This window comes from Pectinophora gossypiella, chromosome 29, assembly GCF_024362695.1.
Source record: "Pectinophora gossypiella chromosome 29, ilPecGoss1.1, whole genome shotgun sequence".
Classification (NCBI taxonomy): domain Eukaryota; kingdom Metazoa; phylum Arthropoda; class Insecta; order Lepidoptera; family Gelechiidae; genus Pectinophora; species Pectinophora gossypiella.
In genome coordinates, this window is record NC_065432.1 from 3450922 (window position 1) to 3558388 (window position 107467).

Consider the following 107467-nt stretch of genomic DNA (forward strand, 5'->3'; position numbering starts at 1 on the left):
ACATAAAATAAATTTTGAAAATGTTAAAAGTTGGCGTAGAAATATATTTTTCTTTATCAATATCCGGTGTTTTCATAATAAAATATACTTAAGTAAATGTTTTGAAACACTCCAATAAACTTAATCGGAGTTACTCGTAAAAAAGTAATGAAACAAGTCTATAAAAAAAAAAATTGGGATTTATTTACCCGACCAAAATGGCGGGGCTCAGGTTTTTAGTTTTATTTTTTAATATTTTAAAATTCGTCTATAGTGATTCCCTTACAAATATGATTGATGAAGATGGTAAGTATAACGAAAAATTCTAATAATTTAAGGTTAGGAGCAAACTGGGAATATTCCCTGGGCAGTAAAAAGCAGTAACACGAGCTTTATTAAAAAAAATAACAATTTGAAAAAAAAAAGCAGCCAGTGTTACTATTAAAGACTTTTTACAACAGGAACATTGCCACTTTGGAAGCGTCCCCGGGAACGGCACATCACTAGTTGGGTACTTACTTTATAATAGGGTAGTAGAAAAGAATAGAAAGTGGAGGAAGAGTCGAGTGAACATCTTAGGAGTGTTGGAGAGAAATGGCAATAGGAGCTCGTGACGTCATATGACGCTAGTGCCATAGAAAAGCCATATTGCTAGAACGGGACGGAGCATTCCCCCACCATTAACTTTCACCATTAATATCTCTGGTGCTAGATGAGATATTGAAAAATAGGGCTTACACCAGTATTCTAAGGCTGGTATTAATAAACTAATCTCAGCTTCGACACTGCCCTCTGTGACAGTTCTTATATAAAAACAGGGACTTGAGCATGATCTTGAGGGCAGTCTCAGCTGAGATTAGTTTATTAATACCACCTTAAGATGTCCACTCGTCTCTTCCTCCACTCGACTCGGCCTCAGCTGAGCATTTTGGTATTTTAAGTTGACATTTAAGCCCTCGAGTTGAGGATTTTACTCACTGGAGTCGCGCATGTCATACTGCCAACATAATAATACGAAATTAATGACGTCATGCCTTACTGGAGTAAACTCGAGTAAAGGTTGAGGCGCCGTCTAGGAATACCGACTTTGAGGTGAGTTCGAGGAAGACCTTGAGGTCGCCTCATCTAAGAAAGGAGTCGAGGAAGGTTGGAGTTAAAATTTTACAATACGGGTGTTAATAGGTTTATCTTTCAACATTTCCATTGGTGCAATAAAAACCTACTTCTTATCAAAATCATAAGTTACTGGTCTGCAAGCTCTGCGGGCTTAACACTGTAAGCGCGCGACTCTTTCTCGTCTCGACATACGTCACCCGTCACTCTCTCACAGTACTGCACAGAAAGAGACAGATGATCTCTGTCGCGGTGAGAAAGAGTCGCGCGCTTACGGTGCTAAGCCCGCTGGGGGGTTAATAATGCCACATTGAAGCAATTCATCTAAAAATCAATATTGCAATTTGACATTTGCGCATATAAAAGTAAGTGCGCAATGCAAACAAATGTCAAATAGCATTATTGCTTTTTCAGATGAATTGCTTGGATGTGGTATTAACCCCCCTGCCCTCCATTGTGGATTAAGGACGTTATAATGTGTATTTTTAATTTGTTTCTTTTTTTTTCAACAGTCTTGACAACGCAAGCTCACGTGTTTTGGCCAAATGCAACAATACCTTTCTTTATAGAAAGCGATCATTTCGGTAAGTAGCTCAATACCTACTACATATGTATATAAACTGCCTATATACATCCCACTGCTGGGCACAGGCCTCCCTTCAATCAACCGGAGGGGGTATGGAGCATACTCTACCACGCTGCTCCCGGATTGGTGGAGGTGTTTTTACGGCTAAAAGCCGGGACCAACGTCTTGACGTGCCTTCCGAAGCACGGAATCATTTTACTTTTTCGGACAATCAGGTGATTCAAGCCTGAAAAGTCCTTACCAAACAAAGGACAGTCTTACAAAGTGATTTCGACAGTGTTCCCATCGGGAATCGAACCCGGACCTCCAGATCGTGAGCCTAACGCTCTAACCACTAGAGCACGGAGGCTGTTACCTACTAATTAATAAAAAATAAATAATTAGCAGTTGCGGAGCCATAGTAGCCCAGTTGGTAGAACGGTTGCCTCTCACTTTGAGGTCGCAGGTTCTAATCCAGCACAGGCCTAAACCAATGATTGTCGTTTTCGAACTCATGTTTGGATCATAAATGATTATCACGTGCTCAGCGGTGAAGGAAAACAATGTGAGAAAACCCACATTTATTTGGTTTAGGCCTGTGCAGGATTGGTACCTGCGACCTCAAAGTGAGAGGCAACCGTTCTACCAAACTGGGCAACCACGGCACGGCTCTCTGAACTCCTGCCAAGTAGTTAATGCCATCTGCGGCAAATCTACAATAAGTCACGCCAAAAAAAAAGGTTCTCTAAAAAAAGGTTTTACCCCACAGACAGCGATCAGGTCTTATCAATAATGACATCCATGACCACCTTCGCGGCCAAGACCTGTATAAAAGTGCTGCCAGTGCTGGTCAGGCCCAGTGGGAACGACCACGTGTTGATCATAGAGAACCCAACAGGCGCTAAGAAGTGTACCGTCTACACGGAACCTCATTCCATAGATGAACCGCACGTAAGTAACCCACAAAACTCAAACCAGAAAATATCTTTATTCAGTTGGTAACATAGTTACAGAAGCGAACGTCTAGTCATCGTGTCAGTTAGGCCCTCGACATGAGGACTTTATTCACTTGAATCGAGCTTTCATACTGCCAACATAATAATACACTCGAGTAAATAATAGCAAACTCGAGTTAAGGTTTAGGCGCCGTCTAAGAATATCGATATTGAACTGAGTTCGACCTTGAGGTTGCCTCAAATGAGGACAGAATAAAATGTTAAATAAGGTAAAATAATAATAATACTTGATTATTATAACATTATAATTACGTGATTAATTGTATCGACCCGTTAAAAACAATTTACTATGTTTATGTTATTATGTCCTGTGCGTATTCCGGCCAGTCCCTCCGGCAAGCGTCTAACTCGTCACGCCATCTCTTTCGAGGTCTACCACGACGCCTGTACCCGTCATGAGGCACCCAATGCGTGACGATCCGGGCCCACCGCTCAGGGTGCATGCGACAAACATGTCCGGCCCAATTCCATTTGAGTTCCGTTTGAGTTTGAGAGGAAGGGGAGGCCTTTGCCCAGCAGTGGGATCTTGTAAGCTAGATTAGATGTTATGTAAGTTTTTTTGGCTATTTTCAAAACTAAACTGAACTATTATTTCTTGGCTTAATCATCGTCATGCAAGTAATATTTTATTTTTAAGTACTTACTTATATGTATCATTGTATGTATATATATAATGTGTGATGTGTCTATTATTTTACATATATTTTTTCTTACTTTATTTTACTTTTTTGCGCGCTACACTGCAGCTGTACAAGTGTACTATAATAATAATAAGGATAATCTCTGCAGGTGGGGATATCTGGTTGATGGTTGCGATGATTGCGAGTGATTGCGAGTTAGGTGGAGTATCACCACAAACTATGGCTCACCTTTTGTGCTGTCCTAAGTGCCCTAACACCTGCACTATTAAAGACCTTTACGAAGCCACTGACAATGCCGTAAGCGTGGCCAATTATTGGTCAGCAAAAATTTAGTATCGATCACCATCGACTCGCAAAGAAGAAGTGTACTATATCCTCTGCCGAAGGTTGTCTGGACGAGATCGCTCTTAGCGATAAGGCCGCCTTTGCCCACCTTACAATAAGATTATCCTGTAAATGTCTTATTTTGTGTGCAATAAAGTGTTTTTATTATTATTATTATGTTTGTCATTTCCATATCTCGGGCCTATGGAGTCCCGGACTTTTGGAAGCCAACACATAGAGCCCTCTTTTAAGAGCTAAAAGACAGTTTAATCTATATGTGATTATTGTTTATTGTTATTATTTCTGTTTGTCCATCCAGTCTCTGATAATGGGTTACAACTGCTTGAAGAGCCCGCACTTCGAGATGCAGCTCATGAAGGCGCTTGGGTTCCCCTTCGAGCACAACCGCGTCATCCGCGACAAGTATGTCACCGTGCAGCTGGAGAACGTGGAGCCTGGTGAGTTCAGAAAAAGAAATGCATACGTTGGCCAATAACCCGAAATAATTAATTTCCTAGCACACGTCAAACAGATTTTTTTTTTTTTTTTTTTTTTGACGTGACTTATTGTAGATTTGCCGCAGATGGCATTAACTACTTGGCCGGACAAATGGGGAGCGCTGAAGGCTCTCACCCGGTACGTCAAACAGATTGCATATCAGCGAGATGCCTATTTGAATCGGCCGGGTTATTCTTTCATTTCAAAATTAACAGTTGACAGTCATACGCCCCTCTCCTTTTCGGCGGATAACAAAATGACGGGTATAACTTAAAATAAATTTAGGAGTTGTCTGCAAGAACCGAACCCAGTACTTAGTTATTTATCATGAAAACAAAGGACTGTAAATTAATATCACCTATGTACATTCGCAACACGTCGTTATCAGATAAAGAGTATTACAAATAATACCTACTTACATGATAGGTAGGTACAGTCATGAGCAATATAATGTACCCACTTTAGGACTCTGTTGCACTAACATATTTGACGTTTAGTGAGACTTACAGTTCAATTTGTCAAAAAAGTTAATGTGACATGGTACGAAAGAGTATACATATTAATGCTCGTAACCGTACCTACAGTAACGTGCCGTTCCCATGAATATTCCCAGATTGGGAATGTTCCCGTTGTAAAAACTCTTTAATAGTGTGACGGATTGACAATGTCACATCGCATAAACAAACAGGTCAGACAGGTATTTGCTTCTGTAAAAAACCGGATCTGTCAAATCTTCAGGTCAAATGCTAGGGAGATGATGATGATGCATGGTGTGGAAACATGGTGTCTAAAGAAATAGGAACTCTTTTGAAACGTGGTATTGGAGAAAGCTGCTTCGCATAAGAATAAGAATAAGAATAAGAATAATTTATTTGCCAGAAAACAGTATTTACAGATGTAATTGTATAAAGTAGTCCGTGTTTTCAGCTTACAAGTAAGCATGCAAATTTATGTTGTTGCTACACATGCATCTACAATTAAATAATAATTATATACTTAATACAAATCAATCATAAAATAAAATAATAATAAAACTCTAATTAACAATGTCAAAATTTAGTTTTTATAATCTAGAAATTCCTTAATACTATAAAAGCAATGTTGTTGCAACCATTTTGTCAAATTAACTTTAAAAGCAGCTTTGGTCATGTTCTTAAATACGGTGGGAAGTTTATTATAAATAACTATACACATATTTGATATGTTCCTCTTGTAAATATATTTCCGGGCAGGAGGTTGATACAGCAGGTTCATAATATGCCTTCTTGTTTGTCTCTGAATCATTTGACCCCGGGTTTTCCAATTATTGGGATTTGATGCCACGAATATACATACCTCCCTGATGTACATGCAGGGCAGTGGTAAGATGCCAAGCTTTTTGAATAGCGGTTTGCAGCTGTCATCAAACCGAGCACCGCACAGTGCTCGTATACATTTTTTTTGGAGTTTAAAAGCATTCCTTGGACAGCTATGAGAATAAACGTCCATATTCTCAATGAGATTAAGGTCAGCAAGCGTCCGCTTCCCACATGCCAGGAGAGAGTCTTAAGTTTCTTTGGGCAAATAATGCAATCCCCATTGCACTGTATAGAGAAACACGTTATTCTGGGCCAGTTGAGGGTAAGCGTGCTAGAGGAAGAGCACCAAAATACCACACTGCACTGCACTACTACTACACTGTACTACTACACTGTACTACTGCACTGTAATACTATTTTTATAGCGAATAAATGATTACGAATTACCGATAAGGTGGATGGAACAGTTCAAGCAGCTGTCAGGGGTCCTATCTAAAGAGTTGTACATAATATGGCACAGAACAGAACCCTGTGAGGAAGATTATATGTAATCACGACCCTCAGCAGTGAGGGACCGACAAGAAAAACAGAAGTCTTGTCTTATCTGCATAAAGGCACGCTCCGGACACTTCATACAAACAACTTTTACACAGACACCACACATTGACGTTATCGTATACGCGCAACTGAGTGTGTGATGTCTGAGGGCTGCCAATTAAAATACCTAATTTAACAGCCATTGCTTAGGTAGGTACTACTTACGAAAGAAGATTTTATCAGTTAAATAAGTACTATAATATTTAGTACCACACAAATCACAAACAAAAAAAATCACTGAAGTTATTAATTACTTAAGTACCTAATTTCGCTCATATTATTTTTACATTAAACGCTAAGCCTACTTAGGTTGAATTTTATTGCAAATTATTTGCATGCTTAAATGTATAATCATCTGCTAATGCTAAAGGTTAGGTAATAAAGTTCTTTTTAAATAAGTTTTGCGCCGTTTTACTGCCGGGAATGTCACAAAAGTGGGAACATTCCATCGGCACATCTTTGTACCTAACATCAAATAAATACTTAGATAGTTGTACTACATTATCTTATATTATCCACAGACCGTGGCGATACTCGTGTTATAATTTATTTATTTGTGAAAAAAATATAAAACACATCACGCATGTATCCTCGAAGGGGTAGGCAGAGGTGTACATAATAATATTTCGAACGTACGATAAGCTGCAAAAGTCAAGCAGTTTCTTGCAGAGTAATAAATTAACTGGTTGCACTTAAGACCTTCTGGTTACATGTCGTTTTTGTAACAGACCAAAAACACCTACAAAAACTTAAATTTTATAATTATGACAACTAATGGTTCATAATATCACCACTGTTTACAAATAATTCGCTGGGCTCTGTGACTGAACTTTTGCTCTTTGATTTGACCCACTCTTCGCCAGCTATGCTTATGTCCCGTAACCTTTTACAACCTGGCCAACCTATTGCTAGTAACCGGGCACAAATACTGAAAACCACGTGATATCAAACAGCTATGATCCAAACGTGAATTCAAAGTCACTAAGTCAAATTCTGTGGTTTGAACCCGTGGCACTAAGATGTATTTAAGCAAAGACCCAGCTGCTTCCGAGCAGAGGAAAATTCCACTTGATATTAACTCGGAATCATGCTGAATCATCCCCCTCAGTACTCAGTACGGTGTAACTAACAGCCTGATTTTTTTTAACGTGACTTATTGTAGATTTGCCGCAAATGGCATTAACTACTTGGCCGGACTCTCATCTGGTATAACAATTAAGACAACAGGCCTGAGGGTGCCCAGTTGGGCGCGAACCTTGGCTCAGGGCGTCGTCTGAGAGGATAATATTTGAATAATATTTGAATTATTCATTTATTCGAGCGAATAAATGATTTCTGATTTCTCCTGGTAATTGGGGAGTGATGAGGGCTCTCACCCGGTACAAAATTTATAAGACAACAGGCCTGAGGGTGCCCTGGGCGCGAATCTCGGCACAGGGCGTCGTCAGAGAGGGTAATATTTGAAAGAATTAATCGACCCTAGTGGGTCGATGCCAGCCTGTACATATCTAAGTAGTTTGTAGTAGATAGTATAAAAATAGAACTGTGATAAGTCACGACAACTTAGGGATAACGGACAGCCCACTTTGTAGAGGCTGTCTGGATGCAGAAGAAACTGCCCCCCATGTAATCCTGGAATGCACGGGAGTGTCAGCACAACGGCTAAAAATCCTCAAAGGAATGGGGTCGCTTCGCGAAACCTGTGAAAACCCCAGGAGGCTTCTGAGCTTCTGGAAAGAGTTAGGTTTGCTTACGTAGTCAACAATAGCACGCATAATGGGCCATCTTAGAGTCTAAATGCGGAAAACAGAGCCCACTAACTAAGTCACGACAAAAAAAAAAACCTTAAGCCTTATTAAATTTAGTTTTTTAATAAATACAAACGCACATGCCTATTTCATAATTCATAGTATTATTGACATCACTAGTCGGTACAGAGATAAAATTGTAATGCACAGTTACCTATCAGTTTTAAAGCGGACACCGCGCTGCAATCATGGCCGAAATCAAATTCAAATTATACGAAAATATATTTATTGAAACCAACGTGCAGAACCCTGACTATGACGGCGTGATTCTCATTTTGTATCCTGAGGAGAAAAACGTCCCTAAACCACGGCATATTGGAAGCTTTCTCGATAAAATCGCAGCAATAGATAAGCACGTACATAAAGCTGTAACATTGTGGAATTGTGACTATGTCTCTGGAGGGAGGCTGATTATCAGTCCAACGGGAAAAATTGGCCCTTATAATGACGCTAGAGTGCTCAGAGATGCCGCTAAGAAAGGCATGACAAGAGCTTTGGAGGCAGGATGTCGAAAACCCCTTTTGGCTGTTCAGAACTTTGTTGATTTTCCTGAAGGAGAACTTGTGTCGATTCTGGGAGCACTAGAAGCACTGTACACTCCTCTACAGATCCGCGAGAGAGACCCCACGAATAACTTCATAAGACTCGGCATTCATGCTCACGAAAAAGCAGACGAGAAGTTCGAAAAAGTGGTTAGGAATGCTATAGCTTTGGAGAAAGCGAGGATTCTGACAAGAGACATAGCTGGGGGTGATCCTGAGAGAATGGCTCCTGGAAAAATAGTTGAGTACGTCAAAGACTCGTTCAGAGACGTCTCCAACGTTTCCATAAATGTCATGGACGATCCGAAGAAGATACAGAAGGAGTATCCTTTACTAGCTGCTGTGTCACGTGCTGCAAATCACATAGACAGACACCGGGCTAGAGTGCTTACCCTCGAATACAAGCCGTCAGATTTAGCCAGGGTTACGGATACCTTAATTTTAGTCGGCAAAGGAGTTACCTACGACACTGGTGGTGCTGATGTTAAGATCTCCGGACGCATGGCAGGGATTTCGAGGGACAAAAGCGGCGCTGCCGCAGTCGCTGGCTTTATCAAAGCGTGTTCTATCTTGAAACCACCACACTTGAAGGTCATTGGTGTCCTTTGCCTTTGTCGAAACTCTATCGGGGAAGATTCTTACGTCGCTGACGAGTTGCTGGTTTCGAGGAGTGGGAAGACAGTCAGAGTGACTAATACAGACGCGGAAGGCCGCTTCGCCATGGCCGATTCAGTTTTCAAGATGTCAGAACTGGCAGATAAGGAGCTGAATCCACATATCTACACTATCGCTACATTGACAGGGCATGCAAAACTGTGTTATGGAAGCCATTCTGCTGCGATGGATAATCATAGTGCAAGGAGTATGAACCATGCTACAAGGTTGCAGTTGAGTGGTACTCTTCTTGGAGAAGGCGTAGAAGTGTCTGTCGTCAGAAGCGAAGATTTAGCTGTCAATGTCGGAAAGTGCAAGGGAGATGATTTGATACAAGTTGACATGGAAGCGAAAGGCAGGAACCACCAGTTGGCAGCTGGTTTCCTGATCAAAGTTGGAGGTTTGGAGGACAAGAACGTAAGATATACGCACTTGGACATTGCAGGGTCGGCAGGTATGCCCCCAGAAGAGCCAACTGCTGTCCCAATACTGTCGTTGTGTCATTTACATAAGGTTTTGTTGTAGATTATAAGGATTGTGTGGTTTTTGAAAGTGTCTTCTTATAGCTAGTTCGGTTGGTGGAGCTCTGTTCCGGTTTCGGTTTTAGTAATTTTTTTGTAACATGTAAAGCAGCGGGAGGATAAAATAGCATTTGCCCGGTCTAATGGCACATCTCGGACACTTCATACAAAAAAAACATTCTTACCGTGTGTCGTTTAAGTGCGAGTAAGACCCAGATCGCGCGCTCCCATTTATTCCTTAGTGGGTAATACTACGTATAGAACGGCAACTCTTTGCTCCCCACCAGCTGAACTAGGGTTACCTCACCTCTTCTCGGACATAGTTTAGTCTTCAATCGTATGGCGTCAGACGTCACACACACAGACGCGCGTGTACGATAACGTTCATGTGTAGTGTTTGTGTAAAACGAGAATTTGTATGAAGTGGTGTGCTGTAGCTTAGAATAAGGAACAATACTACTAAAGTAAGACTCAGAGGGGGTGACGTCGGTACCCGATGCGAATTGGTGCGGGGCGGAGTTACCGCTCTATATGTAGTATTATTTTTTAGTTTCTCTCTCTCTCTCTTTATTTAAGAGCTGCGCTCTAGTCGGTGGAGTAATCGCTTTCAATACTCCATAGATAAGGCTGTAGAACGGTGGTTGCCCCAATCGCCTTCCGTTCCGCAGTACACCGACCAATTTCTCCATCGATGATGTTCTAGAGCCCTACCAGAATCCATTTCTTCAGCCTCCAACCAGTACTGATACCGCTTCTGCCCGGCATCAGGGGTGCGTTTGAAGTAGCGGCGCCTACTCGCTGCGTCACAAGACCGTCATAGAACCTAAGTAGCATTTTATAGGTTAGCCCATCCCAGTGAGCTGCCCACTACGTTCTGCTAATCCTGTCGCTGTTCGGTCGGGGACTGCTTATTTTTATATCCACTATCCGCCACCTGTGGACCCCGTAGACGGCCTACAGCTCAGCGTGCCTTTAGTCTATGAGGCCCTTATTTGTATTTTTGGCATATTTTCAGAAAGTCCGCGGTTCTGCCTAGCCGTATAGGGATAATAGGCGTGAGTTTATGTATGTGTCAATATGTTTTCAAATAATATGTTATCTATAATTAACAGTATCTAAGTATTAAAAATTTATCGATTCTGATATGGGTGTAATCAGTGAAGAGTCATTCTCTGGAATGTTCCCAGTTTGAGAACATTCCCGGCAGTAAAAACGCGCAAAATTTATGTAAAAACAGCTTTATTACCTAACCTTTAGACAGATAAAACCATAGTACAAGAAAGAACAATTTGAAAAAGAAAAGCAGCCAGTGTCCTTTATTCAATTCAATTCAAATAAATTGAATTGAATTTATTACCTAACCTTTAGACAGATAAGACCAGAGTACAAGAAAGAACAATTTGAAAAAGAAAAGCAGCCAGTGTCCTTAATTCAATTCATGTCCTTCAATGTCCTTAATTAATTGAATTTCAATTCAATTCAATTGAAATTTAATTGAATTGAATTCAATTCAATTGAATTGAATTTATTACCTAACCTTTAGATAGATAAGACCAGAGTACAAGAAAAAACAATTTGAAAAAGAAAAGCAGCCAGTGTTCTTAATTGAATTGAATTGAATTTATTACTTATCCTTTAGACAGATAAGACCAGAGTACAAGAAATAATAATTTGAAAAAGAAAAGCAGCCAATGTCCTTAATTGAATTGAATTGAATTTATTACTTATCCTTTAGACAGATAAGACCAGAGTACAAGAAAGAACAATTTGAAAAAGAAAAGCAGCCAGTGTCCTTAATTGAATTGAATTGAATTTATTACTTATCCTTTAGACAGATAAGACCAGAGTACAAGAAAGAACAATTTGAAAAAGAAAAGCAGCCAGTGTCCTTACTATTAAACATAAAAAAAAATGGTTTTTACAACGGGAACATTCCCACTTTGGGAATATTCCCGGGAACAGCACATAACTGGGTGTAATATGAACTTTATAAAATGTTATAACGATTAATTTCTGTCGAAAATCTAAGATAAGATTAAGTAGCTATTTCTCCATATATGCTTTTTATTTGATGGCAAGTAATTTAAAAATAAGTTTTCTTTTTTTATTTAATAAAAGTGTCGAAATCATTACAAAGAGTTTTATTTATTTATTTATTTGTACACAATAAAACAGACACAAGAAACATACAAAGAAAACAGATAGTACAGGCAAGCTTATCTCTAAACAAAGAGATTTCTTCCAGCTGACCTACGTGACAAGAGAGACTTTCAACGTATAATATTATATAGATAGACATACATACGCGTACAAATTATTTAGAAACTACTTAATTACTTATATTAATATAAAACAAAATATTAACCTTAACCTACTAACCACATTTAAACAAAATTCATATTTTATTTATAATCTAAAATTCTTAAAGTTACTATAATATTAAAAATGATACACTAGAAATAATACAATCTGTCACATAATCAGAAACATATAACTTCGTCACGTCCAACTAGGCGTTTAAGTGTTCTGATTCTGACCTGGTCCAAACGAACCCATTACACTAGCGGCATTGCCCCGTTGCACAGCCACTGACAGGCGTTGGACCAGGTAAGACGCAGACCTAGGGTCACCCCCTCTGACTTTGAGTCTCCGGCCGATCTCCCTGATCAATTCCCTCGCCTCGCTACCCCAAGGACCTGCAGTCTCAAAAGCCACGGGCACAAACACGTATGCAGTTTTCAGTTCCGCGTACATTTAAATAAATTATATTATTATATAATATATATTTCATAAATATAATATAAACATATTATATACTTTCTACATAGTTTTATTTTTATTATATAAGTACTTCATCAACCCGCTGGAGTAGCGTGGTGGAGTATGCTCCATACCCTCACCGGTTGACGGGAGGCTTGTGCCCAGCAGTGGGACGTATACATATAGAATGTTTATATTTTATGTGTAATGTAAGTACTTATATCAGTAAGCGAGAAAAGTATGTGAGGATCGAAGCAAATGGATTTCCATAGTCTCTGCTTATCCTGGTGGAAAAAATGCATAAGTACCTATATCTTTAATATACAGAGTGTTAATAACATCGTAACGAAAACTTTGAGGGATGATTCAGACAATGATTCTGAGTTGATATCAAGTGGAATTTTCCGTCGCAATTTTTTTTTTTCTGTAACTTTAAACGATGATTCAGCATGATTCTGAGTTGACATCAAGTGGAATTTTCCGTCGCAAAAGTATAGAACGGAAAAAATATAAAAAAAAACCACTAAAATTTTCATGAATTATTCGACTGGAAATTTCGCTTCATGTCAAATCAGAATCATGGTTTGTATCGTCCCTCATGACTTATTGTAGATTTGCCGCAGATGGCATTAACTACTTGGCCGGACAAATGGGGAGCGCTGAAGGCTCTCACCCACTACAACGTTTAAGACAACAGGCCTGAGGGTGCCCGGTTGGGCGCGAACCTTGGCTCAAGGCGTCGTCTGAGAGGAAAAATATTTGAAAGAATTACTCGACCCTAGTGGGTCGATAGCGATAAGCGCTGAATGAGGGAAATCGTCGACCACGCCGGCTGTGTCGGTATCGGGGTCCTGAAGTGTTTGGTGTTGCGAGCTGATTGGCTGCCTCTATGGCTAGAGTAATCGGGTCGTCGGGATCGTACATTACGTCCTTCGGATGCCGATACGATGTCACTAACACCCTGTATATTTAACATAACATAACATAACAAATACTTTATTGCACAAACAGGAAAAAACAAAATACAAAACAAAAGAGGATTCATTATAGGAGGATTTATTTTAGGAGGATTTATTATAGTTTTTGTTATTTAGCTTTCGTGGAGCTGTTTACAAAGGACACCCGCTTGCCACCGGCGCTTCGCAGCCTACCCTACGATTACAACAGCGTCATGCATTTTGGAGAGCGCGACTATAGCAAGAATGGACACCGCACCATCTTGTTCAAGGTAGTAAGTTTTAAGAACTTAACCATAGACGGCCTTCGTGGTCTACCTGTTGATGGGCTCACGATCCTGAGGTCCCGGGTCCAAATCCCGGCGGGGACATATCACAAAAATCACTTTGTGAGTCTTCACAGAATAAGGAATTATACTACGTATAGAACGGCAACTCTCCGCTCCCCACCAGCGGCAAAGCGAGTTTACCTCACCCCCTCGGTCTTACTCTTAGTCTTCAATCGTATGGGCGTCAGACGTTACACACACAGATGCGCGTGTACGATAACGTCAATGTGTAGTGTCTGTGTAAAACGAGGTTGTTTGTATGAAGTGTCCGAGGTGTGGTATACTGATGTCAGTCGAGCTCACATGGAACAGATTAAAGAGAAGGCGAACGTCGTGTCTTATAAAGAAGTGAAGGAATTGACTTTTGATAGACAAGAATGGAGAATGCTACACCGACAATAGCGTGGCTCTTAAATTAGTGCTGTCGAGTTTAGGCCGATCTATTCTTTTTTTTTGACGTGACTTTTTGTAGATTTGCCACAGATGGCATTAACTACTTGGCCGGACAAATAGGGAGCGCTGAAGGTTCTCACCCGGTACAACGTTTAAGACAACAGGCCTGAGGGTGCCCAGTTAGGTGCGTTGTATTTATCGATTCTTTTCTATCTAACAATAAGTATCAATTACCTTTCCAGCCAAAGGTGAAACAAGTTCGAACCGGTTTGAGCGCGACAGACTTGAAAAAAATCGAAATCATCTACGGACCTGAGTGTCGAGACAGGGAACGATTCAAGCAGATTGATAATTGTCAAAACATTGGCCAATTAAGGCGGAAACGTAATGCTGTAAAGGACAAAGATGTTCCTGTTAGAGGTACACACAGCCTGCGAGTCAACCCTAACATAACACCACCACCTGACAAAATAAACGACGAGGAACACGACAAACTGAATGATAAAGCTACCAATGATAAGCACGACGTAGATGACAAAGAAAATGATAAATCAGACAAGAAGGACAGTGACAAAGAACGCAAAAACAAAGATGATACAAAGGACGCACAAGCGAGTCCACATTTCAGAGTAGAAGACGATCCTGAAGGTTATGCTGACGCTGTTGTAAAGTCCTTGGAGATCGAAACAGAAGTAGAGGAACTAATCGAACAGGTTCACAGAGTGTCAGCTGCAGCGTTAGAAAAAGCTAGACTGAAATACTGCAACAAAACCAAACCAGCCTTACGATCAGAACCTACAATGGAAAAGCCCAAAAACAAGAACTTACTTGCTATTATTGATGACACGGCTAGCTACGCAAAGGGCTTAGTTGAAAAAGCAATTGCGAATCTAACTGAATTCTGCGAATCTACGAAATCTATAGCTGACTATCAAAGGTCACAATGTCCGTTCTTCGACAAGAGTAGATGTCCCAAATCGTATAAGTCGACGAAATCCGGCCCTGTTAAGTATTCGACTCAGCACAGGCCTTTGATAAGGCAATCGACAAAGCATAAAGGGTTCGTTTCGAAGAACATTTATGAAAACATGTTACGTTTGCGTAACACTAGTGAAAACACAGAGAATGATGGTCAGACAACGCCGCTGACACCGGAAAAAGAGACAGAGGCTACTGAGGCGCCAGTCTCCAAAAGCGACCTCCGTATGGGGACGCGGCTTGTTTTCGAAAAGAAATCCATATACGTGGCTGGCGAGAGAAGGAAACGGGACGCTAATGTGACCGTTGACAAAGTGGAGGATCCGAAAGCAAACGCCAGCGTCGAAAGAGCAGCAGATTCAGACACGAAGTTGACAACACGGCAGGTTATGGTGGAGCTAATCACTGAAGAATACAAGAATGATACTGACAACGACATGACGGTTAAAATTAAAAGGAGGTCTCAGCGATTTCGGTAAGCTACGCGTTCGACTTAGGTTACAAAGCACGACTTATTTCGATATACTGCGATGAGGTCAATAAATCGAATAATTGAATCGAAAATGAAGTCTTTGGATTATACAATCCTCCATCTTTGGGTCGAAAAATCAAGTCTTGTGATAGTCTTGTGACTGGATTCTCACTTTTAACCTTTTGTTAAAGGATTTAGACAATTTTGTGCTTATTTATGAATCCAAAGGCTTGGTTTTCCCATGCAAAGATAAGTCATTTAAAACTGTTAGCTCGGTCGAATGGAAATTATAATAAATGCAAGGTGTTAGTGACATCGTAACGAATACTGAAGGGGATGATTCAGACCATGACTCTGAGTTAAGATCAAGTGGAATTTTCCGTCGCAAAATTGCTGATTGTTTAGTATTTTAAAATTATTTTCAATTCTATACTTTGGCGATGGAAAAATCAATTTGATATTAACTCAGAATAATGAGCTGAATCATCCCTCTCAGTATTCGTTACGATGTCACTTACACTACATACAGGTAGCCATACAAGTAGGTATGGGTGTTAGTGACACCGTAACGAATACTGAGGCGGATGTTTCAGACCATGATTCTGAGTCGATATTAAGTGGAATTTCCTGTCGGAAAATTCATGAAAATGTTAGTGTTTTTTTTTTAATTATTTTCAGTTCCATGCTTTTGTGATGGAACATTCCACTTGATATCAACTCAGAATCATGGTATGAATCATCCCTCAAAGTTTTTGTTACGATATCACTAACATTCTCGCTATGTGTCCTGCCCACTGCCACTTCAGCTTGGCAATTCTCCGAGCACACCAATTGAATTGGACACATAGCGAGGAGAACCGATGGCCGCTGGTGAAGGTTCTAGAATGGCGACCACGTGTCGGACGACGCTCAGTGGGAAGGTGGACCGACGATCTACCGATCGTCGTGGAGATCCTTGTGGGAGGCCTATGCCCAGCAGTGGGCGTAGTACGGCTGATGATGTCACTAACACCCTGTATAAGTACTTGCAAATTGCGCACAGCAGTGTTCGTAGCGTTGGGAGACGATAAACAGAAGTTTGCTAATAAAAACAACACGCCCATTTCCCACCGGGGTAAGCAGAGACAATAGAATTTAATTTGCTACCCAGCAGTGGTTTACTGTTAATTATACGGACAGTTGACAGTTGAGGAGCTCGGTGGCGCAGCGGTAAACGCGCTCGGTCTGCGCTTGTTGAAGTTAAGCAACTTTCGCAAAGGCCGCTCATAGGATGGGTGACCACAAAAAAAAAAGTTTTCATCTCGACTTCCTCCGTGCTTCGGAAGGCACGCTAAGCCGTTGGTCCCGGCTGCATTCATCATCACCAGCCCATTAACGTCCCCACTGCTGGGGCACGGGCCTTCCCTATGGATGGATAGGGAGATCGGGCCTTAAACCACCACGCGGGCCCAGTGCGGATTGCCGGCTGCATTAGCAGTCGTTAATAACCACCAATCCGCACTGGGCCCGCGTGGTGGTTTAAGGCCCGATCTCTCTATCCATCCATAGGGAAGGTCCGAGCCCCAACAGTGGGGACGTTAATGGGCTGATGATGATGATACGGATAGTTAGTGACATCGTAACGAATACTGAGAGCGATGATTTCGTTCGTTATTCTGAATTAATATCAAGTGGAATTTTCCTTAGCAAAATTCATGTTTTTTTATGTACTTATTTTTTTAAAATATTACTATCTGTAAGTATATATAAACCTACTTGTAAGTTGTAAAAGAGTAAGTACGTACTCGTTCAAAATGATAACTAAGTCTTCTTCTATCGTGTGGGCTGTCAGGTGAATTACCAAGCTCCCCAACCCTGGTGTCAGGGTTATTGTTGAACCGTCAAAGGCCCTTAACATGGCTCATATAACGACCATTTTCAGTACCGTCCCTAAGCGGGATGTATTCGGAAGCCGAAACTACCAGGGGATTTGGGTGCTGTGGAGCAGAATCGAAAAACTTTTGAAGCTACTTCATCATCATCACCTTGATTATGAGCCATTAGGCAATAGTTGGGTGAGGTCATCACCAGTCACCAAATGGTTCATCAATGGCCTCCGTGGTCCAGTGGTCAAGCGTTGGGCTCACAATCCGGAGGCCTAGGTTCAAAGCTAACTTTTATGTAACCATCTACACATTTATGTAAATAGTTGGTGGGTCTAACTGCTTAACATTAAATTGATGATGATGATAATTTGACAGGGATGAGAGTGACCGTGACTGGAATCAAGACAGGATAGCCAGGGCTCGAGATTTAGACAACGACAAGGGCAAAGGCACCATGATATCTGATGATGAAGAACCTTCGTTTCGGAAGAAGAAGAAACGCCCTAATTCCAGTGAAGAGGAGAGGAGTAGAGAGAAGAAAGGAAGAGGAAGGGATCCCTCTGATAGAGGGAGGGACTCCGGGCGCGGGGAAGAACGAGAGGACGAAAACAGAGAGGAAGATAGAGGAAGAGATGTGAGAGAGGAAAGTAGCAGAGGACGGGGTAAAGATAAGAAACATAGTGACAGGTTTAGTGATAAGGATGATGATGATACAGATAGGTTTTCCATAAAAGGCAAAGGACATAAGTACGATAAGTATGCGAATGAAGAGAAACGGAAACGAAGCGATGAAGATTTAGACGACGTGCCTAAGAAGCAGAAGTCTAAGTAAGTATAACATACCACATTATAATTCTAATGTGTGTATTTTGTCACCACGATAATTATTCAGTGTTTTGATGTTACAAACCTAATAATGACACAACAAAGTGTCTGTTGGCGTCAGATCTGGCAGCCCCGTTGTCTAGGGGTGGTATTAAAACCAATCTCAGCTTTGAGACTGCACTCAAGATCATGTCAATGTGACAGTTCTCATATAAAAACAGGGACTTGAGCATGATCTTGAGGGCAGTCTCAGCTGAGATTAGTTTATTAATACCACCCTTAGTATTGTTGATTATAAGGCCCATAGCAACGGGGGTAAAAAGTTAGGTTTTTTACATTATTATAATTTTGTGATCTTTTACTCTTTATTATACGTTAATACTCATCATCATCTTTGATTTATCAGTCATCTTTGACTTCGCTCGCTAATAGTGTCCTTAATGATGTATGTAGTTTCTCTCCGCATGTATTGGTATTATTGGTTTTGGTTGCTTTTTTTATTTCTCTCTCTCTCTATTTAAGAGCTGCGCTCTTGTCGGTGGAGTAACCGCCATTCCTCTCTTCTTCCCGCCAAAACCTTCACCTCCCGATACGACACGACCTGCACCTTCTCTTTTGTTTCATAAATGTTATCTTAGGTCTACCCCTTCCTCCCTTCCACGCCCCCTTCCATTTCTTCCTTCTTTCCTTCTTTTTTATTATTTAGCCGTCGTTTATTGTACTTTATCAGTATCCTATAGATAATCGGCCTTCACCAACACAGGTGCAGGCTGTAAACCAGCGTCGAGCTATTTCATCTCGGCATACGCTGAGCTCGTTACCTTTTGTGATGGGAAACTTTATTTTATGATTGTTTTATGTAAACCTGTGGATCACAATAAACACTATTTCATTTATTGTTACATAAGGTGACAATTATATCCACGCCAGCAGGGCTAACATGCGTAACGCGATATAATTATCGATTGATTCAATAAATTTCTACACGAGCCCATTCCGCCATCTTTTAACTTCGGACTTCCAGACATACGGTCGGGTTGCATACCTATTTGGTGGATATCCCAACTATTAGCACAAAGCGCTTCGCATCGTCCTTCATTATGCTCTCTGCTGAGAAGTGGAATTCTCTGCCGTCTTCTGTATTTCCGAATGCATATAACCCGGGTGCTTTCAAGGCCAGAGTGAACAGGCACCTTCTGGGCGAGCTCCATCTTAGGCCTCGTCAATGCCTTCGGGCAAGTCTGGGGTCAAGAGTATACCCATCAAAAGAAAAAAAGACATAAGTTCACGATTAAGTACATCCATCCAAGGATATGACGAACCACATGTTGTCAGTGGGTAGACTATCGCCCATTATTATGGCTCATCTTGTTAGAAAGGAATCCATCTTAGTCTATGTAATATAGAAATAATTATTAAGGTCAATGTGGGTAAGACCGGCATACTGTTCTCAAATTTGAGTTTGACTGGGTTTATTGAAGAAGATATTATTTGTTGACCAAGTCATATGATGGGGTATTATAGATAATTTACTTGACTGTGTTTATAAGTCTAAATATAGAAAGCGCCGTAATCTTTTGATATGTGATTTAACAGCCTCCATGGTGGTTAGAGATATGGAGGTCAGGGTTCGATTCCCAATGGTTACACTGTCGAAAATCACTTTGTGAGACCGCCCTTTGTTTGGTTAGGACACTGCAGGGTGAATCATCTGGTTGTCCGAAAAAGTTACACTCCGTGCTTCGGAAGGCGTAGGTAACAGGCTACTAGCCCAAATTCCGCCACCAACCCGCAGTGGACCAGTGTGGAAGAGTAAATGCAGTGCTCCATACCTCCTTCGGACGATTGCTTGGAGGTCTGTGCCCAGCAGTGGGACGTAAACAGTTTATTTATGTTTATGTATGTGATTTCATAACAGAAAAAGCAAAGGGAAGAAGGATTATGAGCAATACAGCGCAGAAAAAGGGCGCCAGAGCAACGAGGAACCAGAGGAACCGCCTAAGAGACTGAAATTAAAGTACGTACCAACATTAGAATAACACCCGTATTCTAAGATGTTCACTCGTCTCTTCCTCCACTCGGCCTCAGCTGAGCATTTGTTATTTCAAGTTGACATTTACGCCCTCGCCTCGAGGACTTTACTCACTGGAGTCGAGCATGTCGTACTGCCAACATAATAATACGAAAATAATGACGCCATGCCTTATTCGAGTAAGCTCGAGTAAAGGTTGACGCACCGTATAAGATTACTAATTTTGAGCTGAGTTCGAGAAAGACCTTGAGGTCGCCTCAACTGAGTCGGGGAAGGTTGGAGTTAGTATCTTAGAAGACGACCTTTTAATATAAGTACTATCGCGGTTTCGTGCGTTTATGAAGCGATTGATGTGGAGGAAGCAAGAGAAGTGTGTCAGGATCGAAGCAAATGGAATTCTACAGTATCTGCTCACCCCGGTGGGGAATAGGCGTGAGTTCCACTTGATATCAACTCACCTCAACCTCAGTATTCGTTACGATGTCACTAACACCCTGTTTTATGTCTTTTTGAAAGGCCTAAGCCTCCGATGTCGTCAGGGGGTTCCGAGAGGAAGATTCCTCGCACGCTGAAGCTGTCCAAGAGGACCCGAGAGTTCTATGATGAGAGGAAGTGGCCAGATGGGCTGGTCAGATACGTCATCAAGGAGGGAGACTGTAAGTATTCATCGTCTTTCTAGCGTTATCCCGTTCTTCACAGGGTCCGCTAAAATAGCTGGCTAGGAGTTGGTGTATAGTAGGGTTGCCATCCGTCCAGGTTTCCCCGGATTTGTCCTAGTTTAGAGGGCATCCGGGGAGCGTCCGGGGAAGGTTTCATTTGTAGACCGGGTTTTAAAAAATAAATAAATAAAAAAAAATGGGCCGCCCGCGGGACACACAGTATGCTCGCACGCACACCACGATCAATCGACGAACCAAGTATATTTATATTATCTATGTTTTTGTTTAATATTTTAATAAGGTTTTAGAAGCAGATTATATAAACAATTTGTAATAAGATTATGTTTTGTTAAAATAATGAATAAACAAAAAAGGTGATTTATGAAATTTTCAACTGTTTTTTATTACATTGAATATGTTTAAAAGATATTGTTGACATGTCCGGCTTTCGGACTCAAAAATCCGGGATTTTCACGCGTCTTGTCCTGTTTTCGACATTTTAGAGATGGCAACCCTATGTATAGGTACTATATTTCTCTGCCTAATCCTTCAAGGTTAGAGTCCTCTTGACTACCGCATTTGGTATATAGCCGTGCGCTTATTTTCTTTCACAGTCGACATAGAAGATGTACGTAGCCGCATCGCCGAGGTCAATGACATATTGAAAAAACGAACGTGCGTCAAACTTCAAGAGATGAAGGAGGAAGACGCAGAGAATTATGAAGATTTCCTCGTTCTGGACAATAGTCCGGACTACGTTACTGGGAGAGTTGGCGGGAAACAGGTCAGTTTGAGAACCTACTTACCTTACTAACACCCGTATTTAAGATGTTAACTCGAATTTTCCTCCTAAGATTCAGCATTTTATAATTTATCTTTGAACCAAGTAGGTATCCAAATAAGAATGTAGTGAATTATCCAAGTCCTTTTACCGTTATCGTCTGAAAAAAGTCACGTAAAATACACACACACTCTTAAAATACTACACACTTATCATAAAAAACGATTCCAATAAATGATAGAAAAGTTTCATCGAAAATACTAGCAAAATTGTAACAGCTACCCGTGCGTAATAATAAATTCCTTGATAGGTAGGTACATAGTGTGTAGTATAAAAAACCTGTTTTGAAAATCAAATGAGTTGTGAATTATTTCAATTTTTAGGTGTTTATTTACCGATCACGTTTGGTTCACGTGATTAAAATCACGTGGCATTTATCGTTCTAAATGGAGAGAGTAAATAATTAAATATCAAGATGAATAAACAATAAGTAGGACGGATGGACTAGCCCGCGTGATCATGGTCCATTCAACCGTGAAAGAAAGAGACGGCACCAAAACATTGTGTAAATCAATGGGTGGGAAAGAGATAAGTAGTACACGTGTTTTCCCGTGACGTCAACGACGAAGAGCGCGTAGGGTGGCTGCTTTCTAGAAATCTGTAGAAATTAGGAGAAAATTCTTAGCAGTGTGAATTGCGGGTTATTTATTTGTTGTACAAATATCAAACATTTACCATGTTTATATTTTTCGATTGCATTGCAGTAATATTTCAATATTCGATATTATAAGGTTTAAAAAAAGAATAGATAATTTATTAAAGATATAAGATAACAGCAATAAATAAATCGTTTTTTTTTTAAATTAATAGTAAGTATGTTTTTGTTGTTATTTTAAATAAAAGATTAAAAGTATTTTAATTTAGAATACGTCGTTTTATTGCGAAAAATAACCACAAAGAATAATGACAGCTCACAGAGTATAGAATACTAGTGTTGTAACTTAAAAATAGTGTTGTCCATCTTATGTTAAATTATATTAGCGGTAAAGTTTATATTTTAATTACAATAGTTTTTGGCACTGACAATAAAGTAGGTATGTATTTTATTTAATTGTTTTATTTTGATTATGTTACTTATTTTATTAAAATAATGTTAATGATACAGTTGTCGAACTGGCAATCCAATCATATACTAAATACTATTATTTAATCTTTATTTAAACATAAATGACTAAGTAATATTTTAATACTAAACTTAACAAACAATCTAATGCAGTATTCTGCATATTTTTTTCTCCCACCGATGACAACCCCAATTTCTGGAGTGTTCGAGCAAACCAGCTTTCTGATTGGCGGAGTTTTTCCTACGCTAGAAACTTCGCGATGCTCATTGGCCGAGAATATAAATAAGACCGCGACGCCGCTCGCGCTCTCAGTTTAAAATACCGAACTGTGTGGAGCGGTTGTCCGCTCCGAAGCGAAACGCGCGAACTTATTACGTGAAATGGTTGCTGTGGGCATTGACCTAGGAACTACATATACGTGTGTGGCTGTGTGGCGTCATGGAAACGTGGAAGTGATTGCTAACGAAGAAGGAAACCGTACAACCCCTTCGTATGTGGCTTTTACGAGATCGCAGCGCCTCATCGGCGAGCCGGCGAAGAATCAAGCACCGTCTAACCCGTGGAACACGGTTTTCGCCGCGAAAAGGCTGATCGGGCGCAGGTACGATGACATCGGGGTCCAATTGGACTTGCGACACTGGCCGTTCGCTGTCGTCAACGATAACGGTAAGCCAAAAATTGAGGTTGAGTTTAAGGGGGAAAAGAAGAGTTTCGCGCCCGAGGAAATTAGTGCTATGTTACTTTTTAGGATGAAGCAAGTGGCTGAAGCGTATTTGGGTACGAAGGTGGACGATGCAGTGGTGACTGTTCCCGCGTATTTCAACGACTCTCAGCGGCAGGCGACGAGGACGGCGGGGGCTATTGCAGGTCTCAACATCCTGCGCATCATCAATGAGCCAACAGCGGCGGCACTCGCTTACGGGATTGACCGCACCTTCAAGGCGGACAAAAACATCTTGATCTACGACTTAGGCGGCGGCACTTTCGACGTTACAGTGCTATCTATCGGCGAAGGATCAGTCTACGAGGTTAAAGCTACAGCAGGCAACACTCGGCTCGGTGGCGAAGATTTCGATAATAGACTCGTCGCATACTTCGCTGAAGACTTCAGGAAGAAATACGGAGAGGATATATCGAAAAACGCCAAGGCCCTGAGAAGATTGAAAGCTTCATCGGAACGCGCCAAGAGATTCCTAACTTCCGCTTCAGAGGCTACGGTTGAAATTGAATCGCTTTACAACGGAATTGATTATTACGGTAGAGTGTCGAGAGCTATGTTCGAGGAGTTATGTTCTGATTTGTTTCGAGACACGTTTACTCCAGTGGGAGAGGCTCTAACTGACGCGAGAATGAGGAGAGAGGACATCCATGAAATTATACTAGTTGGTGGAAGCACGAGAATACCAAAGATCCAAAGCATGTTATTAGAATATTTCCATAGACCATTGACAACTTCTATAAACCCCGACGAGGCAGTGGCTTACGGGGCAGCGATACAAGCGGCCATTTTGAGTGGGGAACACCATGAGAAGATACAGGATCTCTTGTTAGTTGATGTGGTGCCGTTATCATTAGGCGTGGAAACAGCTAGAGGGGTGATGTTCAAAGTTATAGAGAAAAACACAGCCATACCGTGCCGACAGACCAAAGACTTGACCACATTGGAAGACAACCAAAGAGCCATGACCATTGAGATTTTCGAGGGTGAACGCTCGTTGACGAAAGACAACAATCTGCTTGGGAGCTTTGACTTGAAGAACATACCGCCAGCGCCGAGAGGTGTTCCAAAGATAGATGTAACTTTCGATGTTGATGCCAATGGGATTCTCAGCGTGTCAGCCCAGGACCGAAGCACGGGGAACATTGAAGGAGTTACAATAAGCAATGAGCACAGACTGAACCAGCAGGAAATAACCAAAATGATGGCGGACGCTGAACGTTTCAAAGAAGAAGACAGAGAGAACAAATGCCGTTTGGAAGCTAGAAATCAACTAGAAACGTATGTGTACAATACTAAGCAAACTATACACGAGAACCGTGATAAACTTACGGAAGAAGAGAAGAATTTTATGGAAAATGAGTGTCAGGACGCTATAGTCTGGCTTGACGGGAATATTGACAATTCCAAAGAGGAGTTTGAAGGTAAAATGACAGAGCTCATGCGACGTTGGTCGAAGATTCTTTCGAAGTTTTATAATTTGCTAAACAGGGTTAAGAGGCAAAGAGGCGATTCATACCAGCAAGGGGAGATAAGTGAACAAGATAGAGCCACTATTGAAGAATTGGAGCAAGGTCTGGTACATGAGCTCGAGTTAGCGCTAAATAACCCTTCAAGTTCCTACGAAGGATGAGTTTAGTGTGGGTAAGTGTCTTGCAGGTTTGCTTAATATTGTATGTCGTTTTTCTTACATCTTTTTGCAAAAGCGAACGCAAAAGGTTTGTTCTTCTGTCTTCTTTATACATCTTGCTTCTGCATGGGTGTAACCAAGACCTGCTAAATTGGTAATTGCATTTTTAGCTGCTTTCTACCATGCATAGACGTTTTTTTTGTTATAAAAAATAGGCTAAGATATAAGATTCATCTTGGTAAATAAAGATGTGATGTGGTCTGAGGTGAAACTTACCTAGTAAATGCCTATTCTTTTGACTGTATTTTTAGCTTAGTTAGTAATTCGTAAGTATTATTTTAAGAGTAACTTGGATACGCCCCTGTTTGAAGGTGTTTATAATGATTAATGGAGTTTCTATCTGTGTTTACTGCATTGTAATTCGTAAAAATTACTCTTAGGTAGATTGAACGATCGATCTTTGCTCCTCTTTTGCTCATATTACGTGTCGATTCCATACATTGCTGTTATCAGTTAGATATGTGTTATTAATCTTCGTATGTGATCGAAGAATTTTATTCTAACTTTGCCTGTTCACTTGTGGTCCTAAAAAGCAACATTGAATCAATTCATCTAAAGAGCAATATTGCAATTTGACACTTGCATATATAAAAGTAAATGACAATTAGGAATACTTATTGCTTTTTTAGATTAATTGATTTATTGTGGCCTTTTTAACCCACTGTGAGTCAAATATTATTTATCACTTAATAGCTAGCTACTTCACGTCTCCACTTGAATATAACTCGACTGACAGGCAGGACAATTGTAAAAAAACAATTTTACCTAATGGTTAGTAACTAATACGGCTTTTAGGTGCGGAAACCTTTAAAAATTGTGTATTACCTACTTTCACGTGAAATTACGAGGTGAATTTCCATCAAATCAGTCGAGTTGCATTCGGGAATACATTCCGATTCTTTAGACGACCGCAGAGTGCCGTCTCTAATTTTCAATATCTTGAGATCTGAAACGTATTATAGTTATTAAAAGCCCTATCGTAAGTAAAATTTCTTGTTTAGTTCTGGTAAACGGAACTTCAGAACATGTTATGGCGTTAGGTAGTTGGGAAATTTCCGTATTTTTAAACGCCTTGCCCATCTAAGTACCTTTTTTTAATTAAGTGTATAGTCGGGCATCTATAGTTATGGCTGAAGAGAATAAACAGTACAAGAAATGCAGTCTGCGGTCATCTTTGGAATTTTACCTGCCTACCTTCTTATCCATCGCTTTGTATATTAACACCAACAGCTTTGATGACAATAATTTCATTATTATGTGTGCTTTACTGTGATATTATTGTATAGATTAGATAAATTTACAGACTGTTAAGTTATCGATTATTGCTTATCGATTTCAGATCAATGCAGAAAATGTTACAACAACAAAATATTAAGAAATTTAAAAAATATGGTACCTATCATTGTGACAATATATTTTTATTAAGTACGTATGTGATAATGTTTGGTGCGGGTAGGCAGAAGACAAAAGAGTGAAATAATAAGATCGGCCATAATAAGGACTGATGCAGGTAATTTGAAATTGTATTTTTTTTGTTCGTGGTAGTTGTTAAGCGTATTTTTTTTAGTTCGGGTGCAAGTCCTTTGGGCTTAGGGCCCTATCTCACTAGGACACCATGATAGGATATACGCTACTACCAGCGGGAAATCATTCGGAATTCGGTTGATAGCAAAAAACTTGCGTAACCAGGTGAAGTACCCTTTATACAACTGCATACGTTTTGTTGGTTGCCCGTCATATATCCGTCGTGGTGAGATAGGCCCCATAGGCATATTTTAGATTTATTTAGTATGTTTTACGACTCATGATCGAATAATATTTAGTATTGAATGATGCGGAAATGGAGTGTTTTAATAATAATACAATTCTTGAATATAGCTAGTTGATTAGCAAAATTTTAGTTTAGACATCTAAATCTGAGTCTATTGGCTCAAATAGATTGAATACTTATGGTTTTACAAACTCGAATATTTCTACAAGGTAAAAATTTTTCTGAAGTTTGTTTTGTTAGTTTTCCTTACTTTATGATAATTCCATATTTTTCATTCGTTACGTTAGCTTTCTCTGGCCCTCTGGGGCATAAAGCTATCAACAATGCATCTAGGAATAAAATAGGTATTAGACAGTAGTTATTCAGAAATTCCAGGGCGTCTATCAAGGCTAAATTGGAGCAATTGATCTAAAAGCAATATTGCAATTTGAATTTGGCACATAAAATTAGGCAGTCAACAAATTAAAAAACAATCTAAAAAATTGCTTTTTTAGATGACTTGGTTCAATGTGGCCAAGGTAAACTATTCTTTCATCCAAATATCTCTGCCTTATATCGTATTCCTATACAGTGTTGCCATATGGATCTCGATTGTAGTAATTAAGGATTGTTTATTATGTAACAACAGTATTTTTTTAGTATGCGATTAAAAATAAATAATTTTGTATGTATTTTCATTTCTTATAGTGATTCCATATAGAAGTTGAATATTCCTATTGATTATTTATTTTCAAATGTGACTTATAACCTATTAACAACTGTCAATAACTTAGTCACATTCAAGAAACAGTCACAGTAGTATTATCTACTCCCTAAACTTAGGCTTCGGCTCACCAAAAGCAGGATAGAAGCGACACAGTTTGAGTGCGAATCCGCACTCGAAAAAAGTTTTAGTGACATCGTAACGAATACTAAGGAAGATGATTCAGACCATGATTCTGAATTAATATCAAGTTGAATTTTCCGTCGCAATATTCACGACATTTTTATTTATTTTTTAAATTATTTTCAATTCTATAGGTACTTTTGCGATGGAAAATTCCACTTGCTATTAACTCAGAATCATGGTCTGAATCATTCCTCAAAGTTTTCGTTAAGATGTCACTAGCACCCTGTATACAGAGTGCGCCGTTACAAAAGCAATGTTGAGAAATTATAGACGGGAATTGCTGTTGGGCACACCCCGGACACTTCATAATAAAATATGAAGTTATTGTACAAGCGTATCTGTGTGGGACATGTGACGTCATACGATTGAAGACTAAAGTAAGACCGAGGGGGGGTAAACCTAGCTCAGCCGCTGGTGGGGAGAGAGTTGTTGTTCTATAAGTACGTAGTATTATTCCTTATTCCGAAGCTTTGAACTAGCTTTACACTACATGCCACATTTTTTTGCCACTTTTTGCGGGAGTTGAGGTATACACGTAGTTACAGCACTCATCTACTCACTGCCGCACACAACGAGTACCAAAATAAAACTGTCACTCAAATAACAAAACACGAACGCATGCGCTTGGCAACTCCCGTCTAGAATAGGGTATTTGAAGATAAATTATAAAATGCTAATCTAGAAATAGAAACCAGGCTAAGATGATCAAAAATCTATCTCATTTTACTTTTCGACTTATTTTTTGAATTAAGTAACAATGAGTACGACGTTTGACCGCTTTTATTGATGACGTCACATGACAGTATTTCCATACAAACTCAAAAGAAAGCTTTCATTTTGACGTTTTAAAGTACCAATCTCATTTGACTAAGTAGGACTTGACAAAGTAACTTATTTTCCCGAGTCCTACCCCTTTTGCGCTGCTTTCGGTGTGCCGAAACCTTTAATCAACAACAAGTCTTGTGGCTTAATAAGTACCTATGTTGTCTTCTACCGTGAGGGTAGTAAGGTCGATGATCGACTGCAACATGCATCACGCTTGGACTAGTCTGCGATTTCATCCATCACCATAGGTAGGTATCATTCTCTTAAATATGCACAACCGATCCGATAATAGAAACTTAATATGCGCAGACGCATGACTAAACGTTTCTTTCTTTCTAATGGTACTTTGTTGGTAGTTTGATATTAAGTTATTTTTTGGCAAGCACAGTAGGTAGGTATCTGTTATTCGAGCCCTAGCTACATCTCAACTAGGGATAAAAGGATTAGAAGAATAGACAGTAGGTAGGTGTGCTATATTTGCCCGGCCAAGTAGTTACCGCCATCCGAGGCAAACGTATAAGCCACGAAGGTACCTAACAAAAAAATATACTTATAACGTCATCTGAATCAAACTTAGGTAGTTTGAATGTTAAGAAACTACCTACCCGCAAAAATAAATTATTTTGATCTTACCTACGAAAATCGATAGTGAGCGATCGGAGAGGTGATGATAATAGAATGAGGGGCTTTCCAGGCTACGTTCACCAAAAACAATATAGATGGCGTTGTACAGCTTTAACGTGGTAATTACATGATCCCAAGACTCAAGTCGTAGGGCTAGACTGAGACAGATAAAGTATTCAATCAGTCAAGTGCACATACACACAGTCAGACACACACACACACACACACGAGCATACCGTACTGGTTAGTTAATTTTAATTTAATTATTATTATTTTTTTTTTGTTTTGCTATTCTGTTTTTAGTATAGCACTTTACATAGTTCAGAGGGGGGGAGCCTGGTGAACTGTAATACGGGTTTCGAGCCCAGTACAGACTCCAGCTCTCTCAAAGGTATTCTTTCAAAACATTTTGTACCCATTAGTTATTAACTGATCCTTTGTAGAGAGAGAAATAAATAAATAAATAAATAAAAAAAAAACATACTTTCACATTACTCTGTCAGTACATAATTATTCCAAAATACAATATAATTGCAGAAGCATATATAAAATTGATTGTTGTTGATTTTCGCCTATTGTACTAATTCTATTTCTCTTTTGTATTTTGTTTTTTCCTGTTTGTGCAATAAAGTATTTGTTACGTTACGTTATGTTGCTTGATATTTGGATCGCATTATGTATATTATCAATGTTAGGTAGTCAAATGACTGAAATTGTATTCCAAATTTTTATGTTTAAAAACATTTAGTACCATATGCCGAGGTTTTTCTTGCAGATTCTTTTCCTCGGTTGTACTTTCCCCGGCTAAGTATACAGGTTGTGAGAAGCTGCAGTAGTTTTAGGCGGATGAGACGTTCGTTACGTAAAAAATGACATTAAATATTCTTTCTGCTCGTTTTGTTTGTGACCTGAAACTTTTCTCCTCTAGATGTATGGTGTGTACGAGTTGTTGAAGGGCGGGCAGCACCGCCAGCACGCGGCAATGATGGTGATGGGCATGCTGGGGTTCTACTTCGAGGTGGCGAGACATGACCGGGACAAGTACATTCGCGTACACATGAGACATGTCAGGCCGGGTATGTATAATCTGTTGTAATTTTTTTGGCGCTTTTTTTTTACTTTTTTATCCCCGGTACCGGACTAGCACCAATGAGTTATTAATCTATCTTGGCTCGACCACCTTAGGATGGGTGACCACAAAAAAAAAGTTTTCATCTCGAGCTCCTCCGTGCTTCGGAAGGCGCGTTAAGCCGTTGGTCCCGGCTGCATTAGCAGTCGTTAATAACCATCAATCCGCAGCGGGCCCGCGTGATGGTTTAAGGCCCGATCTCCCTATCCACCCATAGGGAAGGCCCGTGCCCTAGCAGCGGGGACGTTAATGGGCTGATGATGATGACTATCAACTAGATTTTTCCTTAGCAGCTTATGACCATTTAAGACTAAAGTTAAACCCAGAGGGGGTAAGGTTGGCGCCCGATACGAATTAGCGCGGGGAGGGGAATTACCGTTCTATACGTAGTTTTATTCTTTATTCCAATGTTCCACAGATAAACTCCATCATTTCGAGAAGATTCGTTCAGACGCCACTTTCCCCCTGCCGTATGACTACAAGAGCGCTACCCACCCTGCTTGGCAGTTCTGGAGACAGATCGGACGCACCGGGATATCCACTGTCGCTACTTTTAAAGATAGTGTAAGTATATTATGTATACAGGATGTTAGTGACATCGTAACGAATACTGAGTTGGATGATTCAGACCATGATTCTGAGTTGATATCAAGTGGAATTTTCCGTCGCAAAATTCATGACTTTTTGAGTTTTTTGTAATTATTTTCAACTCTATACTTTTGCTTTTTTAATGAGTTGAATCATCCCCCTTAGTATTTGTTACGATGTTGCTTACACCAGTAGAAGTACGTATGGGTGTTAGTGACATTGTAACAAATACTGAGGGGGATGATTCAGACCATGACTCTGAGTTGATATCAAGTGGGATGTTCTGCCGGGATTTTTTTTTATTCATTGTTTTAAGTTTACGCGGTTATTATCATAATTAAAACACATAATAACGGGTTCTTACCGCGTTTAAAGTAGGGAGCGGTAAGAACCCGTTGTTATGTGTTTTTTTATTACCTATTATCAGTTCCATACTTTTGCGACGGAAAATTCCTCTTGGTATCAATTTAGAATCACAGTCTAATCAATTTATCAGTGAATGGTACGGACAAGAGCATTAATATGTATACACTTTGGTACCATGTCACATTAACTTTTTTGACAAATTGAACTGTAAGTCTCACTAAATGTCAAATATGTTAGTGCGACAGAGTCCTAAAGTGGGTACATTATATTGCTCATGATTGTACATCATATATTATGTATAGTTACTTACAGATTGTGTTTATTTTTCCAGGACCCAGACGGCTCAGTAATGAAGTCTCTCGGGCAGAACGAGCAGCTGTTGTCAGAGCAGGATGTGCTCAAAATCAACACGGTGTACGGCGTCGACTGCTTCCGCCAGTCTGGCCTGCACAGCCGCGATTGATCAATTAAATAAAATACTATTAACACCAAATTCGATTTATTTTCTGACAACCCTGAAATACATTTAAAAAAGTACAAACGAAGACTTGGCCCAAAGGACTTGATTCCAGGCCATAACCCTTATAAAAAAAAAGTACGAGAAGAATTTTATCGTTTATAGCGATGGGTCGTTATCGGTTTTTGAGATAACGTAACGTAAGCGTTATGTGATTTCCAATAACTAGTTTCTTAACTAGTGATTTTTATAACTAGTTATTTTCACAACGTTCTGAAGCAAACGTGATAATTGTAACGTAAAATCGTTTGGTTAGGTAGCAGTATAACTTAATTCTTCTTCACGCACACGTAGACCGAAAGCCAAAAAACATATACTTGTTTCATTCACACTTACGCTCGTGTTTCATTTAATACACGAAAGAAAGGATCGATTTTGTTGCGATCCTTTTTTTTAGGCGCGTTTTACATTACTCGTTTTACTCCTTTACGTTGTCAAAGCTATGTGTAAGGTGGTCAATGTAAAACGTCGTTTTCATCTTGTCATTACGAATATTGTAAAACCAGTGATTTTGCGTGAGTAGTGAAAGTAGCCAAACATCGACGCTATGCCTTAAACATAAGAGTGAATTCGATTTAACTTTATGGCGTTGTGATTAAAAGAGTTATTGAAGACTGATGCCTATTTCGATCGTTAAATGGCGTTATGAATATCACTAGTTTTTGTTGTAGTGGAAAACGAGTGATCACTGTTCGAGCTCGTAACTGCATATATAACCAGTTATGGTTAATAACGCCCATCGCTATTATCTTAATACTTAGTGAAAGTGAAAACCATGTAAGGGCCATTTTTTAAAATCGCAAAATCACATTGTTGATTTTTTCAATCTTTTAAATCCGGAATAAAATGGACACAATTTTTTTACCTTGTCGCTTGTGTTAACAAAAATCACACCTTACATTATAGGGCGACGTAATATTGCGTTAATATTATAATGATCTGTGATTAGACTATACATCTCGAAAGTTAGCGCCAAAATAAAAAATACTACAATATTTACTTCAAAGAGACTACCTAGATAGGTAGGTAGGTACATGTTACCAACGGGCCCCAATAAAAAACCTGAGTCTGTTCAGAGAAGTACGAGTTTATATTTAGGTAGGTAAGTAAAATACCCTACATTCTATCTTTTTAAAAGTCTCCAGATAAAAATAAAATATCACAGATAAATATTTATTAACTATAAAAAAATACAAATACTATTAAAAAGTAACAGATACGGCGAATCTGTTATTATGAGTTTTTTCTCTTCTTCGTCAGACTAATATCGCTCTTACTGATAACATCGTATATAAGGACGTCGTCGGCGTATTGCCTTCTCATGATTACGCATTTCTCTGTATAAATCATTACATTTACCGCTGAAAACATTAAAATTGGTAAATTATTTTAAACCTAATATGTATAACATAAACAGCAATATGTCTAACCTACTTATGTCCCTCTCTTAGGTACAGACAGACCTTCATTGGTAGGCCGAGCTCCAGAAAGCCCGTTAAGCCATTAGTCCTCACAAACACAGGCCTCACGATAACAGTTGAAAAACAGAACTTATACACAAACTAATGCCCGTAAGTACGTCATAGGGTGAAAACAGTATGCAGCCACTTTGAGACAAAAGGAAAATTTATAGACAACATAGTAACAAACTTCGAAGTCTCGGTATTATTATGATGTCCTTATCTCGTTTAAAATGTTGTGTTTTACTACATGCCCGGGACGATAAGCAGTGGCGTGAGGTAATGTACCTATGTATGAATATGTTATAAATAATATTTACCAGGTCTATCGACACCTGCATTTGCCAACATTCTCTCGATTTTGTGTTCTTCCTTCCATCTGAAAAACATTTTCTTTATGATAGCTATTACTAAAGCAATCATAAATATGCTTAGCCCGAATAAAATCGTGTAAAGAGCCATCAATTATTATTAGAAACATTGTGATTAACTAATTTATCGTGTTTATAAATTTTGACATTCCAGAAATGATACGGCCACAGAAAAAGTTTCCTAACGAAACCACTTTTTTTAAATTAGAAACAAGGAGATTTGTGTCAAAAAAGGTCGTATTTAGTTTAAGAAGTTTGTATTTTATTTTTTAAGTATACCTAGTAAAGTATTTCCTTATTGCTACTTTCTTATTATTATTTTTTCCAAAATATATATTTCTACTTGTTTTAAACAAGGCTATACATATCTATCTGTCAAATAACATAAAATAACGTATTTAAAATAGTATACATAAATTTAACACATCATGTAAATTACAACAAAAATGTGAATAAATACCAGAAACTTACTTGCTATTTTTAATTTGGAGCAGTTCCAATACTTTCAATCTGTGCACTATAAAAAACCGTAAATTAAAAAAGTTAATGGCGCCAAACCATTTTCTCATCGTGGATTTATTTGGTTTTGTAAAAGTTTGTAAATTATACAGTACGATATTTCGTAGAATATTTTAAATATTATGTAAACTGATTGCTATCAAATATAAATAATAACACGGATAATGAGTTTCAAAGATTACGGTAAGTAGCGTAAAACATTTTGTGATGTAAAATTGTTACTTGTTACATAAAAATAAACTATGGTTTCTTAGATTATATATTTATTCGAACCCGGGAAGACTGGCTCGTGGGCCTAACGTCCAACTATTGGACCACGGAGGCCATCATTTATGTGAGTTGATAAATTAAAATTGAGTAAGAGTTTATTTAATTGTATTCATCCTTACAGTTCAACATATGACCCATAAATATCGCTTAGCAGTTGCTATTGCCGTTCTAAAGAATAAACCAGAAAATACTACAATAGAACAATACATAGAACAACTACGGGAAAAAATAAAAGAAAATGATGACGACTTCCTTTGTACTAACGACTTCAATATCGATGATACCGACTTCAATTTTGGCGATGATGACTTCAATTGTGACGATACTGATATCTTAATGACTAATGAAGTGCTAGAAAATGCTAAAACTATCGAGATTGATATTCAAAATGATGTTGATAACAATAGTGTTAACATTTTAGAAAACTTTGAAGCAATAGTTAATACCATAGATCCAAATAGTATTGAAGTCGAAAAAAGTAATGCTATTAATGCAGTAGAAGGATTCCATGGTGCAAATATAAGTAGGAGTAAGGATTATTTAGAAACTAACTCTAGAAAAGAAAAAAGTCATACTACAGTTATTGTAAATGAGACAGAAATGACTTCAAATGGTCATAATATACCCTCAGAGACAGATTCAGTGATAGATATTCTAAGAACGTTAAGAGACATTGAAGATAGTATGGAAGTAGAGAACGTAAGTTAATATCACAGCTTGGACACTTCATACAAAATCGCTTTCTTACATAAGTGTTTTTTTTTTCTTAATTAACTAAAAAAAAATTCATTTTTGATCATGTTAGACTGGCGTGTATTTCTTAGCTTTTTTTTTACTTTAAGCTTGTAAAGTACCAAATTCTATGCATTGAAATGATGAATATAAAATTATAAATCATATCTACATCAACCCGCAGTGTATCAGCGTGGTGGAGTATGCTCCATACCCCCTCCGGTTGATTGTGGGGAGGCCTGAGCCGAGCAGTGGGACGTATATAGGCTATTTATGTATGTAAATCATTTCAGGCTACAATATTCGACAATGCATCTCAGGCGACATACTTTGAGAGTTCCACAGAAGCAATTGATATTCGCATTAATACCAGAACGGATGACAGCAGTACGTTTTCAGCACACGAAGACTATGATATGCATACTCTAAATACAGGATCAGGTGGTAAAAACACGGCAGAAAAACCTGCATCTTTCAATGAAAGAATCATAGCTAAAGTCACTAAGAACTTAAACAAAGACGCTGCTTTTAATTCAAAAACAAATTCGTCAATAAAAGATGTCAATAAAACCTTTAATGAAGTTAATAATACCAATACAAAATCGGCCAAAACTGAACACGTTACAAACAGCAACGCCCAAAGTCTAGAAGATGACATTTTAAGATATGACAACCGAAATGCATCAGAAAGACTGAATAATGATTTATTTAAAGCTAAAGTAGATATAGTCGCTAAAACCATAAATAAGGTGAACAGAAATGACTTTCACAACCTTAATAAAACTGATGGAGACAAAGAACGGCTGTTCCATACAAATATAGATGAAAATGCACCTAAAGCAACCGATCATACAACACAAAAGTTAACACAAGACTCCCAAGAAACAATAATATACACTTTGCAAGGGTTTACTCAAAACCCTGGACATATAAGCCAATCCCAGTGCCCAAATATGGACATACCTGGAAGATATTTGTATGGTAATAAAAATAGGGATATAACTTTTGTTGAAAAAGATAATAATACTAATAAAGTAGAAATAACTAATCCAAATGTCAAAGAATTCACAAATATAGATGCGATAATTCAAGATCGTCAAATCACAAAAGTCGATTCGAGTCAAATCCAATATATAATTGACAATACTGGCAAGACCTACGCTGTTTTACAAGAAATACAACTAAAGAACTCTCAAATAGGAGATTTCAATGACACAAATGGACACGAAGAAAAAAGAACTAATCTAGAAGTCTTAAGAACTAACCAAGACCTAGAAGGAACACAAATAGATCATCCAAGAACAAGTATAGACTACGAAGAACTGGATATAGGAAATACTTTTACAAATACCGAATCTCGAATAGACAATATTGATGTAGATTCGTCGAACTCTCAACAAGAAATAGTACCTTTTAAAGTTGTTAAGGAGTTGAGTAAAATAAAAAGTTACTTGAATGGGAAGGAGAGGGTGAATACAGAAGTATTTTCATCAGATTCGGGTTATAGAAGTGACTCTCAACACAGTTCTTACAAGAGTGGTAAGTGATATAACAAAACACGCAACAACATATATCCCCGAAGGGTTAGGCAAATCTTCAAGTACACTCCTCGTCATAGCTATGACGTCAGCTGACGGTGATTAGGACAAGAAGAGTAGTTTATTTTTTACGAAATGGCAACGCAGGGTTTGATGACGTCAGCTGCGCTAACCTTGTTAACTGTCACTTTTGAGCATACCTGGTTTTCTTACACCATGCAGTTAAGGGCAATAGGCTCGCCCTCTTACATGAGACTTAAACATAGCTGGCGAGGAGTGATGTATACAGGTTGTTAGTGACATCGTAACGAATACTGAGGGAGATGATTCAAGCCGTGATTTAGAGTTAATATCAAGTGGAATTTTCGATCGCAAAAGTATGGAAAATAATTAAAAAGAACACTAAAATTTTCATGAATTTTCCGACAGTAAATTCCACTTGATATCAACTCAGAATTATAGTCTGAATCATCCCCTTCAGTATTCGTTACGGTCGGTGTTACTAACACCCATACCTACTTGTATGGCTACCGTATGTACTTGTATGGGGTGTAAGTGTCATCGTAACGAATACTGAGTGGGATGATTCAGCTGATTATTCTGAGTTTATATCAAGTGGAATTTTCCATCGCAAAAGTGTAAAATTGAAAACTAAAAAAAATCGTGAATTTTGCGACGGAAAATTCCACTTAATATTAACTCAGAATCATGGTCTGAATCATCCCCCTCAGTATTCGTTACGATGTCACTAACACCCTGTATAAGATACTGTAGCAGAGTACAAACTCTGCACATACTGGCCTTTCGTTCTGACCATCATCATTTTAAATTACGATATTCTCATTCCATTCCGCATTTCCTTTCATTTTACACCTTTTTGACTGACTGCATCCCCGACCTTCATTAAAACAACACAAGTAAGTATATTATACTGTTTAGGGCCGTGCCCTCTGATTCTTGATTCTTTTGTGAAGTGTTTTTAATAAACTGTATATATTCCTGTTTGCTGCTTGCTTCTAATTTATCATCGTTATCACCAATCATTCCCCTACACTGCCGGCACGTCGGGATACCATATCCTCACCACCCAGCGCGCCGCAATGCTGTCCACTTCTGTCCCTTAGATACAGTTTACATGTATATTGATCATCTCACTTTGCAGCACATGTATCAGACAACTGGGTGCACCAATCAGCGCACTGCTTGTTCAACTACGTGCTACAGTGCCCTTTGGTGGTAGGCACACAAGACATCGTCAGCGAGATCTCTCTGGTAAGTTGGTAACGTAATGAGTCCTTCTCCTTGGCATTTCTTATTTAAAGTTATACCCGTCATTTTCTTATCCACTGAAAAAGAAAGGGACGGGGAATAAAAATTGGGTAAAAAAATTTTTTTACGAAATGGCAACCTTGAAATGTTAGCTGTCAGTTTTGAGCATACCTGGTCTCCTTGGTCTGCGTTTCAGCTGGCAACGTCGCACGCTGTTGCGCAACGTTGCCGTAAATGTTGCGCGTTATTGTTGCGCAGTTGAAGCTTTAAGATAAACATAACATCACCAAGTTCAAGTAAAAATTACTCACAAATTTTGTTCTGTAAAATCTTGCAGGTTTTCGGCAGACTTATTGACAGATTGCATGAAGAGGAGAAGTATCCACCATTCATAGAAGATCTACTGACGGCACTTGATAAACTACTGAACGATTTGTACCATGGAGGTGGATGTGACAATATTGTAAGTCACATACATTAAATTATAGCTTTATTTTGCATTACTACTTGACCGGACAAATGGGTACACAATTTAACACATTCCTCGCTCCCCGCTCGGATCCGAGTGGGGCTATTGTAGCGGCGCCTACCGCTCGGATCCGAGCAATTGATAATGGCAATTGGGGATCGCAATTCCGGATCTATTTTAAAACCCGGTATTTTCGTTATTGCCCCCAGAACAATACCGGTATACCGGGATTTGAAAAATGTGTTTTTTTAATGAAATAATAATAATAACAATATACATTTATCCATATTTACAAGCATGCTATGTACTTAATAAAAATTCACCTTAAAAAGTTTTGGTTTCCAGCTATGATTTTTATTTTTATATTGTAAACAGTGAATGTGTTAAAACGAGAGGTTTGAGTGTGCCCAGTTGGGCGCGAACCTCGGCTCAGGGCGTCGTCGTCTGAGAGGAAAAATATTTGAAAGAATTAATCGACCCTAGTGGGTCGATAGCGATAAGCGCTGAATGAGGGAAACTAAGCACGGCCATCATGCGTAACGTGATAAAATTTTGTCACGGTTATTTTATCGATTCTGACGATATAATTATGTCGTTTTGTCGATTGGTGCTGCTAATATGTGAATCCAAATAAGTCATGTCGTTCTGTCAAAATATGAACAAAATCACGTGGCACGCATGTTAGGGAAAAAAAGTAACTTATCAACTCTGTATTCGTTACGATGTCATTTACACCCCGTACAAGTACATAAAGGATAGCCATACAATTAGGTATGGGTGTTAGTGACACCGTAAGGGGCCGTCCATTAATCATGTGATGTTTTTTTTGGCATTTTTAAACCCCTCCCCCCTGGTGATACATGGTGAGGTTCAAGACTACCCCCCCCCCATCTATATCACGTGTATTTTTAGTACCTACCAAAATAATTGCACGAAACGCCGCTCTTCGGTTCAGTATCGCGCGTTTGCCGAAAAAATAAATACTCGTGATATATTACTACACCCCCCTTATGATATTTCGTGATTTTTCATGGACCCCTCCCTCTCTCGAGCCTCGCATGATTAATGGACGGCCCCTAACGAATACTAAGGGGGATGGTTCAGACCATGATTCTGAGTCGATATCAAGTGGAATTTCCTGTCAGAAAATTCATGAAAATGTTTGTGTTTTAAAACTATTTTCAGTTCCATACTTTGCGACGGAAAATTCCACTTGATATCAACTCAGAATCATGGTCTGAATCACCCTCAAAATTTTCGTTACGATGTCACTAACATCCTGTGTATAAAATCAATTGTTTTTACTTTCAGCTTTTAGAAAAAGACGAAATTATTCAGCGGATATTCTTGCTTAATAAATCATCTCACATTCTGAAATATAGCATTGAGAAAATAACACACATACTAGAAGGCATACACACACATCTAACATCAGAGGAAACATACGAGCTAACAAACATACAAGAACTCGAAAATGCTACATACATATTTTACGTACTAGAAATTCTGTTACAAAAATATATGAAATTCAAGTCAAAAAGTAACTCTGAAAGTCAAATTCTTAGCCAGAATTCTCAGGAAGGAAAAATTATAAAGAAAAGCTCCATAGCAGATATATGGAGGAAAAAATGGAATTCCAAATTTAAAGAAGTTCCTATGGAGGGTAGTCAGAAAATGTGTGTGTTAGTCAAATGTGGTGAAGTGTTGAATAGAATTATAGTTGGATGTATCGAGGGCTACAGTTTAATAGCATTTGCTGCTTTGCAATGTTTTAATTTGCTTCAATCTTAATTATTCTAAGGTTTATGTTTTAAAAATGTTCTCTCGTGTGGGTTGTGAGGTGGATTACCAACCCCATCAACCCTGGTGTCAGGGTTACTATTGAGCCGCCAAAGGCCTGACATGACTCATATAACGACTACTTACTTACATCTGTAGGTAGTGACCGGGACCAACGGCTTAACGTGCCTTCCGAAGCATGGATCATCTTACTTTCAGACAATGTAATGTCCTAACCAAACTAGGGATCACAAAGTAATTTTTGTGATATGTCCCCCCCGGGATTCGAGCCCGGAACCTCCGGATCCTAACGCTCAACCACTTTACCACGGAAGCCGTTAAAAAAATTGAACCTAGTTAAAGTTGACTAAAAATTATCATATTTTGAAATAATTACTTTAACTTAAACCCGCACCATAAACAATCGCCGTTTCTAGAATGTTCTACTATAAAAAATATACTATACTATGTTACTTACTGTACCGTCGAAAGTTTGCCATTTGTAATAATTTTGTAAATGTTGTAAAAAATAAATAAACGCACTTTGTAATCGTATCAGTCTTTAATTTTCAACAAAATCTAATTTGTACCATGGTATGCTCTGCTCAATCCAATGACAAGCCGCCATTGCTAGCCCATTGATGACGTAAGTGTTACCATTCAAGTGGTATCTCCAACATTCCAAGGACGCGAATTTTATTATTGAAAATTAAGTGAATTACTGACTAATGTATTTAATTACTAATATTTGTCACGTATATAAAAATCATTAAAACTGTATTTAAATATTTGCAGGATAAGTTATACCTCGTGTGTTCATAAGTTTTGAGACGGAATAAAACTAAAATATTTTAATAAGTATTAGTAGTATTTTAGTGTATTGATATTGCTATCCTTGTCTCGGGCGCATACGTCTTCTGAATACAGAGCAAGCCAAACAGTCAGTCAATGCAGGACGGTCTGCCTGTACAGAGTGATGGTGTGTTGGCGAGCCAAATCATGGCAGTATACAAAAGGTGTACAGTCATGAGCAATATAATTTATTTAAATTGTTCTATTGTATATAAAACTATTGCCCTATATATTGATAAAAATGATATTAATTTATAAAAGCATGTATTTGTAAATATGTAATTGTAAATAACATGTATATATCTAACTAGAATATCCCAAATTCCAATCCTGTTTCCCTCCATTTTATTACCGTATTTCCTTTCCATATCCACGTTTCCCTAACTTTCATTTCTTGTATTTGGCTAAATGCGTTGCGAAGCCATTATTAAAAAAAAAGCAATATAATGTACCTACTTTAGGACTCTGTAGCACTAACATATTTGACATTTAGTGAAACTAACAGTTCAATTTGTCAAAAAAGTGAATGTGAGTATATTTTTTATATTTCAGGAGGGGAGTTACATAAGAATAAATGTATTTAATTATTAAAATAAATATTTAATTTCTATTACTTGTCACATATATAAAAATCATTAAAACTGTAAATAAATCTTTAACTAAAAGTTCAAAATTTCGATTAGTCGATACTTGATATTTGCCTTGCAGGGTGTACACAAGAAAATATCGCGAGGAAAATCACATTCCCGAGAAATGCGTTTTCGGAGGTGTGTAACCTAACCTGTATTGGGCTGGTTTTCCCTTCGCGGGTTGGAAGGTCAGACAGGCAGTCGCTTCTGTAAAAAAACCGGACCTGTCAAATCTTCAGATTAGGTAAGCGGACCCTGTGAAAAACGGGATATTGCTAGGGGTGTTACCATATCCTAATATTATCCCGGATTTATACAATGCTGCTCGTATAGATTGGCGAATTCCTCTTCAAGTTTCGCTTTCTCGCATACTTGTTTCAAATGTCGGTTCAGCTTGTTGTTACCCTGTAAATAAAAAAAATTACTACTTAAATAAAAATGTTTACTTTCTTTTGCAATAAAGCCTTAACTACTGGTTGATTGCGGTCAGAAATCAGAATCATTTATTCAACGTATCATGGATAAACTTGTTGAAGGTCAATGTAACATTTTTGAATTTACGTCGTTTCGCAAGGTGTTATGGCTGAGGAGAAGAAATGACAAGAAACTGCAACAGCAACACATCTTTTAAAAACCAATGAGGGTATACATTACAAGTTATTTAATAACTAGAGGAACACATTCAAGGTCTAGTCTGTGTTTGGAGGCCCCAATCTTCCATTATAACAAATAAATTTGTCTGTAAATAAAGCAGTATGGTAGGTATACTTTACAGATTACAAAAAGAAGACAAGTAAGTCGGAGGAGCTCGAGATGAAAACTTTTTTTTTGTGGTCACTGGCCTTTGCGAAAGTTGCTTAACTTCAACAATCGCAGACCGAGCGCGTTAACCGCTGCGCCACCGAGTTCCTCCGAAAAAAAAATAATAATATAAAAATACAGAAAACATTGAAAAGAATCATATCGATAGTTATCCACAAGTAAACTCAAAAACACACTCAGCGCACTGTCGTACCGAGTGAACGACTTCTAGTAGTGTAATGTCCGTTGAGGGAGGCACTTGCTAGGGTTTTAGTTAATAAAACGCCGGGGCAGTTAAGAAACGATGCACACTGTATTATTGCTGCACAGGAAGAGAGCTATTACATGTTACCACCTTATAGAATAAAAATAAACTAATATTTTAGTTGGTGTTGCCAACACCGAGTAGGCATAAATGCCAATCAATGCGGCGTAACTCGTATACGAGATTCCCTCTAAAAGAAAGAAAGAAAGAAAGAAACATTTATTACTTCCGGACACCACAGACACAGACAGACAGGTACATTACATTTAACACAGGACAGAAACCACACGGAAATCAATAAGTACATAGACAAAGAAAAAATATACCAAAACAAAAAGAAAAACAAACCAAAATCATAAAAACAATAATAATAAAACTAAGTATTCTAAATGCAACGCACTGACGGCCCGATCATCTGCGGTGGAGTCCGGAATAAAAGGACCTGGCTCAGCATAAAACCAGTTTGTCGCTTCCTCGATAACAATTATGTTAGTTCAGATTTTGGCCACATGCCAACACAGACTAGTCGGTCTGTTAGGTTTTATTTTTAGGTCTCACCTGAAATCGTTTTCCACAGAGGTGACAGACAGCCACTTTGGGCGGCGCGCGGGGGGCGGACGGCCGAGGATCTGTGAACAACAAATTTTTATGTGATTTATTATGTTTTTGTTTATGTGAAGAACATATTTTTAGCATAACTTACAACAACACTAACAACAACAGCCTCCGTGGTCTAGTGGTTAGAGCGTTAGGCTCACGATCTGGAGGTCCGGGTTCGATTCCCGATAGGGACATTGTCGAAATCACTTTGTGAGACTGTCCTTTGTTTGGTAAGGACTTTTCAGGCTTGAATCACCTGATTGTCCGAAAAAGTAAGATGATTCCGTGCTTCGGAGGGCACGTTAAGCCGTTGGTCCCGGCTATTAGCCGTAAAAACACCTCCACCAACCCGCAGTGGAGCAGCGTGGTGGAGTATGCTCCATACCCCCTCCGGTTGATTGAGGGGAGGCCTGTGCCCAGCAGTGGGACGTATATAGGCAGTTTATGTTACAACAACAACAACTTAACAGCACCTTCGTTTATATTTGTTTTGTTTTTGTTCTGTATACGGGTGAATCTAAAATGTGTCAAGTTTGGTGGCGACTGTCATAAAATTTTTTCGTGAAAAATTGGGGAAATTGGGAATTGAAAAATTCCTTTTTCATGTCGGAACCGAGGATCCTTTTGGGTCTTTTTCATGTCGGAACCCAATTTTTCACGAAAAAATAATATGAAATTTCGCCACCAAACTTGAAATTTTGAGATTCACCCATACCTACAGTGTTAGTGACATCGTAACGAATACTGATGGGGATGATGCAGACCGTGATTCTGAGTTGATATCAAGTTTTTTTTAATTACTTCAATTCTATACTTTTGCGATGGAAAATCCCACTTGATATTAACTCAGAATAATAAGCTGAATCATCCCTTTCAGTATTCGTTACCACGTCACTAACACCCCGTGCGAGTACATACAGGTAGCCATACAAGTAGGTATGGGAGTTAGTGAAACAGTAACGAAGGGGATGGTTCAGACCATGATTCTGAGTTGATATCAAGTGGAATTTCCTGTCGGAAAAATTCATGAAAGTTTTTGTGTTTTTTTTATTATTATTTTCAGTTCTATATTTTTGCGACGGAAAATTCCACATGTTATTAACTCATAATCATGGCCTGAATCATATTGTTTACGTCATAATCATCATAATCATCACCATCAGCCCATTAACGTCCCCACTGCTGGGGCACGGGCCTTCCCTATGGATGGATAGGGAGATCGGGCCTTAAACCATCACGCGGGCCCAGTGCGGATTGATGGTTATTAACGACTGCTAATGCAGCCGGGACCAACGGCTTAACGTGCCTTCCGAAGCACGGAGGAGCTCGAGATGAAAACTTTTTTTTTGTGGTCACCCATCCTAAGACCGGCCTTTGCGAAAGTTGCTTAACTTTAACAATCGCAGACCGAGCGCGTTAACCGCTGCGCCACCGAGCTCCTCAATACGTGATAATATTTGAAATAATTTATCTAGGTCGTAGCGGTAAGGGCTGGATAATCCCTCAATCGTCGAAATTGTCCAATGAACAACTTACCTGTATGTCTCTTGATATGCGCTTTTAAAGCCTTCTGTCCGAGGTACGTGCGTGAACAGATCGGGCATTCTAATCTGAAAAAAAAAAGAGTAAATAAAAAATCCAACCCGCAGTGTAGCAGCGTGGTGGAGTATGTCCCATACCCCCTCCGGTTGATTGAGGGAAGGCCTGTGCCCAGCAGTGGGACGTATATAGGTTGTTTATGTTATGTATGTAAATAAAAGGCAAGAGGGAAACCACTGCCCTATTTTTCTCTAAAAAAGTAGCATGGAAAAAGCTGCACCGACAAGAGCGTGGCTCTTAAATAAAAAAAAAACTAAAAAAAAAAATTCTCTGAAATATTTTTTTTTTTTTTTTTAAATTGATGATGATGATGTAAATAAAATATATAATAAACAAAATTGCTCAAAAGTTATTATAACGGACAGCGAGAATGTATCCCAATAGGTTAGTTTCCAACTAGTCAAATCAGTTACTTTTTACTAAACGTCAAAACACGAAATAACTATGGAACTTGTATCAAAAGGCAACCTATTACGTCATAGAGAAATGTGACAAAATGTCGTAATTATTATTACATTTTTCATTATTAAAATTCACAAATAAGTTAAATAGAAAAAAGTAAAGTTTTTGTCACCTATAGATCTGTCTTTATTACTAATCACAATTCCATACTTTATCTAACCAAATGAGAATTTGGCATTTTGCGAATGCGGGCATTTCAACAACTCGATAAAACAAGGTGTTTTGAATGTCGGTATTTTATGTATATCATATGATGTAGTGGGCATTTTGAGAATTGATTTTGCGGACGTGGTTAAGGAAGAAGACAATGTGGGCAAAATGCGAAAAGTCGCAATTTGCTTACGTGTCATGGTGGATGGGTTGCGCGGTGGGTCGCTGCAGCGCTAAGCTCTTGTTGGTGGTGCTGTGCTTCTTGCTGTGCTGCGCAAGAGTATATGGGCTGCTGAACTTCGAGCCGCACTCTGAACATGTGAACTTCCGATTTATGTGCTTGCTGGAACGGATAAGAGTTTATTTTTATTAAATCATTTAACACATTCATGATTTATTTCAGAAGAACGACACTCTACGCCGCCCCGATTCGTATCGCATACGATTTACCTCACCCCCTTTGGGTCTTCTTCTTTATTTTTTTTTTGAATCATCTATTCAACGTAATTATCACGGATAAACTTGTCGAAGGTCAAGTTAACATGTTTGAATCAACGTCATTTCGCAAGGTGTTATGGTTGAGGATAAGAAATGACAAGAAACTTCGACAGCAACACATCTTTTAAATCAATGAGGGTACATTACAAGTTATTTAATAACTAGAGGAACAAGGCGCAAGTAGTAATCGGGGAATCTTACTTTCGGACAATCGGGTGATCAGCTTACAATCTTCTTATCGTGTGGGTTGTGAGGTGGAATATCAGCCTCATCAACTCTGGTGTCAGGGTTACTATTGAGCCGCCAAAGGTCCCTGACATGGCTCATGTAACTACTACTTACTTACATCAGTAAGTAGTAACCAGGACCAACGGCTTAACGTGCCTTCCGAAGCACGGATCATCTTACTTTCGGACAATCAGGTGATCAGCAAAAAATTAAAAAAAAAAAAATTTTTTTTCAAAATTGGCTTATAAAGTAAGCGCTTCAAAAAGAATGCCTGTAATGTTCTAACCAAACTAGAGATCACAAAGTGATTTTTGTGATATTTCCGCACCGGGATTCGAACCCAGGGCCTCGGGATCGTGAGTCCAACCACTGGACTACAGAGGCCGTTTTGCAATGTCCCAACCAAACTAGGGATCGCAAAGTAGTTTTTGTAATATGTTCCCACCGAGATTCGAACCCGGGGTCGTGAGCCCAACGCTCGACTACTACAGAGGTCGTTAGCACTTTTGCGCTGGCAGCCGCCAGCGGGTGGGTTGAATGTAAATTTGTAGTAATTCTTACATCATATGTGTTCTGACAGCCGCCTGGTTGGAGTACGTCTTGCCGCAGACACTGCAAGAGTAGCTGCGAGTACTGGTTTTCATCTGGTGGAATCGCTTCAGATGCTGCTGGAGAGCGCTGCCGTCGCTGCAAAGAGTAATATTATTTGTGTATGTCTGGTATTGAATGTGTTCCTCTAGTTATTAAATAACTTGTAATGTACCCTCATTGATTTAAAAGATGTGTTGCTGTTGCAGTTTCTTGTCATTTCTTCTCCTCAGCCATAACACCTTGCGAAATGACGTAAATTCAAAAATGTTACATTGACCTTCAACAAGTTTATCCATGATAATTACGTTGAATAAATGATTCTGATTCTGTAGACAGTTGTAAATCATATTTGATTTTTAAATGTGACTCGGACGGGACTTACGGACGGGTTTCTTTGAGCACAGGTGAGTTCTATAAAAAATCTTTATATTTAAGATCTTTTAATTTTCCAGTTATCCATTTTGAGAATATGACATTTTGCGAATTTGTCATTACGCACTATCTTCGTTGTTATGAAATTGTCAATTTGAGATTTGAAGGTTTGCAAATTTAACATTTTGACAATGTCTATTTGCGATTTTGATTTTCTTCGAATTCGTACCTATCTCATGTAGTCATTTTGAGAATTTTTCGTTTTGCTAATATGTCATTTTGAGAATTTGACATTATGAGAATTTTGCTTATGGCAATATTATATCAGACGTGTTGTAACTCACGCGAACATTCCGCCGCACAGATGACAGGCGACGCTGTCCGTCCTGCCGGGGTAGCACGCCCGCGCATGCGTGTGGCGCGCGCGCGGCGTGACCTGCGCGGCGCAGCGCGCGCACTCGTAGCGCTCCCTGTGGCCCGCCGTGTGCGCGCGCAACACCGCCGGCGTGGCGAAGCGGAGTGTACACGTCACACAGCGGTACTCGCCGTTTGACTGAAAAAAATGACAGACAATCATTGTACTGCATTAATTAAATACTTATTGGTTCCATGCATGCCGTTGACATTATTGATGACGTCATCAAACGGCTATGGTAACCCATTAAATTGGTATCTCCAACATTCCAAGGACTTAAATTTTATTATTGAAAATTAAGTGAATTACTGACTAATTTAATTACTATCACTTGACACATATATAAAAATCAAATCACACATATAAAAATCATTAAAACTGTAAGAAAATATTTTACTAAAAGTTCAAAATCGCCTTGTAACAAATTAAAAACATTAGCCGTGGGTAATTTATTTTTTTACAAAATGGTAATGTAGAGTGTTGAAATTTTAGCTGTCACTTTTGAGCATACTTTGTTTTGTTGTATCATTTAGGTCTTTTCTGGGATTTGAACTTGCGACCTCACAGTGGGACCAACGATTGGAATAGCACGGCCACTCAGCTTGAGTATATGTATGTATGCATGTTGAATAAAATCACACTCACCTCTTCATGCCTCATCATATGAGTTTGATAAGTGTCCTTAAACAAAAACCCTAACGCACAATTATAACATTTAAACTCAGCTTCCATATATTTCTTCTCTTTCCTTCTTCTTTCTAACTCTGTCTTCTGCTGTTCTAGAGTGAGAGTTATCTTCTCAAACTCTTTCTTTTTTCCTTTTTTACTTTTCTTTTTATCTTTTTTACGTGTTTCTTCTTGTATTTCTGTTATTTCTCTACTTATGGCGTCATTTGTTGGACTGAGGATATCATTTTCTAAATCAGTGTTAAAATTGTCAGTGATAGGATTATCAGGTTCGAAATATTGATCATCATTATCATTTCTAGTTTCTTTAAAATTGTCTTCCGGTGAATATTGACTAAATGTTGCTTCTATTTGATCGTCCATATGTTGTATTTCGTCCAAACTATCCGCCATGTCATCCTGTAAAAAAAATACAATTTTGTTATATCTACGGTCTAGCGACACGGACTTTTTGGCGGGAACGGGAACGGAACGGTTGCTTTCTTCATTGGCATATACATACATACATAAACTCACGCCTATTTCCCACCGGGGTAAGCAGAGACATCATTCTCCATTCATTCTTCATTGAATAATCTAAATAATTAATACGAAGTTGTGTTTTGTGATTAATGACCGCATTAAGTTAGTCGGAAAACATTCGCGATAGTGTTATTATATCGGAATATTGAATAAACAAAGTGTACCTATCTATTTTCTCTTCGTGCCAAGAAGCCACTTCATAACTCGAAATTTTATGCGGACTTTTGAGTTAATTCGTTTAGGGTTAAGTAAGAGTAACTTGGTACTTTGTATTTTTTTTTTGGGCAGAAGGCGAGTTTTCCCTGAAAAAGTAGCATGGAGAAGATACACCGACAAGAGCGTAGCTCTTAAATTAGTGATAATTTTTATTGCTTTTTGATACATACATAAACTCACGCCTATTTCCCACCGGGGTAAGCAGAGACTATGGAATTCCATTTGTTTCGATCCTAACACATTTCTCTTGCTTCCTCCACATTCATCAATCGTTTCATACACGCACGCCGGTTCAGAGTAGTTCGTACTGAACCTTTTCTAAGGACATCTCCAATTTGGTCAATGTACGTCCTTCAAGGTCTTCCTCTGCCAGCCCTACCACCAACCTTAGCTTTATATACCGCTTTCGTAATCCCATTATTCTTCATCCGCTCTAAACCTACTTAACATTCCCTTCTCAATCTTAGTCACTTTATTCTCTATTGACTTTTGTCAACTAGTCATTTTGCGAAATTGTCATTTTGCTAAAAATAAAAAAGTTTATTTGGGTAAAAAACTTCGACACACATACATACATTAGCGCGTATTCTATTTTTAAATAATATAATAACAAGCAAGCAAGCTAGTTCTTTCACCCTCAACTTACCTGGAAGAAATTGCTATTTAGCATTAAGGCTACCGATTGTGCTTCTCTTGTCACTTTTGTAATTGTTTTTAGTGTTGTGTTTATATGTGCAATAAAGTGTTTATTGTGTTGTATATACGTAATATTTATCTGGTGAATGTTACCTGTTGAAAGAACTCATCAAATTCTTTCCCATCGTCTACCAGCTTAACGTATCGGTTGTCGACGTAGCTCTGATGATGTAGAGGATTGTCAGGGTACTCCTCGTGGTGTAAGGAGTTGGTATCCTCGCACTGAATGTGGTGGGTCTTCGAATTGATATTTCTGTTGCCATACTGGTTGCAGGTTTCCTCCAGACAGATGGTTTGGACCACCAGCTCTGTTTTCTGTAGATTTAATGTTCCCTTTTCACTGGAATTTAAAAAAAAAAACATTTTTTTATAAACTCTTTTAGCAAAGGAGGTTGGATCCAATTCAATTTCCATTACATAACATAAACAATAAACATATACAGCCTATGTACGTCCCACGGCTAGACACAGACCTCCCTTCAATCAACCGGAGGGGGTATAGAGCATACTCCACCATGCTGCTCCACTGTGGGTTAGTGGAGGTGTTTTAGAAATAAAAAAGAATTTCTTGCTAACAAATTAATATTTTATATAAGCTCTTTATTAAATAAAAATAGGTTTATTGGCAGCTTTATTGGCTTTCCTTTTTGATGTGAAAAAAATAAAAGCAAGCAGTTTTAGATAAATAGCCGTCTTGTCCAGGCAACTTAGAGTGGTTTATCTTACCTGAACAACATGGGGTATTCCAGACTCCGTTTGAGGCAGACAGATTTGAACAGCCACAGTTTATTGACTATGTGACAGCAAATGTAGCAGAGATGAGAGTCCAAACACAACTGTAAGCATCAGATAAATGAGTTTTAACTGTGGAAACTGCCTCCTACGTAATCCTGAAATGTATCAGAGTGACAGCAAAAAGGGTATGCAAACTCCTTGCAGAACATTTTATAGCCTCTATACATCTTTTTTAATTTCCTTTTTGTTTAACAACGTGTTGAAGTTTGTAATTTAAACACATAATAAGGGGATATGAGACTCCCGATATTTCGACACTGTTGCAAGTGCCGTTGCAAGTTCTAACCCTTAACTTTAAACGCGGTAAGAACCCGTTATTATGTGTTTTAATTATGATAATAACCGCGTAAACTTAAAAAAATGTGTTGAAGTTTGGTTTAGTTTTCATATACGCTTTGTGATCTATGTTGGTAAAAGTGAAATAAAACACTCTCTCGGAAGCTAAGTATTTTTTTATCATTTATAGTTATGAACACAACTATCACCTTTTTGCGGCCGGTAAATGGCAATAGGCTTGCTACCTACCACATTAGAGTTAGCAAAGAGCATAGTTGGCAAAGAGTGGGTGTATATACTAAACACCTTTGCCTATCCCTTCGCGTAGGCGCGACTGTAATATTAAAAGTGGCTGCAAGTTGTCTTGTAATGAATATGTTAAAACATGGGGAAAGTACTTACATAAATACCAATAATTTCTTTGTATTTTTCCCGCGTTTCTTCATTTGTATCGTTGTTGACCGTGCTGTGGCATATGAAGCAAAGGAACGACGACATATTCGTATCAGTATAAAATAGTTTTATATGTAAATTATAATTATTTTCACGAGCAAACGATCACGAAAGCAAATATTTGTTTACGTTATGCGTTTTGTTGGTTAAGTTTGACACATGACAGTTTACAACTCGACGCCATTTTGGAACGTTTTCAAACAACAAAACGCAACAGTTTACCGCGTAAAATAAATCAAATAAAAATGTTGATTAATATAGGCAAAGTTCTAGATACTTACTAAATAAAGATACTTACTAACACTGACGAAAATAATTTTATTTTGTCTATTTACTTACCTTAAAATTTTTAATAATAAGTTAGCCGAAGAGTGGATGGGGCCATTTGGCCCGGGGACCTTTCGAGGTCCTTGTTTCGAGGCGTCTCATCGAGACTTCGCACGTCCTGAGTGCTGGCAGCTACTTTTGTCAAAGGGGAAATTCTGACAATCTTTTCGGCACTTTGCCTCGGTATGATGCTTTGTAGGAGATTTTCTATTTGTAGATAACCATACTAATGATTTCGAGGTCTTCCTTAATACTCCTCACTAAGACTTTAGAAACACGTAGAAAACGAAACAAGAAAGAGAGGTAAGTATCCTAAGTAAGTACTGTAAGTTAACATCTTTTTTTTTGCCGTGACTTATTGTAGATTTGCCGCAGATGGCATTAACTATTTGGCTGGACAAATGGGGAGCGCTGAAGGCTATCACCCGGTACAACGTTTAAGACAACAGGCCTGTGGGTGCCCAGTTGGGCGCGGACCTCGGCTCAGGACGTCGTCTGAGAGGAAGAATATTTGAAAGAATTAGTCGACCCTAGTGGGGGAAATCGTCGACCACGCCGGCGGGGTCGGTATCGGGGTCTGCGTTAGGAGGTGTCTGCAGGAATCGGGACCATTAGTGCATTACGGGGTTAGTATTAGCGCATTGTTGAGTAGTTTGTTGTACTCTGTGTTACACTGAAAACAATTACTTAAATACTTACCTAAAAATCGAGTCAACACATTTGTGTAAACTTACCATTCGTGACGCGATAAAACCTCTCATTCTAATTGGCCAAATGGGATTTGAATCGATTTAATGAATAGATAGGTAGTTGTACCTACAATATAAAGCAACGCCAACTGAACAAATACGACATTTTACTGAAAAATAATGCCTAAAATAAGGTTTCACAACGGAACAGCCCCGTGGTCTAGTGGTTAGAGCGTTAGGCTCACGATCTGGATGTTCAGGTTCGATTCCCGATGGGGACATTGTCGAAGTCACTTTGTGAGACTGTCCTTTGTCTGGTAAGGACTTTTCAGGATTGAATCTTGAAAAAGTAAGATGATTCCGTGGGAGGGCACGTTAAACCGTTGGTCCCGGTTACTACTGATGTTAATACGTAGCCGTTACTTGAGTCACGACAGAGGCCTTTGGCGGCTCAATAATAACCCTGACACCAGGTTTGAAGAGTTTGGTCATCCACCTCACAACCCACACGATAGAAGAAGAACAATGTTTCCATCGGGAATCGAACCCGGACCTCCAGATTATGAGCCTAACGCTCTAACCACTAGACAACGGAGACTATAAATTAAAGTGTATTAACTTATAAAATAATAAAGTACGTAAGTATGCTACAATCTGAATACATAAAGCGACTTGCACTGACGTTCACTGGTAAGCTTATATATCGAGACAGTATAAATATCGAAGGCATTTTTCCTACGCATTTAGTTTTGTTATTAAAATTATCATTAAATGGTATAGGTACTTACTAAAAGTTACTGTTATTGAAATCTAAATATTGCATATCTCAATCAATGTGAAAACGACGTTTAAAATTAAGTAAATTTAAAAATATCAACAAAATTTGAAATTAAAACTGATCTTCTGTTTTGTTCTAATAATAATTATTAATTAAGTACATAATGTGGAAAATTTTGAATGCCACACGTCTAACGTAAAACTAATAGAGGTTATCTACGTCATAAATATTTTCAACTGATTGAAAATATTTACTTAAGTGTGAAGAAACAAAGAATTGTTTAACTAGGTATATATAAGAAACCGATTTTTTTACTTTATAGTCACTCTTGGCTCAGTGTGGCGATCGCAATGAAGACCTTAATAATTCTGCTGTTTTTGGTAAGTAATTAGCTTAATTATTCCGTATTATTCAACAGAATGACGGGGGTTAAAATGGCCAGCCACATCGAAGCAATTCATTTAACGCAATATTGCTATTTGACATTTGTATGCATTGCGCACTTACTGTTATATGCGCAAATGTCACATTCCAATTTGCTTCGATGTGGCCATTTCCAACTAGTCAAACCCATTGACATTCAGAATTTGCCTTTCAACTGTTTTAAGACAGTAGTTAAACAAAAACTTTACAAAAAAAGGTTATTATAAAGTTAGTGATTATTTAGAAGATATGAATGCATGGGATTTACCTACTGTCTGAGAACTGATATTAGGCAGCTAAATTACTCAATTGTATACCAATATTTTATGTTTATTTTTATTTTTTTTAAAGAACGTCTAGGGCCCTGTGCCGAGGTTTTTCTTGCAGCTTCTTTTCCCCGGCTACTGAATAAAGATATTTTTGAATTTTTGAGTTACTTTTTACTAAACGTGTTTTCAAACACGAAATTAGCATGGAATATATTTGTATCGAGGTGTAATAAAAACGGTCATTATTTATACCCAAAAACAAAGATAAAAGATGCATATGTGTGTTATCCATGTAATTTGAAGTTTAAACGAAGAAAAAACTTAACAACGCCATCTAACGTATTTTTGGGGAACGCAGATTGGAATGTTCCTCTTCCAACACTTACATTTTGTTACAGGTGGGCGTTGCAGTATGCATGCCTGCAGATAGTCCCGCGGATAAAGCTTTAGGTGCAGGTAAGGAAAACGCTTTTTATAAGTATCTGGGGGGGTTAAAATGGCTCTAACCATAGAGGCAGCCAATCAGCTCGCGACACCAAACACACGGATTAATTCTTTCAAATATTTTTTTCCTCTCAGACGACGCCTGAGCCGAGGTTCGCGCCCAACTGGGCACCCTCAGGCCTGTTGTCTTAAACGTTGTACCGGGCGAGAGCCTTCAGCGCTCCCCATTTGTCTGGCCAAGTAATGCAATCTGCGGCAAATCTACAATAAATAAAAACACATAATACCGGGTTCTTACCGCGTTAAAATCATGGGGGTTAAAATGGCCACATCGAAGCAATTTATCTAAGAAAGCAATATTGCTATTTGACATTTGTTTGCATTGCGCACTTACTTTTATATGCGCAAATGTCAAATTGCAACATTGTTTTGTGCCCATTTTAACCCCCCTGATGGAAAAACTGAAGCCATGAAAGACCTAAACGACTCAATTACCCTGGCGAAACCAGCGGCCCGTCAGCTTGCGGCAGTAAACACTTCAGTGGGTTAAAAAGCCACATCGAAGCGATTCATCTAAAACTCAATTAAGTATCATTGCAATTGGACATTGGCGCATATAAAAAGTAAGTGCACAATTCCAACAAATGTCAAAAAACAATACTTAAGTTTTGTTTTTTTTAGATGAATTGCTTCGATGTGGCCTTTTTAACCGCGACACCAAACACTTCAGGACCCCGATACCGACCCCGTTGGCGTGGTCGACGACTTCCCTCAATCAGCGCTTATCGCTATCGACCCGCCAAGGTCGATGAATTCATTCACATATTTTTTCCTCTCAGACGACGCCCTGAGCCGAGGTTCGCGCCCAACTGGGCACCCTCAGGCCTGTTGTCTTAAACGTTGTACCGGGTGAGAGCCTTCAGCGCTCCCCATTTGTCCGGCCAAGTAGTTAATGCCATCTGCGGCAAATCTACAATAAGTCACGTCAAAAAAAAGGCCTTTTAACCCTTCTGATGTTTTTAATCAACCCCACAGATTAGGACGACCGTAGAGTTTGGGAAAGTATGTCTTTTAACCTTGTAAGGCAGAGATTCCTACACACAATAATTAAGCAAAGAAGTATGGATTTTAAAAGAACATTCAGCCTTCCTACTTTAACCTACTAATATTCGAATTTGTAGCTAAAGACGCCGCTAAAGATGCCACAAAGGACGCACCTAAAGACGCAAAGAAAGATGGCGATAAAGATAAGAAAGATGGCGACAAAGATAAGAAAGATGGCGACAAAGATAAAGATAAAAAAGACGCAGATAAAGATAAAAAAGATGCAGAAAAGAAAAAGGATGAAGGTAAGATGATTATTTTCATTTTCACTTAGATAGTTTGGGGACCCCTGTACAACTCCTGAAAACGAATTAGATTATAAGCACACCTTTAGTTTTAAGTGAACATTTAATTTTGTATTTCTCCTATTTTGTGCAATAAAGTTATTATTATTATTATTATAATTACGATACATAGGATCCAGGACACTCCATACAGGAATGCCATTCTTACCGCGTAAGTGGGAGGGAGACAAATAGTTTACTCGGTTCAGGCCATGAGTAGTTGAGGTCGGCGCTCAATACGAATTAGTGCGGGGCGGAAAGTCACTGTTCTATCTTATTTTAACCTCCTACTATCATTTATGTTACAGAAAAAGTAGACAAAAAGGATGATGACGAGAAAAAAAAGGAAAAGAAACACAAAAAGCACAAGAAACACGACGATGATGATGATGATTCAAGCTCAGAAGAAAACGACTCAGGCGAAGATGAAGAAAAGGAGAAAAAACATAAGAAACACAACAAAGGAAAGAAACATAAGAAGAATGATGATGATGATGACTCGGATGATGACGTAAAAGAGCAGCTGAAAGAAAAAGAAAAGGCATTAAAGGCTGCCGCTAAAAAACTCAAGGAACTTGAAAAGGAAAAGCAACAAGCGCTCGATGACGCAGACGATGAAGCTAAGGATGCTACTGATGGCGCTGATGATAAGACAAAAATCAGTCCTAAAAAACATAAACCACATCATAAGAAACATCATAAAGGTAAGCTATGGCGAATGTTATGAAGAGCCTTCAGCGCTCCCCATTTGTCCGGCCAAGTAGTTAATGCCATCTGCGGCAAATCTACAACAAGTCACGTCAAAAAAAATGTTTTGGGTGAATATCAAAATTTCAAGTTTGGTGGCGAAATTTTGATGGGTTATAGGTAAAGAAAACCAGGATTATAGGAGTTAACACAGATTTTATTTAAGTAGAGAAAGAAAATAACATACATCGCTATTGAAATGTCAAATCGAAGAGTGAGTGACATAGTGTTGCTAACAAACAAAATAAATTTAGACAGTTTCGTTTACAAACTAGTCCTATTCTAACAAATTTCATATTATTTTTTCGTGAAAAATTGGGTTCCGACATGAAAAAGATCCAAAAGGATCCTCGGTTCCGAACCCAATTTTTCACGAAAAAATTATATGACAGTTCGCCACCAAACTTGGCACATTTTGATTTTCACCCTTTTCCGATTAACTTAACGCGATCATTAACCACAAAACACTTAATATTAATTATTTATATTATTCAGTGAAGAAAGCAACCCATGTCGTTCACGTTCCCGCCATAAAACCAAAAGTAAAAACCAATAAAACTTCTATACTTAAGTAGTTTGACATCTGACGCCATACGATTTAATTCTAAACTGTGTTCGAGGGGGGTGAAGTAAACCTAGCTCAGACGCTGGTGGAGAGTGGAGAATTGCCGTTCTATACGTATTATTTCTTACTCTATGCCCAAACACAAAGATAAAAGATGCATACGTCTTATCTCGGAAAGTAGAAGATTAAACGAAGGCAAAATTGTACAGCGCCAACTAGGTATATTTTTTTTAGGGTAAATGGCCTGATAAGTCCGTTATAAAAAAGTGTAGGTGGGTGAATATCAAAATTTCAAGTTTGGTGGCGAAATTTCATATAATTTTTTCGTGAAAAATTGGAAAGAATCCAAAAGGATCCTTTTTCATGTCGGAACCCAATTTTTCACGAAAAAATTATATGAAAGTTCGCCACCAAACTTGGCACATTTTGATATTCACCCAGGTACTTATTTTTTAATGTTGTTTTTTTTAAAGGACCTCTGCCAGATGTGGGTAAGTTTGCCAAGGAGGCTGAAGAAATCCCTAAAGGACTAGAGTCGACGGCTGAAGGTGCATTAGGGAATGTTCCCGGTCTTGGAGGGCATGGTAAACATGGTAAGCATTCACTATACTCTTACACCTACTCGGAAAGTGCAAATTCAAATTGGGTACTTGACTGGGAAAGAGAGGAAGGGGAAGACCAAGAAGAGCTTACATGGAACAGATTAAAAAAAAAGGTTAACGTCGTGTCTTATAGGGAAGTCAAGGAATTGGCCTTTGATAGACTGGAATGGAAAATGCTACACCGACAAGAGCGTGGCTCTTAAATTGATGATGATGACTTGACTGGGCCAAAGATAAATTACCTATAAAATAAAGAAATAGAAATGGGTGAATATCAAAATTTCAAGTTTGGTGGAAAAATTTCATATTATTGTTTTGTGAAAAATTGGGTTCCGACATGAAAAAGATCGAAAAGGATCCCCGGTTCCGATATTCACCCAAATATAGAAATAGAAGCCAGTCTAAGATGATCAAACATCAATCTGATTTTAAATTCGACTTATTTTCGAATTTTATTTATGAATTAAGTACAAAAAAACAAGCTAAGTACTTACAGAAAATAGGAAAAATAGGTATAAAAAATGTAAGTAAGGCAGTTGGCAGGGCCGAGATTCAAAACACAAAATAGTTAAACAATGAGGGATTATCCAGGCTACGTTTCCAAAAAAAACAAGATGGCGCTGTATAGAGTGCCTTCGTTTAACCTTCTCATTTCGTGGATAATATATACAGGGTGTTAGTGACATCGTAACGAAAACTTTGAGGGATGATTCAGACCATGATTCTGAGTTGATATCAAGTGGAATTTTCCGTCGCAAAAGTATGGATAGGAAAATAATTAAAAAAGACACAAAAAATCATGAATTTTTTGACAGGAAATTCCACTTGATATCAACTCAGAATCATGGTCTGAATCATCCCCCTCAGTATTTGTTACGATGTCACTAACACCCTGTATATATGCATCTTTTATCTCTAACTTTATTGCTTCACTTTATTTTGATCAGAATAGAATAGTATAGTTTATTTTGATGGGTGGAAGATGTGTTGTGCCTGGGTGTAACGACAAGGGTCATCATTTATACCCAAAAACAAAGATAAAAATGCATATGTCTGTTATCCTTGTGATTAGAAGGTTAAACGAAGGCAAATTTGGACAGCGCCACCTATTTTCTTTGGAGAAAATAGTCTGGAAAGTCCCACATTTCTCACAACAGCACGTAATTTTGAAATGACTTGTTTACAAAAAATATTTTTGTATTTTCCAGGTCATGGCAAGGGACATGGTGGTATCGATGGCGCAATAGGCGTGGTGCCAAGTAAGTTAATATAATATCATCATCTCCATAAGTAATACATTAAGTACCCTGTTTTTCACAAGGTTCGCTTGCCTAACCCACTGCAGGACCCCGATACCGACCCCGCCGGCGTGGTCGACGATTTCCCTCAATCAGCGCTTATCGCTATCTACCTACATACCTATATATTAATTCTTTCAAATATTTTTCCTCTCAGACGACGCCCTAAGCCGAGGTTCGCGCCCAACTGGGCACCCTCAGGCCTGTTGTCTTAAACGTTGTACCGGGTGAGAGCCTTCAGCGCTCCTCATTTGTCCGGCCAAGTAGTTAATGTCATCTGCGGCAAATCTACAATACTTAAAGTAAAAAAAAAAATACTTTATTGGTTTCATTATAATAATATTCTTTCGTCTGTCTAACTTTCAATCTTTTAAAACTATAGTTTGTCTAAAATTTTAATCCAAAGTTGTGTGTGTTTACAGAAGTCGCTGGTGAATTCGTTGATGACGGTAAGTAGTTATAAATATTTAGATATTTAGGAGTCGCTGTCGCCGGACACGGCTTGGATGATATGATGATGATGATGATTTTTTTCTTCTATCGTGTGGGTTTTTTTGTGGAGGATTCATCATCATCAATTTAAGAGCCACGCTCTTGTCGGTGTAGCATTTTCCATTCCAGTCTATCAAAGGCCAATTCCTTGATTTCCCCATAAGACACAACGTTAACCTTTTCTTTAATCTGTTCCATGTAAGCTCTTCTTGGTCTTCCCCTTCCTCTCTTTCCTTCTAGCTTTCCTTCTATGATGTTTTTAATAAATTCGTCGTGTCTTATTAGGTGTCCAATCATCTTGCCTGTCCTCAAATAATTCTCAGTATTTGTCTCTTTTCCCTTACTCTTACTAGCACTTCCTCATTTGTAACCCTTTCTTTCCTTTGTGGAGGATTACCAACTACATAATATTACTAGCCAAGTATATTACTAAGAAACGAACGTAACGTACTTACATTGTTTTTGGTTTACGCGGTTATCATCGTAATTAAACACATATCATAATACCGGGTTCTTACTGCGTTAATATCGGGAGTCTCATCCCTGATTAACGCGGTAAGAACCCGGTATTATGTGTTATAATTATGAACGTAACGAGGCCTGGAAAGTCCCTTCTTATCGTGTGGGTTGTGAGGCGGAATACCAACCTCATCAACCCTGGTTTCAGGGTTATTACTGAGCCGGCAAAGGCCCTTGACATGGCTCATGTAACGACTACATACTTACAACAGCAAGTAGTAACCGGGACCAACGGCTTAACGTGCCTTCCGAAGCACGGATCATAATAATAATAATAATAATAAAACACTTTATTGCACACATCTCACTTCATCATCACCATCATCATCATCACCTCATCATCATCTTACTTTCGGACAATCAGATGATCAACCTGTAATGGTTCCAAACTAGGGATCACAAAGTGATTTTTTTGTGATGTATCCCCACCGGGATTCGAACCCGGGGCCTTAGGATCGTGAGCCCAACGCTCAACCACTGGACCACTGAGGCTGTTCTGGAAAGTCCTTAATTGATATATGGTAGCTGGTATCCTCAGCTCAGTTTTAAAACTTCAAGGGATAACAGCTGACTCATAGTAATTATATCACAGCCTGTAACTACATACTTATAAATGTAAACAAATATAGTCATATATTTAAGGCTTTAATGGTACAAATAAAGATATTATTATTAAATTTACAGCTGTGAAAGCAGGCGATGACCTCCTTAACACAGGCCTCGGCTTATTTGGTAAGATTCAAAATTACAGGGTGTTAGTTACATCGTAACGAATACTGAGGGGGATGATTTAGCTTATTATTCTGATTTAATATCAAGTGGAATTCTCCGTTGCAAAATAATTGACATTTTTTAGTTTTTTTTTTTTAATTACGTTCAATTCTATACTTTTGCGATGGAAAATTCCACTTGATATTAACTCAGAATACTGAGCTAATTTAGCCCCCTCAGTATTCGTTACGATGTCACTTACATACCCCATACAAGTACATACAGGTAGCCATACAAGTAGATAGGGTGTTAGTGACACCGTAACGAATACTGAGGGGAATGATTCAGACCATGATTCTGAGTTGATATCAAGGGGAATTCCTGTTGGAATATTCATGAAATTTTTTGTATTTTTTTTTAATTATTTTCAGTTCCAGAATTTTGCGACAAGAAAATCCACTTGATATCAACTCGGCATCATGGTGTGAATCTTCCCCCTCAGTATTTGTTACGATGTCACTAACACCCTGTATATATTTTATATTTTACAATCCGCGACAGCCCTGGGGTCTTAAAATGGCCATTCACCGGGCACCAATACTGGAAACCACGTGATATACTTACATTATTAATGGTTTAAACATGAATTCAATCTCATAAAATCGGATTCAGAGGTTTAAAGCCCGGCTGGGTTTCGAACCCGTACCGTGACACTAATAAAATAACATACATCTAAAAACAGCTGTCAGTCAGAATAGTATATTTTCTTGGTCTGTCTCTTTCGCACTAGGCTGTTCTCTATCTTTCTGTCCTGCTCTCGCGCGCAGAACGTTACAGCGCAAATAAAGCGTAAATCTAAAATCATTCACCAGTAAATATACATACACAGCCTATATACGTCCCACTGTGGGCACAGCCCTCCCCTCAATCAACCCGAGGGGATATGGAGCATACTCCACCACGCTACTCCACTGCGGGTTGGTGCAGATGTTTTTACGGCTAATAGCCTGGAGCAACGGCTTAACTTGCCCTCCGAAGCACGGAATCATCTTACTTACAAAGTCCTTACCAAATAAAGGACAGTCTCATAAGGTGATTTCGACAATGTTCCCATCGGGAATCGAACCCGGACTTCCAGATCGTGAGTCTAATGCTTAACCACTAGACTACGGACTGTTAAAAATAATTAATTGTTTTAGGTTTACGCGATCATTATCATAATTAAAACACATAATAACGGGTTCTTACCGCGTTTATGAGACTCCTTGTGGGAGTCTTATATCCCTACTATAAACGCGGAAAGAACCCTTTATTATGGTGTTTTACTTAAAATAATAAATGTTAAAAAATAAAGTAAGGTAAACGCTCCTATTACCGCCAGGTTAAGCTATGCTCTGATTACCTCTCAGAAATTAAGTACTTCTGTATTTGCTAGTGCAGCTTATTTATTTTATTTGTATTGTTATGACTGTCTTCTGCTAAATACATCAAGAATTTTTAATTTTGAGTGAATATTTTGGATAAAAAATAATTTTATGTCCGAAAACTCACTTTCCTCTATTACCGCCACATAAATTGCGGTTTCTTTCTATTACCGCCTTTGCTGCATCGAATACCGCCAACGAGATATCTAACCAATTATTCAGGTACAATAAAATACTTTATTTAAAAAAAAGTTGTTTTTACCACTGTTAATGTAGTTAATAGATACATAAATTGGGAAGGCACTGTCTCTTAAAATACAGGTTCACCTAGTTTGAAAGACAGCGTTCCAACAAAAACTGTAAACGAATTGTTTTCAATAATCATCATCATCAACAGCCGTATGACGCCCACTGCTGGGCATAGGCCTCCCCCAAGGATCTCCACAACGATCGGTCCTGCGCTGCCCGCATCCAGCGGCTTCCCGCCACCTTCACCAGATCGTCGGTCCACCTTGTAGCGGGCCTACTCACTGAGCGTCGTCCGACACGTGGTCGCCACTCCAGAACCTTTCCGCCCCAGCGGCCATCGGTTCTCCTCGCTATGTGTCCTGCCCACTGCCACTTCCGTTTTGCAATTCTCCGAGCTATGTCGGTGACTTTAGTTCTCCTGCGGATCTCCTCATTTCTGATTCGATCAAGCAGGGAAATACCGAGCATAGCTCTCTCCATTGCCCGCTGAGCGACACCGAGCCTCCTCACGGGACCCATAGTATGCGGCCACGTCTCACTGCCGTAGGTCATCACTGGCAACACGCGCTGGTTAAAGACTTTCGTCTTGAGACACTGGTATTTTGGACGAGAAGATGTTCCGCAGCTTCCCGAACGCTGCCCATCCGAGTTGGATCCGACGAGAGATCTCTTTCTCGAAGTTGGACTTACCTAACTGGATTATTTGTCCTAGGTAAATGTACTGGTCTACAACTTCGAGTGTAACGTTCCCAACCTGAACTGGAGTGGGTGCGACATGGTCGTTGGACATAATTTTTGTTTTTGTCATGTTCATGCTCATCAATAATAAATAAATAAATAAATAAATAAATAAATGCTAAGACCCACTCGTTGGGTTGCGTTACTGAGATGCTCGAGTATGGTGTTCAGTTCTTCCAGGGTCTCAGCCATTAGGACTATATCATCGGCAAATCGAAGGTGCGTCGGGTACTCACCGTTGATGTTGTTGCCAAATCCTTTCCAGTCCAGAAGCTTAAAAATATCCTCCAATGCAGCAGTGAACAGTTTCGGAGAGATGACATCTCCCTGTCTCACTCCTCGCTGCAGTTGGATCGGATTAGAGCTCTGGTTCTGTACTCGAACTGACATAGTGGCATTTTGGTAGAGGTCCCTTAGCTTTTCGATGTACCTATGGTCCACTTGGCACCTCTGAAGAGACTGCAACACCGCTCAGGTCTCGATCGAATCAAAGGCTTTCTCATAGTCCACAAACGCCAAGCAAAGTGGCAGATTATACTCTTCGGTCTTCTGTATAACCTGCCGCAGCGTATGGATGTGGTCTATGGTAAAACCCTAAAGCCTAAAGCCTTTTCGGAAACCGGCTTGTTCGGAAAGTCGTCAAATCTGCAAGCGAGACGATTCGTAATGACCCTCGAAAACAACTTGTAGACATGGCTCAGAAGCGAGATAGGTCTGTAGTTCTTCAGTAGGGCTTTATCACCTTTCTTGAAGAACAGGACCACCTCGCTTCCGCTCTATACCCTCTGCGTTTTGCCCTGAAATATGACGGAATTGAAGAGCCTCTGGAGGGCTTTGAGTATTGGCGTTCCGCCCGCTCTCAGAAGTTCTGCTGTGATTCTGTCATCTCCTGCCGCTTTGTTGTTTTTGAGCTGTTTGAGGGCCATCCTAATCTCGTACAGGCTGACGTCCGGGATATCTTCAGTGTAGTGTCGGGTAAGCTTGGCTCGAGGGTCTCGAGCTATGCTTTCGCCTGATGTTTTCGTGGAATATAGCTGTCTATAGAAACTCCCAATCTCCCTCAGGATTTCGGGAGTCGACGAAATGATTCTGTATGAGGAGTTTTCAATAAACTTTATTATTATTGTTATTTTTTTATTAAATGAATTATGACATAAACTACAGAAAAATCTTTTGGTTTCATAGATTTATATACATAATTGGCGTCTGTCTCTGTCCATCCGTCTGTCTCTGTCCGTCTGTCTGTCCATCCGTCTGTCTCTGTCTATCCGTCTGTCTCTGCCGGTCCGTCTGTCTCTGTCTATCCGTCTGTCTTTGTCCGTCCGTCTGTCCATCCGTCTGTCTCTGTCCGTCCGTCTGTCTCTGTCCGTCCGTCTGTCTCTGTCCGTCCGTCTGTCTCTGTCCGTCCGTCTGTCTCTGTCCGTCCGCCTGTCTCTGTCCGTCCGTCTGTCTCTGTCCGTCCGTCTGTCTCTGTCCGTCCGCCTGTCTCTGTCTGTCCTTCTGTATCTGTCTATCCGTCTGTCTCTGTCCGTCCGTCTGTCTCTGCCTGTCCTTCTGTCTCTGTCTGTTCTTCTGTCTCTATCTGCCCGTCCGTTTCGGTCTGTCCGTCCGTCTGTCTCTATCTGACCGTCCGTTTCGGTCTGTCCGTCCGTCTCTGTCAGTCCGAAGAATAATGCATCACCCTGTCTATAAATCATAAGAGGGAATCTATGGTGGCGGTAATAGAAACATGTATGTAATTTCTGTGTTTCAATTTCCGCCACATAAAAATTAGCCTTAAGAAAACAAATAAATATTCAAAATGAGAGCTACGTATGTAATAACCAGTTTCAAAGCATATTTTAATAAATATCTAAAGTATTTAAATTAGAAATTCATAATTACTTCAACTACTTGTTCATACATTTCTTAAAAAAATACATTAACTTATATGCAGCACAGGATACTTGAATTCCACCAAATGCGTGGCGTTAATAGATTTTAATATAGTTCATGAACCATACTATAAAATAAGATGATAACATTATGAATGATTGGGCATGTTACCTTAAATAATTAAAAAATACAAATATCATACAAATATCGATCGCCGCCATAGGTGGCGGTAATAGTAACCAAACTGCAAATGTATGCTTCTATCACCGCCACATTTTAAAACTCAAATTAATCATTTAAAACTAACACAAATATCAAATATAGCATGCTTTCTCAGTTCTTAAACGTATTAACAAGTAGTTATAATTACTAAAATGAAGAAAAATTATGTTTCATCGGACACAAAACCTTAAGAAAAAAATGTTGTATGCTTATGCATTTCAGTAGTGGCTTGTATGGAGCGCGTTGCTTGCGCGGACACTGCACACTTACAGACCAATCACAAATTAAACTGTTGTTGCCCACGCTCAAGGGTATGTTCGTTTCATAGTCAATTAATACATGTATCTTTTGACATTTGAATCAATTTTCTATCTCGGACACAATTCAAAATATCCGCAATTTAAAAAAGGTGGCGGTAAACGATGTCGATTTTTGGGTGGCGTTAATAGGAGCGTTTACCTTACTTAAATAATCCGATGTTTTATTTTTCAGGGGGATTCCGTAAGTATTATTTTCTACATTAAACGTAACGTAAAAGTGTGTGAAAGAGAGAGCGAGGAGTGAGCGAGAGAGAAGAAAGGATTGCGGAATGACAGGGAAATGGCGGACGGTTGGTTTTAAAATGGAAAATGAATGAAATTAATAAAACGTTTTAAATAAACACATTTTCTTCATGCCCCATTCCGTAAATAAATTGGGCGCTGTGATTAGACTTAGCTAGAAAAATGTCGACCCCATCAGGACCTACGGACGTGATCATGTACCTATATTTGTTATGTTTACAGTTGGAGGTGGAGGTGGCGGCTCCGACGAAGATGAAGATTGAAGGTAAACTCTAGCAAACTCGGCACGGAAACCGCGCCGCGCGCGACGCGAATTATATCGTGGGCCAATGACCAATGGCCATACGACGACTATCTAACGTGGACAGCATTTATTGGTTAAGACCCTCAACCAATAAACGACCAATAAACCCAGCATTTCGACCAATAAACGATTCGAATGCTATCTACGTAGATGGCCGTCAAACGGCTATTGGTGTTGACAGCGTCCATTTTAGTCGAGACGCGCGCGGGGCGGTTACCGTGCGATGGATTATTCCACTTGATCATCACCAGGCCATTAACGTCCCCACTGCTGGGGCACGGGCCTTCCCTATGGATGGATAGAGAGATCGGGCCTTAAACCACCACGCGGGCCCAGTGCGGATTGATGGTTATTAACGACTGCTAGTGCAACCGGGACCAACGGGTTAACGTGCCTTCCGAAGCACGGAGGAGCTCGAGATGAAAACTTATTTTTTTTGTGGTCACCCATCCTATGACTGGCCTTCGCGAAAGTTGCTTAACTTCAACAATCGCAGACCGAGCGCGTTTACCGCTGCGCCATCGAGCTCCTCATTCCACTTGATATTAACTCAGAATAATTAACTTACATCCCGTAGAAGTACATACGATAGCCATACAAGTAGGTGTGGGTGTTAATGACACCGTAACGAATACTGAGGGGAATTAATCAAACCATATCAACTCAGAATCATGGTCTGAATCACCCTCAATGATTTTCGTTACGATGTCACCAACACTCTGTATAATAGAGGGGGATAGTGCAGGCATACTTACATACATGCATATAGACATTACCTACTGGCTGATCACTAGATTGTCCGAAAGTAAGATGGTCTGTGCTTCGGAAGGCAAGTTAAGCCGTTGATCCCGGTTGCTACTTACTGATGCAAGTAAGTCGTCGTTACATGAGCCATGTCACGCCTTGGGCGGCTCAATAGTAACCCTGACACCAGGGTTGATGAGGTTGGTATTCCACCACGCAACCCACACGATAGAAGAGGATCGACCTCAGTACTTATACTTATTATTTTTTTACAGATAATTCTCATGCGGCTGGTGGCAGAAGTAGCATGAACAAGTCACTTATGGAATTAACATAAAACAATAAATTGTTTACAAAGTATTTGTCTGTTTCATTTTTGATCTAAGTAATGAAGGACTTTCAAGTCGATCTCCCTTTATTTAAGAGCTGCGCTCTTGTCGGTGGAGTAATCGCCATTCCTCTCTTCTTCCCGCCAAAACGGTGAAGGTTTTGGCGGTAGACCTAGGTCTACCCCTTCCTCTTTTCCCTTAAATTTTTCCTTCTATAATGTTTGTTATAAATGAATCGTGTCGTATCAGGTGGCCAATCATATTTCCTCTCCGGTTCTCTATAGTCTTCAATATGGTTCTTTTTTCTTCAACTCTTTCCAGCACTTTTTTTTTCAAGTCGATATTCCGTAATAAAAACTTAGATGGCGCTGTATTTTGTTGCTTTCGTTTAACCTTTAAATTTAATCTTATTGAACAAGTATGTGAGTATCCATGCAAGGAGAAAATAGGCAATTCGGTATGTACAGTCATGAGCAATATAATGTACCCACTTTAGGACTCTGTCGCACTAACATATTTGACATTTAGTGAGACTTACAATTCAATTTGTCAAAAAAGTTAATGTGACATGGTACCAAAGTGTATACATATTACCTAATGCCCGTGACCGTACCGGGAATTCTGGCCGGTCTTCTTCTATCGTGTGGGTTGTGTGTGAGGTGGAGTACCAACCCTATCAACCCTGGTGTCAGGGTTACTATTGAGCCGCCAAAGGCCTCTGACATGGCTCATGTAACTACTTAGTTACATCAGTTAGTAGTAATCGGTACCAACGGCTTAATGTGCCATCCGTAACGGATCATCTTACTTTCGGACAATCAGGTGATAACAAAGTAATTTTTGTGATATATCCCCACCGAGAATCGAACCCAGAATCTCCGAATCGTGAGCCCAACGCTCAACCACTGGACGGAGATGTTGTTCGGTGACGCAACAGTCTAACTAGTGAGCGTTGAGCCATAAATAAAAAAAAAATGTTTATTTCGGATCAAAATACATTACATCCAATGTTAGTAAAAGTGACTGTATTTAAAAGCTACTGTTAGTAATAATTATTATTTATAATTGTAGTATTGAACTAGAAGTTACCATCACCAGAAAGTTTCCCTCATTCAGCGCTTATCGCTATCGACCCACTAGAGTCGATTAATTCTTTCAAATATTTTTCCTCTCAGACGACGCCCTGAGCAGAGGTTCACGCCCAACTGGGCACCCTCAGGCCTGTTGTCTTAAATTTTGTACCGGGTGAGAGTCCTCGGCGCTCTTCATTTGTCCGGATAAGTAATTAATGCCATCTGCGGCAAATCTACAATAAGTCACGTCAAAAAAAACGGGTAAGTTCACGTGATCGTCACCCTACAAAGCACCTCCAAAGCGGCGGTGTTTGACGATCAGATAATGTCTTCAGGATGATGCAAAGTCCTAACCAAACTACGGATCACTGTTGGCAACTCCTACATTTTTTTCGGCTCGAAGGACCATGTTTAACTTTCGATGCTTGTTAAAATAAGACAAAAGCCCGAAGTTTAGGGAGTCGCGTGTATTGTTCAGATTTGTTCACCAGTTAGAAAAAGATATATGCCAAGACCAAGTCAAGAATAGACGGAGCGTATTTAAGAAGAAAGAAAAACATAGGTTTTGTCTTTCGCACTCATATGAGCCGTCATAAGTTAAAAAGAGATAAATATACTATCGTCGTAACGTCTTTTGTACGCGCGTAGCCGGTTTGTTTTGGGTATTGCCATGCTTAAATAATAATTAAAAAACTAAAATGTTGGGGTTGCCAACAATCACAAAGTAATTTATGTGATGTTTCCCCACCGGGATTAGAATTCGAACCTGGGACCTCCGGATCGTGAGCCTAACGCTCAACCACTGGACCACGGAGGCCGTCACGAAGGATTTCATGAATTGAAATTCATGTAAGCGATGGGGTAGAGAGGGACTCGCCTGCCTGTGCGAAAACCAACCTTGCATATGTCATGATTAGACGGAAAGCTTACCTAAGTTCGGTCACGAGTACAAATATCTATGTATACACGTTGAAACCATGTCACGTTAACTTTTTTGACAAATTAAACCGTCATCACCATCACCAGCCCATTAACGTCCCCACTGCTGGGGCACGGGCCTTCCCTATGGATGGATAGGGAGATCGGGCCTTAAACCACCACGCGGGCCCAGTGCGGGTTGGTGTTTATTAACGACTGCTAATGCAGCCGGGACCCACGGCTTAACGTGCCTTCCGAAGCACGGAGGAGCTCGAAATGAAAACTTTTTCTTTTGTCGTCACCCATCCTATGACCGGCATTTGCGAAAGTTTAACTTCAACAATCGCAGACCGAGCGCGTTACCGCTGTGCCACTGAGCTCCTCAAATTAAACCTTAAGTCTCATTAAATGTCAAATATGATAGTGCTACAGGGTTCTAAAGTGGGTAAGTACATGATATTGCTCATGTCTGTACTTATGTGTAACACGTACTTAGGTATAGTTTAAACAGATGGCCGTTTCTATTGCGTAAGAAAATATGGTCATTCGTTTCGAACGGGTATTCTAGAAACAAATATATATTTTAAATATATATGAACCTTCAGATGAAGGTTCTATTAAAAATATAGTAACGTATAAATAGTCTCAAGGATGTTCAATTTTATACTAAGGGTGTTTTTCAAATCAAAATACACTTTAATTAAATCACATACTTAAATCCATAATAACGGGTTCTTACCGCGTTTAAAGCAGGGATATGAGACTCCCGATATTAACCGCGTAAACTTAAAACAATGTTCAAATATACTTTCATCATCATCAATTTAAGAGCCACGCTCTTGTCGGTGTAGCATTAAAATACAAAAAATACAAATATTCTTAAACTACTATACTACTATTATACTTTTTTTTATACTTACTTATATATTTATTCGCATTTTTAATTGAGCTTCTTAATTTAGTTTTAGTAGTATAGTTTTAATCCTTATTTTTGCGTTTTTTCCAGTAGCTTTGTAATAAAATATAAAATAATCGACTTATTTCAAACGCGGTAAGAACCTGTTATTACATATGTGTTTTAATTATGATAAATTTATGATATATGCAAATATACTTCATTGCACAGAAAGAAATTTCAACAATCAGACATAACACATGAACACAGTACAATTTTGGCGGCCTTCTCGCTCTAGAGCAATTTCTCCCAGGAAACAATCATTTACTAACAACTTGGATGCGGGATGGTGCAACAAGAAATATATACCTAAAAGTAAACTAAAGATAATATAATAAGTCTATACGATATGGGTGAAGACCTCAACGGTTGCACAGGCGGAGATGGGAGCCATCGGTACGGCAATGCAGGACGGAAGGGGCAAGTCACAGGGACTGTAACCTGGAACCTGACAGAGGGCAGCAGTAACTGTCAGTACTATTCAGAGGCGGAGGACAGGAGCCCTAGTACGGCTTTGTAATAGACTCTGGGTGCCATCCCACTTGCGTCAGACAGAGTACTGCGCGGGAAAGGCAAGAGGGAAACCACTGCCCTATTTTTCCCTAAAAAAGTAGCATGGAGAATGCTACCCCGAGAAGAGCATAGCTCTTAAATTTGTGATAAGTTTACGAGTAAGTATGTTTTATGAAATTCCTTTGCCTAAATTAAAAAAAAACATTTAGCTTTATTGACTTCCAGTTCCAAGGTTCAGTACGATCTACTCTGAACCGGCGTGCGTGTATGAAACGATTGATGAATGTGGAGGAAGCAAAAGAAGTGTGTCAGGATCGAAGCAAATAGAATTCCATAGTCTCTGCTTACCCCGGTGGGAAATAGGCGTGAGTTTATAAATAAATAGAAGCAGTCGTCCTGTACATAAAACAAATAAAGTACTTAAAAATATTTTCAAGAAATCTATACTAATATTATAAATTGGAAAGTTTGTGTCTGTAAGTTTGCTTGTCCGTATTTCAAAGCAAAAATGAGTGACGAATTGACGTGATTTTTAAATGGAGATAGCTGAAGGGATGGAGAATGACAAAGATAATATTTTGTCTCTTTCTAACCCCCACTTCTCTAAAATGGTGGGTGGAAATTTGTATGGAACAGTAACAGAGTAACAAAAAAATCATGCATATATTTTTTTTTCGCAGTGGAGCAGCGTGGTGGAGTATGCTCCATATCCCCTCTTGAGGAGATTGAGCGGAGGCCTGTGCTTAGCAGTGGGACTTATAGGCTGTTTATGTTATGTTAAGTATGTAATTTTTTTGGAAATCTGCCCACGACCCCTTCAAAGAGGAGGTTAAATTATATGAGACTTCGCAGTTTTTAAGGTAAGAAGCTAAAAATTGGTATATTAAGGAAAGGGAAACCGTCTTACCCCGAATTTAACGCGAGCGAAGCTGCGGGTAAAAACTAGTCTCATATAATGTGTCATTGTCTATTACGAGTACCAAAACATATTTTGGGTGCCTATTGTTAGAAATATAGATAAATATTTGTACGTACGTAATAATTTTACAAGTAACTACCAAAACATATTTTGGGTGCCTATTGTTAGAAATATAGATAAATATTTGTATGTGCGTAATTATTTAGTATAAAAGGGATACTTTTCTGTGGCGTGGTATCACTTAGTCTCAGTACCGAAGATACCTGAAAACATGAAGTTATTAGTCGCTCTGATGCTCATTTGCTTGGTAAGCATTATTTTGTTTTACTTACATAGAGTCCTGAGTAATATCATGTACTTACCCACTTTAGTACCCTGTCGCACTATCATATTTGACATTTAATGAGACTTACTTACGGTTTCATTTGCAAAAAAGTCAATGTGACGTGGTTTCGAAATGTATACATATTAGTACTCGTGACCGTATTATACAGGCTGTTAGTGACAGAGGGATGATTCAGCTCTCATGATTTTGAGTTAATATCAAGTGGAATTTTCAAAATTCATGATATTTTTCGGTTTTTAAATTATATTTAATTCTATATTTTTGCGATGGAAAATTCCACTTGATATTAACTCAGAATAATGAGCTGAATCGTCCCCCTCAGTATTTGTTACGATATCACTTACACCCGCACAAGTACATACGATAGCTATAAGTACAAGTAAGTATGGGTGTTAGTGACATCGTAACGAATACTGAGGGGGATGGTTCAGCTCATGATTCTGAGTTGATATCAAGTGGAATTTCCTGTCGGATAATTCATTAAAATGTTTGCGTTTTTTAAAATTATTTTCTGTTCCATACTTTTGCGATGGAAAATTCCACTTCAAATCAAATCAGAATCATGGTCTGAATCATCCCTCAAAGTTTTCGTTCCGATGTCACTAACACCCTGTATTAAATAAAATACTTACATATTATTTAATCATGAATTTAAATATTTTATTTCAGATCGGCTTTGCCGTATGCATTCCTGGTAAGTTATTATCAACTTACTCGTTTTTTTTTTAATTTTAATTTACTTAATACTTATACCTCCCACCAACCCATTCTGCAGAAGCATGGTGGAGTATGCTCCATACCCCCTCCGGCTGATCGAGGTGGTTGGATCGAGGTAGTTATTACTGAGCCGCCAAAGGCCCCTGACATGACTCATGTACTAAGAATTTACATCAGTAATTAGTAACCGGGACCAATAGCTTAACGTGCCTTCCGAAGCACGGATCATTTTACTTTTTGGACAATCAGGTGATCAGCCTGTAATGTCGTAAGTATATATGTATATAGATAGTCGTTACCTACATGAGCCATGTCAGGGGCCTTTAGCGGCTCAATAGATCATCGATCTATTTACGTGTTCGTTAACGAAATTCACAGACTTAGTTGTAAGACTCTTGAGTTTATTTATAATCATCACCAGCCCATTAACGTCCCCACTGCTGGGGCACGGGGCCTTCCCTATGGATGGATAGGGAGATCGGGCCTTAAACCACCACGCGGGCCCAGTGCGGATTGGTGGTTATTAGCGACTGCTAATGCAGCCGGGACCGACGGCTTAACGTGCCTTCCGAAGCACGAAAACATTTTTTTTTTGTGGTCACCCATCCTATGAGTTTATAATATTTATTTCAGTAAGTATAATTGCGTAACATAGTCGAATTGGGATTGCCTGTAATGACTATGTAAATTGTCAGAGGGGCCTTTGGCAGCTCAATAGCAACCCTCACAGGGTCGATGAGGTTGGTAATCCACCTCACACCCCACACGAGAGAAGAACACCACAGGAAATGTCACATAATCTCATTTTTCAGCCCTGCCAGGTGCAGACCTCCTTGGGGGTTCAGGTGGCGGATCTCCTGTAGATACTGCGTTGAATACAGCCCAAGGTAAGTTAAACATAACATAAACAGCCTATATACGTCCCACTGCTTGGCACAGGCCTCCCCTCAATCAACCACAGGGGGTATGAAGCATACTCCACCACCCTGCTCCACTGCGGGTACGTGGAGTTGCTTTTAACGGCTAATAGCCGGGACCAACGGCTTAACGTGCCTTCCGAATCACGGAATCATCTTATTTTTACAGACAATCAGATGATTCAAGCCTGAAAAATTTCAATCGCTGTCAACTATTGCCAATAGTTCAGTAATCTTTCTTGTATATGTTTTAAAATTCGTGTATACGTATATGTGTCCCATAAAGTTTGACTATTGTTTCTCCGTCAGACTGGGCACGTCCTTACCAAACAAAGGACAGTCTCACAAAGTGATTTCGACAATGTCCCCATCGGGAATCAAACCCGGACCTCCAGATCATGAGCCTTAAACCACGGAGGCTGTTTCAAACAGAACAATTTCATCGTACCGGCTTAAACGCAGTGGGATAATTATTTATTTATACACAATAAAACAGACGCAAGGAAAATAGAAAAAAAAAATATCTCTAAACAAAGAGATTTCTTCCAGCCGACCTACGTGATGAGAGAGACAAAAAAAATACCGCTCAGGGACGGTATTGAAAAGTCCGATGGACGTAAGTTACGATCCCGACGGCCCGATTACTCTAGCCATAGAGGCGGCCAATCAGCAAAATATAATTAAGAAAAACTTAATTATAACTACATTGGCCCCGATTCCTGCAGACACCGCCTAATTTTATTTTAAGTTATATCCGTCATTTTCATATCCGACGAAAAGGAAAGGGACGGATGATTCACAGCTCTTAATTTTAGGAAGAATGAGTAAATGAATGAATAACCCGGGCGAATCAAAAGGTACGTCGCTGGTTTGCAATCCGTTTGACGTGCTGTCTACTTAACTGTGTCGGGTTTTTGACGGACGTAAAATTTTTAGACGGTTGGTTTAGATTTGTGCTTAAAATTGACGTGTGTTCCATAAATTTTATGCTTGTCGATTACCCGTCCCTTTCCTTTTCGGCGGATAAGAAAATGACAGATATAACTTAAAATAAAATTAGATGGTATTTACAGGAATTAGCACCATTATCAACAGTAACAGCAGCGGTTTTGGAATCAAATCAAATCATTTTTTTTTTATTTATTTATTTGCGTAAATGTGGTACATTGGTTGTTATGTGACTAAATTAAAGTTTCACACATTTAACCAAAACAATATTGGTATGCAAATACAGAGAGGTCGTGCAACATACAATTACAATCAACATTTAAATCATAATCAATGGTTGATATCGGTTTTAAACGGTTTTTTTCGTTTTAAACCAAAAAAAAAAAAATAATTAAAAAAAAACATAATAAAAAAAAACAAAAAAAATAAAAAAAAATATTTAAACCAACCTTACGTCTATAGTCGGAGCAAATGGAATTCCATAGCCTCTGCTTACCCCGGTGGAAAATAGGTATGGGTTTATGTATGTGCTAATAAATGTGAGTTATACATATACGCATGTAATGTTACATTTTTCAGGTGGCGTCGGCGCAGCTAAAGGCGCTCTTGGTAAGTTTTATACGCACCACCAGCGAGGCCAGATACTGACCCCGCCGGCGTAGTCGACGGTCCCTCATTCAGCACTTAACGCTATCGGCCGACTAAAGTCGATTATTCCTTCAAATATTTGAAGGTTTACTTATATAAAACTCTCAGACGACGCGACGCCCTGAGCCGAGGTTCGCGATTCGCGAACAACTGGGCACGATCAGGCCTGTTGTCTTAAATTTTGTACCGGGTGAGAGCCCTCAGCGGTCCCCATTTGTTCGGCCAAGTAGTTAATGCCATTTCCGGCAAATCTACAATAAGTCACGTCAAAAAAAAAGAGCAGCTAGTTCCGCTCACAAACAACAGATGGCGCCATCATTCAATAATAATCGACAATTACAGCCACTTGGTAGGAATTTTGTCACGGACAAACGCCATCTAGCGCATATTTTAGGAACCAATTAGTTTGCTTCGTTTTTATCTCAATGTCAACATGGTATAGAAGACCCTATGAAAAGCCGCCATTGCTAGCCCATTGATGACGTAAGTGTTACCATTAAATGAGTAACTCCAACTTTCCAAGGACGCAAATTTTATAATTGAAAATTAAGTGAGTTACTGACTGACGTATTTAATTACTATTACTTGTCACATACACAAACATTATTGAAATTGTAAGTAAATCCTTTCAATGGTGCTAATTCCTGTAAATACCATCTAATTTTATTTTAAGTTATATCTGTCATTTTCTTATCCGCCGAAAAGGAAAGGGACGGGTAATTGACAAGCATAAAATTTATGGAACACACGTCAATTTTAAGCACAAATCTAAACCAACCGTCTAAAAATTTTACGTCAGACAATCATTCTTCCTAAAATTAAGAGCTGTGAATCATCCGTCCCTTTCCTTTTCGACGGATATGAAAATGACGGATATAACTTAAAATAAAATTAGGCGGTGTTTGCAGGAATCGGGGCCAATATCTACCTATCTATCTATATCTATAGAGTTTTGGTGTTTGTTTTAAAGGTACTGGCGTAGGCGCAGCAAAAGGTGCACTTCAAACGGCGTCCGGATTAACTGGTAGTCTTTAAAAACCGAAAAACCGGTAAGTCATATCATCAACAATACTTATATTATCGTTAAATTCATGGTATAACAAAACCAGGTGTATGGTCAATCCTATGACAAGCCGCCATTGCTAGCCGTTTGATGACGTAAGTGTTACCATTAAATTGGTATCTCCAACATTCCAAGGACGTAAATTTTATTATTCAAAGTTAAGTGAATTACTGACTAATGTATTTAATTACTATTACTCGTCACATATATAAAAATCATTAAAACTGTATGTAAATCTTTTATTAAAAGTTCATAATTTCTTCAAAATATATTTATACAATTAAAGTTCAACAATATCTTTACTCAATAGGTAACAGTTACATTTTGAATCGTCAATTTTTACATAACGAACGTAGGTACCTATATAGCCTTACCTACCATTACTCTGGTACCTACGGTCAAGAGTACTAATCTGTATAGGTACACTTTGAAACTTTGTCACATTAAGTTTTTTGACAAGTTAAAACTTAAGTCTCATTAAATGTCAAATATGATAGTGCGACAGTGTTCTAAAGTGGGTACATGATATTTCTCATGACTGTACTTATCATTATTCAAAAATAAAATGTGTCGGCGGAAACATAATATAAATGTAATGTTGCTTGATATTTTAGATTACATTATGAATAGAATTATGTTGCTGCTAAGATGTACTTAATTGTGTCTGTGTGTACCTAATAAAAAGGGTCATTATTTACACCCAAAAACAAGCAAAAAAGATGCATTGTCTGTTATCCATGTATCTGTCGCGGCCAGATCATAGAATTGATCATTTCATGATGTGCTCGATTATTTCATGAAATGGTCATATAATATTGACATTTTGGTGATTTTTACGATATGATTGCACACGTTTGGCCATATCATGAAGTAATCATGCATTTAGCTTAGTTGCTCATATCGTTAAACGTTTTATGATCATTGATCTGGCCAAACTACATCATGATGTGGCCAACGAATGATATTCTATTTCATGAAATATAACCATTTCATGAAATGGACGACCACATCATGAAATGATCAATTTTACGATCTGGCCCCGACATATCCATGAAATTAGAAGGTTACACGAAGGAAAATCTGTACAGCGCCATCTATATTGTTTTTGATGAACGTAGCCTACTTGGCCGGACAAATGGGGAGCACTGAGGGCTCATCTTTCCGTCTTGTACTTATTTAAGCTTTTTCTTTTCAGATGTCCAAAAACGAAGCCCTCGAAGATAAAACTCCATTTATTAAAAAAATCCATTTAATTAATTTAATACAATGTTTGAAATCCTTTTGTAAGTAAGTACTTACATTTGAAATTACTTTCATCTTGAAATAAATACTGTAAAACAAAATGTGTATTTTAATATAACATAGGTATATAAGCTGCAAAAGTGTAATAAATTAACTGGTTGCACTTAAGACCTCGTGGTCACATGTTATTTCTGTAATAGATCAAAAACGCCTACAAAAACATATAAGTATTGAGCGTCATGTCTCCACTCGACAACAATAGGCTAGTTTCCAACTAGTCAAATCAGTTACTTTTTACTAAACGTCAAAACACGAAATTACTATGGAATTTGTATGAAAACGCACACTGTGACGTCATAGAAAAACGTAATAAAATGTCGAACTTATTATTACGTTTTTCTTGATTAAAATTCATAACTAAGTTAAATAAAATAAAGAAAATGCTTTTCGTTAGTTTCACATTTGTGTTTATTTAGTAATCAGAATTTCATAATTTATCTTGAACATAGTACACGACCCAATTGATGCTCAAATAACGATGTTTTCTAAGCATTGTTTTAAGTTTACGCGGTTATTAAACAGCGCGTGCGCGCGGGCGTGGTAGGTGTTGTAAAAAGCTTAAAACGGCTTAATGTGGTGACAAAACGTGAGGACACAGTGAGTGCGGTTTGTAGTACCAACGGCTTAACGTGCCCTCCGAAGCACGGAATCATCTTACTTTTTCGGACAATCAGGTGATTCAAGCCTGAAAAGTCCTTACGAAACAAAGTACAGTCTCACAAAGTGATTTCGACAATGTCCCCATCGGGAATCGAACCCGGACCTCCAGATCGTGAGCCTAACGTTCTAACCACTAGACCACGGAGACTGTTTGAGATATCACAAATCAGTTCCTAAATGTTGTAAAAAGCTTAAAACGTCCTAATGTGGTGACAAAACGTGAGGACACAGTGAGTGCGGTTTGTCGTAGTGAGTTTTGTGCGAGTTCAGATGGTTCCGAATATTCCGATATCGAATACATAAACAAGCGGCAAAGAAAGAGGGTAGACAGATATGTGTGCCCGTAGAAAATGGATCTACCTACTCCAATCCGATCTCATCAGTCATCCCGTGATCATGGCACTTGCAACAGTGTCGAAATATCGGGAGTCTCATGTCCCTGATTTAAACGCAGTAAGAACCCGTTATTATGTGTTTTCTAAGCAAACAACTGGCAATGTTGCGCGCTGTTGTGCAACGTTGTCGTACAATGTTTAGCAGTATGTGTTGCTAGTTAATTGTTGCCTAATGGATACGAGACTGGATTATGAACTTCGCCGGATCATCTAGATAGATAAAATACTTCCACTAATAATACTACTAATAACCACTACTACTTTTACTTTTTCTTTATTATTTTTTTTCTTAAAATACTTTTTTTCTAGTAATAAAAAAAATCATCATCAATTTAAGAGCCACGCTCTTGTCGGTGTAGCATTAATGCTACTTTTTTTGGGAAAAATAGGGCAGCCGTAACTGTCAGTACTATTCAGAGGCGGAGGACAGGAGTCCTAGTATGGCTTTGTAATAGACTACTCTGGGCGTCATCCCACTCGCGTCAGACAGAGTACTGCGGGGCGGGAGACAAGAGGGAATAAAAAAAATAATTTATAATAAATATTTATTATTTATATTTCTCTCAAACACCGACGTTAGACCGACTTCAGCCACGAAACAAAAGACGAAACTCTGGCGAAAGACGCCGGGTCACCGGCCTCGCATCCGTTCCAGGATCCGAATGACGTCACACCAACCTGCGAAATATAAAAACACATGCTTAGGAACAGGGGGTTAAAATGGCCACATCGAAGCAATTCATCTGAGAAAGCAATATTGCAATTTGACATTTGCGCATATAAAAGTAAGTGCGCAATGCAAACAACTGTCAAATAGCAATATTGCTTTCTTAGATGAATTGTTACGATGTGACCATTTTAACCTGGGTGTCATAGGTACCCAGTACCCACCCACACATAACACATAGTAAGTAGACAAACCGCTGTGTTAATTTTGATATTTTTTTTATTTTTTATTTTATGATTTTATGATTTTGCAATTAAGTCTTCTTCTATCGTGTGGGTTGTGAGGTTAATTACATCAACCCTGGACATATGGGGAGAGCTGAGGGCCAGTGTCGTTAAGTACTTCGAAAGCAAACTTACAAGAACCCTCCTGCCATTGCTGACCACAGCGAGCGGCCCACCGGAGTCTCCGTGGCAGGTGCCTCTGCCCCCCACGCCGCTGGTGCACACGTTGGTCGCTGTCACCCACCCTCCATAGAATCTCACGCATTCTGCGTTGCTGATGATGGGCAGGACGACGGAGTAGAGGGGCTGGTTGGCCGGGATACCGGCGTCTGTGGAAGAAATTGTGTCTTGACATTTGGTACTAAGTAGAATAATGTTATTCAAATTCAAAAATATCTTTATTCAATAGGTAACATAGTTACACTTTGAATCGTCAATTTTACATAACGAACGTCTCATCCGCCTAAAACTACTGTTATATAACCTCAACCGATTTCCACCAAATATAGCTAAGAACACTCTCGACTGATATACCTTTCAAATAAAAAAAACCGCATTAAAATCGGATCATCCGCTTGGGAGCTACGATGCCACAGACAGACACTACACATTTACAAAGACACGTCAAACTTATAACACCCCGTCGTTTTTGCGTCGGGGGTTAAAAACTTGAGCATGATCATGGGGGCAGCCTCAGCTGACATTAGTTTATTAATACCACCCTCGGTGTCGGGGTTCTAATGGGGAGTGTTTGCTGTCGTGAGCTCTCGTTTAGCCTACCTCACGACAGTAAACACCCCGTGTAGTAAATGAAAAAAATACTCACTGTTACCAGTGAAGCCGAATCCTGAAGCGAGTCCATGTTCTCCAGCGAAGGTGTTGGAGATCTCCGCTCCAGATGGCAAGGCTATAGGCTGGATTACATCTGCAAATTGATATTTTGTATTTTCATAAGTGTTCATCATTTCAGACCTTTACATCTTTATCAGATGATTCAAACAGCGTTTCTGTAGCTGCTTTTAAAATGGCTGTAAAGTCCGATGCGAGAGCCACAGTAGCGGCCGCACGACTGGCATTGTAGTTGAGGGTTATTAGATGGTACAGGTGGTAAATCGGCCCTCTCACTTCCGTGTCGTTTCTCGCGCTTGTCGGCTAGTATCTGGAACCAGGTTTTATCGTGTGCTTTGCATCCATCGGCTAAAGACATCCTCCACTTGTTCCGGTCACTGGCCAGGTCCTCCCATTTATCGGGGCTGATCTGAAAAGCAAGCATGTCACGCTTTGTGCAGTATTTAGGCCCACCGCCGCGAAAGGTGAGAAGGCCGTTATAAGTGTTAGCGGTTGCGTAAATCTGATCGTATTAAAAAAAAACAAATAGCTCGACGATGGCGCCATCTTGTGGCTTTTTCCAGCAGTTGTCGTTTAGCGGAGAAAGACGCGAAGGAAAAAATAGTTAAACAAGGAAGTTCAACGGAGATTATTGTGGTAACGAGTACTTTATTTTAAATCAAATTCATCTTTTTTGGGGTTATGTATACGTTTTTACAATAAAATACCAAATAATATTTTAAATTTCTCAGAAAATAAATTTAAAACTCATGTGAAGCTTACTTTATGTAAAAAAGCTTATTATGAGATTAATGACTAATACCTAAATGATAAAAATGTCTGGTATTGAATATGTTTCTCTAGTTATTAAATAACTTTTGTAATGTATACCCTCATTGGTTTTCAAAAGATGTGTTGCTGTTGCAGTTTCTTGTCATTTCTTCTCCTCAGCCATAACACGTTGCGAAATGACGTAAATTCAAAAATGTTACATTGACCTCCAACAAGTTTATCCATGATAATTACGTTGACTAAATGATTCTGATTACTGATTTACTTATTTCACTCACAACAACTATCTTTACAGGCTAACCTAATGCGACAGAGTTGGGGACTTATTTATACATATTTAAAATTAATCATTAATTATTTTTTACTTGTTCTTGTTACCTACCACAATAGTCGCAGTAATCGATCTCACAACAACTCTCACAACTAGACGAGAGAAGAACTTATGTTTAAGTAAGTGGCTTACTAACTTCTTCTATCGTGTGGGTTGACGAGGTGGGTAATCCACCTCACAACCCTGGTGTCAGGGTTACTATTGAGCCGCCATAGGCCCCTGACATGACTCATGTAACGACTACGCACTTACATCAGTAAGTAGTAACCGGGATCAACGGCTTAACGTGCCTTCCTTTCGGTCTTACTTTCGGAGAATCAGGTTATCAGCCTGTAATGTCCTAACCAAACTAGGGATCACAAAGTGATTTTTGTGATATGTCCCCATCGGGTTTCGAACCCGGGACCTCCGGATCGTGAGCCTAGCGCTCAACCACTGGACCACGGAGGCTGTTAGTGTTACTTTTTTTTTTACTATTACTTAGGCCGTTAGAGCAGCTTACTAACTGGATGTGGCGACAGCTGGTATCCTGATGACCGCCAGGTCGTTGCGGATGGTGTTAGGGTCCCACGCCGGATGGGCCACCACGTCTGTCGATTCGATACGGGTACCACCACTGAAAAGCCTGTGGACATATTGAAAGAAAATAATGTTATAATAATAAAGCTTTATTTTAGAAAAAATCTATAATACATACAAAATACAACACACTTAAAATATAAAAGTAAAATTAAAACACATAATAACGGGTTCTTACCGCGTTTAAAATAGGGATATGAGACTCCGCTGAGGCCGACTCGAGTGGAGGAAGAGTAGAGTGAACATCTTAGAAGATTAGTTACAAACCTGTTGGATCCCAGAACAACGGTGAACCGCTGGGCTTGTATGTCACCATCATCGTAACAGTGGCCAGCAGTAACCACCCGCGTGGTAGAGATGAGACAGCCACCGCACGACGATTGAAATATCCATTGGAACACCATGATTAGGCCCGCCTGTTCACAATAATGGCAATATTAAAATACCTTTTAAAAAAAAGTTTTAAAAATAAATAATAATTTATTACTTTTTTCCTATCTTTACCTACTTTATAATTTGAATGAGGAATTTTCTAGACCAAAAACCAGGCTGTATGGGCTAAGTTCCCTTTGCCTGCCCGAATTTGCAAATCGGAAAAAAGGTACGTTCCTCAAAAACAATATAGATAGATGGCGCTATACTGATTTTCCGTTGTTTAACCTTCTAATTTCATGGATATAACGTTGTATCTTTGTTTTTGGGTATAAATTATGACCTTTTTTATTACACCGAGGCACAATTACATCTTCCACCCATTATTATTCTGATCAAAATAAAGAAAAGCAACATAATTCTATATACATATATATGATCCAAATATCAAGCAACAATAATTTTTATATACGCTTCTGCCATAATATTGTATTTTGGAATAATTATGTAAGTACTTAAGTAGGTACTTAGCCGAGTAATGAGAAAATAACACGTCAAAAAATACGTCTGGCAAATAGAGATAGATCGATGAATGAAGGACTTTCAAATCAAATCAAATATACTTTATCTTTATTTTTTATTATTTTTTTTCTTTCTTTTTTCCTTTTTTTTTATACTTTATGCTTTTTTTTCTTTTCTTTTTTTTAAATAGATTTTCCAGGCTACGTTTCCCAAACACATATAGATGGCGTTGTACAGATTTAACGTGATAATTACCTATTTTCTCATTGATCGGGTAAAAATATAAAAGGTTCCGTTTAAAACGCAAAACGTAAAATAATTTAGTCTTTTTCTCAGTTACCATCATTATCCCAATACCCTTAAGAGTTATTGTATTGTAAATTCACAGTGTGTGTGTGTGTGTGTGTGTGTGTGTGTGTGTGTGTGTGTGTGTGTGTGTGTGTGTGTGTGTGTGTGTGTGTGTGTGTGTGTGTGTGTGTGTGTGTGTGTGTAAAACGCAAAATAATTTAGTCTTTTTCTCAGTTACCATCATTATCCCAACACCCTTAAGAGTTATTGTATTGTAAATTCACAGTGTGTGTGTGTGCGTGTGCGTGTGTGTACCTGGTAAGGAGTCTGCGAGATGTCGGTGACAACTCCACCCACGATGCGTTGTCCATCTTCAGGCAAGGATTCTTCAAATTTCTTGATCTGGGCTGTTCGAGGGATCCCAATTCTCTGTAAGTATGGACAATGTGACGTTTTAAAATAAGTCGCAGTCATAGAATATAACATTTGCCACGAGAAGACTGGGTTGCTGCCGGTCTTGGAGCAGCAGAGAAATTTAGTTTTCGTTCCGTAGTAAAAAAAAAATGGATTCTGGTAGGACTCTAGCTAGAACATCACCGATTGAGAAATTGGTCGGTGTACTGCGGAAAGAAGGCGATTGGGGCAACCACCGTTCTACACGCCCTATCTATGGAATAATGAAGGCGATTACTCCACCGACAAGAGCGCAGCAATAAAGAGAGTAAAAAAAACACATTTGTCATCATATCTCGTTAAAAATTAGTTTTTTGGTAAAAACACAAGTATTTATAAAACATACATAAACTCACGCCCGTAATCCCTAATGGGGTGGGCAGAGCCACAAGTAATCAAAGACAACTTGCAGCCATTGTTGATACGATGTCGTAAGCTGGATATGATGAACCTTATGGTGATAAGGAATCAGCTTATCGCCCATAACATTAGTCCATCATGTTAGAGGACACAATCCCTCTGTCGGTTTTTACGACATGCCCGGGAAGACAAGCAGCTGAACGTTTTCTATGTTTTTTATTTGCTCCCAGAACAGCACAGAAGCAAGTATTTATAAAAAATAAAATAAAAATCGTACCCGGTGATATCCGAAAACCGAAAGGTTTTCCGTATCAACTGCTGCAGAAGCAGCGGCTATGACCAACGACAAAGCAACGAGACCCTTCATGACTGCCCACACCCTTACAATGAAGTGGCATGATGATGGAAACTTCAAATTTATATAACATGATTATCTTTATCGGATTAAAATATTGTTTCAATTCATTACTAGGGTTCCTCGGAGCGACAACTGAAGCAATGTATTTGATAAATTATTTTATCATTTTAATTAATATATTTGCAATCATCAATAATTTAAGAGCCACACTCTTGTCGGTGAAGCATTTTTCTTTCTTGTCTATCAAAGGCCAATTGGGTAGTTTCCTAAGTCAAAAATAAATTATGAAATTCTTATTATAAGTATTAAATGAAGACAGATCTAAAGGTGACAAAATCTTTTTGTATTTAACTAAGTAACTTATTTATAAATTTTAATAAAGAAAAATGTAATAATATGTGCCACATTTTGTCACGTTTTTCTATGGCGTCACAGGTTGCTTTTTCATACAAATTCCATAGTATGTGACTTCGGGTTTTGACGTTTAGTAAAAAGTATCCAATTTGACTAGTTGGAAACTAGTCTATAAGTAGGTACATCGTAAAAGTATAGAATTTAAAAAACAAAAATGAAATGAATTTTGCGACGGAAAATTCCACTTGATATCATCTCGGAATCATGGTCTGACTGATACCCCTCAGTATTAAGGTAAAACATACGTCATAAACTCTAATGTTGGTAAAACGGACTTATTATTTATTCGTAGGTAAAACGCGAGTAAAACGCCTTACGCCATCTATTGTCGCCGAGCTAGGGTCCCAAAGTCCCAACACCCAAAGACATCGAACCAGAGAATGTATGTATGTGTTTTTATTTGTAATGCAGTAAAATAGGTACTTACAGAAGTGTTTATTTACTTATATTTTATGTTATCTAAAGTACCTACTTATTTACTTACTTATATCGAGAACCCTTTGTTGCAAGAGTATGAGTTTTATCATTTAAGATTAATTAATTATGTAGGTAATCAATCCTGAATTTTAATAAATAAAGCCAACTTCGTCAGTCACACACATTGCTACGTTGATGATTCAATGACGTACATACCAGGCCACGTTCCCCAAAGAAAAATATAGATTGCACTGTACACGTATACCTAACGAAAGAAAGAAAGAAAGAAAATATTTATTTCCATATTGGACGCCACATTTACAAACTTAAATTTTGTCCGGCCAAGTAGTTAATGCCATCTGCGGCAAATCTACAATAAGTCACGTCAAAAAAAAACAAACTTAAATTACTTACAGAAATTAAAGAAAAAACGACACAAAGACAAATACTAATTACAGACATTAAATACACAATGGAGGCGCCCAAAATAAAAAAAGATCAGCATAATGCCGCATAACGTGATAATTATCTATTTTCTCATCGCTCGGGTACATAAGTAACTAATTATTCACAATAATCTATTGCAATGGCAGACGCATTATTAAAAAATAATTGATGCTTGATATTTCGATCACATTATGTATAGAATTATGTTGCTACCTATATTGATTATATTTATTTTGATCAGATTAATAACGGGTGGAAGATGTGTTGTGCCTGGGTGTAGATAATAACAAGGGTCATCATTTTATGCCAAAAACAAAGATAAAAGACGCGTAAAACGTCTGTTATCCATGAAATTAGAAGGTTAAACGAAGGTAAGAATGTACAGCGCTATCTATATTATTTTTGGCCGTAGTTTGGTAAGTTCCTTATTTGCAGTAGGCCCATAGCATCCCATAGTTTATGAACACATATTAGAGTAAGTAGATACTTACTTACGCAACGCATACAGTGTTAAGTGATACCGTAACGAATACTGTGGGGGATGATTCAGTCAGCTCGTAATCAAATGGCCTAAGAAAAATAAGGTACATTTTTCTTCGAAGCGGTTTAAAAAATAAAACAAATTTTCGTAATATTAATTTAATTATTATTATAATAAATGCCCAGAATCGGGACGTAGGTACATAGGCTGTTTATGTATGTTATCAGGGTCCAGTTTACGTTCCGCAAAAAACATAATAGATGGCATTGTACAGATTTAACGTGAAAATAACCTATTTTCTCATTTCTCTTGGTACATAATTATTCAAATATAGGATGTAATGGCAAAAACAATTGATGCTTGATATTTGGATCACATTATGGTATTGAATTATGTTGCTACCTATGTTGCTTCTCTTTATTTTGATCCGAATAATAATGGGTGAAAGAAATTATGACTGGGTGTAATAAAAAGGGTCATCATTTATACACAAAAACAAAGATGCATGTTTCTGTTATCCATGAAATTGGAAGGTTAAACGAAGGATTCTTTTTACAGCGCCATCTGTATTGTGTTTGAAGAACGTAGCCTGGAAAGTCCTTCATTGTACATATTGTTTATTTTTTAGAATAATACAATGTTCAATATTTAGAATCGAATCGTAAGTCAACTTTGGCAGTGTCATGGCCACTACACTAACAAGCCAAATCAGCCCTCGCGACTTATATCGAGGGCTTCGATATACATTGATAGCACACGCTGCGTTTATAGTCGAGCGGTTCTCATGCAGACCTTGCAGGAAGTTTAGGGTTCCAGCACACCCCGGATACTTCATAGTTCATACAAACAACCTCGTTTTACACAGACACTACACATTGACATTGTCGTACACGCACATCTGTGTGTGTGACGTCTGACTCCATAGGATTTAAGTTTAAACCATGTTCGAGGAGGGTGAAACCTAGCTCACCCGCTGGTGGGGAGCGGAGAGTTGCCGTTCTATGCGTTATTGCTTATTCTATGGTTCCAGTCAAATCCATTGACAAATCTCAAATTGAATCATGTCTTATTAACTTATTTGACAAATTTAAATATTCCCGTTAATATAAACTATGGTAATAAGCAGTTTATACGTTTTTATTCTAATAATTGACATCTTAGTATAATTTTATTGTAAGTAATTATTGTTTTAAGCTATCGCCATTTATACTCATACTTTCTATACAGGGTGTTAGTGACATCACAATGAATACTGAGGGGGATGATCCAGACTGTGATTCTGTGTTAATTTAATATCAAGTAGAATTTCCTTTCGGAAAATGCATGAAAGTTCATGATTTTTGTAAATTATTTTTAATTCTATTTCTATTTTTGCGATGGAAAATTGATATTAACTCAGAATAATGAGCTGAATCACCCCCCTCAGTATTCGTTACGATGTTACTTACACCCTGTATAGTTATACTGTCCGATCAGAACTCCATTTGCCGGGACCAATTGTGAATCTAAAACATCCAGGGCCTCAAACGTGCTGAGTCTGCTGCAGGTAATAAAATGTGGTCTCAATCATGGTATAAGAAGACCAGGTATGCTCAATCCTATGACAAGCCGCCATTGCTAGCCCTTTGATGACGTAAGTGTTACCATTCAATTGGTATCTCCAACATGTCAAGGACGTAAATGTTATTATTGAAAATTAAGTGAATTACTGACTAATGTATTTAATTACTATTATTTGTCACATACCTCCACCCGCGTCCCCGCGTGGGCCCGCGTGGTGGTTTAAGGCCCGATCTCCCTATCCATCCATAGGGAAGGCTCGTGCCCCAGCAGTGGGGACGTTAATGGGCTGGTGATGATTTGTCACATATACAAAAATCATTAAAACTGTACGTAATCTTTTACTAAGTACAAAATTTCCTTGCAACGTAAACTAAAAACATTGGACGTGGGAATTTATTTTTTACGAAATGGCAACGCAGGTTCGGATGACGTCAGCTGGGCTAACCTTGAAATGCTAGCTGTCAGTTTTGAGAATACCTTGTCTTCTTATACCACGGTTTCAATCATATTGTCGTCTCCTACTTTTCCTTCCTAGCCAGCCGCTGTTTACTTTCCTGTTCCAGCTTAGACATGGCTTTCGCAACGGCCTCCCGAAAGTTGCCAGTCTTTGATTTATAATTTCGTTTCTGTTTGCCAACGATTTCATCGAGAGGTTTGTCGCCAATAAGATGCGCTAAGGGATTTACGTTAACTAATTTTGTGCCGCTAGGCAGCGTTAGTTTTGAAGATATGTGCTTAGCTATATCCGCAGGGCCCTTCTTGGAACTTTGACCTTCGCTCTTACCGTCTATCATGTCCTCCATTCTTACTATTTTGTAAAATGGCGCTTCAGGTAGAAGATGCGCTATTCTTATGTCCTTCGCGGAATAGTCTGGTGGTAGTTTTGGTATTACTATTTTATGTTGCGTGCGTTTGGCTTCCTGCGGCGCTTCCTCCAGCATAACTTCCTCAGCCACCTCTGGTACTCCGACCTTATCGCCGCCATCATCGTATTGTATAGGCTCATTGCCATTGTCATTAGATTCATCATTCTGTTCTTCAATAGGTGATTGAATCAATTTAACGTTAACCTTGTATTTTTCTGCAGAAACGTTCTTAAAACGCACAGGCATTTTAAGTTTTAACGTCGACGGAATAGGTTTCGGGTTAAACTTAGTCATCTTTATCACCGGTGGCTTCAAAGCTCGAGTAGTTGGTGTAACTGACACAGCAGCATTGACTTCAATAGCTTTCTTGGGTTTATTTGATGTTGTCTCCTCAGGAGTGAAATTCTCAATAAATTTCTTGACAGACATGTCATTGACTTGTTTAATAGTTACGGTAGCGGATTCAGCGATCTCTTTTACTTTTTTAATAGTTTTCCTGAATTTTTCTGGTGTTGTCGGATCTGGAGCACCATTTATACCCAGTTTTCTTCTTTCAAGTAAATTCTTAAGTGTTTCCGTCAGTTTTGATGTCGCGTGCGCTTTAGATATATGTTTTTTAAACGCAGCTTGCGAAGTAAATGTCTCTGAGCACTTTATACATTTCTTAATTTCACTGTCATTGTGCAAACTCATATGGTGATTGTAATTTTGAAATGTGTAACAATTTCTGTTACAAACACCGCATATAAACTTTTTGGGTTTCACTTGTATTGAATTAGTGTTCTTTTTGTATCGTCTTTTAAGTTTACTCAATGGTACGTCTTCTGACATGTCAGAATCAATCTTCCTCTTTCCTAGTCTGCTTTTAATGCCTTTCTTTTTTACTTGCTTATGTTTGCGTGCATGCTTTACCAGGATAACTCCGGATTCTGTTTGATCATCGTCTGATTTATCTGACAAATCAAGAATATTGGATCCGTTCGATTTTTTCTGTTCTTTATATCTGATTTTAAGTGGTTTTCTTTGGGAATCTTTAGCAGCATCTTCTGCATCTGTCTGAGCCTCTGTCTGTGTATCGGTCTGATTACCTGCCTCAGTGCTTTCATTGTTTTTGTATTTCTCAATTTCATCAGTAAAGAGACTTTTCGGCTGGAATGGATTCTCAGACTTCTTGTCGCTAAAGAAAACATGATACCGTTCATCAAACTCGACAAATCCAACACTTTCATGGTTGAGTTTTATATGTACGGTAAAATTCTTGCGGATTCGAAATATTTGGTTGCAAATTTTACAACAATACGGTTTGATTTCCGGGTGCTTTGAGTAGAAATGTCTGAACATGATTTGTGGATGTTTGAAGTACAATTCATCGCAATAAATACATTTGTATTTGTACAAATGCAGTTCAGATTTATGCACTTTTTCAATATGTTTTTCTAATCTCAAGTTGCCTACGTAGTCCTTGTGGCAAAAGTGGCAACGTTTCATCAAGATTGCCATTGGATGCTTTCTTGATTGATGTTCGGTCAATTCGTATATTGTATTCAGGGTTATATTACAATGATTGCATTTGAACGGATTGCAAAACTGAATATGTACAGGGTAAGCGGAATAATCAATGTTTTTAAGACATTTTGGACATGGTTTGACCACCTTTTCTACCCGTGGTTTTGTGCAGTCAATTTTAGATCGCAAATGCTTCCCTAGTTTTAACTTCGAATTATATACGTTGCTGCACTTATCACAAGCTAAAGATCGGCATTGTTTTTTCAATAAATGTTCTACGTATTTATTTACTTTTGTTGTGGTAATATTGCAACAGGCACACACATACGCAGCTTTTTTACCGTAGGACTGCAGAAACGCGGACGCTTTCACGTTCAAATACGACGACAGATGAGGGAAACAGTCGTTTAAACATACCCCATCATCATCATTATTATGTTTCTCAAATTCATGCTTTTCTAAGTCGAGCAAGCTCTGGCATACATAGTAACACTGCGAACAACTGTAGACATCCTTCTGTCCTCTTGTGCAATGCTTTTTCTCATGGTTTCTTAACGATTTTGTGTCCTGGAACACTTTCGTACAGTATTTACAACATGATAAACTTTGTAAGTGTGTGTCGAGGAGGTGACACGCGTAGTCGTCCAAACTAGGGAAGATATGGACACAGAAGTGACAGATGCGTGTCCCGGTTATGGCATGCACCTGATTTGCGTGCAATCTCAAGTCATCGGGCTCCAAGAACTCAGCATAGCAAATGGGACAAGTCGTCTCAGAATCGATGGGCGCTATCGCCATTATATCCTCTTCGTCGGACATTTTGCGAAGTTATTAGGCTCCTTAAAAAATATAGAACACTGTCACAACGAATATGTATCCATTTCATCTGTTTTCGTAGATTTTTATTTAAAATTCCGACAAAGCAGCGTCTCCGTAAAAATATTTTTGACAGTTAGTTTTTTTTTCTATAGGGTGCTACTATGTTTTAAAAGAACCGATTCAAATTATGAATTGTAATTTTTAATTACTTATTATTTATGTTCATATATAACTAATAAGCAAACCCTCTTTCTTCTACTACTTAACAAAATCAAATAATATTAATAATCGTCTTTCCTTATAAATGAAATAACCATTAAGAAAACCGAAAAAAGAAACAAGTCTTCAAAAGTCTTCGAGTATCAACTCTAGTAAAGGCGTTCAGAATCTATACCACAATAAACGCTTATTGAGCTTTTGAATAGAACATCAATCAATCAATCAATCAATAATACTTTATTGCACAACGACATATACAAAGGACATAAACATACGAATAAAAACATAAGTACAATAGGCGGCCTTATTGCTAAATAGCAATTTCTGCCAGGCAACCTTAGGGTGAAAGAAGTTAATGCATTGGAGCACGGGCTGGTGCAATAAACATATAATGACACAATGAGAACATTTTCTTTTCCTATTTGCAAAAAAAAGTAAAACTACTACATTTATTTTCTTTTGTATCTAAATACAACTACATACTTCTAATGTGTTAATATTTTATAAGCATTATAAAAACGATAATTTACATGTGACTTGAATTTTTGGTAATAAAAGTATTTAGGTTTGAGAACACGAAGAGGTTGCCATTTATGGATAAAAATTACCCATTATCGGTTTTTATCCTATACGTTGTGCGTTGGTTACTTAAAATGGGGCTAAAATTAAATATTTAACTAAGATAATGGTGCTAATTCCTGTAAATACCATCTAATTTTATTTTAGGTTATATCTGTCATTTTCTTATCCGCTGAAAAGGAAAGGGACGGGTAATCGACAAGCATAAAATTTATGGAACACACGTCAATTTTAAGCACAAATCTAAAACAACCGTCTAAAAATTCGCCCGGGTTATTCATTTATTTACTCATTCTTCCTAAAATTAAGAGCTGTCAATCATCCGTCCCTTTCCTTTTCGGCGGATAAGAAAATGACAGGTATAACTTAAAGTAAAATTAAGAGATGTCTGCAGGAATCGGGGCCATTTATTTTTTAATATTTGTACACCTGCATGCAGGCCGAACACATCACAACACTGTTATGTAAATATTTTTACCACCCTTATTTAATCGAATAAATTCATTTGACTTTGATTTGATTTCTTATCTCGTTTTCATATGGTCCGCCTACCTAACCTGAATAATTCACAGATCTGGTCCGGTTTTTTTTGCACAAGTGACCATCTGTCTGAATTTCCAATCCGTCAAGGGAAAACCAGTACAATACAAATTAAGTCAGATACCTCCGAAACACATTTCTTGGGAATATGGTGACAATCATTTACTTACACGAATTCGAGAACAAATTCGAAAATCATTGGCTTAGGTCAATGATAGTTTTCGAACCTGCAACCTTAGATTGAGTGTCAAGCGTAATTCCAAGGTTCCATTTAATATCTATCTACTTAGCCTGTATCCACCCACTGCTGGGTATAGGCCTCCTCTCCAAGGTTAATAAACAATTTTTAAACTACTTCAAAGTTTGTTTAATAAAAAGTAAGAAATAAATATGTTTTATACTTATATACAATTTTATATACCTTTTCCTATAATTTTGTGAACAAAAAATAGGCTTGTTTCCGACTACTCAATCAGTTACATTTTACTAAACGTCAAAACACGAAATAACTATGGAATTTGTATGAAAAGCACACTGTGACGTCATAGAAAAACGTGACAAAATGTCTTACTTATTATTACGTTTTTCTTGATTAATACATATTCATATTCGGTAAACATATCTATTATGATTGTTAACTGTTGTGCTCGTCTTTTAAATAAATAAATAAATAAACAAAATTTCATAATTTATCTTGAACCTAGTTAGACGACCCAATTAGAAACATTAAATGAAGAGAAAATTTATGTTTATGGCATTCATATTAACGAATAAAACCTCAGTCGAAACGATGTTATAGTAATCATATATTATTAATGCATGAGTTTATGTATGCATGCATATATTATATTCAGTTACAGTATTAATTAGCGATTATTATTTTAAAAACAATTATGGAAAGCAAGCATTTTTTATTAATGTAGATGTTTCATTCAACCTTTGGCGATATGAATATTAATCATATATTAAAAAAATATCTACTCTGTGAAAAACATTTGTCTTCGTAACAACAACCTTCACATCACCTAGTAGATGTTGACACAGGTGTATTGTATCTTACTGTAATTGATGTTAGTCATCTAGCATATAATAATAATAGGTTCAAAGTACAATCGTCATATGGCTGATGAAATAATAATATCTATGTAAACCATCTAAGTACTTCTACTTGATAAGTACGTCAGTTGACACTGTGACTAGTTGTTAAAGTAAACCACACCATACGGTGTTAATTAATGTATATTTTTTAATGTTCGCAATCTTTCCTTATACTAATCATCCCCGATACAATTTTCGTTAAAGTAACTGGAAAAATAAATTTTAAAAAATACCGATTTTTTACTAATCAGGAAAATAGCAAAGGTGTCGTTTATTTGGTTAGGCTTCTATCGAGTGTTTTTTATGAAAGCAGCCAAATTAGTCAAGTTATATTTAAACAAAAATAAAAGTGTTATTTATTACAAATACTGTTGTTTTTCCAAAATAAAATCTGTGCCTGTCATACAAAATATAATTACCGCTTTTTGGGGGTAACATCGATTACCATAGCACCCTGAGCAATGCGGTGAAATCACGTTTCGCCTGACACCTCCCGTGTCTGTCATGTCATCACTGGACTGTCACCGAATGCCCGTACAAAAATACTAGGCGGTACACGCTGCCATGCACAAAATCAAGACTTCCAGGTGATTTGCCGTTAGTAATAAACAAACGCCGTCGTATTTGCTGAAAAAAATCCGAACAAAACCCCGCCCATTTACATACTGCAAATCATTATAACCTAACTTTTGATTGTTATTTTCGTTAATAATTTACCTTGTTCTTTGTGTTTTTTCGGCAAACGCGACATTGTAAGTGTGTTTTGGTGTGGTTGTGGTGCTAATAAGATGTGTACTTGGTGTTTTTAGTGAATAATATTAAAAGTTTTGTATTCATGTTTTGTGGTGCAATGCGTTCGACGAAGGTATTTTGTGGTACACATTACTATGTACCGTTATTCGTAATAGTTTTTTAAACTGTTATTACCATATATGTGATAATAGGTATGTTTTTGAAGTGAATTATGGTGTTTATCTATTGTGCGTAGGTGGGGTACTATCCCCCCCACTAAGTTCCATACATATTGCATTGCATGACAAACATACATAAATTATCGCTTTTAATGATTAAAAGTTTCACTAGTAAATCGATGTTAAAAGTATAACTTTATGTAGGGTATACCTTTTCTTTGTTTTTTTTTTATGTGGCTTTGATATCAGGTTTTGGCTTAATTTCCCTTTTACATAAAACATGGGATAAGGTAGACTAACAATGGTGCACTGTGCCTTATAGTAATAACAATAACTTCATTTTTTCCTGCACAATCTATGTATGTGTATAGTACACACACAGTCGTAAACTCTATGTTGCTATAAATAGTATCTTTTTTATCATAAATAACATATTATGGTCCTCTTATTTAACTAGTGTTTTTTTTTTAAAAGAACGTCTAGGGCCCTGTGCCGAGATTTTTCTTGCAGCTTCTTTTCCCCAGCTATACAAGTTCTGAGAAGCTGCAGTAGTTTTAGGCAGATGAGACGTTTGTTATTTAAAAATTGATGATTCAAAGTGTAACTATGTTATCTATTGAATAAAGATATTTTTGAATTTGAATTGAATTTGTGAAGAAATAGATTAGGAGAATTTGTAGATTCTGGTTTGTAGTGATATAAATCGAGAGAGGAAAATAAAAACCGTGTTCCGCTGTCACTCCATCTTGGTTATATTTTTATTATTGGTGTTTGTTAATAGCGACATCTGTTAGGTTTATAACCGGTTTTATTTAGCTCAACCCGTACGGTATTTGTTTGGTTATTACGTCACATTTTCAAATATCTTTAACAATGACGTCGTAAGCGAACTAATTGATTCATAAAATATGCGCTAGATGGCGCTGGTCCGTGATTACTCGTAGCTCTGCTACAAGCGCCAAGGGCGCAATAGGGTAAGGATAAAAAGTAGATGCGTATGGTACTTCTCATACTTGCAACCATTTTTCTTTGTTCATGAAAATTAGACTGAGGAATTCACTCACTCATTCATTTATTTTTCCTTGAGGAATGGACTTTGAGTAATAACCAGGGTTGACAAGGTTGGTATTCCACCTCACAACCCACATGATAAGAAGACTGGGGAATTCATGATGAAGGGTCTGTAGTATATTTCTCCATCAACACTTATCAACTTCAACTTCCAACTTTATGGTTGTTGGCATCCCCAACATTTTAGTTTTTTAATTATTATTTAAGTATGGCAATACTGTAACACTCTCCTTTTTCTAATGGTGAACATTACACGCGATTCTCTAAACTGTATGGCAACCGGTCGTAATCAACACTTATCTCTCTGCTTACCCTGTGGCAGTTATGTGTGTTTGTTGAAAATTTAAGATAGATTTTTTTTTTCATCAAATATGGAAATACTACAACGCTTCCAAAACGGAGTGCTCAAATCAATAGCGCAAGCACCTTGGTTCACTCGCATGAACGAACTACACGAGTACCTTGGAATGAGGACAGTTAAGCAAGAAATTGCCACAACTACAAGGCTATACAGAGATCGAATTACTCATCATCAAAACAAACTGGCCCGGAGTTTAAGTGACAACCACTACATGAGACGCCTCAAAAGGACGCACATATGGGATAACATACAGTAGCACCTTAATGAAGGCAGCCTTCTAATGAGGGGGCCTGTCCTGCATGTTAATAAAACCAAACCATCAAAACTGCTTATGGTCAGTCGACCGATCGCATGTTTGGGCACAAAAATGAAAAAAAAAAAAAAAAAAAGATTTTTTTTTTAAATGTTACACGCATGTGCTACAAAACTGTTTACTGCAAAACACCATTGTACAATTTACATATATTGACTTTCAATTGGTATAAGTAGTGTACTTGATTTATTCCAAACCTCTCAAAGTATGTGTTTATCTCACAAGATGTTTTTGCTTAACAATTATGTACTACTACTATACTGGTGCAGATTCCTGTAGATAGCATCTAATTTTAAGTTATACCTGTAATTTTTTTTATCCACCGAAAAGGAATGGGACGGACAATTGACAGCTGTCAATTTTAGTTTTGGCGCCATTTAGAGCATTTCCTTCAGCACATCTCTAATGTCACGTAATCTGGGGGAACTGTAGTATCGCCAATTAGTGTTGCCGAAAAATCGATAGTTTTACTATCGATAGTAAACAGTCAAAATCACCTACCCAACCGATAGGCCTATCGATACTGTCGATAGTATCAATAGTTTTTCATTTTTTAACTATCGATAGTATCGTTACTTATCAATAGTATCGCAAAAAAATAGCAAACGATAGAGTCGATACTATCGATTAATTATCGATATTATCTTTTTTTGGTAAACTATCGATAGTTCGATCGAAAACTATCGATAGGACACTATCGAGCGGCAACACTACCGCCAATACTAGCAAAGAGAAGCGCAAGGGCAGGGCAATACCTTCCTTTTCTCGAAATGTTTTGATGATTTTTCCCATGTAGATACCTAATGTTTTTGCTTAACATTTATGTACTACTATAGTGGTGCAGATTCCTATAGATAGCATCTAATTTTAAGTTATACCTGTCATTTTCTTATCCGCCGAAAAGGAATGGGATGGTCAATTGACAGCTGTCAATTTTAGTTTTGGCGCCATCTAGCGCATTTCCTTCAGCACATATCTAATGTCACGTAACCTGGGGACACGGTACCTATTCTCGAAACGTTTTGTTCATTTTCCCTCTAACCTAATGACGGACGTGCCTATTGCCAATAACCGGGGACACCACGTGCTATCAACTATAAATGATCTAAACATGAATTCAAACCCATAAATTCGAATTCACCCCGAGCCGGATTATTCTCATAATCTTCTCAAGTGCTCGTCTGAAATGCCATGTAAAATAAAAAAGAAATCATTCCTTATTCTCTAGAAGTTTCGAATCTGTTTAACAAATTTATTAATACCTTCAGGCGGTCCGTGGTTCTGTGACCTTCAGTGATACGGCTCTCATACAATTTTCATTATAACATGTAGATACATACATACACACGCTCTTAATACATAATAGCAGAGTAGAGCTACTTGTCATGAGAAGGGCATCTAAACAACTTTCCCTCATTCAGCGCTTATCGCTATCGACCCACTAGGGTCGATTAATTCTTTCAAATATTTTTCCTCTCAGACGACGCCCTGAGCCGAGGTTCGCGCCCAACTGGGCACCCTCAGGCCTGTTGTCTTAAACGTTGTACCGGGTGAGAGCCTTCAGCGCTCCCCATTTGTCCGGCCAAGTAGTTAATGCCATCTGCGGCAAATCTAAAATAAGTCACGTAAAAAAAAAGGGCAACTAAACAATACAGTGGTGCTAATTCCTGTAAATACCATCTAATTTTATTTCAAGTTATATCTGTCATTTTCTTATCCGCCGAAAAGGAAAGAGACGGGTAATCGACAAATTAGAGCTAATTTACACCACTTATAGCTCTATAAGAACTTGTAATAATAATAAACAAATTAAAAAAAATGTACACTTGACATATCATATTCAGATGTGATTTTAGTTAAAATCGCTCACGTTTAATCCGGGTAAAATTGGCACCGCTTTTTTATAATGGCCCATAGTATGTTATAATAATAATATCTTTATTTGTACTATATAAGCCTTAAATATGTGTCAATATTTGTTAACATTTATAAATATGTAGTTACAGGCTGTGACATAATTAATATGAGTCAGCTGGTAACCTCAAAAGTCTTAAAACTGAGCAAAGGATACCACCTACCATCCAAAAGTTGTATACAAAAAGCCAAAAGTGAGGGTTGACTCAACTATGCCTGATGGTAAACATAGAGAAGCCCACATTGCACAAGCAACTGAAAATCAACGCAATGAGTCAGTTTCGAATCAGTTGCGACTACCATACTGGCCTACTAGGTGCTTCTTCACGCTTCGCTTAAAGGTCCTCATGTTGTAAGAAGGGAACACTTGAGCCGGCAACCCGTTCTACTTTTTAATGGTGCGGCAGAGATAGGAGTTGCCAATTTTTTTTTTACGTTTGCGAGGTTTGTTAACAAAAATCACATTAGAATGCGAATTTTCAAGATGGCGCTTGCGAGTTTTTCGCTATAAGGCGACAGTAGGTTTTCACATTATACACCTTTATTTAAAGTACCGTTAGGTTAGCAGATTTGTGTACATAAGTAGATATACATTAATATAACATGGTGCATATCAAACATTTAGGTATAATATGCAAGTTATAAAAAGAAATGTCTTCCACTGACTCAGTGTTCGCAGTTTAGACACCTAATTGAGTACGTTTTTAAAGCTATTTTTGTGGTCGTTTTTGCTAATATGGTGGAGTAAGCAGGTAGTACGCAGGACGCGGAAGCTATTTTTGTGAAGGTCGAAGCGGGAAGGCCTGTGTCCAAGATGTAGGATATAGAATAAAGAAAACTACTACGTATAGATAGAACGATAACTCGCCCCGCACCAATTCGTATCGGGCGCCTACCTCACCCCCTCTGGGTTGTGATGCTATGTTAAGATATTTTTACACAAGCAACGAAACAGGAGCATGGAGCTTGGAGCCACGCTCTTGTGAGCTCTTAATTAGTGATGAATGAAACAGGACATTTTTTCCACCGGACAGTTCCAAGAATTTCTACTCACAAAAACCAGCTTCATTTGACCAAAATATTAACATCCATGTTTTCCTTGATTCCAGATCTTGAAATGCGGTGATAGTCTACAGTCCAATACCAATTTTAACAAAAACAAAACCTACCTCTGGGCCTTACTTCGCACAAACCCTTCTCTTTGGCATCACCACCGTACGGGCATAGAAAACCGACTGATCAACCAAATAAACATAATATTAGCTGCTGCTAGCTATTCTCGACTTGAAATCTTGGAGAAACCAAGAAAGTCTCTTCTGTAATATAGAAATCGTTGTACAGTTTTATTTTAATAGTGAATTTTTGACAATGACAGAGAACGTTGATGAACTGACTGCAAAGATGGCGGAACTGACTGTGCTGTCGTTCCGCAAGGTTGAAGATGTCAAGCGACTTGTTGTGCATTTCAATAATGTGATAAACCACCCTCTGACGCAAGAGAAACCAGTGTTGCAAAGTTATCTGAAGAATCTGAACGAGACGCACCGGAAGATATACTTCCAGAAGAGAGAGGGAGTTGAGGTGGAGTATATCTTCACAACGGAGAAGAAGAGTAACTTGCAGAGGCAAAGGTTCAACAGTCTTCCCGTGAGCGAGGTGCCGGAGTTACTTAAAGCCGAGTTGTTGAATGTTGAGAACGCTAAACAGGTGCATATCTGCACGGATTGTGACGTAGAAATCGAGATGAATGATGAGGAGCCTTTGATGGAGTCTTTGCAGAAGCATTTCAACTTGGAAGTCCATTTGCCCAAGCCGAAAATGAAGCGTGAGAGTGTAGACGTAGCTGAACCGATAATTCTTCCTAACATGTCCAGAAGACTATCCGCCATGGAGTGCGGAGAGACCCCAGCGCAGATGGCGCAAATTCTCCAACTTGTTAAACCAATGGAGAAGCTGGATAGAACATTCTCCGCTAAACTTGAGGCTTCTTTGATTCGACATTTGCCGGATAATTCGGAAGCGAGTATCGACGCTGCCGTCAAGTTCTATCAGGCGGCTTATGACAAGTTATGTCAAGAAGTAGCAATGATGGACTTCTCTGACAAGACGAGCTCTGTAGCTCCTATCATCATGAGCATTAAAGACAACGTCAATCAGAACTTCGCTACGGATGCTAACAAAAATTTTGAGAATGAGGATAACGATCAGGCGCCTGAAGCGAAGACGCAAGTGAAGAATCAGGTTAAGAAGTACCGCTACTACGGCCCTATTGAGAACTACATTGTGGAGCTGCTCCTGAACCATAAGCTTCTCTCTTTAGTTGACGACCGTACTGGGAAACTAGCTTTCTTCTGTATGGCTTGTGAGTACTATACCCTGCGGTTCCGATATGACAGTGTGCTCAGCCATGTCTTCAGCGAAACGCATATCAATAACTTGTCATGCATCTTGCAAGCGGATAAACACATCCCCTTTTCCATGCGCGATACATCCATGGATAAAATTAAGGAGATGAACTATAAATTCTTGCACAGCCACAGCGTTTCTGAAGACGCGAACGGCTACAGCTGCGGTCTTTGTAAACACAACATCGACTCTATTGAAGCTTCCATCATGCATATTCTGGATGAAAATCATTTGGCGAAGCTTTCTGACAAGTTGTATCGTAAGATGAAGGCTAATAACCAGGACGGAGTCAATCCTGACGAATGGGGTCCTAAGAGTTTGGACTGGTCGAAGTTTTTGGCGACCGTTGGGAAGCCTTTGAACAATCGCGATCATGTTGTTATTGAGAACTTTATCAAACCTTCAGGAAAGATCGCCAACTACTGCTCGTGTTGCGATATGACGTTGAAAGGTCCGAGACAGGTGCTGTTCAACCACATCCGCCAGAAGAAGCATCTCCGAAACGCTGCTCCGCATAAACTGGCCCTACTTTACAAGAACCACTGCCGCCCTTCGGAGTATTACGCAAGTTTCGGAAACTACTACGTCTGCGCTGTCTGTCCGATGTTCATCGCGCTTCCATCTTTCGCAGCGATTGTCGAACACTTCGAAAGTACCATCCACATCGAGACTATCGCCAAGATGATCCGTACAGCGCTCTACGAGCAAACAGCTGACTCTGACATCTTGGCGTCTAACAAAATAATTACCAAGGACGGTTTTAAATGCGACCTCTGCGATGTGGCTCTTCAGGACTTGAACGAGGCAATGACACACGTTTTATCGAACATCCAGCATCAGAATTTAGTTGTCGACGCTAAGACACAGGAGAATAAAGGCGACATAATAAGCGTTTATATGCGTGGGAACTACATTCTCCACAACGAAGGCGCAAGCTTCACCTGTACCGTTTGCAAAGGGGTGTTTAATTCCATTCGGTCGTTGCTGACTCACTTGATTTATGCTGATCATTTCGCTCAGAAGCCGTCTACTGAGAATGTGTTCAGATTCTATTTGGAGTTGAAGCATAACATAAATATGTTGGGGAGGAATAAGTATGATTACTATGAGTTCGGGAAGTTGAAGTGTGGGGTTTGTGACGCGGATTTGGAAGAGGGGGAGAATGCAAAGAAACACGTGGTATCACCGCGTCACAGAGAAAATATGGGGGCCAGTTATGTTAATTTGAATGATGTGTCTACTGTTGAATAAGGTGAGAATAATTTTAGCATAATATACTTATATATAAAGTTGCGCGGTGAAAATTCGTTTCAAAGTAGAAGGTTAAAAAACCGCATTGAGGCAATAGGCTAGTTTCCAACTAGTCAAATCAGTTACTTTTTACTAAACGTCAAAACACGTAGAATTTGTACGAAAGCAACCTGTGATGTCACAGAAAAACGTGATGAAATTTCGCACGTATTATTGCATTTTTCTTTATTAAAATTGATAAATAAGTTAAATAGAAAAGAAAACTTTTTTATCACCTTTAGATCTGTCTTTATTTAGTAAACGAAATTTCATAATTTATCTACCCAATTCAGTGCAGTGACACTGAATTGGGTTGAGTGGTCCTTGTTTAGATTAATTTTTAAACGCGGAGCGCTTAAGTCCTGGTACTGGACTTGCACCAATGAGTTATTAACTTAATAAAGGAGATCATCGGCTCTCCATACTTTGGCCGGCCCAAATTTGAAAGTGCCGGCCAGAGAAAAAAAATGTGTCGAACCTTTCGAGTAGATTGCTCTGATCATTTTTTACTATGACACCAAACGTGTATGACCATTAGTTTGGCTTTAATTGGATTTTAAAAATCACGATTTTTTCATACATTTTGTAAAAAAAATATTATGTCCGTTTGGAAAAAGGGGAAACAGGCGTATTACAAAGGACCGTTAGAACATTTATTAGTATGGCGCCAAACTTCTATGACCATTATTTTGACGTTTATTAGACTTTCCGTTTTGGTTAATATGTTAAAATGCCGGCAATCGAAAAGAATACGTCGAATCCGTCTAATAGTTGCTTCTCAATATTTTTTAATATGACACCAAACATATATGACCATTATTTTGACATTTATTGGAATTTACGTTTTAGTTCAAATGTGAAAAGTGCCGACCAGCAAAAATACCATGTAGAGAGTATCGAGTAGATGCCTATTAACATTTTTTTCTATAGCACCAAACGTGTACGATCATTAGTTTGGATTTTATTTTATTTTACAAATCTTGATTTCTTATTTATTTTGTTTAAAAATAAAGTGCTTTGGGCAAAAATTGCGATACGGCGGATTACAAAGGACCTTTAATACAACTTTGAACATTTAATAATCTGGCGCAAAACATTTTTGACCATTATTTTGACTTTGGCTTTTACTGGACTTTTTAAAAATCTTTATTATTTTTATACATTTTAACAATGACAACAAGCAGAGCTTTCCCAATGACTAGTTATTAGTCAGATAAATACTTTAAGTTTTTGTTTTGTGTGTTGTTGGGTGAACTTCAATATTAATACTATCTAATCTTAGATATGATGTTGGCTGTAGTTTTTGCATTCCACTCAACGTTACGGCCTAAGTTTAGTTTGAATTATTATGACCGTAGATGGTTGCCACTCTGCAAAGATAGGCTTGCCATCTAGTGTCGAAACTCGTATTTTGGTATGACGTCTGAAGTAGCTGTTAGGGAAGACAGGAGTCGGGCAGTTGTACTTTGCATGTATGCCGATCACAATGTCCTGGTGCTACTCGGCCAATAACGTAGTACCTCTATCACCCCACTGTATTTTCCTTGTATACACACTTTTCTTAAAAAAAAGTAGCTTCTAAAGCGTAAACGCAAACCTATTTTTAATTTACAAAAATGTGTCAAAAAGACGACTATATTACGCCTTTATCAATATAGTTCCATTTTCACCAGATAAAAGTTTTTTTCGCCAAAGTGCAGGTATCTATGAAAACACCAGATTTTTGAAAAATCGAATTAAGTTCAAAATAGTGGTCATAGACGTTTAATTCCATTTAAATAACGCGCCTGTTATGTTTTATTTTTTACAAAATGAATCAAAAATCAAGATTTTTTTAAATCCAACAAAAGCCAAACTAATGGTCATACACGTTTTTCTCATAGTGAATAATGTTTACAGGTATCTTCTCGATAGCTTTGACATGTGTTTTTTGCTAACCGGCACTTTTCACACAGAAACTATAACGTAAAGTCCAACAAAAGTCAAAATAATGGTCATAGACGTTTGGTGCCCTAATAATAAATGGTCAAACGGATAAGTTATAACGGAGTATACCAATAATGTTTCTTGGCCGGCACTTCACATTTTCACCAAAAATGTATGAAAATTCATGTTTTTTTTTAATTCCAATAAAACCGAAAATATTGACCCTACAGCTTTGGTGCCATAGTAAAAAATTCTCAGACGGATAAGTTCTAAGTATATATATCATTATTGTTACTTGGCCGGCACTTTACATTTTGACCAAAAATGAATGAAAAATACAGTTTTTTTAATTCGAATAAAACCGAAGATATTGACCCTACAGCTTTGGTGCCATAGTAATAAATGCTCAGATGGATAAGATCTAACGGAATATAGCAAAATTATTTTTTGGCCGGCACTTTGACTTCTGGGCCGAAATCCGATGATCTCCTTTATCTTAAGTGCAGTCACTAACACAGTTGGCTCGACCATTATAGGCGGCGATACGGCTCACCTATCACGTTGGTCTAACACAAAGCTCCATGAAGTGTGGGTACTTAGGGTGGTATTATAATAAACTAATCTCAGCTGAGACTGCCTCAAGCATTTAGGAACTCTCACATTGACATGATCTTGAGGGCAGTCTCGAAGTTGAGAATAGTTTGTTAATACCACCCCTGGTTCATCTTGCGGTGATGTACCTCTGTCTACCCCATTGTACTCGTGAGCTTATCTTTATTCCTTGTGGCTCTGTCCACCCTCATAAGTGCTGCGTGAGTTTCCGTAATGTATATTTACAGGATATAATATTCGCTTGATAACTATTAGGAAGTAAAACCTTGATATTATGATAATTATAATTAAATTAGATTCAGTGACGTGCCGGTCTCGGAAATGTTCCCAAAATAGGCTAGTTTCCAACTAGTCAAATCCCTATTTTGATCGTAAATTCCGAATATTAAATTACTAAAGTCAAGGCTGTATGGTCCTCAGGTCTTTGCCTGCCTTATATAAGGAGAATTTAAACAACAACAAGTTACTTTTTACTAAACGTCAAAACAGGAAATTACTATGGAATTTGTATGAAAAAGTACACTTTGACGTCATGGAAAAACGAGATAAAATATCGGAGTTATTATTACGGATTTCTTGATTAAAATTCATAAATAAGTTAAATAGAAAAAAGAAAATGTTTTTCGTTAGGTTTAGATATGTCTTTATTTAGTAATCACAATTTCATAATTTATCTTGAAACTACTACACAATCCAATTGTTCTTTCTTGTACTCTGGTCTTATCTGTCTAAAGATTAGTTATGAAAGCTCAGGGGGGTTAAAATGGCCACATCGAAGCAATTCATCTACGAAAGCAATATTGCAATTTGACATTTGCGCATATGAAAGTAAGTGCGCAATGCAAACAAATGTCAATGTGAATTGCTTCTATGTTTCCATTTTAACCCCTCTGTTCACATAAGTTTTGATTGTTTTAACCGCTGGGAATATTCCCAAAATGGAAACATTCCCGAGAACGACCCACAGCTGATTATATCCGTTGTGATAACAGTTTAAGTATACAGTTATTTACTACGTCTTATCTCAATATATACCACACCTATTATATATTTTTTTTTATCTTATTTATCTTCTCGGAGCTCGGTGGCGCAGCGGTAAACGCGCTCGGTCTGCGATTGTTGAAGTTAAGCAACTTTCGCAAAGGCCGGTCATAGGATGGGTGTTTACAAAAAAAAAAAGGTTTTCATCTCGAGCTCCTCCGTGCTTCGGAAGGCACGTTAAGCCGTTGGTCCCGGCTGCATTAGCAGTCGTTAATAACCACCAATCCGCACTGGGCCCACGTGATGGTTTAAGGCCCGATCTCCCTATCCATCCATAGGGATGGCCCGTGCCCCAGCAGTGGGGACGTTAATGGGCTGATGATGATGATCTTATTTATCTTATCTGACCTTATATGAATAGGCATTTGGTAGGTAAGCGTGATCCACCCTAACACATCGTCACTTAATCTTACCATCAGTGAGATCGTGATCAAAGGCTAACCTATATTATTATACAGGGTGTTAGTGATTCCGTACCGAATATTGAGGGGATTATTCAGACCATGATCCTGTGTATCATATCCATCTATATTGTTTTTGATGGATAACTAAAAGACCACAGTAAAAAAAAGAAGACCACAATATATTATCCAATTATTTTCGAATTCATGGAAAACATCGTGAGCACCATCCACCACAAATGTGGGTCTCACATTCCCGAGAAATGCGTTCCGGAGGTACTTGACCTAACCTAAATTGGGCTGTTTTGAGAAGGTAACAGGACCTGTCAAATCTTCAGTTAGGTAAGCGGACCCCGTGAAAACGAGATAATGCTAGGGGGATGATGACGATGTATTGGGCCGGTTTTCCCTTCGGGTTTGAAGGCCAGACAGGCAGGTTCTGTAAAAAAAAACGGACCTGTTAACTCTTCCGGTTAGGTTAGGTTAGGTTAGTGACAATGGAATACTTATAACGATAGGGAGATGATTATGTAGGGTTGTCAGGGTTCAGGTTACAAGCGTGAATTGTATTCTGTCTTTTTTTGTTTCGATTAAATAATGTTTGTATTATGTTGTTTCAGATTGACTGCGTGTTGTCCGTGGTGCGGCGCGCGCGCACCTTGTTGAATAATTATACAAAAGAACAATCATGCAATACTGTGCTTGGTCAACCGTTTTACAATGAAATTTTAATAAATGAAATAATTTTTTAACTATACTTGTCGTTTCATTTATTTTGCCTTATTATACTAGTATTTCGGCGGTACGGCTCACCTATCACGTTGGTCTAACAGAAAGCTCGGTGAGGTGTGGGTACTTAGTTCATCTTGCGATGGATGTACCTCTGACTACCCCTATTGGGTATTATAGTCGTGAGCTAATGTATGTTTCACAGTGAAGCGTTCAAAAATAGCTAAGGCAATTTTAAAGAATAAGTATTTTTTAATTTATGAATCTTAGGATCGAGTTTCCACTGACGCGGATTTGACCAATCACAGCGTTCGAGAGAGCGAAAAACGAAGACGCTTTGTCACTCTCTCCCTCACGGTGATTGGTCGATTCCTGCACATCTCCGCTTCAATGGAAACGCAGCCATGGTTGGCTACTTGACAACCTAGTCAAATGAGATACTTACGAACCATCAAAACGAAAGTTTTTGAAGTTTTGTTATGGATTTTGTATGCAAATACTGTCCTGTGACGTCATCAATAAAAGCGGTCAAACGTCGTACTCATTGTTACTTAATTCGTAAATAACATTCAAAAAGTGAAATGGGATTGATTTTTGAGCTTCTATTTCTAGATTGGCATTTTATAATTTATCTTTGCATGTACGGTCACGAGCATTAATATGTATACACTTTGGTACCATGTCACATTAACTTTTTTGACAAATTGAAGTGTAAGTCTCACTAAATGTCAAATATGTTAGTGCGACAGAGTTCTAAAGTGGGTACATTATATTGCTCATGACTGTACGCTATAGAGCCAAGGTGAGCCATACCTTGCTGGACATTCCATAAAAAAATCTCGTTCTTACTATATTCTGTCTAATTCTGTCCGTTTCCATTGACGCGGGGCTGTGCGGAGTTGTGCGGAGATGTGCAGGAATCGACCAATCACCGTGAGGGAGAGAGTGACAGAGCGTCTTCGGTTTTCGCTCTCTCGAACGCTGTGATTGGTCAAATCCGCACATCTCCGCTCTTCTCCGCCTATCTCCGCGTCAGTGGAAATCCGGTCTTACCGCGTAAGTGCGACCGTGGCAGACAGTCCGCGTTACTAAAAGTAAAACGCGGGTACTTAGGTTCATCTTGCGTTATTAGCTCTGACTTCTGCTACCCTTAGAAAGTAGTCATGAGCTTATTATTATAGAAGTAGATTTATTTAGAAATAACGCTCGTTTGAGAGGATTTCACTAATACCCCTGCATGTAATTCTACCTACTCCCCTAGGGAACGTAGCGCC

At 38.5% G+C, this 107467-nt stretch overlaps 9 protein-coding genes across 11 annotated transcripts; 6 read left to right on the forward strand and 3 right to left on the reverse strand.

The window, feature by feature from the left end:
• The first annotated feature begins 269 nt into the window (after window positions 1–269).
• LOC126379679 (zinc finger CCCH domain-containing protein 13-like) lies at window positions 270–31816 on the forward strand. The gene is made up of 12 exons (XM_050028496.1): window positions 270–285; window positions 2427–2608; window positions 3958–4096; window positions 13411–13547; window positions 14237–15447; window positions 17685–18137; window positions 20053–20151; window positions 20683–20822; window positions 21440–21609; window positions 30176–30323; window positions 30795–30940; window positions 31662–31816. Exons 1-12 carry the CDS (start codon window positions 270–272, stop codon window positions 31791–31793), a joined length of 2973 nt encoding a protein of 990 aa, XP_049884453.1. The 3' UTR covers window positions 31794–31816.
• Window positions 8006–11685, forward strand: LOC126379473 (putative aminopeptidase W07G4.4). The gene has a single exon (XM_050028233.1). The coding sequence runs from the start codon at window positions 8028–8030 to the stop codon at window positions 9558–9560; it is 1533 nt and encodes a 510-aa protein (XP_049884190.1). The 5' UTR covers window positions 8006–8027; the 3' UTR covers window positions 9561–11685.
• Window positions 23058–77421, forward strand: LOC126379432 (heat shock protein 70 B2-like). Its single transcript, XM_050028188.1, has 3 exons — window positions 23058–25092; window positions 75986–76064; window positions 77274–77421. Exon 1 carries the CDS (start codon window positions 23111–23113, stop codon window positions 25079–25081), a length of 1971 nt encoding a protein of 656 aa, XP_049884145.1. The 5' UTR covers window positions 23058–23110; the 3' UTR covers window positions 25082–25092; window positions 75986–76064; window positions 77274–77421.
• LOC126379394 (uncharacterized) lies at window positions 31954–40779 on the forward strand. The gene is made up of 8 exons (XM_050028132.1): window positions 31954–32103; window positions 32288–32624; window positions 32754–32945; window positions 34589–35166; window positions 35493–36738; window positions 37900–38009; window positions 38344–38469; window positions 39787–40779. Exons 3-8 carry the CDS (start codon window positions 32882–32884, stop codon window positions 40264–40266), a joined length of 2604 nt encoding a protein of 867 aa, XP_049884089.1. The 5' UTR covers window positions 31954–32103; window positions 32288–32624; window positions 32754–32881; the 3' UTR covers window positions 40267–40779.
• Window positions 40860–51496, reverse strand: LOC126379464 (zinc finger protein 1 homolog). Of its 2 annotated transcripts, none has more exons than XM_050028223.1 (10): window positions 51311–51496; window positions 50564–50673; window positions 49931–50177; window positions 48362–48802; window positions 47646–47854; window positions 46900–47025; window positions 45806–45955; window positions 44938–45006; window positions 43360–43430; window positions 40860–42140 (listed from the first exon to the last, which is right to left on the reverse strand). In XM_050028223.1, the coding sequence occupies exons 1-10, from the start codon at window positions 51404–51406 to the stop codon at window positions 42136–42138; spliced, it is 1524 nt and encodes a 507-aa protein (XP_049884180.1). In that variant the 5' UTR covers window positions 51407–51496; the 3' UTR covers window positions 40860–42135. The 2 variants fall into 2 exon arrangements, with proteins under 2 accessions (XP_049884180.1, XP_049884179.1); XM_050028222.1 differs by having other exon boundaries at window positions 44938–45011.
• On the forward strand, window positions 53049–60704 carry LOC126379561 (cylicin-1-like). Its single transcript, XM_050028363.1, has 9 exons — window positions 53049–53067; window positions 53478–53535; window positions 54246–54303; window positions 55473–55640; window positions 55988–56383; window positions 57465–57584; window positions 58802–58852; window positions 59314–59340; window positions 60587–60704. The coding sequence occupies exons 2-9, from the start codon at window positions 53506–53508 to the stop codon at window positions 60670–60672; spliced, it is 936 nt and encodes a 311-aa protein (XP_049884320.1). The 5' UTR covers window positions 53049–53067; window positions 53478–53505; the 3' UTR covers window positions 60673–60704.
• A 1545-nt stretch (window positions 77422–78966) lies between the features above and the next one.
• On the reverse strand, window positions 78967–84347 carry LOC126379573 (brachyurin-like). Its single transcript, XM_050028376.1, has 7 exons — window positions 84189–84347; window positions 83414–83527; window positions 82184–82332; window positions 81844–81962; window positions 80213–80311; window positions 79522–79715; window positions 78967–79113 (listed from the first exon to the last, which is right to left on the reverse strand). The coding sequence occupies exons 1-7, from the start codon at window positions 84276–84278 to the stop codon at window positions 79012–79014; spliced, it is 867 nt and encodes a 288-aa protein (XP_049884333.1). The 5' UTR covers window positions 84279–84347; the 3' UTR covers window positions 78967–79011.
• Window positions 84348–88109: 3762 nt separating this feature from the next.
• LOC126379680 (uncharacterized) lies at window positions 88110–90782 on the reverse strand. The gene is made up of 3 exons (XM_050028498.1): window positions 90669–90782; window positions 90292–90530; window positions 88110–89634 (listed from the first exon to the last, which is right to left on the reverse strand). The coding sequence occupies exons 1-3, from the start codon at window positions 90780–90782 to the stop codon at window positions 88110–88112; spliced, it is 1878 nt and encodes a 625-aa protein (XP_049884455.1).
• Window positions 90783–93648: 2866 nt separating this feature from the next.
• LOC126379410 (uncharacterized) lies at window positions 93649–106221 on the forward strand. 2 transcript variants are annotated; one of them, XM_050028156.1, is made up of 3 exons: window positions 93649–93805; window positions 98898–101446; window positions 106085–106221. In XM_050028156.1, the coding sequence occupies exon 2, from the start codon at window positions 99157–99159 to the stop codon at window positions 101443–101445; it is 2289 nt and encodes a 762-aa protein (XP_049884113.1). In that variant the 5' UTR covers window positions 93649–93805; window positions 98898–99156; the 3' UTR covers window position 101446; window positions 106085–106221. The 2 variants fall into 2 exon arrangements, with proteins under 2 accessions (XP_049884113.1, XP_049884114.1); XM_050028157.1 differs by lacking the exon at window positions 93649–93805 and adding an exon at window positions 95045–95103.
• The last annotated feature ends 1246 nt before the right edge of the window (window positions 106222–107467 follow it).

Coding starts and splice junctions, on each gene's coding strand:
- LOC126379679 (XM_050028496.1), top strand. Junction 18,138..20,052: donor CCTAAGAAGCAGAAGTCTAA/GTAAGTATAACA, acceptor ATTTCATAACAG/AAAAAGCAAAGGGAAGAAGG. Junction 30,941..31,661: donor TCGCTACTTTTAAAGATAGT/GTAAGTATATTA, acceptor TTATTTTTCCAG/GACCCAGACGGCTCAGTAAT.
- LOC126379473 (XM_050028233.1), top strand. CDS start 8,028: ATGGCCGAAATCAAATTCAAATTATACGAAAATATATTTATTGAAACC.
- LOC126379432 (XM_050028188.1), top strand. CDS start 23,111: ATGGTTGCTGTGGGCATTGACCTAGGAACTACATATACGTGTGTGGCT.
- LOC126379394 (XM_050028132.1), top strand. CDS start 32,882: ATGTTACCAACGGGCCCCAATAAAAAACCTGAGTCTGTTCAGAGAAGT. Junction 36,739..37,899: donor ACACAGTTCTTACAAGAGTG/GTAAGTGATATA, acceptor CTCACTTTGCAG/CACATGTATCAGACAACTGG. Junction 38,470..39,786: donor GAGGTGGATGTGACAATATT/GTAAGTCACATA, acceptor TTTTACTTTCAG/CTTTTAGAAAAAGACGAAAT.
- LOC126379464 (XM_050028222.1), bottom strand. CDS start 51,406: ATGTCGTCGTTCCTTTGCTTCATATGCCACAGCACGGTCAACAACGAT. Junction 45,012..45,805: donor CAACCCATCCACCATGACAC/GTAAGCAAATTG, acceptor TTTTTTTTTCAG/ATTAGAATGCCCGATCTGTT. Junction 42,141..43,359: donor TCTGTGGAAAACGATTTCAG/GTGAGACCTAAA, acceptor TTTTATTTACAG/GGTAACAACAAGCTGAACCG.
- LOC126379561 (XM_050028363.1), top strand. CDS start 53,506: ATGAAGACCTTAATAATTCTGCTGTTTTTG. Junction 53,536..54,245: donor TAATAATTCTGCTGTTTTTG/GTAAGTAATTAG, acceptor ATTTTGTTACAG/GTGGGCGTTGCAGTATGCAT. Junction 57,585..58,801: donor TGGAGGGCATGGTAAACATG/GTAAGCATTCAC, acceptor TGTATTTTCCAG/GTCATGGCAAGGGACATGGT.
- LOC126379573 (XM_050028376.1), bottom strand. CDS start 84,278: ATGAAGGGTCTCGTTGCTTTGTCGTTGGTCATAGCCGCTGCTTCTGCA. Junction 82,333..83,413: donor TCTCGCAGACTCCTTACCAG/GTACACACACGC, acceptor TATTGTGAACAG/GCGGGCCTAATCATGGTGTT. Junction 79,114..79,521: donor GCAATGGCAGGAGGGTTCTT/GTAAGTTTGCTT, acceptor TATATTTCGCAG/GTTGGTGTGACGTCATTCGG.
- LOC126379680 (XM_050028498.1), bottom strand. CDS start 90,782: ATGTCCGACGAAGAGGATATAATGGCGATAGCGCCCATCGATTCTGAG. Junction 90,531..90,668: donor TGAGATTGCACGCAAATCAG/GTGCATGCCATA, acceptor AAAGTGTTCCAG/GACACAAAATCGTTAAGAAA. Junction 89,635..90,291: donor TCCTACGGTAAAAAAGCTGC/GTATGTGTGTGC, acceptor TGTTTTCTTTAG/CGACAAGAAGTCTGAGAATC.
- LOC126379410 (XM_050028156.1), top strand. CDS start 99,157: ATGACAGAGAACGTTGATGAACTGACTGCAAAGATGGCGGAACTGACT.